Consider the following 140,225-nt stretch of genomic DNA (forward strand, 5'->3'; position numbering starts at 1 on the left):
ATTAAAACATGAATTTTTAATATGGATAAAAATTGAAAATTTATTAAATTTTTATATAAAATTAATTAATTTTAAAATTTTATTTAACTATAATAAAATATATTAGAAGTAACACATGAAAAGAATTGATATGCATTAAAATATTAATTACTAATCTGATATTAATTTTTTCTTGCTTTTTATATACTGAAGTTTCACAAGGACCGTGTTGTATAATATACCTTGTCCTTTATAATTTATTAATCGATTTTATAAATTTAAAATTTGATAATAAATAAAAATCTTCCATTAAAATTTTGAATTATATTTTTATTCTTTTAAGTTTAATAATCTAATTAAATGTTTTTTTGTGTTCATGAATACTTATACTAACTACTTCCTCCATTTAAAAAATATAAGATATTTTTGGAGGAGTTGGATATTTAAAAATGTAAGGTATTTTTAATCTTTTGAGGTGTAATCATTATTTTTTTTTTAAAATACTTCTATTAATAATGACTTTATATTTATTATTGAGTGTTTAATAAAAATAAATATAAAAAAATAAAATTAAATTAAAAATAAGTAATAATTTTATTAAAATATGAGATTTAATTAAAAATATTTTATATTTTTTTGATCAAAGTGAATGAGCCCATATTGATATGAAGCTATTTTATATACTGTACAATTTAAAGCGCACATAAATGCGCAGAAATATTAGTTAGCTACGGTACTCACTCTACGGCCAACACAAGCTTCTCTCTCACCTCTTCGTCTTCTTCCTCGGCCTCGCTCTTGCATTTTTTCCCCCACTTCTTTCATTGCTTTCCGTCAACCGTTGAAGCTATAAAATTCCAGACAACTTTGTGTAACGTTGAAAGCCTACATTTGAATCTATTTAGTTTCAAAACCGCGTGATTTTACATGTACAAACACGTACATGAACAGAAGAAGAAAGGGGCCAAGGTGTGGTATCCTATGCCTCTGATTGATCCTGTTTATTATATATCAGACAGCTGCTTCTCTTCATCATAACTAGACTTGCTTCTGTTTCAACTTTCTAGTCTCACAATAAGTTTGTTTCCCGGGAAAACACCACGGAAAATTTGTTGTGGGGAAAATTTTGAATATTGTACTATGTTGGGCTTGAAGACTCGCACTCGCCTGCTTGCTCTGCTTATTCTTCATTCACTGATAGCCTTGGTCTCTTCTTCTGGACCTACCTGGAAAACATTGGGAGGTATATATTATTCGCTTTTGATTTTTTTTTTTTAACTGTGTTCTTCTCAGCTTCAAGAGAAAGACATACATGCCCATAATAAAATAAGTTGGATTTTTATGTTTTTTTCCTCTGTTTTTTTTATTTGGTTCTATTTTTATGATTTGTTCTTCTATTCTCATGAGTGAAGTGATGAATGAATAATATAAAGTCACGAACTTCTCATTCTTGGGAAAGAAGTAATTGATCTTGATTTTTGAAATTTTTGAGTTTTGTTAATTTGATTATTTTCATTAAGTCAGTGTTATCTGTTTTTGTGAATAAAATGCCCTTGAAATTAAATAACGTTAGTCAGATACCAAAATCAGCATAGTATGCATTTATTACTTGTTTCTTGGTACTTCATATCTTTTTTTGGACCAAATTCTTAGTATTTGGTTTTACTATTTTATAATCTGGGGTTGGTTTATCAATAATCAAAAACCAGTTTTAATTTTTACCATTAAAGTAGTAAAGAAGTTGGCTGCAACTTGGCGGCTTTTATTGTTGTGAAGATGCTAGTTCAATGACACGGTGGTTGCGGTGCAGGATCTCCGCCGCTGGTGGTGGCGCGTGGAGGGTTTCCGGGCATATTTCCGGATTCTAGCCGCGCTGCGTACGAATTGGCACTAAACACAAGTACATCGAAGGTGGTTGTGTGGTGCGATTTGCAATTGACGAAGGACGGAGCAGGAATTTGCTTGCCAGAGTTGAAGCTGGACAATGCAACAGACATTGCCAACATTTACTTGAACAAAGCTAGGGTTCACACTGTGAATGGTGTTCCAACCAGAGGATGGTTTACCGTTGATTACAACTTGAGCGAGCTTGCGTCTGTATCTCGTGAGGCCCAATTTATTTTCTGTTCAACATACGAATCAATGAGATAACGGTGTAGTTAATCGTTCTTCTTATAAAAAAAAAAGTGTAGTTAATCGTTCTTGCTTTTTTGATGTTGGGAATATTTTATAAACTGTGGATTTACATTAATTAATTATGAGTTTTAAGTTTGGTTAATTATTAAGCGCAGAGTATATTGTTCTTTGTGATTTTGTATAGATCGTAATGTGATAGGTAGATTATATAAGTGAACCCATTGGATAGAGGTTCAACTTACACCCTTTTAACTGTCAATTTTATTTTTATTGCAAAGCTGGGTTAGAGAATTTGAGAGAATTAATTAATTAAATAATTATATTCAAGTGATATCAAAGCCTGGTTGTGGTAAAAGATCCATTGTGAAGATTATTGGGCTGAGTAGGTTTACGCGAATAGGCGAAGTATGCTTGTATAGTTAAATGATAAATTTCCACTTGAGAGGAAGATTGTTGGGATGTAGTGTAAGTTAGCTTGATATGAGAAAAAGCCAAAATTTGGGGTTGAGTTGGAGAAGGCAAGTGAAAAGGACTCATAAATTCAATTTCTCAAGGTTTTGGATTAGGATGTCATGTCATATTCACTCATATATATTCTCTTGTAACAGTTGGGTGCCTAGCGTTCTCTTCTCTTCCAAGATACTCCCTGGTCCAACACTCAAATCATTTTGTTGGTTAATTTTTTTCCCCACTTTGAATTTGTTGAATTCTCTCTTTTTCATCAACTAAATGGGATTATTAAACTACCTTGATAATTTCAACCCAAAAAAATAAAATAAAATACCTTGATAATTAGGTGGGTGAGTAAAGTAAATTAACGTCTGGGTGTCAGCAAGAATTAACACACTTGGCGAAAGAGAATCCAATAATGTTAGGAGATCATGATAATCTTCATGTTTGAGTAATATATCATTGTCACTTTTTTGTTAAATTTTTTTTTTCCTGAAGTACTAAACCGGTTAATTTTGTGCTTGCATTTGATAATTGCCCAGAAGTGGAGAATTTGTTTCTCTGCTTTTGTGCTTTTGAGTCATGTGATGTGCTTATAATCATTGACAATTCTCTTTTTACTTGTCAGTTGTTCAGGGAGTCTACACTCGCACTAATAAATTTGATGGCAATAAATTTAGAATTCTCAAAGTCGAAGCAGTAGTCAAATTAGCAAAGCCAAATGGCCTGTGGTTGAATGTTCAGGTAAGTGCTTGACGATATGCTCCTTTTGCCCCAGTAGAGAGCTTCATTCTTGTGTTTCAAGGCAATACTCGAGAGTTAGCCTCCATTTGGAATGAGAAAGTAATAGGGAAGAGAGAAAATTTGAGGAGAAAAGTAGAAAAAAAAAGACATTTTTCCTTCATAGCATTAAAATTTTCCTTTAGTTTTTCTCCTAGAGATGTGGAAGCTAGGGGGAAACAAGGGTGAAAAATGTCTTTTTCCTCCAGTTTTCTTTCTTTTCTATTTTTTTCCCCATTCCAAACAAAGCCCTAGTGCTTGATAGAATCTGATTTTATATCTATATTATTTGACTTGATGTCTTCTAATGCAATGCAGAATGATGCATTCTTCAAGGGGCAGAAATTGAGTGCGGCCAGGTTCCTATCTTCTCATAGAGTATCTGTGAGCTACATCTCTTCACCTGAGGTGGGTTTCTTGAGAGAAATCAGATCAATCAGAAGTTATAGAACAACCACACTGATCTTCAGGTTTCTAAAGCAGAATGAGGTTGAACCTACAACTAATCAGACTTATGGTTCACTCTTGAAAAACCTCAAATTTGTGAAGACATTTGCTTCAGGAATTCTTGTTCCCAAGGGTTACATATGGCCTACAGACCCAGACCTTTATCTACAGCCATACACTTCGGTTGTCCCAGATGCTCATAAAGAAGGGCTTCAAGTTTTTGTATCAGACCTTGTAAATGATTTTGTACTTAGCTACAATTACAGTTATGACCCTCTAGCCGAGTGCCTGTCTTTCATTGACAACAATATCTTCTCTGTTGATGGTTTTCTGTCTGACTTCCCAATCACTCCATCTGCAGCCATAAGTAAGTTTTCTCTACTCTGAAAGATGAAATAGGGGCCTTGAGAAATTTTAGGGATCCCTGTCATATTACTGAAGAAATTGACCTCTTGCTGCACTGTCATTCATGGTTCTTAATTATTTTTCAAACTAACATGGCTTCTGATGGAAACTTAATAGTATGGGATACTAAGTCATGCATTAAGTAGTGTGGGATGTTCAATGAAGTATTTAAGTAGGTTAGTTCTCTCTCACATCAATAGTTAGCTTTTGGAGTAGGGTTCCCCATCCCACTCACTTAGGTACCCGTCAACTTTATTTTAATGATGCCTGATTTTTGTAGCTCTTATTCCTTTTGCTCTAGTAAAGTTTCCCCACTTTATAGGTTTATCCTCTTCGTATTGACTCCTTAATATGACCCATGATAAGTACTGCAGTCTGCAGTCTGGTAAGATGTATTTCCAGAATAATTTTAACAGGGAAATGATCTATCTATTCGGACATGATACTGTATTGTTCATAAGCAGAAGATGAAAATGTAATTTGTTGAGGCAATGAGTTACATGCATTTTTCTAGCTTATAAATCATGAAATGATAATTAGCATATTATCCTTAGCTAATGTTCATTATTTATGGTTTCTAATTTCAAATAACATTCCAATTGATATTCTGAATTCTTCTCTGCTGCAGATTGCTTTTCTGGCATAGGGGAAAATGCAACTAGGAAAGGTATTTAGTTAGTTTTACTCTCAATCAATATGATTTATTTCTTTATTTACATGGGGAAAAACCCTCCTAGTAGGATAAAGCTTGTTATTGTTGCATGGAGACAAAATTAGAGCATGAACCACCAGGCACTTGGATCAACTGGCTGGTCCCTCTTAACCAGGGGTTTTAAGTTCGAGTCTTAGGTAGACAGCAGCAATTAAATTCTCGACAGGAGATATGCCCCCCCAAAGAGGTGCTTGCAAGTTTCCTACTGGATCAATCTAGATCAAAGATCTAAGATACTGGAGCGAAAGCAAAAAACAAAACCAAAAAAAAAAAGAAATAAAAAAGTTATAGCATGTGTAAGTTTTATAACTTTTTTGTTGACCTGTTCCTGCTTCTTCACAGTGGACACTTTGGTTATATCAAAATATGGAGCAAGTGGAGACTATCCTGCTTGCACTGACTTGGCTTATGAAAAAGCTAAATTAGATGGTGCTGATGTACTTGATTGTCCTGTTCAAATGTCCAAGGATGGAATACCATTTTGCTTAAGCTCTATTGACCTAATTGACAGCACGACAGTTGCTGCAACAAGTTTCGCCAACCGTGCAGCATCTATCCCAGAGATCAAGCCTGGCAGTGGCATATATGCATTCAACTTGACATGGAATGAGATAAAAAATTTGACACGTAAGTTAAATCTATTGTTGAATCTACATTCCTTACCTTGATTTCCATCCTCTGCTGGATATTAATCGGGGAACTTGGAAGTTGCAATTGTTTAAAAATTTGTCAAAAGGATTTACTTTGAAGCATAGTATGGAGATTTGGGTTAACCTGCTCAGTTGAACCGGTGGTAAACTAGTGTATTGACTAGTTTAATAAAATGTTTTTTATAATCGATTCGATCATGGTTCAATTATGGTTTTGACCATTAACCTTTGAACCAATATCTTAACCAGTTTGGTTTTCGGTACATTGCTTTGAAGTCTTGATTGGCAGCCAAGATCCTATACAATGATAAATGCATGGAAAAAAGTTAGTAATGGATTCACTAAAGAAATTATTCTTTCAAGGGAGGAAAAATAGCTTAATTCTTTATATTGTAGATTGAAATATTCATGTAAATAAAAAATCTATAGCTGCCAAATATTTTCAAATTTACTATAAAACCTTTGTCCTCTATGAACGCTACTTGTGGTTGGGGGACAGTTACAGTTAACATATAATAACTTTTATTTTCTTGGCATGCCCATGCCTTTATGTTAAAGCAGAAAAAAAGATATTAGCCATTTTAGCTTTGCTATATTTTGGCACTGTTGTGATGTTTGTCATGGCAGAGTAAAAGATTATGAAATGTGTCCTCAATAAATTTAACATTCTTCTATTTTCTTCATTCTCTGTTTTTCTTTGCAGCCTCAATATTGAACCCCTATTCAAAATACACACTGTTCCGGAATCCAAAAGCAAAAAATGAAGGGACACTTTTAACCTTATCTGAGTTTTTGAACTTGACAAAAGGTCAGCCACATGGCATCTTACTCAGCATAGAGGTGAGTTTTGCCTGCAAATTTCAAATTTGTTTCTTCGGGGCACTTGCTCTTCTGTAACCTTTTGTTTCTCACAGAAAATTACTCTGCAATCTGAATCTTATGATTATGTTGGTCACCACATGACCAGGTATAGATAAATAATAATAGGTAGCTTTATGAAAGACTTTTTTGCAGGGTGATATTTGCTTTTAAAACCTTGGTATCATCATTCTTTGAATAGTGATTATTAGCATCTGTGTCCACTTTCTGCAATATGGTCATGTAAAATCCTCAATTTTAGGTGAGCACAAGATTCTTTCTATATTAAAATTTGAAAGAGGCTTCTTGAAAATGATCTTCTTGTGAATTTCCTATGATTTAATTCTTGGCTCCTCCTAAATAGTCATGGCAAGGAAAACCAGAAGTGCAATAGTGATTTCCACATAGCAATTCTGTTTTTCTAGTATCGAAATTATGACTCAAATCTTTATAATCCTTTGTGATTATTTTTATATATTTTCTTGCCTTAAAATCTATCATATCTCTATTATATTTATAATTGAGATTTTAGGGGATATTATTCATTAACCAAGTTAATATTTTTAGTTTATGAGAAGCTCTATATATATCCCGTATCTCCATTCCATAGATAAAACAATTATTATAATTCTCATTTTCTATGATGAAATTTCTTATTCATTGCATGCGAGTTTTTTTTTTCCCCTCATGTTGGGGGTTTCCCACGTTAAACTTTTCATGTCATCTTTTATCATTTCCTCCAACTTCTCTAAAATTTCTAATTGTTTTATCCTTTTTATTTTCACCTATCATTTGTGCGTTTCCCAACATCAAGAATGATTACTTTAATTGCCATCAATATGTGATGAATCACTTTTCTGCCATGATTATTTGGGATTGTGATTTGTTGATGATAGTTTTGTATTGCTTATTCATAATAGAATGCAGCCTACCTTGCTGAGCGGCAGGGATTAAGAGTGACCAATGCAGTCCTTGATGCTTTGAACAAAGCAGGCTATGATAAGTCAGGGCCTCAAAAAGTCATGATACAGTCCACTCATAGCTCTGTACTGATGGAATTTAAGGGAAATTCCAAATATGAAAGGGTATACAAAGTTAAAGAGGATATTTATGATGCTCTTGATTCAGCTGTCAAGGACATCAAGACATTTGCTGATTCTGTGGTCATTGGAAAGTCATCGGTTTTCCCAGAAAATTCGGCCTTTCTTGTTAACTCCACAAAGACTGTATCAAAGCTACATTCATTCAACCTCTCTGTGTATGTGGAAACCTTCAGCAATGAGTTTGTATCTCAGGCATGGGACTACTACTCAGATGCATTTGTTGAGATAAATTCATTTGTCATTGGAGCCAAAGTTGATGGCATTATCACTGACTTTCCCAAGACAGCTGATAGATACCGAAGTAAGTTTACACTTTTTCATAGAACTTTGCTTCTTTAGCAAGCATTCTAGAAAATTCATATCTTCAAAAGGCATTTAGTGCTCTGTTATCTTAATGTTGGTATCTTGGATGTCGAGTAGTATCTCAATAAGCTCATGTTTGGTGTTCGGTATCCTTTTTTGAAGACGGTGTCTGGTGTCATACAAGACAAAATAACCCTCAGTTTGGACAGGAAAAAAATAACGAGGAAGGAAAAACTATGAGAGAATTGGAAAGTTTCCCTCGTTATTTTCTCTTTTCCCTATTTTCTTCTTACTTTTCCCTTAATCTAAACCAAACCTGAAGCATTGGATGTCACTAAAGCTTGGGATCTGACATCCATGCAATTTTAGCTCCATTAACTTCCAAAAAAATAAAAAAATAAAAACCCATTTGTATGCTTTTTGTGACATCTTTCAATTGATTTATCAAACTAAATTAAATTCCCTACATACATTCATAGAAAAAGCTGAATAAAAAATGTGTCTGTCTCTTGGATCCATATCATATATATATATATATATATATATATATTATACTCAATGATCTTTTTTTTTTTTTCCTTTTTTTAATCTTTTTTCCAAATGCACTATGCAATCATCTTTTCGAATGTAGTTACAAAACTCATACCAAACATATAAGATACCGGGGACCGGGAGATAACAGGATAACATTCCAGGCTTAAATTTTGCATGATAATGTAGTTCTCCAAACTATCATACTCCAAAGCAAAGAACATTAACTGACTAATATTTTATGTGTAGATTCATGCATGATCGCTTTCAGGATTGTTTAGGGTCTAAGCTATTAAAATGTCATATCTGAAGCCATTAGTCATTATCTGACAGTTGATGAGTTTGTTGCAGAGAACTTGTGTTTAAATCTTGGCAATAAAACTCCTCCATATATGAGCCCTATTGAACCTGGCCGTCTTTTGAAAAAAATTAGCCAGGAATACCTTCCACCTCCTGCTCCTCCACTTCCGGTGTTGAACGATACAAGCGTGGCGGATCCACCGTTGCCTGCATTTTCCGTGCTAAGGACAGTAGCCCCGGCTCCGGCATGAAGATAGGGGAGAGGAAAAGATAATAATTTGGTATCTATGTCATGAAGTTGGTCTTCTAGATGTGGTGGTATTACTATTATTTTTAAATGTTTTATTACATGAAGGAGAAGGGGTTGTCAATCAAAGTTATGTTGCTTATTCTCAATGGTAAATTGAATGTGTATCAAACATAGTTCATGCGTAAATGTAATATATGACTATCCGTGGGAACTTTTTCTTCATTAAACCAACAAGTTGGTTCATGGGAGGATAAGCTTGTTTAGTTTAGTTTTCTCAAAATAATTAAAAATTATAATTATTTTCAAAGATTAAGATTATCACTCTGTTTTACAGCAGTATTTTTTTTTGTTGAGAAAATCATTATAAAGTATTTTTTTTTTTAACAAATAATGATAAGTTCTTCAAAATTTAGTTGTAACTTTGGTCTTTGAAGGAAATTATAATAATTAGAAATTTTATTCAGATTTTTCTAGAATTTTTATCATTTAATATAATTTTTCTGAAAATCGGCCACGAGCTGAAAACATTGTCCATATCTTTTACTAATCCCAAAAGAACGAGGGAAGTTTATTGGACAGAGTCAGAAGATTGGAATTTACATCCAATACACCATTATGGGAAATGTTCTTATTTACTTATTGTCATAATAATAAAAACTATATCCGACTTGCTCATACGCTTAATAAATACACTACACATATATTTACCAAAACAAAAAAATACACTGCACGTAAAGAAATGCATTATAAATATATCCTGATTATTTATAGCAAAATCAAGATTGGCAAAAGCATAACCCGTTTCTGTCACAGTGCCTGTAAGTACAAATAATAATACTTTTAATTAAATTGTGACCACTTATTTAAAGTTACAACGTTTCTTATCCTTTTCATTTTTTGGCCCCAAAACCTAAGATTTTAAATTATTATTATTACTAGGGCCCAAATGACTTTTAATTGATAGCACATGGCATTTGTATTCTTTTTTACTTGAAATGTAACATTGCCTACTTTCTTAGTACAAGGGTCTGCTCTATCTTCCATTGTATCAATATCTTGGCTTTGAGATGGAGAATTTCGGTGTTCTACTAATTTTTTTTTTAGTTTGTCAAAATTTGATGAAATTTTCATGTATCAAATTTTTCAAGCAATATTGTGTAAGTACAGAAAACTACATTGTTTTTGTTTCATCCAAAATTTTTGTCTCTGACAAATTCAATATTTCAACAATAGTAGTCTCTGGACTTTGAAAATGTTATTATCATTAAAATTTCTAGTAGTAATGTATACATACAACTAACTTTGGATGATTTAAACCGGTTAAAACACTACTTTTAATTAAGTCTGAATATTGAAATATAATCAAATAACAAAGCTAAATATTAGATAGTTGTATCCGAATAAAAAGAATACATTTATATATATGGTACCTACTTTTGCATTAAAAAAAGAATTAATGACGGTTAGATCTTTAATAAAATATTTTGAAAAATTAATTATAAATATTGATTTAAATAATTATAAATTTATAATTTTTAATTGTAAATAAGACATCTCAATTCAAAATGTAACTTTCAACTTTCAATTGAAATTCTTAGAAATCTAATTGTCACTAATTTTCTTTTTCAAAACTTTACTATTAATCTCCCAAAAAATAAGGTTAAATGGTAAATTAATCTTTAATATGTTTAAGAACATCTAAAACCCTAAACTTGTTTTTAAAAATTAAAGAAAAATATTATCCTAAAAATAAATTTAAAGTTCTAAACACTTTTTAGGGTTAATTTGTCATTTAATCCAAAAAAAAATGGCAAGCTGCCTATTACGTATTTTGCATTTAAAAAGTAAAATTGATTCTAATAATAGGCACAATAATTTGTGAAGTCTGGCCAATTAGGGATGGCAATTCAAAAAGACAAGTAAAATAGCCCTTTCTTTTTTTGCATATTGACATTGCCATAATAAGGATTATTCTCTTTCAAGTCTCAACTAATATCAAATACTTGAAACAATAAAGTCCCCCCTGTATCACGGTGAAAATTCACATGTTAAAAAATTATCTTGAACTGATTGTGATTTTTATTCATTCATCCTTCAATGTCAATGAAAATTAAGTTCAAAACCGAATGAATTGATAAAAACGAATTTTCTTAAAAAATATTTTTAGCATTAAATCACTCAAAAATCAACATTTTTTGATCTGAATGTAAATTTTAATATTGAACCAATAAGAATTAGTAAAACTAATTTATTATGTTTAGCATTGAATAAATAATTCTTTTTCTTAAATTCAAAATTTTATCATTTGCGATGTTCAATAAGATTTACTAATTTATGATAAACTTACTATTAGATTTATTTTAGAAAAATATGAATCTAAATAATTTTGATTTTGAAATACTTTTAATTATTAGTTTTTTAATTGTTAGTGTTACATTTGTTGAATCTAAAATTTATAAAAGTTGAATATTTCAATCTAATTTGTACAGCATGCAAATATTGTAGAATATTTACTTGTGAGCTGTGCCAAAATGCTTACATGAAAAAAATATGGATCTCTCATAAAAATTATACTCCCTCAATTCAGACTTAATTATGAAACATTTTTAACTAGTTTACATTTTACACCTTCAATAAGTTTGCTGATGACATATAAAATTACATATTCTTTTTCATTTTTAACCTTATTTAATATAGTGTCTTGATTAGAAAACTTGATCAGTTATACCCCTTAGTTAAAGGTGTTTTAAAAAATATTATTAATTACACTTTTAAAAATTTAAAATACTTTATATCTTTAAATATAATGTTTAAAAAAAATATCTTATAACATTAAATAGAGTAATCACGAATTCACATTCGTGATTCATGTGATAAAGTATATTCCCTTTATTTAAAAATATAAGATATTTTTTGAAGAGTTAGATGTTAAAAATATAAAATATTTTTAATTTTTTGAAGTATAATCATTTTTTTAAAGTACCTTATTGATAATAATTTTATATTTATTGTAGGATGTTTAATAGAGATAAATATGAAAATATAAAATTAGTTAAAAAATAAATAATTATTTTATTAGAGGTGATGTTTGATTAAAATATTTTATATTTTTAAATAAAAGGAGTATAATTTATTTTAAATTTTATGCAAATGCACCACACACTTAAATTTATATATTAATATATAATATATTTTTTAAAAAATCGCATGAATTCACCTCTTGCGATGGCGCCAACGCTCAAAAAATGGGACCGTTTTGCGCGTCCGGTGAAACTGCAACCAAACCACCAATGAATTATCGCCATGTGGATAACTGCTCTTTTGGTGTGGACCCGAGATAGCTGTCATGTCATGTCTAATGGCTGCGATGTGTAATGAAAGGAAAAGGAGAAAACAAAGAAGTAAGTAATTGAGGATACGTTGAGGCCTCGCTAATTCTAACTCTAATTTAATTTATCAATTGAATTACTTTTTTTAAAATTTCATTCAATGTCCATATTATAAGGATTAAAAACCTTATACATGTTTATAAAAATAATATGTTTTTATTTAAACTATTTATTTTAATTAATTTCCTTAATTTATGCAAGTTATCAATAAAAAATTGAAAAAAAATAATTAATTTTCTTAAAAGGGGTGACTCTTCTTCATTATTTTAAGATCTAGACTGACCCGAACGGTCGGATCAGTTGAAACGTCATCTGGAAAAAAAAATGGTCTGGTTCTACTATTTGGCCCATTTTGACAATTGACCCGGGTTAGCCCACTTTGACCCAAGCGGTTTTTAAAGACCTGGAGCAAAAACCCGAAATTCGGAGTGGTCGAACTGTTTTGACTCATTTTTTAATACATATGTATATAAATATTATTTTTTATTTAATTATTATATCACTAGTTTAACTACCAATTGAACCATGAAATCAATGACTCACTAATATTTTTGATTCATTGTCCAGTTTAATTTTTAAAACATTGCTTTTCTTTTTTCTAGCTACCCAAACATTGCAGTTGAGGCATCTTCGAGTTACCTTAAGCAAAAAGCCTATACATTTTTATAGGCTGTCATTAACTTGTTAATCGTTGAAACTGAGGTACCTGAATGTGAGTAATTGCAAAATTAAGAAACTGATACTGTCATTTTCCTTATAAACACATACCATATTCTATATGCTCACAACTTTACATGAATAGTATAAAACCTTTCACATGTTGTACTTATGATGAACTATTAACAAAGCGGTTTTTTATTTTTTTTAGAAAAAAAAGTTATATATATTGATTTAAGCAATTAAGTAAGACATTTTAGTTTTAAATTTAATTTTCATTTTGTAATTGAGATTTCTATTTATACTTGTTTAAATCAATATCTATAACTCATTTTAAAAAAAAATGTTGTCAATAATTTAATTATTATTAAATTTATGATCCGTACAAGGACTTTTACGAATTTAAACTATCATTTGGATTTGCCTCAACGATAATAAAAAAATCTGGCAAAAATTGAAAATAAAAAATAATGCTTATAAAGGAAAGACTATAAACGTGCCGGAAAGGCCAGCATGAAGTGAAACGTTCACACCAACAGCTTCAGCTTCACGCCTTCACATTTCAGTTCACAGTTCTTCCCCGACGCATTTACCTGAGAAATACGCCGGAATTTCATTCAGGAAGAGGCTGCCGGAAGTTCGTTCCGTGCTGCTAATTTCGTCGGAATGTGGAGCTCGGGCGCACTCTCTCGTCTAGTCGTTGTGCTGCTTCTTCACTCTCTGGTAGCTCTAGTCTCTGCTCGGCAATCAAACAGAACCACTTGGAAGACACTCAGCGGTATGTTTCTTGTTTTACTTCGATTTTCTCTTCAATTTTCTACTAGTTTACAATGAGCAGGTAGTTTCTGCAATGCTGCTGAAAAAATCTACAAAGACTACGGTGAACACTCGGATGTTTATCTTTTACTATTCCATTGATGTCTGCTGATTCTAGAAAAAGAGAGGCTAATTGAAGTTTCTGTCCATTACAGCCTTTTGTTCTTGGTGGTTTAAGATGTTGGTTTTGTCAAGTTGTGTTTGGTGGAAATTCTCAGGAATGCGCTGCCAAATGGAAGATCTATCATTTGTCTAAATTCCAAGGAAATTGATGAAGCTGACCTGCTGCTTAATTATTGTTGAGTTTGATTTCTCCGCTATTAATTAAAAGAAGCTTTCTTTTTCTAATATTTGCTGCGAGTGATATCAAATTATTCCATTATGGTGCGGTGTTTCTTGTGTTGAATGCAAAAATTATTGCTCAAATGATGAGTTGTGGGACAAAGGTCAATTAACAACTAAACTCTACTATAAATATAATAAGATCCAGATCTGTTGATATTTTCAACTCAAGAAGCCATTAAAAACAGAATTTCACGTATATTTGTATTTCAAGACCTAATTCTCTTTTACTGTGGCATGTCTTTTTGTTTTTTTTTAATCCCCTCCCTCATGAAGAGGAACATCAATTATATTCCAAATTTAGTTAAACATACTCATGCTCTTGTTATGCAGGAAATGCACCGCTAGTCATAGCACGTGGGGGCTTTTCAGGGCTATTTCCTGATTCTAGTGTGCATGCCTATAAGTTTGCATTGGCAACCAGTATACGAAATGTCATTCTGTGGTGTGATGTCCAATTAACAAAAGACGGAGCTGGGATTTGCCTTCCAGATATCAAGCTAGACAATGCTACAGACATTGCTCAGGTTTTCCCAAATAAAGCTACAAATTATATAATCAACGGTGTTCCGACCCGTGGGTATTTTTCTGTGGATTACACCCTGAAGGATCTGTCCAATGTCATGCGTACGTTCACGTATTTCTTTAATTCCTACTACTTTATTTGTTACCTGATGCTAGTATCTAAAGCGCGCGCGCATAATATTTTGTTAAAATGCAGCTAGTTGAAACGATCTAGTGGCTTTTAGAACATTTAGCCATCAGGCATTAATTTGACTCTCAAACATTTGGAATATTTATTGTACCTTTTTCTTTCCTGAATTTTAAAAAGAAAAAATAAAGGAAAAAATTAATCTTGTAATTCTTCAACTTTTAACTCATCTGTAACTTAATCCCTCAATCATGATTTACTGCAACCTAATTTTTCTACTTTTAATTCATTTATAACTCAGTTTTTATTTTTTAAATTTTTAAAAAACTTATCCTTATAAAAAATAAGAGGGATACAGGAAATGTTCATATATTGCTCTAATATACCCCCTCTTGCTATTTGATATAAGATCTAAACTAACATTAAAAAAGAGAATTAACAAAAGTTGCGGGACTAAATTATAAATGAGTCAAGAGTTGAAGAATTGAATTATAAGTGAGTCATAATTAAGAGATTGAGTTATAAGAAAATTAAAAGTTGAAGGATGGATTACAAAATTAATTTTTCCAAAAATAAACAAATAGTTGTTCAATATATTTTGCATTTTTTGACAATTTCTTGTGTGTTTTTAACAGTTGTTCAGGGAGTCATGTCTCGAACTCAAAGGTTTGATGGCATTGGGTTTTCAATTCTTACTGTTCAAGACATGGTCAAACAAGTCAGCCCACCGAGCTTATGGTTGAATATTCAGGTAAAAAGGAGACATATTTCACTCCAATAATTCAGTCTCCAAGTTTCTTTGGAAGCCAACTCATTCTTTTCTGATGTTTCGCAGCATGATGCATTCTACACAAAACACAAATTGAGCATGAGAAGATTCATACTCTCTATTTCTAGAAGTGTGGTTATCACTTATATCTCATCACCAGAGGTTAACTTCCTAAGAAGTATAGCATTGCAAGTGAACCGAAGAACAACAAAACTGGTTTTCAGGTTTCTGAGACAGGATGACACAGAACCGTCAGTTAATCAGACTTATGGCTCACTCTTGAAAAATATTACTTTTATCAAGTCATTTGCTTATGGTATTCTCGTTCCCAAAGAGTACATATGGCCCACAGATGCAAGAAATTATCTAAAGCCACATACCTCTTTGGTCTTAGATGCTCAAAAAGTGGGATTGGAAGTCTTTGCTTCAGATTTTGTGAGTGATGTTCCACTAAGCTTTAATTACAGTTACGATCCTCTTGCTGAATACCTCCAATTCATTGATAACGGTTGCTTTTCTGTCGATGGCGTGCTGTCTGACTTCCCTATTACTCCATCTGAAGCCATTGGTAATTATGTTTTGTATCTTTCCTATTTCTCAGAATGGCCCTCTATAATCAGCGTGCATTTGCACCGATTCACAAGATCTTGTTTTCTCATTCGTTCATTTTTCTTCTAGAGTAATGTACTATGAATTGGAATGGAACTGACTATGCGGATCCCTTGATTAGTGAATCGCCTTAAATGTGTCTCTCCTAATTATGCATGCACTTTCACCAGCTAAAAGGTGAATTACGCATGCCAAAATTAATAATTCTGGAATTAATGATCAATGTCCCTTGAAATTATTTGTTCCATCTGTATGTCTATTCATCTTTACTACCAAACCTTGGTCAGACTTACCCATGAGAGTGCAACTCATTTGCACTTATAAAGGTTTTTTATGGGAAAACAGGGTAAAGCCCAACAAACTTTATTAACTAAAACTTACAAGGGTATAGATCCTCTCTTTATCTCGATACAACAACAAGCGAACTTTCTAGGAGCTCGTTAAATGTTAGCACTCACACAGTTATGTACAATAGATAGTTACCCAAAAACAGAAAAAGATCGTGGAATTGGTAAAATTAATTCAACTGACTTTTTAGGATTCAATATCCAAACTAGTGTTAGGCCCATGGAGCATCTCTGAAGAGGAGAAAACATAATTGAGCCACCCAATGGTTCCAGAAGGACACATATAAATGAATATGACACTATATCTTAATCTAAAACCTTAAAGTGTAGAGTTTATGGGTCCTTTCCTCTTATAAATTTCTTCTTTAACCCAACTCTATCTAATGTGAGACTTTTCTCCACACTAAGTCAAGTCCATTCGCACTTGACAACTATTGACTACATAAATATGCTTCTCTTATTCACCCACATTTTGAAGACACCAATCTACTACCAATAGTTCAGCCCAATAAGGGTTCTTTCTTGGAGCCTGACTTTGATACCACTTGTTGGGCCCATGGAACATCTCTGAATAGATGAGAACATAGTTGGGCTGCTTAGTTGTTCTAGAAGGACACATATCAGTGAGTATGATATCGCATCTTAACCCAAAATCTTAAGATATTAAGTTTATGAGTCCTTTCCACTTATATATCTCTTCTCTAGTCCAATTCTATCTGATGTGAGATTTTTCTCCACACTAAGCCAAGTCCACTCACACTCGACAACCCAATAACTAGAAAATAATTTTTGCCCTTTAACCTCCGCTTAGTGCAAACTCCTTTAGGCAGATTTGCAGTAGTGTAATCTTAAAACATCATAAAAGTTTTCACATCATGATGCAAAATTCCTTGATTGCATCGTGCTAATAAATGTTTATGTCGTCTACATTTTGCTTACTCATCCAACCTTAACTATTGTGGCCTCAGATGTGCATTTGCATTAATTCCCTTTATTTGCTTGATTGTATTGGTATTTCCTGGATTTATTAAAGTCTGTTCTTATTCTGCAGATTGCTTTGCTCACCTAGGCGAAAATGCCACAGAAAGAGGTATATATATATCACTGCTTTGTTAAAATTTTGCATATCTGTATTCTTATCTTATTCATTAGTATTTTCCAGATTCTTCCATTTTACAAATCCAATGAAGCTACGCTTTTTTTCAGTATTGATTTATTTCTAACACATTTTCATGTTTCAGTTAACAATTTGGTTATTTCTAAATATGGAGCCAGTGGAGACTATCCTGCTTGTACTGACTTGGCCTATCAAAAGGCCATAGAGGATGGTGCGGATGTTCTTGACTGTCCTGTTCAAATGTCGAAGGATGGAATACCATTTTGTTTGAGCTCCGTCGATCTTACGGAGAGTACAACAGCCGCTCAATCAAATTTCAGAAATATCACAGCAACTATCCCAGAGATAAAGTCTGGCAGCGGCATATTTGCATTCAACTTGACATGGAACGATATAAAAACCTTGAAGCGTAAGTCAAATAAAGTTTTTGAATGTTCGTTCCTCTAGTTCTAAGATAAACTGATATGTTAGCCCTCCTTGATTGGCCCGTACGTATGTGATAATTTGCTTTTGAAAATGCGCTATAATTGTAATAAAAAAATGCTATAATGTAATAAAAGATGGACCTAATGGAATCACGACATTTACATTCCTGATCGAGGTAATCCCAAGATCTTGCATGCTACTGAATCAATCCTTCTGATTATGAACGCATTCATTTTTCCCTTCACTTAAAAAATTATTCTGATCAAATATGGCATCTGCGTTTTAATATCTACTGTTTACTTGCAGCCTCAATATTGAATCCCTATTATGCAAAATACGAAATGTTCCGGAATCCAGATAATAAGAATGCTGGGAATCTTGTAACATTATCGGATTTCTTGTCCATTACAAAGAATCAGACATCTCTATATGGTATCATGATTATCATTGAGGTGAGTTCATTGCCCAAAATTCATTTCATATGAGATGTTTATGAACTGATAATATGAATGTACACAATTTTTCTTTACCACCAATGCACGCAATTATTAATATCTATGATGAAGATCATTAGCCTTACTCCTGAAGATTGGGGTGAGAATGATGTCAAGGCAATGATGGATCCAGAAAAAATTATATAGTGGGGACAATTTTGTTACATAAGATAAATGTTAATTATTTTTAAATTATTTCTCCCTCCTTTTATTCAAGATTATAAAATATAGATGAGATTTGAGTTAAATAATTTTTTTAGAGGATAAGAGAGATCTTTTGAGGGGAAAAGTGAAAATTTTCTTTTAGGATAGGGGGCAATTGAATTTTTTTAAAGGGGGCAATTGAAAGATTTTGGGTTATTATATGTAACTTTTTTTAATCTTGTGGGGGAAATTGCCCCCATAAGCCACAATGTAGATACGTCCCTGTGTCAAGGGTACAACCCCTGCCCCGCCCCTTTCCTATCTTCTAACTATGATAGTTGTTCTTCACAAGCATGGTGTTGATTCTTTCATGCTGTTGATTAATTTCCTTGCAAGGTCTCCAAAGAAGGGAGAATGACAGATAAGGACCTTTGAAAAATATCAAAAGAACTTTTATAACTGAAATTTCCGGATTTTACAACTGAAAAGTGAAAATTTAGGAATTTAGAATTCAAAGGTCTTTATTTTACATTAATCTTCTTGCAGGGTCTTCAATTATCATTCTACCTTCTCTTTTCACACCTATGTCCACTTATAGGTAGAAGCAAAGACTTGGGGATCTAGCATCCAAACTTAAGGCCAATTTGATGACTAGACTAGAAAAAAATTAAGAGAAACCTTTGCACACTACGTTCTTTTTAAAGTCCTTTTGTAACTTAAATTATTTTTTTGGTGGGTACAGTACAAATGGCTGCATATTATGATGGTGAATGATGACATGTCCTGAACCTTCTAAAAGATGAATATTGAATAACTTTTTTTTGCTGTCAATTGTCCTTGCTGATGTTCAATTTATTCTCACAATCATGTGTTTTACTTTTATCAGAATGCAGCCTATCTTGCAGAGAAGGAAGGATTACGTGTGACTAATGCAGTGATTGATACCTTGAGCAAAACAGGTTATGACAAGTCAGAGGCCCATAAGGTTATGATTCAGTCCGCTAGTAGTTCTGTGCTAAAGAAATTTAAGGAGAAAACAAAATATGAGCTTGTGTACAAAATCGATGAAGACGTTGGTGATGCTGTTGATTCAGCTGTGGAGGATATAAAAAACGTGGCTGATTCTGTGGTTGTCAAGAAGACATCAGTATTTCCTCTTAATTCAGAATTCCTGATTGGCTCTACCAGGATAGTGTCAAAGCTAAAATCCTCCAAACTCTCTGTTTATGTAGAAAGCTTCAGCAATGAGTTTACTTCTCAGGCATGGGACTTCTTCTCAGATGCGACTGTTGAGATCAACTCATTCGTTCGCGGAGCGGACATTGATGGTGTCATCACAGATTTCCCCAAGACAGCTAAAAGATACAAAAGTAAGTGCAAGACCACCGTGTGTGTGTGTGTTTCTGCTGAAAGAAATTCACATGAAAGTCACTAATAGCATCCAAGTCTTTGTTTCCATATTTCTAAATTGCAGGTGAAAATTTTGGCAATGTTTGGTTTATGTTCTTTTATTATTATTATTTTTTTAAATAACTTCAGGCACTTTGCATTACTAGTTCTCCGCCATACTTTTGCTCGTAGTAATTTTGCTCCTGGATAGCTGTAGAAATAACAATACTATAAACAGACTAATACTTTTCTTGTTTCATTTTGACTGAGTTGACAATTTGGTCCTCAAAGCATACACAATTCTCAGTTCAATCCTATAAATTTTGGCCTTCTCATTTTAATCTTATAATGAAGTCCTCATGTTAATACCGTTAACCTAAAGTTAATAAAAGTGGATATATGTTGCCTCAGAAATAACATAAAATTTAACCAAGTGCTTGAAGACGAAATGAAATTTATTGGATTGAAATCCAAAGGCCAACATTTGGAGAATCAAATTAAGAAAGGACATATCTTTCAAGAATCCAAATATCAACCTACTCATTTGTGTTTGTTTGGATTGGTCCTATAGCAAATTGAGCTGTATTGTAAATATTTTTTCACCTCTGATTCCTGATGTGCTCATCTTACTACAGGGAACAAATGTTTAAATTTGGGTGACAAAACACCACCTTACATGGCTGTTGCTCGCCCCGGCGCTCTTTTTGGACTTATCACAGATGATGATTTGCCACCAGCTGAGGCTCCACTCCCAGTTCTCACAGAATCTGAAGTGTCAGAGCCATCTTTGCCTCCTGTTTCGAAGGTGCCCACAAATTCCTCCTTTTCTACCGAAAATAGGTCAGGAGCTTCGCCCCCAGGAAATGCACAATCTGAGGTCACTATCAGGATCATTTTTTCTTTCTAGCCTTCTTTGTTGTTCCTCTTCTGCTTTGAGTGTCATATTCCTCCCAAAATGTTCATCATGCAGAATTTAGCACTTTATGTTGCTATCACTTAGCTGTTATCTTAGTTGTTATACCTTAATGTAGGTCCATTTCTCTCTCCCATTTCCCCAATCTCTACCTGGGTTAATTAGATGAACGCAATCCTGAGTACATGTTAAGTTATTCCTGTTTGATGAACCTTTTTGGACCTTTTGCTATCATGGATGAGTATTTATGGTTACTTTTTTTGGGTGCGTTTTTCATGAGATGAACAAGTAAGGGTTCAGATTTGTCAAAATGTAGTAATGCCTTTTCTTGCTTCTGATCCCACATGAATATTTCTTACAATTGTGTAATGGCTGTGTGGAGCTAGCAAGCAAAAGTATTATGATAAATCATAGATGATTAATTGGTTTTTGAAATTCGATGAAAACTTTACATAATTCAATTGAAAATCTGGCACCAACTTTTTGTTCAATCTCTGATGTCATAATAATAAGACTGTTTAGAAATTCTATTACCACTTTTATTGTCCGGAAAACACGCAGAAAATTTTCAAGCCAACCCAAATGAAAAAAAAAAATGAAGGCAAATTGAACCCATCAGAAATTCATGCGTAAATATGTTTGATAATGATGTGTGTGTGTATGCTATGTTTGCCTATTTAAAAAATCATATGCAAAGCAAGTGTATATGTTCTCTCTTCTTTGAAGGCCCAATATTTATATTCTACTCCCCCATTTTAAATTATAAAATATTTTTAAATAAAATCTCATAAATTAATAAATCTTACTAAATATACTTAATAATTTTATTTTTTAAAAAATAAAAATATAAATTTTTTTAAAAAGTAATTTAATATATTAAAAAAAAGAGCAGCAAAAAATGAAAAAGAGAGAGAATGAATAATATTAAAATAAATTTATTTAATAAAATATTAATTTTAACAAAATGTTTTGTATTTTGAAATGCTGAATTTTTATTAAAAAATATTTTATAATTTTGAATGGAGAAAGCTTGACATATGTTTAGTGGATTTGAGAAACCTATGAATTGGGCATGATGTTGGTGGCCACATGCCCAACATAATTAATTGACTTAACTGTTATTATTATTAAACTCTCCCATCATCAGTTGTCGCGGATATTTCCATTACATCTGTTTTGCTGTTCTCATGAATGTCAGATCTTAAGTAGCATGATCATGATCTTATTGGCATGATCAAAATGATGAATAAAAAAGGCCACAAAAAAAATAAAAAGGGAGTGTAAATTAGTGTAGTGCATCATCAAAGCAATAAGCATGATGCGTGATTGTGAGGTGGTTAATACAAACACACCTCAAAATGCTCACCATAAAAAGCTCCCCCGCATATTGCATCAGTCAACATCTTGACAATTTCATTTCTCTCCATAACGTTTTCGTATGATTGTTTCTTTTCTTTTTTTTTTTTTTGGTCAAAGTTTTCGTATGATTGAAGCACATGAAGATGATTGAATCTTGAGTTGTTACCATGAGAAATTTACACAAGGTTACAAAATGAAGGTTGAAAATTCTTCTTCTTCTTTGTGACAAATTAGAAAGGTTTAATTTTTGTTTTTTACATCTATTCATGTACTTCCTTTGTTAAAGAAATAGTATAAGATATTTTTTGAGGGTTTGAATGTTAAAAAATTTAAGACATTTTTAATATTTTAAAATGTAATTAACGTGCTTAATTTTACCAAAGGTGCCTCCTAATAAATAAGTCATTTTTTATTTATTTTAAAATAAAATATTCTATTAAATGGAGATAAATATGAAAAGATAATATTAATTGAGAGAAAATTAATTACTTTATTGATATTGTGATTCGGTTAAAAATATCTCACATTTTTTTATGGAGGGATCATCTCATTTTTTGTCTAAGGTAATGCTAATTAGCTTGAGATTTAAAAAAATCCATTAGCATGAAACAATAAGACATATGTCAAATTTGAAATATGTCCAACATTCATATGACCTCTAATTAAAGGCTATCTGAAATAAGAGTCAAACGTCATGCCCCCACAGAGAATTAAAACATGAAAAGCCTTTCAATCCAAACTTGGTAATGCCACAAGGAATTGCATTGTACCATTAGTTCTTCATTCATTTTCTGGATGAAACATTGTGAAAAGACAAAGGGAAGTTCAAAAGGAGAGGCAAAGAGAATCCCCAAGTGAGGAAGCAAAAAGCAGGAAGATACAAGGCAATGCCAATAAGCAAAGCAAAGCATCATGATTGGGCATATCAAATATCATCATTCGTTGAATATCACACATTTATTCATTCCATGCTTTTCCATTCATATTTCTCTTTCATTCTCTCCTCACTTTTGACCAGCTTTTCCCCCATTGCGTCATGCTTTTGCCCTCATGATCTCATTCCCTCTTCATTCTGCAACCCACCATTATCATTAATTAATTTAATAATATTAATTTATGTTTTTATAAATTCATTTTCTTCATTTCATTCTGGATCATCAAAAAGATGTATCATATATGATAACACATATTTTTATTCCAAATCAATATATCATAAATAATAAAATTAAATTAATTATTTTTGAAGGCGTGCATATGCATATTGAATAGAGAATTATACCACCATCTCAAACACTATTTAGATTTTGTTAACATCTTTGTTTTTTTTTTTGGGACAAAAAAGTAACAAGTGACATTACATGGTACGGATAACAACAAAATAATTTAAATTTAATGAAGGTTGTTTCTGTTAAAAATTTAAATTATATATCTTCATAAATGTGAAATTTATTTTTTTCTCAAGAATGTCAAATGTTGTAGGTTAAATTTTTTTTTTTATCAATGGTGCAAAGAAATGACAGTATATTCAAGATTTTCGATAAGGCCTTGCAAATTTAAAGAGTTAATATTAGAAAAGGAAAAAAAACTAATTCCAAAGGCAATTAATTAAGTCAGGTGGGTGTTCAATCAATATAAATAGACAACGCATGTAACGGACGTTCAATGCTCAAGTCTCACCCATGGACATATGTGAAGATTTTTTTTTTTTTTTCAGCTTTTAGAAACGGAGCGTTTTAAAAGCTGACATATTTACTTGCAAAGAAACTCTGTATTAAATTTGAGCTTGACTTTTTTACGGCACCAGATCATCAGGCCATATATTCCCAATAGCCCTGCAAATCTTTTTATACTTCTAGGGGTTGAGATTAGATTATATGTAAACACTTCAATCATTTAAAAATATAAAATATTTTTTAATAGATTAAGTATTAAAAAATATAATATATTTTTAATCTTTTAAGATATAATTATTATTTTTTAAAAATTTTTTTATTGAATAAATTATTATATATTTATTTTAAGATAAAACACCTTATTAAATAAAAATAAATATAAAAAAATAAAATTAATTTAAAAATAAATAACTACTTTATTAAAAATAAAATTTAATTAAAGTATTTTACATTTTTTTGACGATAGTAGTACACATTATGGCCATATTTAGTAAATAAGTGTAACTGAGGGTGGCACAGCAGGGGTTTAGATTTGTTTGGGTGATGGTAATATTTAAAGTTTTTTAAGATATTGAGAGATAAAATAAAAATAAATAAATAATTATATATTTATTTTTTCAATCATATTTATAAGTCATTCTGAATATATTTTGTTTGAATCAAGCAAAATTTTAAAATTTATTAACTTTATCTAAAAATTTAAAAAATTTTTAACTTTATCAGTGTTAAATATATACAATACTCTCCCTAATATTTAATGAAGGGTAAAAAGATAATTTATTATAAAAATTTAATGATATAATTTATAAATAAAATTTAAAAAATATTTTCTTTCCACCTTATATATACAAGTTGAGGGAGTAATTAAAGATAATACCTTGACTTAAAAGAAAATGTCACCTGATGGCCTAAGACCTTTTCTTTGAATAAAGGATCTCAACTGCAGTTAGAAAGGAATAATTCGTGGTTGACACATTCAAATCATTCCCGGAATCAAAATTCAACTGTGTAGAAGTTCTGGAAACAAGGTTCCATTTGATGATGAAATGAAAGATGTGACTCAGATATTAAGAAATTGTGTGATCATCATGATCGCAATGATGAAGTTGTTGTACAAAATTTAAGGACTTATCATAATTATCAGTTAATATTGAAAATGATGCTAATTAATAGTTAGTTTCAATGATAAGTACTGAAAAGTGAAAACACGGTTAATTAAATTAATTGCTTCAACATCACTTTAACCATTTTTCGATCGCAAAAAAAAAAAAAAAACTCACAATTATGCTCTCTCTCTCTCTCTCTCTCTCTCCGTGTTTTTTTTCTTTTGGAAAAATCACAGTTATGCATGAGTTGAGAATTATTGGCCAATATCAACTTTAGAATTTTGACTCTGTATCTGTTTATAGGATATTTGTCTTTGAAAATTTATTTTGTTTAATTTTTTTTCTATGATGGATTTGGTATCCAAGTTCTAACATGTAATATTCTATTAATTGAAAAAAATTAAAAGTTTATATGTCAATCAAAATTAAATTCTAAAAATTACATTAAAAAATATAAGACATTTTTAATCAAATTGTACTCTCAATAAAATAGTTATTTATTATCAAATTAATTCTATCTTTTCATATTTACTCCCTATTTAATTGGATGTTTCAACCTAAAATAAATATAAAATGATTTATTCAATTGGGATAATTTTGAAAAAAAGGCAATAATTACACCTGAAAAGATTAAAAATACCTTACATTTTTTAAAATTTAACCTTTCAAAAATATTTTATATTTTTAAATGGAGGGAGTATATTTTATCTTATTATTATATGTGTGTCTCTCTTTATAATGGTTTATTATGAGGTTTTGGTAGAATAACAACTAGATCTCAAAATTGTGAAATTCTTTTATCAATTTGATATATCATGTCATTCATGCTCTATTTAATAAATTGTATCAGTTCAATTAAATAAAATTTTTTGTGTCATTATTTTTTATTACTTTATTTTTAGAATAAAATGCTTATTCATTTTTTTGTTTTTTATCTCTCTATTATTGTTAATCCTTCATTTGTACGGGAAGAAAAATGAGGAAGAAGGAAAATTAGGAAAGCACACTCCTAAAAGTAATAATTTTTTTATTTTTAGAAAATTTTTGTTTTGGTTTTATCTCTTCCTTGTTTTTCCTCCACTCTTTTCTCCATATTTAAACCAAGCCCTGATGTCATAATTAATTTATATTTATAGTCATTTAGCACAGCATGCTTCAATTGGATGTAGCATGGATGACATGGTGTATTGAATCCATGCAAATAACAATTAAGTTTTCACAAAATTTTCAAAAAACTGAGTTATAAATATTAATTTAAACAGTTATAAATAAAAATCTCAATTATAATATAAGAATTGCATTTAAAATTTAAATATTTATTTATAATTAAAACTTCTAAATTTACAATTACTTAAATCTACATTTTAAATTTATTTTGTTAAAAAAAATTATCAGGGAGCAAAAGCGTTATTGATTCAATCACTCGAGTAACTATTATTCTTCCATTTTCCGTACTGACACGTGGCATTCATGCAGCGGCTGAGATTGTGATTGCCAGGAAGCAACATCATGAGGACGTTATGCTGACGTTGATACAAGGATCAGCAAAAAGTCCCTCAATTCAATTCAATTCAATCCCATAATCTCAAGCAAGCCAACTTCCTCTCTTTCAATTTCCATATTTATTCGGATGTCTTATTTGGCCGCCAAACTTCTCTCTTCTTAAAATCTCTCTCTCTCTCTCTCTCTCTCTCTCTCTAAACGCCACAACCCTCCATCGTCACTTCTATATATATGTTGCGGTGTCCTCCTTTAGCTCCTCACAATTTAAGTTTGTTTCCCAACTGTTTTACAAAATGCCACTGAGATAAATTTGCAGTTCGATGACAGAACCACGTCCTGTAGTCAGAAAGTTCTTGGCCAGACCTCAACATGAAGGTGTTGGGGCCGTTGTTAGAAGAAGCATTGGACGGTAACAACATAATTGCTATATTCTTCTTCTGCTTCAGGGTTTTTTCATGCTTGAGCTTATTACATGCAGTTTTTAGTTACATTCTTCTTTTTTATTTTTGTGTATAAATTTTATTGTTAAACGTCGTTTAATTCAATGTTTTCATAAAGTTTCTCTTCATGTTGTCCTTTTTATTTCATTGGAAAACTTTGAAGCAAGGACCACTCAAGTTTTGTCCAGAATCTTTCCTTCCTGTTTGCAATGGAAACAACTGAACATTGAGAAACTTGAGATTTTTCTTAGATTAATGAGGTTTCTGGGTTTTGTTTTCAGGTTTGAGCTGAAGTACTTTGATCCATTCCTTGTATTGGATGAATTCTCAGGTGGGTATCTCTGTTTTCTTCAGAAAAAAGAAAAAGAGCTATCTGTTTATAGTTATTAAGACTCAGATTTCCTTTTCTAAGAATAAAAATATTTGAATTCTGCAGTCACTGCCCCTGCTGGATTTCCTGATCATCCACATAGAGGTTTGCAAGCTCTCTCTTCTCTGTTATTAATATTTCGTATTGGTTCTCAAAAAATCTTCTGAGATTCTGACTGCCTTCTCCTTCTCTGCTGTGTTTTCTTTCTACAGGATTTGAGACTGTCACATACATGTTACAGGTACACACCAAATTTATCATTTCAGTTTATAAATTTACTCAAGCTTCCTATAAAAATGTAACTTAATATCATCATTGCCTTTTCTGGGATTTCAAAAACAGAATGACAAAAGGGTCAGGAAAAAAATAAAAAAAAGATGAAGTGTTTGGCTTTCAAACCAACTAGTCTAATTTTACAGTATCATCTCAAGCTTTGTTACGAAAGAAGGTTTTGGGAGTAGGAACTGGGAAAAAATGATTAGAATTAATGTTCTTTCACATCAAGTTTTGCTTTTAATTTTAAAAAATGAACCAATGATATGTGAGTTATTAGTTCAATATTAGGTGTTGAAATTTTTTAGTTATCTGCTAAATATCAGATATTTCTGTTGGTGGCCATCTGTGTGCTGGCCAGCAACATATGAATTACGAGCTATAACTTTATGCCTGGATACCAAATGAACCTCTTTAATTAGAGTTACCAAAGTACAACCATGTAAAGTTGACCTAGGTGCCAGCAACAACTGATTCCATAAGCAAGAAAAAAAAAAGATATGACCCCACTTGTTGCTGTCTTGTTCCTTGGCCAGGATAACAAACTCCAGCTTGCCTTTTGTGTTACTATGTTGTCTACGCCCTGCATGCGTCACATACACGTATTTGTTTGTGAAATCATAAATACATACATTCATGCATATATACACATACATGTTTAATTGGGCATTTACGGTCAAGTCAAAAATTATAACTAAATAGTTAGGGCAGAACTCTTTCTACTTAGAGTTGTTTTTGTGAGTACTTTATGATCTATAATGGCCCTTACAAATGAACTTTAAATAATATATCATAATACTAATTAACCAAATAACATCTGGCAAAGGTGTATTTATCCAAAGGACTTTTATGATATTAAAAGCCCAAATTAAACAAGCACTTAATTATATCAGTATGTGACAGATAAGATGCCAGCCCTTCAATAATATTTTTTTTCCCCCTCCTCGCGTTTCAAATATACAACCCTAGATTTGACACCAATTGCTGTGCCGGACACTTACTGTTGGCCAAAAGTTGTAACTAATAGTCATTTTGCAGCTCTTTTTACTTAACCTTGTCAATTTAAGCACCATGATTCGATCTGACTCTAACCTCTTAATGCTGGCCCATTCAACAGTATATATATAAAAGAGTCAAAATGAGTTTTTCTGTTTTAAATACATGTGGGGCCTTCAAGTTCAGTAAGACAAATTAATTAAATCTCAGCCACATAGCAGCATTAATCATGTACATACAATTATAATTTGCGGTGTACATGTTTGTGTGATCAGGGAGCTGTGACTCATGAAGATTTTGAAGGTCACAAGGGAACGATAGAAGCTGGTGATTTGCAGTGGATGACTGCAGGCAGAGGGATTGTCCACTCAGAGATGCCTGCAGCTCAAGGCACCCAAAAGGGCCTGCAGCTTTGGATCAACCTTCCTTCCAAATATAAAATGTAAGTTCTTTCAATTTCTTCCTTCTTCTTTACGTCTATTATATATATATATATATATATTGCCTTGTCTTTCCTTCATATAAGGGAGCTCCTCTAAACAAGAATACATCCGTTGAAACTTTAAAGTTGATACAACTGTAGTATAATAACGGATCATTTAGTCTATTAAAACGCCACTGTCAAGCTTCAACTATTAATATGGTTTTAAAATTTTGATGGATCAAACAATTATAAATGGACAAACAAGTCTTTTTTTAAAAAAAATCTTATCTGATAAGGTTAGCAGTAAGTTTATTCATAAGTCAGCACATATATGGTTGGCGTATTCTATTATTATTTTTTTATTAGTTGACTTTAGTTAAAAAAATATTGAATACCAAAAATCATAATTTAGGGTCCTGACATATATGTCACGTCACTCCACATCATCAGTTTTTTTAATTAGTGCTTTAGATTAGAGGGTTACTTTGGATGCCGTATACTGGGGAATCAAAAAAGAAATTCTGTTCTTTTTGTACAAAGGAAAAGTCAAGTGCATGTTTCACACCTTTGGAATATATATATGTAGATGTATGTATGCATGTTAATAGGTCAAGATCAGTGTCACACAAGACTTTATCTCATGATTCCACATCATGGACCATTTCATATACAAAGTGCTTTAGAATAGAGCACTCAGTGATGTCAAGAGTGCAGATCCATCGGAAATGGCCACCACCAGAAACAACATGCCTCACCCATACTCGATGGTGGAAACTTCAATAATAAGAACAACATGTTCGTTGGTGCTCCCAGTTTCTCAACTTTTGTGGTTTTGAATTATCTAATGTAATTTTTAAAACTGTTCATGTGAAAAATAACAAAACAACAAAAACAAAAGGCTTAGGGTTGTTTGAAACTGTTTTTATTTTATTATTTTGAAAATTTTTATTATTTTAAAAATTAATGTTTTATAAAACATGTTTTAAGAATAAAAAAATAATGAAATAAGTGTTTTTTTATTCTTCCTTGTTCTCAAAACAATAATCTTAGAACACCTGAAAATTATTTTTATTTTTCATTCTCAAAACAATATTATTTTTTTTTTCTCTAAAATATTTTTTAAAAACACATTATCAAACAAATTTTTTTATTCTTTTATTCTAGAGAATAGAAAATTATTCCTAAAACATATTTCTAAACCAGGCCCCATTTTTGTTTTTTTCCTCCTAATTTTCTCTTTGGTCAGATTTTTTTCTGGCAATTATTAACAGTACATGTACAACGTTAATTCCTAAGTCAAAACTCTGTACTAACTTTTAAAGAACTTTATTTAACAAAACCTTGATTGTCACGTCAAATTGATCCGTACCAAACAAAAAGTTGCTTAATTTAGAAGCTAAGCTTTGGGTTAACCAACTAATCATTGTGTTCCAACATGATCTGTCTGACAGATTGAGCCAAGGTATCAAGAGATGCTGAGTAAGGACATCGCAGAAGCTTCAAAAGATGGAATCAAAGTGAGAGTAATAGCTGGTGAAGCCTTAGGAACAAAGTCTCCAATCCAAACAAGGACTCCAACTATGTACTTAGACTTCACTCTCAAACCAGGATCTCACTTGCAACAACCCATACCAGAGTCTTGGAACGCCTTTGTTTATGTGTTGGAAGGAGAGGGCGTGTTTGGCAGCCTAAATCTCAGCCTGTGACTTCACATCACATTCTTCTTCTTGGTTCTTCTGGGAATTGCTTGGAGGCTTGAATAGGTCTAGCAGTAAGGTGGTTCGGTTCATTTTGGTTGGGGGTGAACCGTTGGGTGAGCCTCTGGTACAGTTTGGACCGTTTGTGATGAACACTCAAGAGGAGATTGATCAAACTGTGAGTGATTTTGAGAACTGTGTTAATGGGTTTGAGAAGGCTAGCCATTGGAGATCTGAAGCTGCGCAATGGTCTTGGTTTTTAGTTTTTTTTTTTTTTTTTTTCATTTGGAATTTAGTTATAGAGCAGGAAAAAATTGATATAGAAATAAGTGCTGTAAACCTCTCATTGGAAATCGAAAGTTAGAGCTGCTTGCTTCTTCTTTTTAAAAGCCACAGAAAACCATGCAGTAAATAACAAGGTCAAGTAATGTAGAGTTTAACAAATTTTTAATTCTAAAATGCATAATTAAAAATATTGATATTTAAAGTCTTGTAAAATGCCTGATAGGCAAACCAATCTACACATTTGTCTACATTCATGAAGATGTATTTCAAGTGATAATCTAATTTTGCATAACAATCTAAGCTTCTTTGTTTATTTACCAATGATCTATGACAGAATTTGACATGTTCAGCCCATGCTAATGTATTCCATAGAACCTCGTGTGAAAAGGAGAAAACCAGAAAAATTTCTGGCCAAGAATATAGAAATTTGATACAAATAATACTAAAGGACAAAAAAGATAAAAAATTTAAATGATACTAAAAAATTAATTGAATGGACCTTAATACGTGTTCTGTGCTCATCAGCTTTTTTAAATGATCTTGGCCATTCATTTTAATAATACAATATTAAAAGTACCTAAAATATAATTTAAAATGAACGTTGGATATCATTATAAAATGTAACGAACAGCTTAGATTATTTTTGATACAACATTTTACTATTATTATTAATATTAACATCTACATAACTATATAGCTTTTACAAAAAAAAAATCATATTAGTGACAAACTGACAATCATGAATAATGTACTTAGACTACTCGCAAAATATAACCAAATGAGCTATTCAAGTCATCTCAGAGTCAATGTAATTTAATTATTAATCAAGCTAAAAGTATGATAATCTAATTTCCAATCCATTCTGCAAAAAAAAAAAAAAAAAAGTCTTGCTTCGTAAATTAGTTAGAGCCTAGCTAAGCTACCTTTCATTTCCTAACATTAGTCGCTCCGTTATCATAAGTCGCTTCACATTTTAGTTTCAACTTTCAACGTTATGCTTAGCTACTCCGCATGATGCGATTATTTGATCAATGTTTTTTTACTTTTTTCAATCACGCGATGGAGTGTTGAAATTTCTACATATCTCACTTCAGTGAATTGCAAAATCGAAACTATCAACTGAATCGTGAGATAATATCTTGCTTTTTTCAATCACGCGATGGAGGTGTTGAAATTTCTACATATTCTCACTTCAGTGAATTGCAAAATCGAAACTATCAACTGAATCGTGAGATAAGGGTACGATACAAATTGTATTTTTGATCCTGAAATCCCTAATCTAACCAATTTAAAAGTTTTATTTTCAGATCATATCTAGCTAGCTTATATATTTGAGTGCCGTAAGTAAGTGGTACCTCTGAAATCAAATATTTTATGCTCTTCTTTAGCTGGAGTGACTCCTTCTATTTCTGGGATTCTTCTTACTACTTGATTGTCCAGTAATTCCATTCCTGATAATCTGCGTCACTCGAGAGCATCTTTAGTTTTGCAAATTTTTTATAGGATTGGAATTTTACGGTTTCCTCTATACTTATTCTGATGCGATATAGCCTATACGGGTCACTAATCTTCTATTATGAGTCTAATTTATATGTTTCTTAAGTTAACTAAAATCTGGATGACAATTGGGAGTTGGAACACATGACTGTGGCACTATGCCACTTTTAAAGGTCCTTGCCCTTCAACAAGTCTATCGCACTATGCCACTTTTAAGGTCCTTGCCCTTCAACAAGTCTATCCTTCTTTGTGTGTGTCTTTATTGAAGTTTTGAACATTCAGGAGCATGTCCATCAGTTTTTTATGATCTCATCTGCTGTATATAGTACCAGAAGATTGTGTCTTTTCACCTTATCATGCAGCTTGCTTTTGAACTTGTAATTTAATATATTTGCGCATGCTCACATCACACAAATGTAGATATACATCCACGTTAATTATCACCCGTGTTTACTCTGTTGCAGTTTCATGCCCACATCACACAAATGTAGATATACATCCACGTTAATTATCACCCGTGTTTACTCTGTTGCAGTTTAATATTACTAGGTAAAATGACTCATCCTGGAAGTGGTTGTTGTAATGGATATAATCTTTCAATTACAAAAACAAGTTAATTTGATTGTGAACCGAACTTTTGATACCATTGAGACAATTCCAAGAGATGCTAACCCTTTTCAAATGAGTGCTTCTTTGGTAAACGCTACTAAGCTGGCAGTAATGTTTTTATTTTTACCTTTGTTTTCCGAAGAATACTGTCCAAACTTGTCCAAGTGTCAGTGCTTGACACATGGAGGGCTTCTATTAGGAGTCGTTTCAATATATGTTCTAGAGGACAAGTTAGTCGCCACTTGCCGTATGATATGGCACTGTTTATTTTGGAAAGAACATTTCTCTTATCTTCGGGGAAGAAGGATGTAATTGTCATGGGAAATGGGTGTGGAATCCATTTCCATGGTTCTCTCAAAGGCCGACTGATGCGATCCTGGTTTTGGAAAAGTGTGGGAAAAGGGTGCTTGATTGCTGACTCTTACCTGCCTTCTGACTTCATTATGAACCCTCCAAAATATTTTTTCGCATTGTTCCTCAGCGGTCCACTGAACCAGTTCGGCTGTATCTCTGCAGCTTGATGCTTTGTTTGCAGCACTTCCAGCATCTGTGGGAAGTGAGAAACAGGTATGAAGTTTATAACCTGTAATTCATTTGTTGGTTCTGCAATTTGAGTGGTTTAAGAAGGCGGATCCTGTGAGTTGTGAGAGGGTTAGTCACCGACAAGTTAGGGGAAACTTTCTGAAGATATTAATTTTCATGTTACACAGCTTGGACGGGGCTGTGCCTGTATCAGTTTTTAGTTATCCTTAGTCAAAGCAAACAATATTGATATGTTGGGAGCTGCATGCCTGCTTTCAGTCTTCACTCTTTATTTCTCAGAACTTCTGCCTTAAGTTCCATTTAATGCATATGAAAGTGAAACATGTTAAGATGGCAAATATAGGTTTCGCACAATCGTTTTATAAGACTAATAAAAAAATAAAAATAAAAAATAAAAGACGTCCAGGGGCATAATTTACTGATATACCAAACAGTATCCTCAGGAGATCAATGTGGGGAAAACGAGTGAAAAACTGCTTCTTTATGAATAAAGCATCTTCTAAGTGGCAGAGATTAATAAAGTAATTCTGGGCTGGGCATGCATCTAAGGCATGTGATTTTCTTCTGATGCAAGACCTTCTAAAGAACAGACTGTCTTGGGGGTTTGTTCTTCACTCTTTTTCAGTTCATAGAGTGTGTATCTCAATAGTGAAGTAATAAATCAGTTTCATTTCAGGCTACCTAATTGTTAGGTTATTTTAATGTTTTCTGGTATTGCCTTTGTTCTTGATTATGAGTGGTGTCCCTGACTGCTTAACTAATATTCTAGGTGGTTTTTTGTTTTGATGTCATAGAAGGAGTTAAATCAGGTTCAAGAGTTATTTAGGCTAACATCAGCTTCTTAAATTGTTTAAACTTGAAGAAACCGGATTGAATCAAATCAATGAAGTATCTGTGAGTTACTTCTTCTATTCACGGCGGAAGATCAGAGGGAGACTGGCACTTTTTGGTATGATCGAGCCATTAATTTACCTCATCTTGACATGAAACAGGTCCTTCTGAATCAGGATTTCCCATGAAGTCTAACATCAGAAGATGAAACTTGAAGTTTGTACATGGCATGCACATGTTGACGGTAGAAAGTAAAATATGATATAAAGAGATTAGGGATTGTTTGACTGATTTCAAAAACTGTTTTCTAAAAAAAAGAAAAATAAGAAAAATAAAAAAATGTTTTGGTAAGTATTTGGTCGGAATATTTTCAAAACGGTTTTCTTTATTTCTTGTTTTTCTTTTTTTAATGTTTGGCGTCTTTGTTCTAGAGTTGTCGCAACCTTTATCTCTAGTGAAAGATATGTAAAAAGGAAAAAAAAATGAATAAAAGAATCCATTTCTTTCTTTTAGGTAATTTGAAGATAATTAGGATACTTAATTGGATGAGGAAAAAAATGACCCTGAGGCAAACTATTAATTCAATTAGATTGAATGGTTGATTCGTTTTAAAAAACGTAATGCTCCCTCCTTATTTCGAGAGAGTGCTCAATTTTTTTGAGCGCTTGTTACTTTTGATAAGACCTAATTCAAAATTTTTAAAATATATTATGAAAATTTTTCACATATACTCCTATTTAATTATTTTTCCAAAACTCCTTATGAATTATTTTACCATCATAAAATGTTTTGGACATTTTTAACTATTTCATAATGATTAAAAAAATAGTTAAAAATAATAAAAAACAGTTATTAAAGTGTACTTTTAGTATTTTTATTTTGATTCTTTAATGTGATAAAAAGTTTTTCAGCTTTTTATTCCTAATACTTGTGGTTTCATTGAAAAAATTTTTTATAAACTTCTAAATATTCACAAAATTTTGACATGTTGACATATTAAAATTAATTTTTTAAAATAATAATAATTATACAAAAGTAATTATTTGTTAACTTATCGTGTTAGGGTGAGAAGATTGAAAAGTATTTTATGAAATTAAGAAATTAAACAGAAATCTTATATAAAATTGGAAAACCAAAAGTACCTTTTACCTAAAAAAAATTATCACTACCCTTCAAGATTACCTTTCAACTAAAATCAATATGTCTAAAGTATATTTTTAATCCTATAATTTTATATAAATTTTAATTTAATCTTTTATTCTTGTAAAGTATCTTTTTAGTTTTTCAATCCTAACATCATTAGTTTTAAATGATTATATTTTGTATCAATTACTGTTATTTTAAAAAAATAAACTTATATTTTAATATTTAAAATATTTGTTAATATTTAAAAATTTAATGAAAAATTGTTAGAATAAACTAACAATATTAGTATTAAAGGATTTAAAAAATTTATAAAATTAAAAGATTAAAATGAAATATTAAAGTTACAAAATTAAATGTGTACTTAAACCTTTTTTTATATATGATATTTCTCTACGATCCAATGAATAAGAGTATTTGTGGAAAAAGAATTTAATACTGTTCGCATTTTACAAAGTATTTTATATTTTATACTAACATTAGGTCATTAGCTAGTTAAAAAATATTGGTTTTAACTTGATTTCTTTATTTTATAAAGTATATTTTTAATCTTTTAACATTAATAAAATTGGTTTCAAATAATATTTTTACTAATTATTATTAATTTAAAAAAATTAAAATTAATATGTCATATTTAATAATTTAATGTAAACTTTTTTTAATGGAACTAACCTATGAATGATTGAAAAGATAATTTATAAAATTGGAAAACCAAAATAAAACTTAATTGAAAGTTAAAGAATTAAAATATAATTTATATTTTGAACGGATAGGATAAACAACTTTTTTTATTCCCAAATTTCTAACGACTGGGTATTATATAGTATTTATAAGGGGCAGGGGAAGAAAGTATTAAAAAGTTAACATTAATTAAATATTGAATGTTATTCAACATATCTAGTGTACCCCAGATCCTTAATTTCTCCTCGTGTTAAATGCCCTGACTTAAAAAAAAAAAAAAAGGCCGCAGTAGGCTTAATAATTACTGTATTAAATCAGCCCGAACTATGGGCACACCACATCTTTATCTAATAAAAATATTTTTTTACTAATTTAATTAAATAAAAATTTTATGCATTATTATTTTAAAATAGAGTATCTTTTTATTTTTTTAATTAAAAAACTAATTTATATTTATAGTTATATGTTTTTAAATTTTACTGGAAAATGATATTTTCTCTCTCTATTTTTTTTTTTGGGAAAAAAATGGACAAGATGATATATGGTCACTCGTCAGTCCTCAGTACTAGGGCTACACAAAAGACTAAAGAGATTGAACTTTAGCCTAATTCGGAGTCTGGTCCTTTTCATAAAAAGGACTGGGTTAGGTAACCCATAGTCCAGTCTGGTCCTGTGAAAACTCGGAGATTAACAAGACTGGACTTGGTCCATAGGACTGGGAGACTGGTCCTGTTAGTCCAATACTCACTTGGCCTTTTTTTTTTTCTCTATGATGACCAATAATCTATTTCAACTTAACAAACTCAATTAAGATAATAAAAACACTTATAATCATAATAAATCCATAATAATTTCTAACACCAAGAAAATAAAATTTTAGTTACAGTCCAAACTCTAAATGATTTAAATACATAATTTCAATAAAAAATCAGAGGAAAGATCGAAAATAGACAAGAGGAAAAAAATCAGCAAGAACAGAAGTAATAAAAATCAACCCACAGACATGTTCCTTCAAAGTTCGAACAGATCAAGATCAGAGTGCAAAGTGCAAGGCAGGCAGGGGCTAGGGCTTTGGCGCATTGAAGAAATTGAGAATGAGAGCAACGTTGACGTGAGTGACTGAGACGCTAAATGCTGTTGAGTAACAGTGTTGAAGTTTTTTTTTTATTAGAGTGCAAAGTGCAAGGCAGGATTAAGACTTTTTTTAAGGCTTATTAATTAATAATTTATAAATTAATTTTAATTATATTAAAATAATTATATAGGACCAAATCGGACCACTTAGTCCACATGCTTGGTCTCTAGTCTGGTTTTACTCGAAAAATCAATCCTGTCTTTTTAGTTTTTTTGGTCCTATAAGACAAGCATTTTACAGAATTGGATAAGATCGGATTTTTGTGGGTCGGACCGGACCGAACGAGATCACGAGACTTTTGTACAGCCCTGCTCAATACTAAATCACGCAAAAATCTGTTGCCGAGAAGGGAAAAAAAAAACTGACATCACATACGTGGCAACACACTATTTGTTCTGTCCGGCTGAGAAATGCACAAAGGCGCGTCCACCGCTACCGTCCTTCCTTTATTCGGTGAGTCAAACCAGAATTTTCTTTCAGACGACTTGCGTTGATCCTCACCACCGCGATCGGAAAAAGTAAAAAACTGAGAGGAGAGAGAGGAGATTCAAGAGAAGGGAAGGGGGGAGAGAGAGACAGAGAAGCCATGAGCAGAAGAAACACTAATCTTCTGAAGATCATCATCCTCCTCTTCATCCTCAATTCCCTCTCCCTCTTCCTCTACTTCACCTCCTACTACTCCTCCACCAAACATTCCCTTCCCCGTCCCTTGCTGCATCATCTTCGAACCCAAACCCAATTCCTGAAATCTTGGCCGATCCTTCCCTCTTACCTCCCTTGGACCCAACCACCCACCAACTCTGTAGATTTCCGCTCCTGCGAAGCCTTTTGGCAACGGCTTCATCCACCGCCATGATCTCCTTTCCTCCAGTGCTCTCTCCAACAGTTCCGGCGGCGGCGGATGGTTTCGTTGTTGGTACAGCGATACATTGCGGAGCTCGATATGTGAGGGAGGGAAGCTTCGGATGGTGCCAGAGAGAATACAGATGTCAATGGGAGGCGAGAACTTGAAGGAGGTCTTGGGGAGGAAAGAGGAGGATGAGCTTCCTGTGTTTCAGAACGGTGCTTTTGAGGTTCTTGGAGGGAAAGGGCTTAGTGAAGAGAAGCAGCTCGTGAGCCACGAGTTCTTGGATCAGTATGTGCCTCAAGGCGAAGTTCTGAGGCATACAATGCGCGATTTGATCAGTTCGATCAGGGTAGTTGGTGAGAAGGACTTCGCTTGCGATGAGGTTATAGGGATTAATTGGTTTTCACTTCTTTGTTCTAACTTTATGAGCAATGTGTGATTACATTGTTGTCATCCCACATGCCCCAAATGGTGTTTATTTAATTCTGAATGTCATCGCAAATGGTGATTGTAAATTTTGATTTCAATATTTTGAAAGGCAGTACTGATTCAGTTTTTAGTAGAGGGATCAATTGGGACTTCTAATAATACTAACACCATGTCCTAAAACTTATTCAAGCCTTTTGCCTACCTATCATTTAGCAATGCCAAACAGGAAATCGGTATTTAAATCTGAATCTGGCTTCAGTATGTTCAGTGCCCGTTGAACACATAAAAGTATTGAACTTTCGTTGGACCTGATCAATGAGGATACAGTGGAATGACGAGTCAAGTTTGGTCAAGCTCCTCTGAGTGAGGAAGTTAAAACTGCTGTTTGTTTAATTTCTGCCTTGTTGAACTTTATCCTCTGATGAGCTGAACTTTAGTCTCATGTTTATCTCTTGTTGCTTGGCTTCTGCTTGCCTGATTCTAACATGAATGTATGAACTTGCAGTGGATTGAGGAGCCAACACTTCTTGTGACTCGCTTTGAGTATGCAAATCTTTTTCACACTATTACAGACTGGTACAGTGCATATGTTTCTTCTAGAGTCACTGGCCTGCCGAATCGACCTCGTTTGATCTTTGTAGACGGCCACTGCATGGTATGCATAATCAGATTGATCGTTATCTTTCCAGTTAATAGTTCTTATGCCATTGCCTGCTTGAGATTTGTGTTTTTTTTTTTTTTTTTAACTATACATTTTGTAAATTTACTTCTGCATTTTCAAAGTATTCTCTAGTTTCCTCCTACTGTGAAATAATTGATTTGTTTTTTCATCTTCCACACAATTGGTTAAAATCTTTGGATTCACTACTTTCCTCCTATTGTAAAAAATTTCAGTCACCCCTGGAAGAGACATGGAAAGCATTATTCTCAAGTATCAACTATGCTAAAAACCACAGTGGTTCTGTTTGTTTTCACCATGCTATTCTCTCACCTTTGGGATATGAAACCGCGCTGTTTAAAGGTCTAACAGAATCTATAAATTGTGATGGAGCATCTGCACTTCATCTATGGCATAACCCTGATAATCTCAAAACTGCACGTATATCTGAGTTCGGAGAGATGATCAGAGCAGCTTTTGAGTTGCCCTTAAACCAACACCACATCAGAAAGCCAACCTCTGGTCACAATGTCCTTTTTGTTCGCCGGGAAGATTATTTAGCTCATCCTCGCCATGGTGGCAAAGTCGAGTCAAGGCTTACTAATGAGGCACAAGTCTTTAACCTCCTGAAGAGCTGGGCATCCAGCTATGAAGGATGCAAACTTAACCTTGTGAATGGATTGTTTGCGCACATGTCTATGAAAGAACAGGTCCAAGCCATTCAAGATGCATCGGTGATCATTGGTGCTCATGGTGCTGGTCTTACTCACATTGTATCCGCATTGCCTAAAACTGTGATTCTTGAGATAATTAGCAGCCAATTCAGGCGTCCACATTTTCAGTTGATCTCCAGGTGGAAAGGGCTGGAATACCATGCTATAAACCTTTCTGGTTCATATGCAAATCCTCAGGATGTTATCAATGAGCTGAGCAGGATAATGAAAGGCCTTGGATGCTAAAATTTTGGTTGTTTTGGACTGTAGAGTCAGTTTTGCTACTGGCAGGCAGAGCTATAGCTGCTATGTGTAGTTGAAGATATACGAAAATGGAGTCTAACTTAGCAAAGCCGCTCGTGTTTGATAATGGTTTTACAAAAACAGCCACAATGGGGTATGTTATCTTGCAGCATCATTCTTTGTATATTGATTCTTGGCTGTATATTACGTTAGATTATTGCTTATTTTTTTTCAGGGTATGTTCGTCGGGAACAGAAGGTGTTAATTGGAGAATCTAATACTGAAGATTAAAAAAATTATTGCATTTGATTTTTTTTCATTTTGAATTTGTAGAGAATTTTTGTGTTGCAAAATAAGAAGTGTAAAGATGAACTGGACGAAAAAGTTGAAAATCAAATCAAATCAATACAGTTAAATCGATATATGAACAATACGTGTGAATTGGTTGAAACTTATTCGTAAATCGTGAGCCAATATTATTGAAGCTTACGATGCTTCAAACGTTGTTGTGGAAACAATGGGAAATTATATGGAGGCAATGATAAGCAGAAGAAAAAATTAACACTCCTTTTATTAAAAAATAAAAAGTATTTTAATTAAATTTTACTTTTAATAAAGTAGTTATTTATTTTTAAATTAACATTATTTTTTCATATTTATTTCTATATAATAAGGTGTTTTATTCTGAAATAAATATAAAGTAATTATTTAATAAGAATATTTTTTTAAAACATGCAATGATTATATCTTTAAATATTAAAACGTTTTATATTTTAAATATTTAACCTTTCAAAAATATTTTATATGTTTTAAATAAAGTGAAATCAGTTAAGCTGCTAGGCCTTTGACAATTTTTTTAGATAAATATAAATATTAATTAAATTAGGCAGTTGCAAATGGGACCAGAAAGCTGAAACTGAAGGTTAAAAGGAGAAAATACATGCCTTAAATGTCTTATTTAAATGAAAAAATATAATAAATTTTTTTAAATTATGTAAATAATAATTCGATTCGATCATTTAAAATATTATAATACTAATAAAGTCCTTAAAAGCTTTTTTGTCAATTATTTTTTTAAAAAAGACTATTTTATTTTTATTAAAAATAGCAAAATTCAATTATAACTTTTATTTCGTAAATCTTAAGAGTTTTAAAATATTATAACTTGTGAATCGTAATTTTTGTTATTAAAAAAAAAGCCCTCAATCATAAATTTTATTTAAAAAATCACAACTTTTATTATATGAATTGCAAGAATTGAATAAAAAATCATAATTTATCAATTCTATATTTCTATTATTGAAAAACAAGTTCTCAAAATAATAAATTTTATTCACAATTTTATTTAAAGAATCAAAACTTTTCTTCAAAGAATCACAAATATTGAATAAGAAATTACAACTTGTTAATAAGGATGAAATAATCTTTTTTTTTAAACAAAAGTTATTGGTAAAGAGGTTCTTAAAAACTTTATTAGTATTATGATATTTTAAGAGATCAAATTATCATTTATATAATAATAAGGGATTTTATTATTATTTTTCCTGTTTAAAATTATAATTCATGAATTTGTAATTAATTAAATAGCTATTTATAACTATTTTTTTAAAAAAAATTATCAGGATCAAAGTGTCATTAATTCTCCTTTTGGGATTGAATTATTTCTCCTTTATATTAATTAATATTAATAGCATAAAGATTATACAAATCAGACTATTTGTGTAATGTATAAAAAGATATTTAATTTATTTTTGAAACATTGAAATAAATATTTTTATGGCCAGAAAAATATATATTTGACGTTTAAAAAAAATTCAATTCTCTAAATTAGATGGCATAATTATTCCTATAATATTAAAAAATAAAACTTAATTTTGAATTTTTAACGGCATTTATTATGATAATAGAAATTAAATCCTAACTCTACATTGTATAAAAAGTAAAATTTGTCCAGGACTCTGACAATATATATATATATATATATATATTATATAAGCAAATGTTAATTCAAACAATGTTTTTTGTTTTTTTTTTTTTGAAGAACCGAAAAAACAATGCACTGGAATAAAAAATGTCTATCCGCATTGTTCGGAAAGATTTCTCCCTTATAAGGCTTTTGGCTCGGTCTCATCTATCTGCTTGTGTTTTTAGTTTTTACTGCTGTGTAGGACGGAGTTCCTAGTTTTTCTTTCACTCAAGCTCTTGCTTGCCATTGTACCTCAAAAGGAGGAGGAGGGGGAAGAAGAAAGAAGAATGAGAAGAATCAAGGGTTTTCTTTTGTTTTTTTTTTTTGGGGGGTGTTGGGGGACCTCACTTTTTTTTTTTTTATTTCTCTCCATTTCTTCCATTTCTATCATTCATTAATTTTATTATTTAAAAAAATTATTTAATAAAAAAATTTGAATGGTGAGAATGAAAAAAAAAAAAAAAATGAAGGAAAAAGAACGGAGGGACTCTTGATCAGGTGCTGGGGAACCTAAAATACAAAAGAGGAGAGAATAAATGCTACTTCTAGTATGTCTTGCTTTGCTTGGCCACATAGACTTGTCCCATGAAACACTCTGATTTGCTGACTCAGCACTTTGAGAAAAGGTTGAAAAAGAGAACATCAACCTTGCGTTGTCGGGAAGGAAGCATCTTTCTTCTTTGGCTGTAGTTTATTGTAATAAATCTTCCACATTCACCTCCTTGAGCTGTCGTTGCGGCGTTGAAGCCTGCAAGGCCAAGCGTAAGCTCTGAAATCAGCAGAAGATGGCATTTCCAGAATCGCGTTTGGTTTCTTCGAACGAGGTCAAGGATGCTATTACTGAGTTCGGTATGTGAAAGTCCTCTTTATACATGTCATTCAGGTCCCAAACAAAGTTTTGTGAACCTCGAATCCAACACACAAACACAATGTCATAATGCAATGCAATGTCCACAATCGGCTGTGTTTTTGAAGTATGGGTGTTTCAAAGTAGTCACTTTTGAACTCATTACGTTGAACGAATCTAAGATAAGTAAAGTAGCTCTTACCGCGAAGATATGGATTGGTAGAAAAGTTGGGTAGAACAAATTTTAGGAGAATGAATACGATAAAAAGATATTTCTTTCTTTCTTTTTTGTTTTGTTTCGTTTCCCCTAGCCCAGTCCAGAATGAGAAGGGTGAGACAGGTAGAGTACTATCTGACAGCAATAACTTACTTTGTTCTGGGCTCTTCTTTATAATTGAATTCCACTTAAGCTCTGAGGGCTATGCCTTAGTTGGTCGAAGGTTTCAGTAGGGTCCTTCCTTACTTGAAAAGGTGATACTTCTACTACTACTAGGGTCCCTCTTTAGTTGAAAAGGTTATATTTATACCTGCAAATTTGGTTTTTATGTTAAGAGTCTGTTCAGTTGTTCTTCACCTGCATACTTGATGCTGACACTTCTACAGCAATATTCATGACTTGCATTTTAGATTTAAAATATATACTACATGACATGGCTATTTGAGTAATTTCTTTGAGTCTTGAATTTTTCTTGTTTTAATATGAATTCACATTTTGCTTCTACTATTGCCAAAAGCTAGGGGATTTAACCACAATTACTACCGCCCATTGCACCTAGCAACACTCAAAGGTGATTGGGAATCTGTGAGGGCGTTCATCGAGCATGATCCAAATGCATTGACAGCAAAGATCACCACAATTTCTAGGACTGCACTACAAGTGGCAGCCATAGCAGGGCAGTGGAAACTTGTGGAGAAGTTGGTGCAGCAAATGCCTGTAGAAGCGCTTGCCGAGGTAGACTTGATGGGATGTACTGCCCTGCACTATGTTGCATTGGGTGGAAATGCAACAGCAGCCAAGGCATTGGTGACCAAGAATCCTTCTGTGACACAAATAACTGATTTTGAAGGATTCTCTCCTCTTGTCTATGCAATTACTTCTTCTACAAGTAAAGAGTTGGTATGGTACCTTGCTTTGGTTACTACAGATGAGAGACCTGCTTGCCCATTCTCTGGTCCTTCAGCTAGTCGTCTTGTTGCTTTGCTTACTGCTGCAGGATTTCATGGTAATTAAACTTTTTCAGTATATATTTGGCTATTTATGTTTTCAGAATGTCTGGTTGATGTGAATAGTGTGATGGAGACAATTTTGGACTATTGTTAACATGTTATCTTATGTTAACACTAACCAACATTGACAGCAGTTAAGTCATCAATGGTTATCAAAACAAATGTTGACTGAGACAACAATTTCTTTTAGTGATGTTTCAGTATGGTTGGACTCATGTTTTTTTTTTTTTTTCAAATATGATCGTGCTACACTCATTCAGCATGGACTCATGTTGTTGAAGACTGATTAGATGAGAAGGTGTACTTGACTTGTAGGCCTTGTAGTATATTTCATACCAACCATTAACATAATTTTTTATGGACCATGATAGAATAATTATCCATTTTTTGAGATTTGACCAAATCTGGAATTTAACTTCAGCAGAAGGCAAAATTTATGTAGTTTTTCAGTGACTGATTGCAAAGCTAGCATTTTATGCTGGGCTAAAAGGCAGACTAATGTACAAGCTCATCAAACTATTCAACTCCTGTAGTCTCATACTCTCTTGTTTCTTTTCAATAATTATGCTTCTTTCTAGTGCGCAGATATCACTCTGTTTCTTCTTCAGCGCTATCCCAACTTGGCCACCATGGCAGACTCAAATGGGAGTGTTATATTTAATGTCTTGTCGAAAATGCCCTCAGACTTCCAAAGTGGAAGTGAGCTTGGGCTTTTGGGAAGCTTCATTTACCACTGTAAGTACCCATTTTGGCAAAATTCTTCTCTCATTCCAAGCTTCATTTTGGTCCTTGTCTTTCACGAAATTTAATTTTCTTATTCTACCGTTACATTAGTTGTTTCAGTGGAACTTGATCATTTACAGCCAAGAGGAGATTTGAAGGATCTTCATGACACATCAAACAAAGGTTTCATCTGGAAAGCTATTGAGAAGCTGGGTATGTTTTATTGTAATAGAAGCACATTTTGAGAGATCCTCAAGATCCATTCTTAGCCTCACTTTTCTACGTAACTAAATTTTACCTGCAGTTCCACGCATAAAGCTAGTAAGAGACACAAAGTTGAGACATAAATCTGCTCTAAGATTGGTAGAGTATGTTTGTTCACAAGCTTTGATCATGAACAGCTCGCTATTCTGGCAGTCTTTCATCAGTGCAGACATTTTGTACAATACCATATCATCTGGGATAGTTGAAATTTTAAGGATATATTTCCAGTTCTTTCCTGATTTGATTTGGACTAAAATGCCATATGAAGGATATATAATGCAAGTTGCCATCAAGAATCGGCAAGAAAAGGTCTTTAGCCTTTTGTGTAAGATGCCAATCGGTAAGCTATTAGTTTTGGTGGTAGATGAATCACAAAATACCACATCACATCTTGCAGCAAGGTTGACTTCTTCTCCTCAGCTGGCCTCAATTTCTGGTGCAGCATTTCAGATGCAAAAAGAGTTACAATGGTTTAAGGTATGCTTCATCTTATTATAATTCACCTCCTTGCAGGCTTTCAAAGTTTAATTTCTTACAGATACCGACAATGGGATAATCCCTTTCATGCAGAACAAGAAGGGAATTAAAATTAAATAAAAGAAACTGAGTCCCCAATGTCAAAGACCAAATGTGAGTCAATTATCAAAGGAATGTGGATTCTGGCTAATAAAACCCTAAGCATAAAACCTTTTTTTTTTTTTTTGGCAAATTCATAATTAGATCCTTAGTTCTTTGATTGGCCGCGTACAAATCCAAATCACTTCTTGCATCGCATTGCTCTTGCAGGAAGTGGAGAAATTGGATCATCCTCTTCATAAACAAGTTAAAAACCAGGATGGGGAAACAGCTTGGCAGTTATTCAAGGATGAGCATAAGGGTTTGCTTGAACAAGGAGAGAAGTGGATGAAAGATACTTCAAACTCATCTATGTTAGTGGCAGCTCTTATTGCCACAGTTGCTTTTGCTGCTACTATCACGGTACCTGGAGGCAATGACCAGGACAAAGGAATCCCAATATTCTTGAGGGATAAAGCATTCATGGTGTTTGCTGTCTCAGATGCATTGGCTTTATTTTCCTCTGTAGCTTCTATTTTCATTTTCTTATCAATATTAACCGCGTACTATGCTGAAGAAGATTTCCTCAGGACACTGCCTAGCAAGATGATTCTAGCTTTGGCCTCTCTGTTCTTTTCTACAGCAACAATACTGATAGCTTTTGGGGCAGCTCTTTCTTTGACTCTTGGGGAAAGACTCAAATGGGTGCCAATTCCAATCACTCTTATGGCTTCTCTCCCACTTGCTCTATTTGCAGTGCTTCAAGTTCCCCTGTTTGTAAGAATGATCATATCAACTTATGGACGTGCAATCTATCACCCTCAAGATCTTTGGTAGCACTTTCAATGTCTAATATGGGAAATTCGATGCCCAAATGTTGCCCTTCCTGAATGGATTCCAAAGCTAGTGGCACTGCAAGCAATTCCAAGACTTACAAATGTATAGTATGTTTGGCATGTAGAGAAGTTGTTTTTAAAAACAATTGAAAATATATTTAAAAAGAGTATGAAATGAGTGTTTTTCATTTCCTTTTAGAAATCATTTTTCTACTTAATAAAATGTAAAACATTGAAGGATAATTCTCTTAAAATGCTTGTTCAATTAATATCCATTGAATCATCTTATGTTTTTTATAAAAATGGATTTTTGGGATGGCAAAACTTTTAACATGTCAAGTTTATTGTAGTTATTGATTTGATTTTTTAAGTTTAATTTTTATCGAATTAATTTTTTTAATTATCATATTAATTTTTTTAATTTTAAAATGTAAATGGATTCTTGAACTAATTTAATATGTAAAGTATATTAAAAAGTTTACATATATGTGTAGCTAAAGTCTAACTTTTATCGATATAGATACTAATTTTATGTTTTGATATTTTATTTTTCAAGATTTTTTGAGTTTGTTTTTTATTATTTACCAAAAAAAACTCTCACAGATATTATCAATATTTTATTATTCATATTAGTTTATTTTAACAAAGTTATCTCCTTTTTTAAATAATAAGAATCATCAAATTAATAACCAGACAAATTTAAAGACCAATATGATAAAAAATTAGGCACCTCTTTATTTTTCCTGCAAATATTTCTATGGTAAAATGACAATAAAGTTTTATAAAAAATATATAAATAACAATTAAGTCTTTTAAAATGACATAATTTTTTTAAGTATCTTTTTTACACTAATAATTTTAGATTAAATGACTAAATTACTCTTTATTTAAAATAAAAAATAATTTAATCATTTAAATTAAAATTGTTTTCAAATTTAAAGGAATTTTGACATTTCAAAAGACTTGCTTATCATTTATATAACTTGATGAAATTTTATTATTATTTTCTCAATTTTCATTATTGTAAAATGCTGGCAAATAATATTTTTAAGGATTTATTCACGGCGTCATTTTGCGAAACGGGAAAAGGTGCTTTTCCTGAACATCTCAAAACGCGCAGTTTAGTTTAAAAGCCATCTGAGCTTAATAAGCCATCCTAAAAGGTAAAACTGTAAAAGGCCTTCCCGCCGCACTTACTGAAGCCTTCGACAGTTTGGGAACGGAGGACAAGCAGAGGTGAGTGCGGCCGCGGCGACTAGAATTCTTCGATGCAAATCTGCGTGAGGTCACTTATTCATTAATCCATATAGTTGTTTAATGATTTCCCAATGCTGTCTTGGCTCTTTGATCTCTTCTTCCCGAGTGAAAAAAAATTTTTAATCAAAACTGAAATACGTCATTCGACTGACGACAGTTCCAAGTGACATTTGAACTGATATGTTTGCTTACTCGCGCACATATCATATAATTGCTTCTTAGATTTTTCATGTGTTTTTGCTGCACTTTTTATACTGTCTAATAATTGCTTCTTCGATGTCTCGCGGATGTTCTTGCTGCATTATTATTATTATTATTTTTTTAATCTTGTTGCCACTACTTTTAATCTTTTCCACTTAGAAAGGTCAGACCCATTAAAGTCATTATCTTAGGCGTCTTTCTCATTTACCTGTTTTCCGCGCGAGTTTTTTTTTTTTTTTCCCCGTCCCTACGTCGTGAGTGTGGAAGATGACGAAGGAAGAAGATGAATTTTTAACTAGAAGATGGTCAGAATCAGATTCCTGTATTACAATCAAAGGCTACTATATTTTAACCACACATGCGACGTCGTTTTATTGCAGATGCCGAGAAGTACCACCATTGCTCGATGCAGAGATTATGCAATGTGTGTGAATGTTGGTGGGGATTCTCCCCAACCAGTAAATACCAACCTCTTGCCATGCGGGTGCTCTTCAAAGTCAGAAGCTGCTTCTTCTTCAGTAACTCGTCGGCGTCTTATTCCACCCACTCCCACTACCTCCCTTATGGACTCATTACCTTCTCCGCCAAAATCTCAACTTTGCAATTTCTCCTTCAATTCCACGCCATTACCGTCACTACAGGTAACTCCAACAATGTCTTCATCGCATCCAAGCTCATATCTCTCTACGATTCCTTCAGCCAGCCCACTTGCTCCACCATGGTGTTTCAATCACTTCTTGATTCCAAGGACGTCTTTCTTTGGAACTCCATTATCAAAAGCCATTTTTCCCACGGCAGTTATTCTCAAGCTCTTAGCTTCTACTCCCAAATGCGAGATTCCGCTGTTTTGCCTAACAGATTCACTATCCCCATGGTTGTTTCTGCGTGCGCAGAGCTGATGTTGCTAGATTATGGGAAGAACGTTCATGGCTTGTCTTCCAAACTTGGACTTTTGCTGATGGGTCTGCAGTGGGTTCATCTTTTGTGTCCTTGTATTCCAGATGTGGCCAAATGAATCACGCCTCTCACGTGTTTGTGGAAATTCCTGTGAAAGATGTGGTTGCTTGGACTTCGCTTGTGATTGGGTATGTGCAAAATGAGGAGAGTGAGAAGGGGTTGAACTGTCTTTGTGAGATGCATAGGACTGGTGAAGTTGACGTGAAGCCCAACTTTAGAACATTGGAGGGTGGATTTCAAGCTTGTGGGAATCTGGGTGCCCTTTCAGAAGGCAGATGTTTACACGGTTTAGTATTAAAAAATGGAATTGGATGTTCACAAGTCATACAATCTTCAATTTTGTCCATGTATTGTAAATGTGGAACTCCCCAAGAAGCTTATCAATCCTTTTGTCAATTAATTAACAAAGACCTCCTGTCATGGACATCAATCATTAGTAATTTTGCAAGGTTTGGGTTGATGACTGAATGTGTTAGGTTTTTTAGGGAAATGCAAGAAAAACAAATACGTCCTGATAGAATTGTCATCCGCTGCATCCTTCTGGGTTTCAGTAATTCCTTGAGCATATCCGAAGCAAAAGCATTTCATGGGTTTATCGTAAGGAGATATTTTGCATCTGATGAGGTAGTTCACAATGCGTTATTGTTTATGTACTGCAAGTTTGGAATGTTAAGTTTAGCTGAGAATCTTTTCCACAGGGGTAAACAGAGCCTAGAATGCTGGAACTCAATGGTTAATGGCTATGGTAGAGTCGGTAGGAGTGTGAAGTGTATTGAAAGTTTCAGGGAGATGCAATATTCAGGTATTCGTTCTGAATCAAATAGCTTAGTTTCTGCAGTTGCTTCTTGTACTCAGCTAGGGGCAACCAAAATAGGAAGGTCAATTCATTGCTATGTAGTAAAGAATTTTATGGATGACAATGTATCGGTGGTCAATTCACTCATAGACATGTATGGAAAATGTGGGAAGATGGATTTTGCTCGGACATTATTTGATGGGATGGAGAGGGATGTTATTTCATGGAACACCCTGCTATCATCTCTTGTTCAAGCTGGGCATCACCAAGAGGCTATTAACCTATTTAATAATATGGTTGTAGAAGACCAAAAGCCAAATACGGCCACCCTAGTTGTTATTCTTTCAGCTTGTTCTCACCTTGCATCTCTGGAGGAAGGAGCAAGAGTTCACCACTATCTTAATGAAAGAGGTTTCAAACTCAATATACCACTTGGCACAGCTTTGGTTGATATGTATGCTAAGTGTGGGCAGCTAGAAAAGTCAAGACAAATGTTTGACTCAATGGAAGAGAAGGATGCTGTTTGCTGGAATGTGATGATTTCAGGTTATGGAGTGAATGGATATGCAGAATCTGCTGTGGATATATTTCAAAGAATGGAAGAAGCAAATGTTAAGCCCAATGAAGTTACCTTCCTTGCTCTTCTCACAGCATGTGCCCATGCAGGGCTTGTTGAAGAAGGAAAGCACCTGTTCGCTAGGATGCAGAGTTACTCTATGAAACCCAATCTGAAGCACTACACTTGTATGGTAGATCTTCTAGGGAGGTCAGGTAACTTGCAAGAAGCAGAAGCTCTAGTTCTGTCCATGCCCATCTCTCCAGATGGTGGTGTTTGGGGTGCTATATTAAGTGCTTGCAATAATCACAATCAAATTGAGATGGGAATAAGGATAGCTCAATATGCTGTTGACTCGGATCCAGTAAATGATGGATACTATATAACGCTGGCCAATATGTATAGCTCTATTGGTAAGTGGGAAGAAGCAGAAAATGTCAGAAGGATGATGATAGAGAGATGCTCAATAGGAAAGAAAGCTGGTTGGAGTATGCTTTAAGCTATGAGGCATTTCTAGTGGTTAAAAGTTGTCTCTGAAGGCTAAACTGTGGAAATGTCAAAGGACAGTTAGCTTGGCAACTTGGCACTGATCTTGAACCTAATGCAGTTAACCCAAATGTTAAATGGATTGTCCATGATTAATTTTGGCCCCATATTCTTGGCATGCTTGCAGAGCTTACTATTGGGTTAAGGCAGCTGACAGGTGATTCATGTCTATTTTTGTCGAATGTTTACTTTGAATCACGAGGGTTGAAATTATGACAATTATGTTCCTGAGAATGATTACTTCCTTACAGAGTTACCGTTAGTGATGCTCAGATCAAAATGAGTATATCTTTTAGAAGTTTTGATTGAAACATAATTAATAGTGATTATAGAAACTAGAGAGAAATAGTGAAGGTTATGGTTTGTAAACCTTGGCCTCCAAATCTCTTGTACAGAGATGGTGAAAATACTTATGGGGAAAAAATCCTTCCAATTCTGAACCCCCTCTCACTCTCCTTGTTTCTATTTTCAGAAATTCTCGTTGGGGAAGGCTTGTTGATGGCTTTGAGGACCCCTTAAACCTGAGGTAATCAATCAACGTTTTTGGATAAGCAAATTGTAAAAATCACAGTCTCTGTGATGCCCTTAGAATTTGGTGTTTCAAATATTTCAGTTCAATTTTTGAAGATTAATAGCTGCCCCGAATGTTTAAGTGAAGTTGTATTTGTGAGTCTGACCAACTTCCTTCTAAATATAACAGGAATTCTTGGCCTTAAGTGTTTCATACAAGTGAAGTTCTACCAGTGATTCTGACCTGCTAACTTTTAAATATGAGTATATAACAGGAATTCTTAGCCCTGGCTCTTGCAGCAAGTTTGTAGCAGCAATCATTTGTGAAGTTTATTCGTCATTTGAAATAATGCTGGTAGAAAATGTATATACTAGTTTTATTGGCCTAATTTCATGAGCAAGGCGGGTGATTTCTGCTTGATGTCTTAAATTGAATCGTTATCAATGTATAACCTTTGCTTGATGTCGATACTTGATGCATTCATATTATTATCTACCCTTAAAAGTGGCTACAGAAACGTTCAACAGATTGCACGAGGGGTAATAGATATTTTAGTATTCTTGTTAGATGTATGAGGAAATGCGTACTGAAACTTTTTAATTGTTTTGCAGTCAATTCCTGAGTAAAATTATACAATACAAGATGTATAAGACGCTCATACATCAACTTCTTGTAGACACGTGAGACGAAGGCAATGAGCACGGATACATTGGCTGTTTATTTCAGAGGCAGAAAATGCTAAATCAAAAGCCTTTCCCAAGTCAATGAATCACATGAAAGCAAACCAAGAGTATGCCTGCAATGGGATATGGTCTATGGTCTTCAAGAACTGTTACACTTTGCTACAACAAGAAAGAATAATGAGTTATTAAAGTGTCCAATCCAAAACAAATCTTGAAATACAAGTCCAAAGTTGTTCATATATCAATACTCATTCAAAGTTGAGATGAATACCTCAGCATCGACGAGGTGTTTTCAGACCACATTTAGCGGGCAAGGCCAATGCATTTTTTGGGTTGATCCCAGCTGCAGGTAATAGAGACTTGTAACTGCAAAGACAAGGCAGATTGGCTTGCTTAATGATTGCACAACATCTCTTCGTTGGCGGTGGCGGGTATCTCCCAGTAATCGCTGCACGGCACAAGTTCAGCCTAGATGTTTCAACGTTACATATCACAACAGCTTGGGCACCACCCAACAAGGCAATGAGCAGTGCTGCTACCAGCCACTTCACCAAAGCTTTGCCACTAGCCTGACCCATACTTTCCTTAACCAGGTAGAACTCAGAAGCAGTGAATTAGCTAGGTCTAGCTGATAATGTTCTCATGTCTGAATGTTAATTTATAGAGAATTCTTAGTGTTGTGTTGGAACATTTTGCCTTAGTTTAGTTTAGCATCAAAAGTTCTCTTTGTTTTAGGTGTGTCATGTGAAGCCAGACTGTAGAGAGGTTCACGAGATGGGTTTACTTGAAAATTAAAAGGAGGGATCATAATCATAAGCAAGCAAACAAACAAAACTTAATCTGGCCCATCACTTGCTAACAAACAAAAATGGGTTATTTTGTTTGAGAGTCACCAAGCAACTTAATTATTCTTTATGTCTTCCTGCAATAGTTTGCTCTTGTTAGGTTTTCATGGTCAGAGATTGCTTGCTTACTGGATGCTAGCTAGCCCGTGAAAGCATATTACTGAATTAGAAAAAGGAATCGTTTTGTTTTGAAGTGAAGCTAGCAGATTAACAATGCAAAGCTATTTGTTGTATTACTAGGCCCCCGGAATTGCTGGAATGATTGGACACGCGAATGAAAATGAGTATGAATTTGGTTGAACAAAATTTTGCGATCTTTAATTATATTTGCCTAGATATGAAAAGAAATAAATCAGATTAATTGTGATTTTTCCCATGAACAGAGAAAACATGTCTTTTCAACGAGATTTTAAAACCATAATCAGAAGGCCAAAAGAAAAAAAAGATTTTAAATGTGGATTTCCATGACCCATTGACCATGATCATTTGGCTATTTACCAATGGGAACAGCTTCATGGTGGCCTAACACGTATTTATGACACAAATGTGGATTTTCGTAATTAATAAAATTCAACCTACGTCTACGGTTTCTACTTTCTATAATTTATTTCAATTGTAAAGCAGACACTTGGATAAAAAAAAAAAAAATTTGTATGCCCCTCCTCATGGTATTTATTGTTGCAAAGTTGATTCTTACGGTTTCAAAAGTTTAATTTTAATCCCTCAATCTGTTTTGCTTTTTGTTTGGATAAAAATTTAAATAAATTGAGTCTTCAGATTCATCAAGATTAGAACATGTTTTTAAATTTAAAAAATGCTTAAGGAAGTACTTACAAAATGTATTATCAATAAAATATTTACATTGACAATGAGATTTGAGACAACATATAGAATATAAATTAAATTTTAATTAATTGAATTAACCTTTGTTGGTTAATTCCTCAATGGATTGGCCGCAAAAGCAAAATCTCATTCCCTTCGTGGTTAACATGAATTAAGAGATCTAAAAGAATGAATGATGTGGATAATGGACCCATGACTTGTCATGTTGATTAGGAGGATATGGAGCCATAATTTGAAAAATAGCCATGCCGAGATAATGCCCACCCTCAGAAATTGGGAAAATGATATTTGAGCACCTTTTTCTTCTCGGAAAAACAAGGATTAAAATATATTTTTATGCTTAATTTTTTTTTTGAGAAGCACCCGATGTTCTAAATTATTAATGGTAATAATTTTACTTTTAAAATAATTAAAATATAACATATTTGTCCCCAATATTAAATATATGTTAACCATTAAAAATGCTGACTAGGACCTAAGTCTAACTGAAAATGCCACCCATCATGTTAGATAAATTTAAATTAAGGTAAATTTTTTTCCTAAACTATTTTCTGAGAAACATTCAATTGACTTAAACTATTTGCATCATAATAATTTTATCAAAAAAACAAAATCAAAACATAGCATTTTTTCTAACATCGTTAGATAATTCAAACAAATTCATTTTATGCCTTTCTTCTTTATTTTTATTAAAATACTACTTTTAATTGTGAATGTTTGAAAAGAAAAGGTCATGCAGGCTTTAATGATAAATTGTAGAGAGATAAGATAGAAATGAAGTGAGAGTGCATTATTGGGTGAGATCTTTCTCTTAACTAGCCATTCTCATTGTATTTAATTATTGCCTTTTTATACATTCTATTCACACCTAGCCACACTTATCCATTCTCCCACTATTAGTTTACAGCTTTTCTTTCATATAAAAATATTATCCTCCCTCCCCACCTTAAAATTGTTAGTTCGGATGAGCCAAATTTATTTTTATTTTTAGTAAACTAAAAGAAGGTCAAAAAAGAAATTTGTCTAATTTATTTTTTAATGTTCAAAAATATGTTACGTTTAATTATTTTAAGAACTAAAATTGCATTTTATTGACAGTTAGCCCCACCTACCCATTCTCCTACTAGTACTTCATAGTTTTTCTTATAGAAAAAAATGTTATCCTCCCTCCCTGACTTAAAATTATTAATTTAGATGAGCCAAATTTATTTTTATTTTAATTAGATTGAAAGAAGGGTAGAAAAGGAATTTGATTAAGTTATTTCTTAATGTCTAATGTTCATAAATGTGTCACGTTTTAATTATTTTAAGGGCTAAAATTGCTACAATACAAATAGTTTAAGATATTAGGTCATTCTTGAAGAATAATTTATAAGTAAAATTGTATCTTAACTCAAATATACTAGCATGACAAGTGTCATTTTTTATCTAACTTAAGTCCCAATCAACATTTTTAATGATTAAGGTTGGGGTATTTAACATCAGGGACAAAATATATTTATATTTTAATTGCTTTAAAGGCAAAATTAATATGACAAATAATTTAGGACACTCCTCAAAAAATAATTTACAATAAAAAATATACCTTAACCTAAAAAAAAACTTTACACACACACACACACACAAAAATTGTTTAATATTTAAACTTATTAAGTCAAATTCAAGTGATGTTATAATTTAAAATAATTTTCAGAGAGACTTTAAAAACCACAAATTCTAAAATTTTAAAGAACAACTAGGGATGTTAGTGAAAAGAACTTTTTTTTTTTTTACTTCCTGAAAAACTAGCAACACCAAAGTCAAAGTCAAATCCAAGTTCGAAGCTCTCCTCTCCGAGTGCATTGCCAATTTTGATACAAACCTAAATGTCCGTTTGAATTTCAATTGAGTATAATAGATTATGAAAATAATTAATTAAGTGATATATTTTAATCATAATTAATTATGTTATAATGTAATCTATTTGAATACTGTTTTTCTAAAATTAATTTTAACATAATTAAAAATATTTGAATAATTTAATCAGAATTAATTTTAACTATATAAATTATTATATAATTTAATTCTTAAATATCAAACATTAATTTTTTGAGGATATAAAATTTGAATTTTATTAAGGGGAAAAAAAGAGAAGAGATGAGAGTTTAATTTTATTTTTATTAAATTATGTGCTTTATTTGTAATTTTTTCGTGGGCTTTCTTTTGTAATTTTCTCCAACGTTTTTTGATAAACTTCTGGCAAAAGCTATTCCATCAGTTTACGGGAAAACGCGCGTAATACGTCAGAAGCGATTTTTGTCCTTTTTTGACTGGTTGGGTAATTTGCTGAAGAAATCGATTTTGGAGGGGGAAAATCGATTTTTTCTCTTATGCAAACACACTGAAGCTGATAAGCATAGAAATTGTGGGGATTCCAGCCGGTTTTCCAGTCGCACAGAGCTGCTGTTGAGAGATCCGAGCTGCCCCAATCAGAAACTTCCGGTGAAGTCTCATGGAAGAAGAAGATCGGATTCAGAAAGAAACAGGAAAGCAGCTGCCGGAAGTAGATAGAGCACAATCACAACAGCTGCAACTGCGACGACCACGACTCCAGCCTGGAGTGGAAGAGAAACTTGTCTTGCAATTCATGGATTCTATGCATAACTACCTTGCCCTCTTTGATGCATTGTCTTCGACACTTCGTCAGGTAGAGACATCGATTCTTACCACTCAGCCACAACCATGTTACAGCTTCTTATGCCTCAATTATGACTTTTAAATGTTTCGGTGTTCTCTGAATTAGTACGTTATTCACTATTTTAAGACGATGGGAGCATGAGGATGTTTCTGTTCATTAGGTTGCTCCTGATAGAGAGGAAAAAGATTTTAGGTTGTTTTAGGGTAAATCCCTTCCATAGAGGTATCTGGCTTTGATAAGTGGGTCTATAAGTCCATAACAACAAAAAACAATGTGGGAGCGTCCGTACATCAACCAGTTAATCGACAAAATGTAATTTAAACTATGGTTTCTTGTATGCACTTGAAAGCAAAAGCATTAATCCCAGAACGCATCAAATTATTCATGCAACTAGTCACAAACTGTTGCTTTTTGCAAATAAGATGAAAAGCTTGTATAAATATCTTTCGTCGAGTTCATGCCTCAAAGACAAAGTCGCAATCTTTAATTCCAAACAAGTGTGAAAGTTCTTGAGCTGATTAAGCTCATTCTGATTTAAAAGTTGGCTGACAGAACAGACGTTCTGCAACCTTGATACCAGTATAATTGTGTAGAAAGGTTCTGATAAACATTCCCCTCCTCTTTCTCCTCCACTTGTTACCTGTCAATTGGTTTTATAATATACAATGAATTAAATTATCTGAAAAATTTTATCCTCTCTGATGACAAGGAACGGAAATATTAAAAGGATTAGGCAATCGTAACATGATAACGGAATGTCGATTGTTTAGTTCTGATTGTTTTATCACATAAATTCTTCATCCCTCGCTCCTAGAAAAGCTATAGAATCTCCATTTACCCTTTCAAGTTGCCAACTAAGAAATTTTATAACGTCCTTTTTTTGGTTGTCGGTTGACGTATCATGCTTTCTCTCTCTTAAAAATATCACAGGGATGGCTGGATTTAGCAAGTGCTCGACACTCTATGGGTGGCTTACGCATCAGTAGTTCCTTATTGGACATGAAACTCCATTCAGCTGCTACAACAGTGAAGATAACCCAATATGATGGTGAAGACTGCTAATTTTAAAGGACATGCATGTTTGTAACTGCTGAATCGTACTAGTTCCCGTTTACCAACTCTCTTACAACAATCCCTAAAATAATCTGTGATTTTGTCATTCTCATTGGGCTGCAAAATTGTTCTCATTCTTCTTCACAATGGAAAAGCTTTTATTTTGCTACTTGTTTACCCTGCATTGAAATTGAGGGAGCATTTGTTTCAGATATTGCAGTGGACTCCATTGCAGTGCAACCATGCTTCATGTTGCGCAAGTGGGTATCCTCTGAAAATGGAACTAGTCAATTAGAAGATAACAATGTGCATCTCCACGAGAGTGATAGTATTATGCAATCATCTGGTATGGAGACTCTCTCCCTATGCATTGATTGAATGGTATGCTTTTCTGCTTTTCTCTGTAGACCTGAATAATATAAGGGGGAGGATTCGTGCACTGACGGACCCAAATGCTAATATTTCTTTTTATAAGGAAGAGTGAATGCTTTAATTTACATATTCTTTAGGGTTATGTTTGAAATGAAGCACACACATCAGAGTAAACTTGAATTGAATTTACAAGGTGATTCTTCTGCTATATGTTATAAGAAATTAAGAACCATGCCAGCTGTTTCTCATTTCCTCGTTTATTTATTAAGCTGAAGAAAATGCTGAGGTGACTGTTTCAAAGAACTTGTCCGGACCTACAGACAATGATCAAGTAAGTATTCTGCAACTGTTACTGCTTCCTGAACTCCTACGCCATATATTTGTTTTTCTGTAATTAGCACATCCATTAGAAGTATATCGCTTTGGCTTGCTGATATAACTGCTGTTTTGTGTTTACTTGGTTAATAAATAATAGCAATTAAATACTTCCAACATTTATCTTCACTTAACTCTGAATTGTCTGTTGAGTTAGCCCATGGGTCTTGTTTCTGCCTTTTCAAGTTTCAGAAGGAGCGATCCAAGTCACTGTCAACGTTTGGGATTTTAATTTCTCCAAAGCTTCGAGCCGCCCAGTTGTCATTTGAGAGAGGTGAACATTACAACTTAAGATCTTACTTCCCACAACTCTATCAGCATATTTGCTTTTAGTCGTCTGTGAATTCCTATAGCTAGGAAATTTGATTTATTCTGTCAACCAAAATTCTTTGCAGCACTAGAGACGCTTGTAGAAATAGCAAACATGCAGTCATCGGTGCTATATTCTTTTGATCAACTTCATCATGAGGTGGAAGATAATAAAAGATGAAAAGGTAGGAATTTTTCAGGTATACTAAATCTTGACTCCCTGTACTTTTTTCCTCTATTTCACTTTTATCTTCTCTACACGCATCTATCCTTATCAGCTGGATCCTAGTTTTTATTTGGCTGTTTACTTGGTGGATCTATTTCACATAACATATATTATTCATACAAAATACCACAGTATTGGACATGCCTGGAGACAAGTAGAATAATGCCTTGTGCGTAAGGTGTTTTCCACTTGGCTGTTTATATTGTTATGATTACCAACATCATCATCATTGTTGAGACCTTTGTTAAATTTGATATTGGACAGGACTTGTGTTTTCTGATGGCAAGTACATCATTTTACTACACCAGCGGTGGCTGCGGCTATCAAATGTTGACTTTGAATTGCAAGCATACTTTGTGCCGTAGGGCAGAGGTGGTTGTAAGTTTCGCAGTTAGCCAATTAACCAAATTTTTAATAATTGTATCAGTCATTGAATAGAAATAAATATTGGTTGAAGATTTAATAGTTCAACCAAACTGTTTTTTATTTTAAATACTAATATTTTATTAAGCTAGAATATTTAAGATTAATATATTTCGTCTTTAAATAAGAGGCATGAGTACTAATGAAAGAAACTATGGCTCTTTAAACACGAAATATTAGGTTCAAGTCTTTATAAATGTAGAAAATGATTTTAGGAATGAGGATGACTATTCTTAATACTTAATCCATGTTCACTTGTGCGTCTATACAGAACCCGACCCTCTCAGCGGCCACTTTCCTGAGCATCGCTCAGCGGCCAAATCTGGTCCATTTAAATTATCAAAATCTCATCAATTTACATATTAGATGGTTTAAAAAAAAGTGCATGCGAATAATTTATTTTTAAATAGTAAAAAAATAAATTTTGAAATATCATGTAGGGATGAAATGAAAGTATATTAGGTCAGGCTAGAGTTTGGCCTAATAAGCCTTGCCTATTTATATAAGCTTAAGCTTAACTTTTTTGTTAAACAGGCTATGTTGAAATTTAAACAAGTGAGGTTGTATGACTCTGCATGCTTGAAATTTAAACAAGTGAGGTTGTATGACTGTGCATGCTTTTTTTTTTTATGTTAAATAGACTTTGTCACGCTTGCAAAGACATACAATTTATCGTATTTAAATTCTGGCCTAGCCTAATTAACAAAAAAGTCAAGCTTAAATTTATAATTAAGTATATTTCTATAAATACACTGAGCCTGTTTCGTTAAAATCTGACCTAGGTTTGACATATTTTCACCCTTAAATTGATCTTTCAAAATGTTTTTTTTTTACTATTTAAAAATGAATTGTTGACATGCATTTTTGAACGCCATACGACATATGCATATATGTGATTTTGATTATTTGAATGGACCAAATTTAGTGGATGAGAGACGCAGAGCAAGGTGGCTTGAGAAGACTCGGATCCGTGTCTATCTTCTATTGTGGTGGCAAGAAAATAGAACCGCATTGAGCATCGGAGACAATGGCCTTGAAAGATATTATCCTGGAAACTGATTGTAAAAGTCTTGTTCGTTTCCGTAGCTCAATTCACAGCCCAGTTATACTAGACACTTCTAAGCTCTTGAACTCCTGTTGGTCTGTTCAAACGGGCCATATTCCAAGATCTCATAATCAAGTGGCTGATTGTCTTGCAAAAGAGGCTTTCAATGCCTCTGGCTATTTTTAGAACACTCCCTTCCTCTATGAGGAACCTTGTACCTGACAATTTTATGGGATTTCATTCCCCCTCTTTTTCTTCCTCTACTGATTCTATTTATAAATTACTTTTAATCTATTTTATTAATATAAAAAAAACTTTAAAAATTATTAATTCTATCTTAAAATTTAATAAATTTTTAATTTTATTCTTGTTAAATATACGCACTTCAATGATGTATTTTCTCTCTCTAACATTTAATGAAGGGTAAAAAAAAATCTATGATAAAAATTAATAATATGACTTATAAATAGAATTAAAAAAAAAATTTCTCTCTACCCTATATATATAACTAGAAGGAGTAGTTGGTCAATAAATTGGGCACTGCCCTCTTTTCTACCCCAAAAAAAAAAAAAAAATACAACCGCATTTTCCTTTTGTTGAAGTTCGTGGAATCTATATAAGAAAACGAATCGTTTTGCATGACTGTATTTTATTGTAGAAGAAAATTATATATATAGGATATCATTGGAATAATAAGTTTATGAAAATTACTCTTTCAATTTTAAAACCTAAACTATTAGGTGTGTTTTGGTTTAATTAACGTTTGTAAAAAGTTCATTTGTCAGATTAAAATTTAATAAACACTATCAGCTTACCAAAAAAAAAAAAGCACTTCCAAATATATATAATCGCCAAAGAGGACAAAGAGTTATGAATGTAATCTTACATGACTAATTAAGATATATAATTTCATCTCATTAATGAATAAAAATAATCATCCTACCAAGCATATATAAACATATAAATTACAAATTTAGAAATAAAAATATAACTAATTGCCCTAGTATGGTTTGATCCTTAATTCTTCGTCAATTATTACTGTTTTCTATGGTTTGGCCATGTTGATAAAACATAATAACGCCAACGTATCATCAAGTTTTCAGGAGAAAAAAAAATGTTAGAAGTAACTTTTAGAAAAGTATCTCTCCATCTGGTGTGGATCGTTTTTTAAATTGATTTTCATTGGAAGTTCATATAAGCCAGATAATATTTGACAGCATCTGAATTCATAAATTTGGATTTAAATTTTAATTTAAAATCTCACAGTTAAAATTTAAATAATTTAAAATTTATTATTTGAATAATGTAAAGTTTGATGCTAAATTTCAAGCAAAAAATAGACCAACTTCAACCGGTACAAGTCTAAGGTCGTATTTGGTAGGTTGAAATTTTAGAGATGGAAATGAAATTGAGATAAGGATTTGAATAGTAATGCTTGGTAGATATGAATTACAGTTCCTATGAATCCTGATTTTATGAAAATAGGCTGAATTGAATTGTTTGTTTAAAGTCATGGAATTAGGAGCAATTTCATAAAATTGTAACTTTTAAGACACTTTTACCATCATAAAAATTTTAGAAAGATAAATTTACCTTAAAGACATATAACCCTATCACACTCAAAATTGACTACTAGGCATGGCACAATGAGCAAAGACGCAAGAGAAATGGCAAGATTGACAACAAGAAGGATGACAAACGACATGGTCTAGATAGATATTTTGGATTTCATGACCAAGGCATGATAATCGACTTCCCTCCTCCATCATTTTTCATCTTGGATTTTATATCCCTCTCCCGTCTCTCCTGTCTTTAGATGTGGCTACTTCTTCTTTGTTAAGGTACTTCTTCTTCTTCTTCTTGTCGGTGCAAGAAGGTTCGAGCTCAATCATAATCCCTCCAGCATGAAGTTATATTATGTGATATATGCTCTATAATCTCTTACATTTGGTACCCTCCTCTTTTATAAACTAATGTCAATGCCTTGACAAATATTACACCCCTACTAAGAAGTCCAGAAAATTATACCTGATAGCAAGCATAGGCAAGAACAAAACATGAGAAAAAATAAGTAAAAATGACACTGCTTTAGTTTTTGTGTTAAAGATCAGGAAATGCCATACAATCATCATAGTTTAAGTTTGCATAAAATTGATGATATGGGTTTAGAGTTTAGAGAGAATGACAATGATCTACTAATGAAATGCTATCAATTAGTTGCCTTAAGTTGCTCGACTCAATGAGTGCAGCAAGCATGCTAAACGAGATTTTTGCTCTCTCATACTCAGATCTAGTCCCAATTTTTTAAATTAAATTGAAGTCTAACAACAACACTTCTCATCCATTATAGATTATTACCTTAAAAATTAGTTCAAAGCCAGCATGACACAATGTGTGTTTAGTTTAAGATGATTTACTAGAGTTCCATGATTTTTCAGTCAAAGATGATTTACTAGAGTTTTATTAAATATGGGTTCTACGTTAGAATTTTATACATTTTTTTTGCCAATAGAATTTTATATATTAAAGTAGATCTTACCTTGTGATATTTATTGGATGTTTTAGAATTTTTTAACCTAATATTTAAAATTTGTAACTTACAATTATAGATCTAAAAATGAGAGATGTGATAGTTAATTTGATGATTTGGTGAATGCGTGTTCTTCACTCTATGTATTAATCTTTTTTTGCCATCTATACCATTATAGCCTTGCGTAGGAACCGTATTAGTCAAATGCCATATACAGTAGACTTTGATGCTAATAGAATCCACTTATAGAACTTGGTGTATAGAAGTAACACTGCTTGTTATAACCAGCTTAGAATGAATAGAGCCACATTCGACAAGCTATGTCTTACGCTTGACATTATAAGGGGTTTAAAATCAATCAAAAACATGCTAGTCGATGACTAAGTGCCAATGTTCTTACATATCCTTGCACATCATCTAAAAAATAAAGTTACACGATTTTATTTGAGGAGGTTTGGTGAAACTATAAGTTGGTATTTTAATTTGGTCTTAACCTCTATAATGAAATTGAATCAAGAGCTTCTAAAGAAACCCGAGATTAATGCTAAGGATTTAATAGATGAAAATTGGAGGTGGTTTAAGGTAATCTCATATCTTAATTCACAACTTATATTAATGATATTATTTATTTATTCTTTTAATTAATTATTTTTCATTTTTAGTATTGTTTAGGTGCTCTTGATGGTACCCATATTAAAGTGAAGGTGCCTATGGCTGACAAAGCAAGATATAGAAATCAAAAGGAGAAAATAACCACTAATGTGTTGGGAGTTTGCTTTCTAGATGGACAATTCATATATGTTTTAACGGGTTAGGAAAGCTCAGCGTCTGATAGTAGAGTTTTGCGAGATGCAATTACTCATAGGAATGGTTTGAAAGTACCTTAAGGTAATGTTAATTTGTTAATTTATTTTTAAGTAATGATCAATGTAGTAATAAACTTAAAGTTAATTTCTTTTATTCTTATAGGCTAATATTACTTGGTTGATGCGGGGCATGCAAATTGTGAAAGATTTCTTGCCCCATTTTGAGGTTAGTGATACCACTTAAGTGAGTAGAGAGATGGACAGCAGCCTTTAACTCTACGTGAGTACTTCAACATGAGGCATTCGTCTGTGCGTAATGTTATTGAACATTATTTTGGAATGTTGAAACTACAATGGGCAATTCTTAGAAGTCCTTCATTCTACCCCGCTCAAGTCCATAATCAAGTTATCATAGCATGTTATCTCCTTCATAATTTGATCCATCAACAAGGAGATGATCCACTGGATGTAAAGATAGAAGCATTCAAGACAATACCAATTATATGAAGATATCTTCCATTCAAACAATTGAGACATCAAATGCATGGGCTAACTTTTGTGATACCTTGGCAAATGAAATGTTTGTTGAACTTGAGTCATAAGGGTAGTATGTGAGCATTAGAAGAGACACATAAATCTAGATGTGACTTATATTCTAATTGAAAATTTGTAGATGTATGTTTTATGTAATGACAACATTATAAACAATTTTATTAGGTGATATTTGCCTTCTTTGCAATATTGTGGTGTATGATATTTTATCTTTACAACAATTGATTATGTTATGATATGTTAAAACTAGTGACGATTTTTGTTGTTTAAGTAAGATTATAACAGGTGGCGATTCCATAAAGTCAACACATCATGTTTAGACACCTAAGGAAGACTCCCTTCTTGTGTAATCCTTGCTTCAACTTCATGATGACGGGACCTTGGTTGTAGGCAATGAGTTTAAGTCTGCAGGTTTAAAGAGGTTGCAAAAATGATAGAGGAAAAGTCACTTGGATATGGGGTAATACTTGTACCTTACATTCAATCTCGTTTGAAGACATTAAAAACTAGTTGATAGGTCATATATTATATGTTATATGGTTCAAACACATATGAATTTGGTTAGGACCTTGACAAATAATATGTCACAGCAAACAAGGAAGTGTGGGATGAGTATATTAAGGTAAAACTTTACTAAAAAATATTTTTTATTTCAACTTTTATTTTGATAATAAATATTGATGCAGACTTGAATTTTTAAGCTTATTTGCTTTTTGATATTTTTGTATGATTTTGTGTTTACAGAGCCATAAAAAAGCTACTCATTTTAAGAACAAACCCTTTTCCTCTCTTTGATGCACTATGCTCTATATTTGGAAAAGATAAGGCAATAGGAAAAGGGTCACTTTCAAACTATGATATGCATGAGGTTGAAGCTGATACAGAGTTTGATACAACAACTGCTAATATTGATGAAGTTACTGTAGATATTAGACTAAAGATGGATCCATGAATTACATTCTCTAACCATCCATCAGAAAACACAAATGTTGGCACTTCTAAGTCTAAGAAAAGGAAAAGAACTAGCCAAGATCGTGATGATCTTATGATTGTGCACTTAAAGAGATATTACTTTCCAAGACATCAAGGATTCCTTTGCCTAATTAAGAGCTTGTTTAGACAAGTTGGCTCGAGAAGCAATGTTAGATGCACAAAGAAAGGCTCTATATGATAAGTTGTTGAAGGTTGAAGATCTTACTGACAATGAGCACGCTGGTGCATATCTTAAAATGATAGGTGATGATAAAATCCTTACTGGATTTCCTAACCTACCAAATAAGGCTAAGGCAGCTATGGTTCGCAAAATACTTTATGCATAAATGTTATGTGTAGATCATATATGCTACTTCTTTTGTGTATTATAGTATAGCGAAGTCTACATTGTAAACCATAATGAATATATTTGTTTAGCTCTATCATGGTTAGTAGCCTTTTTGATTAAGTAATTGTAGCTACCTTACATATAGAAAGTTTGCATTGTAAAGCACTCAAATCTACTAGTTTAGTTCATTTTTTGGTTTTGCCATGGCAGGTAAAATGTGCATTGGAAGATATGACAAAAAAATTGAGTCAAATATTTTGTACAAATGCTACCTAAAGATAATAGTTTGGTTCGCCTTTAGTTATGTGAAGAGGTGGTCTGTGTTTACTAGCTTCAATCTTTTTTTTAGTTTGTATTTTGTGATTTAAATAATTATCTCTAATATTATTAAAAAACTTGTATTGTGGGAGTTTTAAGCAAAGTAAACCATCTAGATTCACAACCCATTTTATATCATGTTTTTTCCAATAATATATGGCCGCAAAAAAAAGAAAAAAAGGAGTATAAAGGAGTGTATGATATTTTTGCTCAATATATATAAAATGTTATATTATATATATATATATAAGATAGTATTATATATATAATACTTATATATAATTTATATATGTATACTTTTTTGTAAAATATTTTACTTATATATAATATCTATCATCTATATTATATTGCATTAACATATAAAATACATAAGGAAATTGAAATACAATTAAGCTTTTATTATGTTTTTTTAATTTTTATATTGGGATATTTTTGTCTTTTAAGTATAATTTCATTTTCATGTCTTAAGTACCAAACAAAAATAATGCAAGAATTTCATCTAATTTTTTTAACATACCAAATATATTTTTATAATCTGATTTGGATTTTAATTTTGTTTTCAATTTTAATTTTAATTTTGTAAAAATTATTTAATCATACCAAACGGAGATATGAAGATGAAAGTCTCATGAAATGACAAGGGTCGCCATATAACTCAATGCACTGATTCCCTTCTTTAATTTAAACAACTCGTGTTAGATCTCACCCGCTTTCTCTTCTCTCACCTTCATCATTCATGACTTCAATTTTCTTGTACGACCATGTTTGAGTTTGTTAGGTTTCATGGCGGCGGAGAGCTTCGTTGGTATATCTATATCTATCAATAGATCAGGTTTTTCCCTGCTGTCTTTGAGTTTCTTTGCTGGTTTCTCTCCAATTCTTTTACATTCTAATATAAAATTTCCAAGTTTCATTTTCTCTTTAAGATTTGCCTAACAACTTGTTATATTTTATTATTATCAATCGCCTTGATCTACTAACATGAGTCATTAATCAATTGGATTATCTCCATTTCTCTAAACAAAGTAACAAACCCACGTATCACCTTAAATATTCTCACTAAACAACACACTTAACAAGCTCGCTGGGATTGAAATGGAAGCAGAGAGAATGGACGATGATGAGATCCAGAACTTCATCAAGGTATGGATCAAAGCTATCTCATGCCTCTGCTATTGTTACTACGTATCTTCAAGAACACCGAAAGATCTCTTCAGGCTTCTCTCTCTCTTGTTCCGATCCTCTTCGTCTTCCTCCTTCTTCCCTTAACCCTCCGCTCTGTACACCTCAGTGGGCCCACCACCTTCTTCCTCATTTGGCTCTGCCCTTTCAAACTCTTGCTTTTCTCCTTTACTCAAGGCCCTCTCTCGCCTCTCCCTCCAAACATCGTTCATTTCATCCTCATCGCCTCTCTCCCGTCAAGATTCAATCTCAGACTCAGATCCTTACTAACAACCCAGAAAACCGAATCTCAATCGATTCTCTTTGTAAAAGTGCTTCTCTTGGCTGCGATCGTCCGCGATTACATCTACAGAGATAACCTCCACCCGCACTTCATCTTATTCCTCTACTTCTGCCACGTGTACCTTGGCCTAGAGCTATTATTAGGTCTCTTTGCCGCTCCAGCTCGAGCCATGTTCGGTTTCCAGATCGAGCCGCATTCAACGAGCCATATCTCAGCACGTCGCTTCAGGATTTCTAGGGTCGTAGGTGGAACCTCATGGTAACCAGTATTCTACGGCCACCATATACAGTCCATTACGACATTTATGTTCGCACATTTTGGGCCAATATTACAGCCTAATGCCTGCTATGCTGGCCACGTTCATTGTTTCGGGTTTGATGCATAAGTTGATCTATTATTACCTTACACGGGTGCCTCCCACGTGGGAGGTCACGTGGTTCTTTGTGTTGCCCGGTGTGTGCACGGCCGTCGAGGGGGAGGTGAAGAAGGTGGCGGGTCGCCGTGGATGGGGGCTGCACCGGGCAGTGTCGGTGCCGGCGATGGTGGTGTTTTTGATGGCGACAAGCGAGTGGTTGTTTCTTCCTCAATTAAAGAGAAATGGTGTGGATAGGAAAGCCAATAAGGAGTATTCAATAATGGTAGATTTTTTAAAGTCGAAATTACAACAACACTGGTGTTGAGTTTTGAAACTGCTGTGGCTTTAGATGTGAGACTTTGTGTGAGTGGGATTATATTTTTTTATACTAACTACTATTATTGATTATTGAGGTTAGCAACTTTTTCAATATATATAACTTTTTTATGTATAAAATTCGAACCATCAAATTTCCTTAAAAATAACTGAGTATCTTACATTGTAAATTAATTAACCATACCGTTGGTTTAATTTAATCATATATGCTTCTTTAAGTAACATAATATTATATCTTTTCCAATTCTATTGTTGTTATAATCTTGTTCCAAAATTGTTGCTTGAGAGTTTTAATACTTGGTTTATTGTTTTTAGGCCTATTGGTTTCGTTGAAAAACATGAGAGATTGTGGTTTTTTAAAAACGCCCACCGAATACTAAATAGCATAGATTGTGAACACTACTGTCGATGTGTATATAGAGAATATTATCACTCGAATCCCCCCCCCCCCAAAAAAAAGGGAAGAAGAATATTACCACTCACAGCTAGACTACAAACCTTGATAAAGCGTGTAATTAAATTACTTTATAATCGTGAACACGATTAATTTAACTAATTAACTTTATTTCGTTATGATCATTTACATTGCAATATTATTACAGAGAGTATATATTGTAAAGAATTCAGAGATGTTCAAATAAATTAAGTTATAGTCTAATATAGATAAGGTGTACTGTTGGCATGTGTTCTAAATGTGGCCATTGCACAAAACCTTTAATCCTTTGTGAATAATGCCATATTTTGTAAACAGCGTTATACACTTAGGCAGCATTAGTGTATATTTATGGAATTTTAAACTGGGAATTGAATTATGGAAATTTGTTGTTTTTATATTAAGAATTGAACTTGGTACTTGCTATTTCTGAAATGAAATTGTTTGGGCTAAATCAATTATGCTTTTTATTACTTTCGTCACTGTATATTGACTACTAAAGGTTGGCTATACTGTATGCTCAAAGGGAGAGGCGCTTCATTATAAAAGAAATAAAGGAGCAAATTATCTCATAATTTTAAGTTGAGCAGCACCATAAATATTAAATTTATTTATTATATAAATTATTTTTTAATTTTTAAAAATGGTGTAATTGCTCGTCATTAATAAAAATCAACTTTAATAATTAGTTAATTAAAAAATAATTTTTTTTAATCATCTTTTTTAATTTTTTGGATCTTTGTTTATAATTTGTAGATCCTTCATTATAATTTTTATTATTTTATGTAATTTTTTATGTACTTTTCTATTATTTTATGGTCAATTACTTATGAAAGTAAATTTTATAACAATAAATTCAAATTACACCGTTTTTAATATTAATAGAAATAGTTTGTACAATAAATAAATTTAAAATTATGATATTACTAGATTTAAAATTTAAAAGTAATTTGTTCAACTCTCCTCTATGGAACTAAATTTTTTTTTTTTTGGATAAAAAAACTAACAAATTTTAACTCTTATCAATATATAATGTCAAATTTTAGCCAAAATTTATAGGACTGTCTCTTTAAATATATACTTCTTTTGTAAAAATATTTTTAACTAACCACACCTTTCAATAAGATAGTTAGTTATTTTAAACTAATATATCTTTCTACATTTATTTTTATTTAATAAAGTATATAAATTTAAATAAAATATGAAATAATTTATTTATTAAGATACTTTTGAAAAAAAAAAAGCACATTATTTGCTTCAAAATTTTAAAAATATCTTATATTTTTAATATTTAATATTTAAAAAATTCTTTATATTTTTAGACAAAATGAATATATATATATATATATATATATATATAAGAGAGAGTACTTTCTAAATTCTTAGATTTGTCAAATCAAAATAAGCTTCCTAAATTAGCCTGTATCAAAAAAATTTTAAATTAGGAATTTTCACCGGACGGGACGGGACCGGGACACCCCCGTCCCTGTCCCGTCTCGAAAAAAGATCGGGACTGAATTTTGATCCCTTGTCCCGTCCCGTCCCAAAGTCGTCCCGTCTCGTTAAGAGTTGGGACGGGACCGGGATAAGATCGGGACATCCCACCGTTCCGATAAATGAAATAATATCGAAAAAGATCTGGATAATAACCTTATTAAAATTTTAAATCATATATTTATTAAGTTTAAAATCAAAACAACACAAGTATATAAATAACAATAATTAAAATTATATTGAATTATATGATCACAACTACACTTATAAATAAATACAACTGATCTTTATGCTATGATTAGTAGTAACAACAGGCAAGTCAAACATAATATCAAATCATTGTTCTTCTATTTTAGTGAAGATGTACTAAGCTAATTACTTCTTCTAAAAATAAGCAAAAATACGTTGTAAATAAAGTTATTAAATACATAGATATAAAAATAAATTATTTAATATAATTAATAATTATAAACAAAGATATCGTCATGTTTACTCCATATATTAAAATTATTATATAAAAAAACTTTAGTTTTAAATAAGAATTGCAAGTTAAAATTATAATTGATATAATTAATATAAGTATAAATTATATTAATATAATTAATATATTTAAAAATAAAAAATAATAATATAATATTCGGGACGGGACGGGACGGGACGTCCCGATGGTAATTTCGTGTCTGTCCCGTCCCGAACCCCTTTCTTGTCTCATCCCGTAAAGTTTCGTCTCGATTATTTTCAGGTCAGGACAAGACTCGTTTTGATATAATCGGAATGATACCGGATCAATCGAGACGGGTTCAAATTAAATACCCTTATTTCAAATTAGTTTCGTTTTTCATCAAGGTATACGAACAACTCGTTACATTTATTATCATAAACTGTCCCATTTTCTAACCAATAAACCCCCCGTCACATTCAAATTCATTAAATATTCTCTCCACGCACAACCACCCAGCGAAGCACATGCGTTGAAGAAATATTGAAGAGGACAGAGAGAAAATGGACGAAGATGAAATCCAGAACTTCATCAGGTATGGATCAAAGCCATCTCATGCCTCTTCTACTGCTACTACGTATCTTCAACCATACCAAAAGGTCTCTTCAGGCTTTCTCTCTTGTTCCAGTCTTCTTCGTCTTCCTTCTTCTTCCCTTAAACCTCCATTCTTTCCCCTCGGTGGGCCGCCACGTTCTTCCTCGTTGGGCTCTGCCCTTTCAAACTCTTACTTTTCTCCTTCGATCAAGGCCCTCTCTCCCCCCTCCCTCCAAACATCGTCCATTTCATTCTCATCTCATCTCTCCAATCAAGATCAACCTCAGATCCATACAAACAACCCAGAAAAGCGAGTCTCGAAGTCGATTCTCTTCTTAAAAACCGCTTCTCCTGGCTGCGATCATCCGCGCTTACGGCTACAGAGATAACCTGCACCCGCATTTCATCTTGTTCCTATACTGCTCCCACATGTATCTCGGCTTGGAGCTCGTGCTGGTCTCTGTGCGGCTCCTGCTCAAGCCGCTGGATTCCAGATCGAGCCGCCGTTCAATGAGCCGTATCTCAGCACGTCGCTTCAGGACTTCTGGGTCGTAGGTGGAACCTCATGGTAACCAGTATTCTACGGCCCACCGTATACGACCCTATACGACACAATATCTACAAGCGTATTGGGCCTGCACGGCCCATTGCCAGCCACGCTAGCCACATTCGTGTGTCGGGTTGATGCATGAGTTGAATATTATTACCTCACGCGAGTGACTCCCACGTGGGAGGTCACGTGGTTCTTTGTGTTGCACGGCGTGTGCACGGCCGTCGAGGTGGAGGTGAAAGAGGCGGCAGGTCGCCGTGGATGGAGTCTGCACCAGGTGGTGTCGGGGCCACTGACTGGTGTTTTTGGCGGTCACCGGCGAGTGGTTGTTTTTCCCTCAGTTAGTTAGAAATGGTGTGGATAGGAAAGCCATTGAGGAGTATTGGGTGATGGTTGATTTTGTGAAGTCCAAGTTCTTACAATAGCATTGACGTCTTGTCTAGAAAGTGCTACGATTTTAGGCGTTGGAAATTATATATATATTTTAGGGAAATGGTATACTATTTTTTTCATGGTTGGTATACTAATTTCTTAAGGTCCGTTTGGTTACAAGAATTTTGGGCTGTGAAATGATAATCATGTCTCCATTCATATGTCACCCATGTTTGATTACTTGTAAGAGACATGAAATGATTTTGTCTAAGATCGTGGATTACCATATTTTTAAAAATGGAGAAGCCTTTGAAAAATAAAAAGAATCATATTGCCCACCTTAAATCTAACATGTTTTTTATCAAAATGCCTCTTTAATCACACCCACCTTTTATTTTTATTTTATTTATTATTTCCTCTTTATAATATTTTTAATCTTATAAAAAATATTTGTTAAGAAGTTTTTGAATTTAGTCAAATTTAAATTTAATTTCTTGTGTATCATCTTTATATATCTTTCTTATTTTGTACTTTTACAAAGTAAAATTTAAATTTAAAATAATTTTCTTGAAACACATTAATATATATGTGTGCGCGCGCGCATGCATGCCTGCATGTAGAGCGTGTGTGTGCGCGCGCATGCATGCCTGCATGTAGATGTGTATAAATTTTTGAAAAAACTTTTGAATGAAAATTAAAAAAAAAAAAAGGCAAATGCATTGAGATAAGAAAAAAGTGGTTGTTGCCTCGTTATGGTAAGGGTATTAAGGTCTTTATACTTTAATTTATATTTAAACAAATAATATAAATAAACTCTATTTTCATATACTTAAGTATTATATTAAATAAATTTATAATTATGATCATTCCATTTTTTTCCATTCTTCATCATTTCATTCTTTTTCATTATCTCCTTTTTCAAGAGCCAAACGTAACCGGAGGGTTTAATCTCTTAAAAATATAGTTAAGCTGCTCGAAAAAGTAACTAATATGATATATAATCAGCTGTTAATGTAATAATCAAAGTCAAAATATTGGATAAGAACTCACGATTCGTGGAACGTTAACAATGTGATTCACGAACAATTATTGCAATATTATTTTTTTCGGGTGAGTCTAGTTATCATTTTTTTATTGACTAAAAACATAGATTTAATAATTTAATATATTATAGTTTGTTTTACTTTTCCTAATATGCTTTAGGGGTGTCACAGGATGGGACAGGATCGAAACACTCCTGTTTCATGTCCCATCTCAAAAAAAAGAGCGAGACAAAAATTTTTATCCCGTGTCCCATCTCATTTCAAAAGTTGTCTTGTCTTGTTAAGAATCAAAGATGGGATTGAAAAGAGATCAGGACATCCCGCTGCCCCAATAAATCAGACAATGTCGAAGATAGATCTGCATAATAACATTTATTAAAATTTTTAAATCATATAATTTATTAATTTTAAAATTAAAATAACACAAGTACATAAATTACAATAATTTAAAGTCAATTATTGAATTATATTAATCACAACTACACATTATGATTGTAATTACAAGTAATCTCTAGGTTATAATAGCAGTAATAACAAGCAAGCCAATCACAACATCAATTTATTATTCTTCTACTTTAGTTGAGATGTGCTAAGCTAATTACTCTTTTGCAAATAAAACAAGAAATATAATATAAATAAAAGTTATTAACTATATAGATATAATAATAAATTATATTAATATAATTATATATTATAAATAAAGATATCACCTTGTTAACTCTATATTATTAAAATTATCAAAATAAAAAACTTTAGTTTTATATAAGAATTGCAAGTATTGAAATTATAATTGATATAATTAATATAAGTATAAATTATATTAATATGAATTAATATATATTTAATTTATATTTTTAAAATAATAAATAATATATATAATATTTGGGATGGGACGGGACATCCTAATGATAATCTCGTATCCTGAACCCCTTTCTTATCCCGTCCTGTAAAAGCCCGTCTCAATTGTTTTTGAGCCAAAACAAAACCCGTCCCAATATAATTGAGACGATACTAGGTTAATCGGGATAAATACAAACTGAACACACCTAACATGCCTTTTATTTTAGAAATTATTAATACTAACTTGAAACTCTCTTTTTATCCTATCGTTCGGTGTACTGAATATTTGGAGGTTGTATAACCACCTCGCGCCCAAATTAATCTAAATTCTCATTATGTAGAGCTGTTATTACTAACGAACAATTTCATGAGTATCTTAAGAATACTTTTAATATATTTAATTTATTTAACTCGACTGCTTATTTAAAATTGGAACTCGAAACCTCATCATAAGTCAGTTCAATTCTCTTTGGTTACTTAAACCAAATGCCTCTTGGTTATTGACTTAGAACCCTGAAGTCAGTGAAGATAGAAGTACGGTAATTGAAAATATAATCATTAATGAATAATTTTTTAAAATGACAGATAAATAAAAGTAAATCTTTTTCAGTGGAAATATTATAAAGAAATGGGAATAAAAAAGAAAGAAAGATTAGTTTAGAAGGAAAAAGAAAAAAAGAAACAGAAAAAGTGTATAAGCAGGGTTAAGCTAATTAATCAAAATTGAAAATTATAACAAATTTATCACAAATATCTAAATTGACCAGAACCCTAGCTAGTATTGAAATTTGAAAGTTGAAACATCTATTCCAATTCTTTAGAGATTCTGGTACATGTTTAAGGTTATGCATATATGTTATGAAATTTATTGAATAATGCTTCCAATTATTTTTATTAATAAACTGTAATTTGATTTTAAAATAATCCATGTCTCATCGAAATTTTAACATAATAAATGTTTTAACAAAATTAAAATTCAAAGCAGTAGGTGTTGTCCTGTCCCAAAATATCTAGGGCATTACTTTTTTTTCTCTTAATTTATCCTTGTCTACGATTAAATGGAAGGAACGGCCTTAAAATTTAACAGAGGTAATAATAAAAAAATACAATCTTTTGGGAAAAAAATTAATAACAAATTCTGCATTTAATTTCTCACTAATTTGTGCAAAGTCACAAAGACCAAAGATAACTAAAATAGGCTCAAGGCTGTCCGGGAGAGGAGCTTCTCCTTTTCTTTTATTTATTTTTATCACTCCTTAACTTAAATTCTCAATTATTATCTCAGTTTTAAATTATAAGATATTTTTTAAAAAGATTTGATGTCTTAAATTATAAGGTATCTTAACAAAAATAATATTTCATTAATGATGCTCTTCTTCTTATTCTAATTGCCCAAAAGTATTATCATATTGTTAGCAATTTTATTTGAAGTATGGTTGAATACTAAATATGGGCACCTCTTTGAAGATGCTTTTCTTTTCTTTCTTTTTTTTAATTGCTCAAAAGTATTTTTTTATTGAAAGCAATTTTGTTCGAAATACAATCGGGCACTAAATGTGATCATGTATTCTAGTGAAAATTTTGATTTGTCAAATTGTGAGAGACTAACCCCTCCCACTAAACTCAGCCCCCGTGGTAGATGATTTTTTAATATTACTATTCTTAATTATTATATTATCTCTCTTTTTAATATTATTTTACAAATGAAATGTTAGATAAAGAATATTTATTGAAATTTATATTTTAAGACAAAAGTAATCGTCACAAATTATTCTTTCAACCCAAATTTATAAAATATTTTTTATAAAATTATATATTAATAAAATTTATTAAATACTATTTATAATCTTAATTTTATCTTGGATGAATATTCAAGTACTCCCTCCGTTTTTCTTTTAAAGAAATGATCAGTTTCTACTTGTATTTTTTAAAAAGCAAAATCATATATTCTAATAAATATTTATTACATAATTTCTAAATCATCTCTTATAATTTACATTAATAAAAAATAATTAATATGTGTTTATGTTAATTAAAATAATATATTTTAGTCCACTTATTTATTTTTTAACATAATTACTATAATTAATTAACTCTGTGATATAATTTATATATATATATATATATATATAATATATAAAAACAGAGAGGGTACCTTTTTGTTTCCTGGCCTTATAAACTGAGTAGAAAAGCTTCCACTAGATGACAATGTTCAGATTTCCATGGTGTGCATTCCAAAGCGCATGCTGTTGCGGAAGAAATCTAATGCCTTTGTTGTCTCTGATGCTGGGAGTCACGACAATTGTTTCCATTTGCTCCCGATCCAATTTATAAAACAATTTTAAATAAAAGTATATATATTAATGAAATTTATTAAATATATTTTTTAATTTTATTTTTAAGGCAAAACAACTTTCGATAACACTCTTCATTTAATATTATATTTATAAAAAAATATTAAAGATATCATTAACAAAATCTTATTTTTGTCCAAAACGTTGGAATTTTGTTGGATGATATAATTTGAGTCTTGTTTAAAAATACTGTCCATAAAAATTATTCTCCTACAAAGGTTGAACGTGAAAACTCCTTTAGATTAAACGAACTTTCCCTCAAGCAAGGCATAGGATAACAAAAATACATGCATAGGAAAGAGCTCAGGAGATGGAAGAAGGATGCTTGAAAGTTCAGGTGCAGTGTACCCCGAACACTCCCTAAGTATATGCTTTATATAGGCCATAGATGCACGTGAATTTTAGGCACCACTTAACACCATTAAAACTTTCAGAGTTTTTAAATATCAGAACAATGAATTTGGATGCACCATTAAACACCTCGAAGTGAATCTGGATAAGAAATCCATCAATAGACATTGTAAATTTCAAAAGATTAGAGTTTTAAACAAAACATCATTAATTACTATAAAATTCTTAAGTTACTATAAAATTCTTAAGGTTTGAACATTGAATTTAGTAACTTGAAATGTTTTTTTTTAATTTTGCAAAATATTTTTAATAAAAGAGTCCAACATTACATCTTGCAAGTTGGTCCACAAAAAACATTACATTTTACACACACACTCTTCATCTTGATTCATCTGACTTGTCTAAATTCGCATCTTAGTCTACATACACTAAGGCTACCTCATCTAAGTTGTAACATCTAAGAAAATTATTAGTTAACCTAACAAGTATAATTAATGAGTTAATGAGGTGTGTAGCCAGAAGAGGCTTAATTAATGTAACTTATTGTAATTATAACCCTAAAAGTAGGTTCGGATCAATGGCAGGCCACTCAGGCATGGAAAGAGGAAGAAAAAGTGAAGGAATACCTTATGTGCCACATGTCGCGGCGCGTGATCAATTTGCTGCAGCATATAAAGGAAAATTCAAAGGCAACAGGCCTTTCTGTGCCATGTGCCACTGCGAATGGTAGCGTGCGCTACAATGCATGGCCAAAAATTTGATAAATCAGTTTATATTCTATGTGAGAAAGTAGAGAAGAGAAAGGAGAAGACATGAACAGCATGACTAATGCTCTACTAGGGCACGTTGAATCACATTGATGATAATTTGCAGCTCCCAAACACCTAAGGTAAGTAAACTATACTCTTATCTTCATTTATCTCCTTCATTTATAGAGATTTAAGTTAGGGTTTGAATTGAAAAGTTGATTTTCAGTGCATAAGAGTTATCAGTTTGATTAGATAAAATAGATATAATGGGAATTGTTTGTGATAGATAAACCCTACCTTGATGATTTCATCAAAAGTTTGTTGGGTAGAGCTATTAATATTCAAAAATCAACATAAATGAGATAGTTGAGAGAGCTTGATATCTATTAATGGTGGTTTAAAGATCTATTAATAATAATGTGCATTAATGGAACCTAATAAACCCATTGGGTGTGAATAAGTAGCAAATTTATGGATTATAAGAATGGAATGCGTGGAGATTAATGTTGAAAAACTCACAAAATAGGATAATGATGATATCCTTGTATTGTGTTTGTAGTATGAATCATTATAGCACCATTCAAGCTTGTGTGAAGCTCTGAAAGTGTTTGTGTGAGGGGTAAACTTTTGACCTCTCAAAGGTTTGACATAACCGAGAAAAACTTAACTTTATATAGTTAAATATTAATTAGTTATTGATTAAAAATGGATTGATTTGAGATATGATTTTTATTTTGAACCCTTAATGCAAGTTTGGCATATTTGATGATGTGACATTGTGAAAATATTATGTGTGTTCATATACATATGAATAATGATGGTGATTGAGAATATGTGAGCATATGTTTATAGAAATATAGTATATAATGGTGAAAAAATAATTTTATATGCTTGATGTAATGAGATGATTGTATAAATGACATTAATTATCATAATTGCATGGTGTGTCAAATATGCATTGCATGATCATTGCCGGGAGTTCGCCTAGAAAGAGGAGTAGATAGTTAAATCCACATGGTACGAGTAGTGATTGTTAGAATTAGGAGGTAGCCCTCATCTCATGGTTGATTCGAGACTGTTTCACTTGCGCTATGAGGGACTTGAACCTAACTAGCTTCCATCGATTCATGAGGAGGCTAGATTAAGGTATGACACCCCATGGTTATTAGTATTAGGAGAAATCAGATTATATAAATGAATGAGTTAACCTTGGCCGGGCAGCTCCTTATAACTGAAAGACTGTATTAGTTCATGAAGGACGTAACTACATGATAGCCACCAGTTTCATATCGGAGGTAACAAGAAGGTATAAGATTAATATCCGATCATGCATATAAATCAGGTCACATGATTATCAATATTGTGGTCTGGCATGTGTTAGGGGCATATGGTTGGTAGTATTGCGACTCCGTATTGTGCATTGTGATTTAAAATGGATATATGTATGTTTGAGCTCGGTCACATAGTTGTTAGTATTGTAAACTGCAGCCAAGTTTATCACATATGTTGTGATGGTGTGTTTTTACCTATTTGCATATATTTACAATTGATATGCAACTATATAGATTAGGTGAAACTTAATTATTGAGTGGTTGTACTCACCCCTCAATTCTTAACATTTTCAGGACATAGTTCACTAGATTCGAGTTAAGAAAAAACATACTGAGACTTAGGATTTTTAGAGTAATCCTTTTTATATGCCTCGCTTTATCATTTTATGTGTATTAATGTTGCATAATTGCCAACTAGATCACATGTCATTATTTTGTACTGCTTACATTACTATAGTGTACAACTTGTGTATTTTGTATCTTAAGTTAGTGAGTTTTAGTTGTAAACTAATGGTATGGCTAAAAAACTTGTGCAACTAAAAACATATGTATTTTAAATGATTTGAAATGAAAATGATGGTTTTGTACATGAGTTTTCTCTCCCTTATGCCTTTGTAAAACTTAAGGTTGAGTGGTGATTTTAAGAAATATGTATTTTTGGTTGTATTTGATGTGTTGCATAGGTCTACTAGAGTTCATTGAGTGTAGTCGGAGAGTTGGTATAAGCTTTTGGCACTTCTGGTTAAGTTGGGACACCAAAGTTGTGTGTTTTATGTAAAAAGTGATAAAAATGGTTTTTGATATTCAAATTTTTGTAGAAAATAAATTTGAATGTGAAACCTATGTTATTAGCTAGAGCTAGGAAAAAGCTCCGTATAAACACTGAAACCACCTCAATCGGATGTCGAATGAAGATTTGGGATGCGTTGAAATTTCACTTCCACTGTTATCAAATGACAGCGATCAAGTTCATGCAATTTGCTGTGGTGCATGGCACAGAGGTGAGTGAGCCACAGTGCATGTGTCTTAAATTACGACGCATGAGTTGTTTTCTACACAAAAATATTGTTTTGAATTTTAAAATTCATTGTTTTGGGCTCCTTTTAATGTCCAAGTTTCTGCATTACTTTCAAACTTTGATTTAAACATTCTAAGTGTATGTAAGATATTAAAAAAAATTTGAACTTTGGGATCCCATTGTAAATGATTTGAGAATTCTTCTCTTTTATATAATTTTACAACCTTGGTAATCTTTTAAGGGTTAATCCCTTAATTGCCATCTTTATGGAGATAAATACAGTTAAGTAAGGAAGACCTTACATAAGTAATATGAGCCTTCTTTCAACACACATAAATTTACAATAAAAAATATTTTATATTTTAAAATATCAAATTTTTTTAAAAAATATCTTATAAATTACTCCTTCCATTAAAAAATATGAGATATTTTTTGAGGAATTAGATATTTATAAATATAGGACATTTTTAATCTTTTGATGTGTAATCATTGTCTTTTTTTAAAAGTATCCCTATTAATAAATAACTTTATATTTATTGTACGGTTTTGATAGAGGTAAATATAAAAATATAAATTTAATTTAAAAATAAGTAATTATTTTATTAAGAGGTGAGATTTAATTAAAAATATTTTATAGTTTTAAATGGAGGGAGTGATAAAGAGATGAGAGAAAGGAAAAGCAATTCCTTAACAAAATCTGTGTTGAGTACTATTCCTCTTTATTGTATGCAAACTGCTCATCTACCTGTGAGTACTTGTGAGGAGATTGATAAATGTTCTCGAGGTTTTCTCTGGGGCTCAACAAGGGAAAGGAAAAAGATTCATCTTGTAGCGTGGGATGAAGTGTGTAAACCAAAAATAAATGGTAGACTAGGTTTATGACATGCACATCTTCAGAATAAAGCCTTTATGATGAAAGCAAGATAGGGCCTTATACATAACAAGGAGGCTTTATGGGCTAGAGTTATTAGAAGTAAATATAACTGTGGAAGGGAGCTAATTCCACAAGTGAATAAGGACTCTCCCGGATCTCAGTTCTGGAGAGGTTTGAGAAATAATTGGGAGAAAGTTGAAGCAAAGTTAGAACTTATAACCAACCAAGCGAATGAGAAAGTTGTTAGATGGAAACCTGAGAAGCATGGTATTTTTACAGTTCGTTCTGCTTATGATTCATTGATAGATAGTTATGATTGCCCTGATCAGATGTGGGCCAAGATTTGGAAGCTTCGAGTGCCTCAGCGGTGTAGATCCTTCCTTTGGCTCATGAGTCATGATCGTATCCTTACTAATAAATCTCGCTTTGACCGTCATTTGGATATTCAACAGTGGTGTAGTTGTTGGCCTGAGGAGTTTGAAGACACTCTACATGTGATGAGACAGTGCCCTAAAGCTAAGGAAGTGTGGATGAAATTATTACGCCCTTCTCAAAGATGAGCTTTCTTTACCACAGACTTACGTGAATGGTGCAAGATAAATCTCAAGATTTAGATAACAGTTAATAATTTCAATTTATTTGCTGTTTTGTGTTGGGCAATATGGAAACGTAGGAATGAGAGAGTTTTTGAGGGAAGAAGATCGACTACATGAGTGTCATCGCACAAGCTACTGTTATCCTTAACTGCATGAACGTGGCTAACTGTCGTTTACAAAATACATCTATTGCTGGCATTCGTCCTAATAATCAGGTGGATATGACTATCTTAGCTACTGATGAGCTCTTTGTTTATGTTGATGGGGCTTTTGCAGCTGCTACTAATTCTAAGTGTTGTGGAGGTCTAGTTAAGAATACCAAAGGGAATATCATTGAAGCTTTCATGCTTCATTTAGAGAAGGGGGATAATCTGACGGTAGAATTATGGGCTTGTTATATGGGTCTAAAGCGTGCTTGGGATTTCAAAACCAAGCATGTAAGAATCCATAGTGATTGTCATGAAGCACTGTCTCTGTTAAGAGCCAATAATTACGACCTTCATGAAGACCGAGAGCTTATTGCTGAAATTCAACAAATACTTCAAAGAGACTGGCAGGTTGATATGAGATGCATTGGAAGGGAGTTCAACTTCAGAAGCTGATTTCTCAGCGAAACGTGCCTTATCTCTCCTCATGGGTCTTCACGTAGTGGCTGGTGACTCTATTCCTTCATTCATGGAGGAGTTTTAGTTTTTATTTGTTGTTTGTTTTGATTGTTTCTTATTTATCAAAAAAAAAAAAGAAAAGAAAGGAAAAGCAATTCCTTCAAGCCAAATATATAACGACACCGTTTGTAGGCGTCACAAGCTTCTTGCGAAAATTCCGTTAATTCGAATAAAAAAACAGTTGGATTTCTGATTATCATATAAAGGACATGACGACGTGATTCGGATCGCCTCAAGTGGATTTTGTGCAGCTGTGAAGAACATTGACGTTCATCGCCTTCGAGGTTTCAATTTTACACACTGTTGTTCCCAACCATCAGATAGATCTGATGGTTATTATGAAAGCACTTCCCAGGCACTGTACAGAATCCACGGGAGGTGGTCTAAATCCGGTGGCAATTGCACTTTGTTTTCGTGACTGCTGACAAACCCAATCAGATCCAGAATGAACGAAAATTCCCTCATTAAATATACTTTTTAATTTTAAAAAAATACTTCTCATTTAATATTTTATTTATAAAAAATTAAAAATAAAAGAATATAATAGTTAAAAAAATAAAATTAAAAATATTAATAAAAATTTAAAGTGTTTTATATTTTGATATGTTAAATTTATAAAAAATATCTTGTAAATGAAGTTAAGATAGTATTTCCTCAATTTTAATTTATAAAATAAATTTGGGTATAACATAATCTTTGATGATTAAAGAGAGTGAATAACAAGAGGAATGGCACAATTAAGAAAAAAAGTACATTTTTATTAAGTTATTTTATATTTTAAAATACTAAATTAACTTTAAACTTCAAAATTGTGTTGGTAGTATAAAATTTGGACTATCTCATCAAAATCTGGAGAGTAGAGAGTACGATTCAGGACCGGCGCAGAGGAGCGAGAAGTCATTCCAAGGATAAATTAAAGAACCTCATAGTGCGTTGTTGCAGAGAGGTTGGGCGGGAGGAAAGAAAGTGAAAGAAAAAGAAATGTCCAGACCAAAGTGCATGCATGAAGAAACCCATAACCTGATCAAGCTCTATATCACCGTCTTCCTCTCTCTATCATACTGTTTCTTCATTGCTTCCAGAATTCCCAAAGGCAAGCTCAGGTTCCTCTCTCTTTCCCCAGTCTTCTTCGTCTTCACCCTCCTCCCCCTGAAACTTTCCTCTGTTATCCTCACAGGCCTCATCGCATTGTTCATCACATGGCTCTCCACCCTCAAACTCGTCCTTTTCGCCTTCGATTCAGGCCCTCTCTCTTCACCCCCTGCAAGATCCCTCCCGATTTTCATCCTAATTTCTTGCCTCCCAATCAAGACCGGCCAAAACCCTAAGAAAACCCCAAAATTGCCTCTCAATCTCCCCATCAAGACCCTTCTCTTCCTTCTCCTTTTGCCAACTGTCAACCATAAACAGAATCTCCACCCGAAACTCCTTCTCGCTATCTACTGCTGCTTGTTGTATCTTCTAGTCGACGTCGTTTCGGGAATCTGCAATTCCGTTACTAAAGCCGTTGTCGGAATGGAGTTGGAAATGCCGTCCGATGAGCCGTATCTCTCCACATCTTTGCAAGACTTCTGGGGAAGACGGTGGAATCTCATGGTGACAAACGTTCTGCGAGATGCCGTGTACGAGCCGGCGAGCTCCATTTGTGGGCCTATATTGGGCCCCCAACGGGCCACGATGCTCGGGATCGTTGCGGCTTTTGTGGTCTCTGGGTTGATGCACGAGCTGATATTTTACTATGTCACGCGTGAGGCTCCCACGTGGGAGGTCACGAGGTTCTTCGCGCTGCACGGACTATGTGTGGTTGGGGAGTTTGGTGTCAAGAAGTTGCTAGGCCAGCCCAATTGGGGGGTTTGTTCGGCCGTGTATGGGCCCTTGACAGTAGCGTTTGTGATCGGCACGGCCCACTGGCTGTTCTTTTCTCCGTTGGTGAGAAACGGGGCGGATGAGAGAGCAGCAAAGGAATTCATGAATCTTCTGGAATGTATGATGGGAAAAGTAGGCTTAACCCAATTACATGGTTAAAAAAGTTAATTCGATTTTTTTTATGGAGCTCCCCGTCCCAAAAACAAAGTATTATAGAAATTCAATTCATCGATTTCGTGCGTATTATAATTAGTAGGGTTTTCCCGAAGTTAAACTTCAAAAAATTCTTATTTTAGCTATCTTGTGTTACTATGCTACTCCATTTGTTTTTTATTATTAAAGCAACTACCACTTTTGATTTATATTTTTTTATAAGTAAAATAACCCATTCTAATAAATATTTATTATACATTTTCTAAATAATCTTTCATAATTTATAATAATGAAAAACAATGAATGTAAAGTTATGTAGATTAACACAAGTTATTTTAATCCACTTTTTTTATTTTCAAACATAATTATTATAATTAACTAACTTTTGTATATAACATATATATATATATATATTAGAGGGGTATTATATATATATATATATATATATATAGAGGGGGTATTACTATATGCCAAACTTCCATCCCCTATTTATCTTCCATGATATCATTTTATATGTGTTCACCTTGTCCAACCCTAATTAATTATTATTATTAGTGTGTGTGTCTGTGTGTAAATTAAATGATTACTACTATTTATAAACTGTTCACCTTATATTTGTGTATCTAATTCTTAATTGAAAAAAGCATGGTATTTAAACCCGGACCGGCCGGTCAGACCGGTAAACTGGTGAACCGGTCTCTTGGTCGGTCCGGTTGAGAAAGTAAATCAGAAGCACAGTAATCCGGTGTAATTCGGTTAACTCGGGATTAACTCGGAAAAAACCGGCCAACCCGCTGGGTTAATCGGGTCACCAGGTTGCATGAAACAAAATTAAAATGAAAAAAACCAGCCATCAGAAGAAAGAGACGAAGAATATGGATGAATAGAAGATAAGGGATGAAGAAGAAGGAAGGAAAAAAAAGAAAAAAAAGATGAGAAGATTCAGGGAAAAAAATGATGAAGAAAGAAATAGTAAAGAAATTGTATACCAAAGCCATTCAACCTCTCCCATCTGCGATTTCCGCTGCAATATATTTTTAAGGAGGATGAAAGTTTCACAGCGCACACAGACGACGGAGGAAAAAGATGGGGAGAAGAGAAGTTTCAGGCTTCATTTAATTTTTTTTTTTAAAAGTGCCTGCACCATTTGCATTGATGTAATGATTGAACAGAACCAAGCCTACACTATTTACTGACTCCTAATCCCATTGCGTCACACTTCCTCCACTTTTCTTGGGACTTAGTGCTTTTAAAATTTTAATATCAATAATTATTAATTTAATTACGTAAAATAAAAAACATTTAAAATATTATTATTATTATCCCTATTTTTGAATATAACTTGGTGACCGCAACTTTTTCTACCATTTGATATATATATATATATATATATATATATATATATACTTAAATATTTAATCTTTATATTTTTTATTTATTATAATTTTTTAAATGATGTTAAGTAAAATATAAAAATTACTTTTAAATTCTGGTTATACATTTTATACATTTCATCTTATAAAATGTTTTATTTTTAAAAAATAGTATTTTTAATTTATATAATATTTTGATGATTGATATCTTTTTTATTTAAATATTTTTAATAGTCAAATAAAAATATTTTTGTATAATTTAATTAAATTTTATTATTTTAATTATGACCGGTTTGACTCCGATCTGACCTTCGATTGAGCCACTAACCCATGAACCACTACTTCAACCGGTTCAATGACCGATCTGGTTTTTAATACTTGAAAAAAGTTTACCTGCCAAGACACAGCAATCTTGCTAGTTTCATGCATGAAACTAGACCTGTATTCAATTCCATAAGTAATCCCAATTTCTTAAATAAAATTATAACCCTTCAAAAGACGTGAACTTGTTAAGCCGTCAAAGATTTGTTCCCTCGTAGCATTCAAAGACAACATAACATGATAACAACTGGAAAACCGTGTCCGTATCTACAAAAATTTATTTTGTGGCAGCAGATTATATCCACATGACATTTTTATTTCTCGAGTTTCACTACCATTACCAAAGTTCGGGAAATGGTGTGCATAACAATATAAAACTCTCCTTTTCATAGCTTCTTTTATCTAAACTTTGACATTTTTTATTCTTGAAGGAGATATTCTTCCATCAACTTATTAAACAAAAATACATACCTCAGCAACTTTGTCTACAGAATTCTCAAAATGAATAAGGATCAATTACAACAATTTTAGGAGAGGAACTAATATGATGCAATAATGCATATTGAAACTCCACCGTCCAGCAAGAAATACACATGAACCCAATCTTGGAAGATACTCATAATTCACAATAACGAGAACATGTTCTCTCCAGCAGCCCTTCTGTGAACCACATTTTCTAATTTATGAAAAAAAATACCTTTCATGTATAAATTTATTCGCCCTCGCTCAGCACCGGTACTATGAGTGGTTTCATCTGTGCCAGATATACAATCGCCCACCTAATAGCACAAAGGAAAGACCCATGTGAGAACGGTAAAAAGCCAAAAAACCAAAAAAAGGGAACATGACCATTCAAAGCTTAGAATTACTGTTATCAAATGATAAAGTTATCAAAAGCAAAATAACTGAAGTTCATTAATTCAACAACAAGAAGCTTAAATCCCACTAGGCACACAATAGATATTTGGATATTAGCTCTCAGAATGATATAGATGACCTCCGTTTATAAAAACAGAAAACTAGGGCATTGAGTATTCAAATTATACAAACATTTGTTCATTTCTATCATATGATATATAATGTTGTACAGCATTCTTTTTTCCACTGTCATGTCTCCATCCAATCTCGTTCTAAGCTACTTGTGGGTTTTGGCCGACATGCACAATGATGACAGTAACACAAATCAATAGGTAAATTACTATTTAGTTTTTTTCTTGTAAAATCATATAGTTAGAATGCAGCTTTTGCATGACAAGAGGTAGTTATAAGAAGTGACAGTCTTCAGAGCTGATTGAATCACAGCCTACTCACAACAGTAACATCGCCGGAAGTATATTAGAATACTTTAAGCATACCCATAAGCACAGACCGGGTATATAAGCCATACATGTTCCAATTCCTATTCTGACCCGCACAAACCAAAAGAAGAACACTAATCAAACATGCACTTACATCATCCAGCAACATACTGTTGCAGTGATAACCAATGTAAGGTGAAACCTGTGGTAGAGAGATAAGAGTTAAGTAACATATAAATGAGAATAATATATAACTGCACGTACAAAAACAACGGATATCCGGAGAACAGGCATAACAAATATTTAAAAAAAAAAAAACCTTTTCTTTAAGAATAAAATAAATAATCCACAAAACCCACTTTAATTAATTAAAAAAAAAAGTGACGCATTACAAATGCAGCAAGAAATTGGGATGAACAATCAATAAAAATTTCAAGTGCTGCTCAATATTTGGCACCATAGTAAGGGCGTTCAGTAATATTTAAATCTGTAAAGGACACTCACATGAAGGGTCTCAGCCCTCAATGGCACAAAAAATGAAAAAGGGTTAAAGACAGAAGCATGGCAGCACCAGTTCTATATAGTTCTAGCGGCTAAAGATTTTAAGTAAATTAGAATTTCCTAAACTTTAGACAATTTATCTTCTCCAGGTTTAGTAATAATGTCTGCCAAAGTTAATTTATTTTCCTTCTCTGAAGGATGGGCATCAAACTAGTTTAACTATTAGGTAGCCTTCAATGAGCTCTATGATAATAGCTGTGTTCACAATGGTAGATAAACCATGACGAGTTATTATTGTCCAGCTTGATCTGCCTTAGTAATGAAAACGCAATTTTCCGTCATTCACTCAAAAGGCACGTACAGTTAAGATGCCAATAACAGAACCGACTTACATCTTTCCCCACCATATACAGGCCCCAAAATTTGTCAAAAATTAACCCCAAGAGAATCGAAGAACTTTAAAATAAAACAACGAAAGACAAATTACTATAAAATACTATTACATCAGGAAACCATAACCAGTTTCCAGTTATGCAATCACTTCTCTGATAGCAAAAACCGTAAATAAAGGAAGGCCGCCCGTCAAATACTCCATACATAAGTATAGAACCCTGAATCAACAAATGCAGTAGCTCAAGCGCGCTAGGGATCGAAACATCATCAAATACGTGAGCAGAAATCAAATTAAAGAAAATCCGAAGAACAGTTGAGATATATGCGAATTTCAGAACGAAGAAGAAAAGCATACAAATTAGTAGAAGGTCCTCTATTGCAGCAAATTCTAGTACAAAGGGCCGCGATTATTCCAATCACAACGAAAATTAACGTTGTTACCAAGAAACCCATGCCGATTATACCAGATCCTGATCAGGATATGAATTCCTGCAACAACGGTCAAAGAAAACGAACTAATTTTACATTCCAGTGCAAGTAGAAACCGAAAAGGTAAAACGTAAACATAACTTTAAGACCGCTTACTATTGAGATGAATCACACAACACCGACCCTCCAATGGGTGTTTGGGTGCCGAGAAAGTGCAGGAAAAGAAAAGTGGAAACACGGACACAAGGATCTTACCCGGAGATCCGAAGCTAGTCGTCGTTTAGATCTCACGGTGCTGTCGCTTGATCTCCACCCGCACGGCATATAGATCGCCTGATGATTGAATATTAACTAGCATGGGCTCTGAACCCACTCGGCTCAAAATGGGCCTCTTTCTATTTGGATATATGCTGGATCTCATTATCAAAATTATCCAGAAAAAATTACAATTAGATGTCCTATAAAAAATTTAATTACTTTAAAATTTATTGATAACTGAATTAGACTGTATTAATAATGTTTGTCAATATAATTTAATTTAATTATCAATAAACCTTACAGTAAGTAATTTGTTTGTATGAGATTTCAATATAATTCTCCTAGTTATCAATTCTAAATTCAACTTTAGTAGAAAATTTTTTGAATCCAATTCCATTATTATGGTTTGCAACCAAAAAAAGAAACAATCTAATTCCATTGAATATTGAGTAAGCTCAAAAATATCTACATTTATACTTATAACTACCAACAAGTCCTTTAAAAAATGGTCTGAAGTGATATTATATATGTGCAAAAGCTCTAAGAAGGAGCTCACTTTTTAGAAACGGTTTGCATTTTTTTTTTAGCTTTGTTATATTATGTTTAGAATTGTCTGATTTTCTGCAAATTACTGCAGTGTTCAACTCTAATTTTTAACTCAACCTTGATCTAAACCTGACCCAACCATGAAAATAATTTTTTTTTGTCCAAATCGAGCTTTTAACGGCTCTCATCCATGATCCAACTGATTTAACTGTCTTATAACAAACAATGATTGAGATTAATTAGTCATTTTTGCCATTTGAATTTTAGACTTAATGGTAAGGGTATAGTTTCACCAATCAAGTCGCACCAATCTTTTGTTGGGACTGAGTTTTGATGATAAGTTTCTTGATGAGCATTATCTGAATCATCTAGATTAAAATACAAACAATCCAAATTTAAAAAATTATTTTTTATTTATTTTTCATAAAATGAAAATTATAAAATTTTAGATAAATTTATTTTATCATCAATCCAAACAATATTGACTTAACATGGATGGTCCAACTTTATATTAAAAATTTTAAAATTTTTATAAATTAAATATCTAGATGTATTCTACACAATTTAGATTTAAAATCCTAACTCACAACTTTTTCCTAAAAAACTATTTTTTCAAAAATGTCAAGTTAAAAATTACCTTTCTTTTTAATATTAGATTCAACAAAATAAAAATTTTTAAAAATTAAAAAAATTAATATTCACTGTGATGCTCATCACAGTGCTTAGCATCAAAACCGGTGCCCAGCAAAAAAAGTGATCATGGCTTGATTGGTGCAATTATAAAATTTTTAAAACTTTTAATATTAAATTAGATCATTTGTGTTATATACATATTGTACAGGTTAATAACAAAATATATTTATTAAATTTTTTATAAGTTTTATTTTAATAAAAATAAAATAAAAATAATTCTTTAAAATCTGGACAATTCATATCTAAGCACCAAAACTAGTTCCCTTCTCTTAAACCCGAAAAAACAAAATAGTTATTTTAAAAATATTGTATGTAAAAATTTGATTCACATATTTAAAAGTTTAAAATAAAATCAAAAATGTATAATTATTTTTTGAAAACCAAATGTAGTATAAGTTTCACTCATTTTGATGACATGTTAAAAAAAAATGTGCAGCATAGTTAAAAAATTCAAATAGACTAAACCAAACGTTAAAAGCTTGATAAATAATGTGTTAAAAAGTAGTTTAATCCTTTAACTTTTTAGAAAGTTTTATTTTAATTCTTTAATTTTATAAATTATCTTTTCAATCATTCAACATAACATCATTGGTATCATCAATAAAAATTTCTTACATTAAATGAAAATTAAGGATCATTTTTACTTTTTAACTTTACCTAAAAGCTCACCAAACACTATAAACTCAATTGTGAATCAATTTTGTCCCTCAATTTTACAAATTTGTTGCCTCCATTCCTTGATGTTAATTTGTCTCGTTCTACTATGACAAGGGTCCCACATTTAAATTCTATCATTAAACATTGTGCAGTGGGTCTTATTATTTTTTTATTTTTTTATTAAAAAGTACTATCTCGATGTTAACTTGTCCTATTCTTCCTCCTTTCTTATAGCTTCTCAACAGTGCTTTGCCGTCTCCATTGTTAATGGAGCAAGATAGGCCGTCTTCTATTAGAAGTTGCAAATGCTGGCTGTTCCGTTAGGGTTGAGCCCATCTAGCTTCCATTGTTAAACAAGTTCAGACAATGCCACCAAGCTCATTATCAAACCTAGATTTTGGTACACTATCTTCATCAATAAAGGAATGTCTTGAAAATGGATTCAACTAGAGCAAGTATGGTTAGAAACAGGTGAAAGCAGGTAAGTTCCCTTAAAAGCAATTACAAGTGCATGCATATAAATTGCCCCGTCAAGAAGAGGGCTGAGAGATCCATTGACGATGACCACATTGTCACTATCATTTACAAGAGGACAGCATAATCATCAAACTCTTTGACCTGTGAGTAGCAACAAGCACGTAAAATACACAACATTAACAGCAAATTTGAATTATGTTGAGATTTTTAATGTGTGAGGAACAACCTAAGAGTCAACGGTGCCTAAACATGTGGCAAAAGCATCAAGTAATGATAGTAAGGAAGCAACAAGTTATCATGGTATTAATATCTCTCTCTTCCTTTCATGCCTTCCTTCAACCTATCTCTTTATCCTCCCTCTCTCTCCTTTACTCCTTCTCTCTCTTTCGAGTCCAATGTTATTATTGTCACCATTGCATGGCCAAGTGCCAACTAGTCTCAATGACCACAATCTCAACATTCTTAAACCCCATAGAGTTCAACATTCATCCAAGCTTTTCAAACTCTGAATAACTTTTAATGAATTAAAAGTCCTAATATCTCTTATAACTATGTGCATTATGTACACAGGAGTAACACCACTGTACATCTAATTACGTGCATTGTTCCACTTTGGTTGCAACATTTTAGGAAATAGACCATGTAGAAGTAAGTAGTTTGTCATGAAAGCTCAGTTCACCGAAGAGCAAGATTAGTGCCCACAAATTACGACTCCTACTAATGATTTTTTCACTTCAAGGGCGTAGGGGCTCAATTTTAAACATTGATAGTGACAAAATTGATTTACAATTAAGTTTAGAATGCTAATGACTTTTTGAGTAAAGTTAAGAGACAAAAATGACATTTAATTTTTAAATAAATATTAACAAAACATCACCAAATGTTGACATATTAATTTCAATTTTTTAAAACGACAATGATTGAGACAAAAAAAATAACAATATAAAACTAATAATGTAAGGATTAAAAAATTAAAAAGATATTTTATAAAATTAAAATATTAAATTGAAACTTTATAAATATTAATTTGGACACTGATATATATGAGTTTATATTTTCTACATAACAATAAAAAGTAATGTAGGTGACAACTAAGAAAGAGAGTAGGAGATTTTTTTTTTTTTTTCAAATGGATCAAATGCAAGCTCCTCCCCTGCATAATATATGCCTACCATCTCTTTAAAAGGAAATGTTACATATACACTCACCGCATTCACACACCTTTACCCCTTAATCACATGAAACTCACAATGTTCATTGTTTGAACTTTGAAAGATGGAATACGAGATTTTTAATGAGGAATAGAAGGAATTGATATAGGTAAAAAAATAAGGCCCCATCTGGTCATTAAAAAGTAATAAATGAAATGAATTAAAAAATTAATATAAAAATAAATTAAGTTATTATTTATCCAAAATAAGCACGAGAAAATTTATTAATATATATTATAAATGTAAGAATTATTATACTCTTCAAAAATCTCGTGAACTAAATTACCTCTTCTCCTTATGAATATATTCACCAATCCGTTTTGATCATTTTATTTTTATTTTTATTTTTTTAATTCATTTTATTCTTTTCTAGTAATGAAATGAGACCTAAGACTTTTGTTTTTTAATTAAAAATAAGATTTTTGTTTTAGTCATCACTGTTATAAATTGTCCCTTCAAGGACATCCCATAACTAAGTATAAATTTTGTATTACATATTTTTTACCTTAATTTATATTTTTATTATTACATAAAATTTAGGAGACGAGGTAATGTATTTTTATAATTTGTTTGTTGCCCGAGATACTCAGCGTTAACATTAATCTTCGGCTTGAACTCATATTAACCGGAGTAGTTAACTACAATTAACATTCTCATTTGAAGGCGGTAAAAAAGCGACGCCGTTCGTTTTGTATGAGGAAGTCCTTTCTTCGATCCATGTTCGTTGGAGGGCAAACGAATATAAACGAAATGAAAAACCTTTCCATATCCTTTGCACTTTTCTTTTCCTAAAACCCTAATTCTAAAATAGCAAATAGGATTCTCGATCATCTCATCTCGCATCTTAAGAACCCAGAATAATCATGGCCACGCTTCCCCTGTCAAGCCCCAACGAGCTGGTCTCTTCCTCGTCAATTGCCGCTTTAATTTACCCCAATGCATTCTCTTCCTCTTCGTTTGTTTCTTGCAAACCCAGAAGAAAAAGTGCCTTCGAGCGCCAGAGCCGTCGTTCTCTGTCCGTGAGCTGCTCCTTCGCACCTCTGGACAATGCCAGGATTAAGGTGGTCGGCATCGGCGGTGGTGGCAACAATGCTGTTAATCGCATGATTGGTAGTGGTTTACAAGTGGGTTTTTCGTTTTTTCCTCCCTTTGCATTTATGGGGTGGAATTTCAAATCTTCTCATTTGTTCTTACATATACCGACCGACGAAGTTCCTTTTTTAGATGCTCATTCAATTGGGTATCGTGCTTGTCGTTAGATTAATTATTGTTCAATGTGGTGCTCTCATACAATGTGAACGCAATGACTAACTTCTTGTTTGGGAAGAGGAAGTAGATGCGTATTTAAAGTTAAAGCCGGAGGGTTGTAGTTTTGCTTCTTAGGGAGACATCATTTTACTATGGTTGCAATTTGGGTTGATTTATTTGTACCAGTACTTGATATTAGATTAAGCCAGTGACGTTATTCACTCTACCATCCTCGTACCTTGAAGCCTCGGTGTTTTGCTGAGACTTTGAGTGAAGTTAAACTCTGCTTCATTTTGATTCAGGGAGTAGACTTCTATGCAATAAATACTGATACCCAAGCACTGTTACATTCTGCTTCGGAGAACCCAATTAAAATTGGGGAACTTCTGACTCGTGGATTAGGTCAGGCACTCTTCTCATGTTTTGGAGCTTCCTTTATTCACTTCCCAATGAATCTAAGCTTGTGTACACGACTACAATCTAAGCTTCCTTCGTGTTATGTTGATGACCATATGGCCTTTGATTCAAACTACTTGATAGAGATGTGCAGGTACTGGTGGGAATCCACTGTTGGGGGAGCAAGCTGCGGAGGAATCAAAAGAAGCAATTGCTAATGCTCTTAAAGGCTCTGATCTTGTGTTCATAACAGCTGGTATGGGTGGGGGTACAGGGTCTGGTGCTGCCCCAGTTGTGGCACGACTATCAAAAGAGGCTGGTTACTTGACAGTTGGTGTGGTTACATATCCATTCAGTTTTGAAGGACGCAAAAGATCCTTGCAGGCAGGTGTCATTTTGTTCCTTATTTAGAAATATGATTCCATCATATAGTTATCTAACATGTTACAAATGTTAATTATGAAAATTGTATTGTACATTTAATTATCTGTTTCGCTTAATAGCCATATTTTTTCTTATGAAGCATTGTGAATGCTAGAATGTTTTTTAAATCCATTAACCATTATTTCTGTGATATTTTATATTTGAATAAGAGTTTTCTGTAGGACTATAATCTGATTACTAATGTGATGTATATTGCATAATATGTTGTCATTGATTGTCATGAATTCTTATTATAGGGAAAATTCTAGAGTCAATGGGACTGTTATCTGATGATTCATGTGGATGTGGTGTATATTGTGTGGCCTCTTGGAATTGTTTGTTGCGAATGCATGCTATAGAGAAAATGTTAGAACCAATGGTGATATCATTATGAATGTCATAAGTTTTGAGCTGATCGCATATCACAGATAGTAATCTTTGAAAATATTTGTTTGTTATTTGAAAGTTTGAAACTAACTACTTCATTTGCTCTATCTTCAGGCACTGGAAGCCATAGAAAAGCTGCAGAAAAATGTGGACACTCTTATCGTAATTCCAAATGATCGTCTTCTTGACATTGCTGATGAGCAGACACCTCTTCAGGATGCTTTCCTTCTTGCAGATGATGTTTTGCGCCAAGGAGTACAAGGAATAGCAGACATCATCACAGTGAGTTTATTTGTGAATAATATATTTACGTTTTCCCACCATACGGATAACTTTTGAAAAGAAAGAACTTCTGGAGAAGCCCTGAAGTCGTGCATTGTTGCATTCATGATTGAAGTGGTACTCAATGATAAGAATTGTATATGCTGGTTTCTTATCGATAATTTGAACGGTTATGTTATTGATTTACAGATACCTGGGTTGGTAAATGTGGATTTTGCTGATGTTAAAGCTGTGATGAAAGACTCTGGAACGGCAATGCTTGGAGTAGGTGTTTCCTCCAGCAAAAATCGCGCAGAAGAAGCAGCAGAACAGGCTACTTTGGCTCCTCTAATTGGATCGTCTATTCAGTCAGCTACTGGGATTGTATATAATATTACTGGAGGAAAGGACATAACCCTACAGGAGGTGAACAGAGTGTCTCAGGTACTCGAGCATTTCGTCATGTCAGCAGTCACCAAATGAACATTTTGTTACTTATTTAACTCTTCAACCTTCTAAATTGGAAATATATTTGACATGCCTAACAATTTGGCCCAGAGAAAAAAATGCAAGTATATCACCGATTCAAATGTTGTAGCACTTAAATTGGAGTCACATAAAAACCATATCCATTACACAAGCATAATTGTAGGAGACATACAGTGTCTTGCGCCTGAGGATCATTAGTTCTTTCACAAAGGGCCTAATTCAATGTCTGGTATTGTGCTATTTTGTTTGCTTTTTGATGGGTGGTTGCCTTGTGCTATTATCGGTGATTATTTGTTTCCCTTCTGCGTCTTCTATCCTTGAGCTCTATCCTTAAAACCTTGTAATTTTCAGGTTGTGACAAGTTTGGCAGATCCTTCTGCTAATATTATATTTGGGGCTGTTGTCGATGATCGCTACAACGGAGAGATTCATGTAACTATAATAGCGACCGGCTTCTCGCAGTCATTTCAGAAGACACTACTAACAGATCCTAAGGCTGCAAAGCTGGCTTATAAAACTGCTGGGGGACAAGAAAGCGAGGCAATGTCTCCACTCGCAAGCACGCCATCAACAGCAACATCATCTAGAGCACCTTCACGAAGGCTTTTCTTTTAGTTGCTTGCTTAGTTTCTTCTTCCTTGTGATTTTATTCTTCTGTAGTCAAGTTTTGGTGTAGTTATTCGATTGTATATTGACCTTGAAGCGTAATTGAGATTATATTGCTCTATCTTTTTGGTAAGGTAAGATGTGATGCCACTGCCCCTCAAGTGCCAAGTTGTTTGCTTTGATTCTTTTCTCTTTATATGCAGGCGGTATTAACGAGATTAGTCATCGTAAGAACTAAGAAGCAACTCAAGTACTCCGAATATGCTAAAGCAGCTTTTTGTTTCAACGTCATTGATTTACATCCAATGCTAACAAAAGTTGCATTGAATCACTAAGAAGCTAACACCTCAAGTGGTAAATGATTGTACTAGTTTAATCGATAGTTTTGAGTTTGAGTATGTGGTATACAACTATGTTAAATAGTTACATTACTAATATGATTCTATTCAGCTTGATCTATGAATAATGAATAATTGTATATATAATAAAAGGTTGTACTAGATCAGTCAGAGACAAAAAAGAGGGATACTTGTTTAATTATTTAACTCACTATGATTAGTTTAAAAATTTGTAAAATTTAAATGTGGGTTTTGTGTGATGCAAGCTTAATATATGAACGACATTTATAATTTATAAATAACATGATTTATTGTTGGCAAAAAAAATGATTTATCATAATATATTTGATTAAAATAAGCAAAATGATGGTGTAAAGTGAACTTGACAAAATAATTTCTGATTCGCATGCATCCCCTGCGCATCCATCCACGCCAGAGGTGAATAAAATTGATATAATGGAGGTGGAATTAATATTTGGAAAGACAGGACAAATTGAAAGTTAATTCAAAGTAATTACAAAGATTTTTCATTCTTTTAAAAAAAGAATTTTGAAACAATTTATTGCAGTAATCCAACTTCATACAACGATGTGTTCGAACAAAACGCTCATCCAAATACATTCACACCTCCGTGCTAAAACGATTTTACCAGGAAATTATCAATGGCAACAACTCGGACTGTATTAAAAAAAAATCTCGTTAGTTAAAATATCAATTGATTGCATGCGTATTATTGTCCTAGCCAAGCCTACAATCATCTTTGAGCACCAAGTCACACACACACACACACACACACACACACACACACTACAAGGACAAACGCGTCCCAAATAATTACCGGTATGGCATTACATCTTCACAAGAATATAGTTGCTTCAGCTTTTGGAATAAAGGTGAATACACTACGGCCAAACAGTTCATGCACAGATGATAGCAAATGTCCGGCATCAATGTCGTCCTTCCAAGCCTGAGCAAGAGTTGCAGATACCTTACCTTGTTGACCTCCAATCTCTCTTCCTTGGTTTTTTTCATTTAATAACTGACGAGCCATTGATAACATGCCAGCATTAGAAGAAACCCCCATTGTAGCAGAAAATCCACCGGGTGTGCCTTGCATGTCAACCGGCAAGGAGTTCATCGGCATCAAACCCCCAGAAACATCTGTTGCTAGTTTCTTCAGTGGAGGTTGCTGCATTAGATTGTCTGTGCTGGCTTTACGTTTGCCTTCATTCATTGGGAAATAAAGATATCAGAGAATAAAACTCAAGGTTTAATGTAGACCTAGAAAAAATGGGTACTGACAAGAGGGAACTACACTGATGGAAGGAAAAAAGTTCACGGGCATTCACAAACTTATGCCTTCAGCACCCTTTCAAATATATTGAATTGACATATTGAAGGTTCTTAATCCATCATTTTGAAATTTCTCTAGCTTTTCCATACCCATTCACTACTTTAAACTTCTTTGTGAAAAGGAAATCATACTTGGCATCGCTGTCATGACTTTTCCACAGCCTCTTGAAAAAGCACGAGTTGGAGAAGCAGGAGAGAGCATACGGCTGAATACTTTGGCCCTTTCATGAATACATTGGCCTGCTGCACACTGGAAGGTCCATGACTTCAGTAATTAGCCTGAGAGATGTTCACGAGAAAAGGACCAGATCCGTGTTCAATAAAACCAATTTATTTTACAGGATGAACTAACCAGCAATGCTCCATAAACTTGCCATGCTTCATGCCTCTTTAATGCGTTTTTTTGCTTCTCAGGTAGCATTTCTGGCTCAAGAAGAAGCAGATATGCCTCAAGATTCGGGAGTATAAGCATGCGAACCTACTCAAAGTGAAAAGACGTTATACACTGCCTGAATCCAATATGCTGATACATAGCTCAAAAGAAAGAAACAACTCATGTAAAAAGTGAAAACGGTTTCATGAAGGTTAGAGATACCATGTTGGGTCCAAGAGCTGCTATCCCTTTGATTGCACCATAATGTTGAGGTAGAGATTTTGTAGGGTCCAAGAAAGCATGAAGCAATGTCTTTGTCACACGTGGCTGAAGGTTATGATAAACATGCCCAAATCTGCAATTTTCAGACTTGAAGAATAAGATTCAAAATAGAGGGGGAACAAAACATGTTCAACATATTTCTGTTCTTCTATAATTTGAACGTTCAACTTAAAGTTTTGGTCAAACTCACTATTTACCAATAGCAAAAGGCGCCAAAAAAGAAAAGAAAACAATCACTCATCTTAACACAAGGGATAAAGATATAATTAGTGAAAAGATAGCATTCAAGTCAAGGAGCCACTTGTCTTATACATATCTACTTGACATATATTATCTCATGTATTTATGCCACAGGTAATTATACATTGTATTGATATTGCTTCTACAAATGCAAACCACAACCTCAGCAACCAGCATTGAAATCCAAATTTACAAAATGGAATCACACTGCATAACGGCAAACAAGTTTTAGCACAAATTCTATAAGTTCACCTTTTCTTGGCAGTTTGCTATATACTATGGAATGACTCAAATAGTTACTGGAAATAATCATCAAATGTCTGCTAGGAAAGATGCTATAGTGGCCAAAAACAATAACCTCCTAAGAAAATGAACCGTGACATAGCTATTTGTATTCTTCCTCAGAAAAAGGTCCCCACCTTTTGCATATAGAAGCAACCAGGTTTGCGCTGAAGTTTCTGAGTTCCCAGTGATCATCAGATAGTCTATTCCCTAACCTTTTTGCAACAAGGCAGGTCATAACAGACGGCATCAGTTGATGTAACTGACAAAATGGAAAGAAAATATTAGATGGTCAATCGAATTAAAGTCCATTTACTGTAATTACAGCTAAAAGCATTAGCATTTAGTAGAGTATAACAGCCATCCATGTGTGACCCAAAAAAGGTAGAATTTTCAGTTTATGTATGATCACTTATAACTAACCAAATCTCAGCAGAGTTTCACACACACACACAAAAAGACAATAACCATCTTATGTTAATACATTATAAATGTAAAAACATTTATGAAATTAGCACAAGACTTACATAAGGCTCTATGTGTATGTGAGGATTTTGCGTAAGGCTCCGAACAAGACGCATCAAAGCAAATAAAAGAATTAAATTATTTGAATTTCGTGCCACCTGAAAAGATATTTGGAAAGAAAAAAAAGGATAAAATTGAAGAATGGATGTTTCTTTCAAACAAGATATATATTGCAAAAGGTTAAGCAAAAATAATAACACTGATAAAATCTTGTATGTACCTTATCAGCAACAAAGTATGAGAAATAAGGAATCAAAGGATGGAGCCCTGAATCTGTTGCCAAGCTAATTAATGCTCTATTAAAGAGAATGGTGCTTGGCTTGTTTAATATCAACTCAGTTATTTTGCTGAAGTAAAGCTGTAGAGGAAAACAAAGTTTATCAAACTTTATCATAAAAAATGAAAACAAAAAAATCCGTGCATGCAGCTTGATAGGGCATACCTGAAGCTCTCTTGAAATTACATGTTTAACAGGTAATTTAATATCAACAGGAAGTCCATCTTCCTTAGAGTCAGATTTTCTTGTCTCAGAGGGAGCTGCAAGTAATCATATAAAACAGACTGAAATGACAATGGAGGGGGGGAAACAAACTTTCGGATCATAATATTAAAGCTCATAGTAATTAAAAGTGTATATCAAGGAACAAATATGTGCAGATAATAAATTCAAATTTTGTTATGGCAAAGAGTGAAGAGCATGTAGCGGGCAGGTGATTAATGCACCTCAACGCCCAGTGCACAAGGGGCATTCATATAGTTTGATTGCACCTCAGACCTCAGTTTAGAAAAATACCTTCAATAGGGGCATTTTCTGGAATTGCAGGCTGTACACCTTCAATTGCCAGCCAGTGAGCGGTAACTGATGCATCAAGAGGTGCTTTTGGAAGTGGTGCTTCGATCAGCTATTCAAATTGGGACAATGTGAAAAATGAAAATCACGTCAGAAAGTGGCTCAACTTTTTTAGTACACCAATATTATGCCTAGTGGGTACTTACATCCTTAAAATCAACATCTTTGTCATCAACATAGAACAAATCCTTGTGTCCAGCAGCTCTTTTGAACCGCAGAGGGTCATTAGAAGTGAAACCATATGTCGGCTGATAAATAAATACAAGTAAATGAAACCAAAAAGAATATCATAAAAAAACAGCAATTCCAACATAATGAGAGCAGATTGGAAATGGCACTAAAGATTTTATGGGTAAACGAACACAACACATCAGATAGAAAGTGCGTGCTAACTTTCCAAGCATGTTACAATTTACTACCCACACAGGCCTCCATATATACTGCCAGAGACATGGCCACTTTACAATGACAAATGAGAACCTTTTCTATGTGTGCCACCACAGCTTAATAGGCTCCCAATTCTCAAAATCCAAGCCAGTTGAAAAGGATGTCTGAGGTCATATGCATGAAACCGTACAAAACTCTAGCCTCTTAAAGCCCAGATTAAAGAGTAAAAAGCATGGTCAAATTCAGAACATTTTTGGACCAGCACTGCAGAATTTTTCCCGTTTATTGTAACACAGCTCTCATAATACATTTGTACAACTAAGGCACATACCAATCAAATCATGCAATGAAGCATCATCAAAATATTAAATTGAAAAGGTGTGGTCCCATAAACTAGTCTAACACTTTGTGGTTCAGGCACACTCCTCGTACTGCTTGTCAAACAAATTAAAAAAAAAACGCATTTTACATGCTTAACAGGACTCCTATACACAACTTTTAGTAAAGTTGTTTCTGTTAGTTTATCTCTCTCTCTCTCTCTCTCACACACACACACACACATCTATGAAGTGTAAGAATCCCACATGCTTTGACTTAGTTAAATTTATCTATTAATCTATTATCAATGGTTAAATTTATCTATTAATCTATTATCAATGGTCTGTAAATGAAATTTACATTTTATTTGAACAAGATCATAACATTGCAATGCTGTTATATATTCTCCTTTTCCTTTTCTACACTCACTACTCCACAACTCCCCCGGGGCATAACGCAAGGAACCAAGGGGTGCTTGAATAAGCTCATGAATTGAATAACAAACACGATGCCAAAACAGAAAAATAACCCATCTGAACGTGATCCGCTTGAACAAGAACTCTCAACCACTAAACGAAGAGATAATATTGAGAAAAAAGTTCAGTATAGTGAGATTTAAGTATGTCACTACCATTAAAAGGTATCCATAATCTAATTCAATTCAAGGTTATCATTTCTAACATGTAACTGACACTAAAAGAGGTACAGCAAAAGTAAAGCGACTTACCTCCAGATTTCTTAATTTAAGTGCACTCTCCACATCATCCGACGTGAGAATAGTTCGCTTTGAGTGGCGCATGCATTTTATGGACTCCTATACATCGAGAACGAACAAAGAGATACGTCATGTCATCAAAAAATAAAATTGAACATTCTACTAAACGACCACTCTCAAATGGCCCGCATTACATTTTAAATTCGCAGAAACACAAGAATTATCGTCGCTGCTTCTTAATACCTGCACAATTTCCCGAATCCTATACTCCACATCGGGAGCGAGAGCAAGGGCGACATCAGGGGGCAAATTGGTGATGCCAATGCTCTGGGCAATGACTTCAATTGACTCCTTTGGAACAGCACTCATCTCAATTCACCTTCTTTGCTAACCAATCAATGGTCGCAGAGGCCTTCCACAGATTTCGCAGAACAATCAGAAAAACCTAGCTGAACTTAAGCATAATCAATACTCCATGTTCCCAGTATATCGAATAATCAAAGGGCTACGATTGTCGAAAACCATCACTGTGGGAGACTCAATCAGAAACATTTTTCTCCCTTTTCTGAATCGGACTGGGTAGGTTTAAAAAAGAAGCAGAGAAGAAACAGGACTCAGAACGAGAGAAGAAAATTAGGCATATCTTGGCTTTTGCACTTTAAATAAACATTATTTTTTACAAAATAAATAAATAAATATTGTTAATCTAATATGTTAGTAATAAAATTCTGGCCACCAAAAAAAATGTTAAAAAATCATTAAATATTATAAATATTTTTAATTTTAAATATTGTTGATATGTAAAAAAATTATACCGAGTCCAGTGAAATATGGGAAGAGAGATTAGAAAATAAAAGAGATTGTATAAAACTTTGTGGAAGTTACATTATTTATGTCTATGAATGGTATAATTGTATAAATATTATATAAATTTGATACAAAAAATTATACAAGTTAGAAGTCAATAATGCCAATAAATTCAGGTGATTTAGCAGAATGTTGAGTTCAAAGTGTTCAAGAAAACTGTGAATTGTTTTGATTTCTCTCCAACGTGAGTTAAACAGTTTTTACGGCTTTGCCGGGGAGAGTGACAGCTTCTCTCCAGTTCAGTGCGAGTGAAGCAGTTTTTCTCTCCTTTGACTCCATCTTTACTTTTAAACTTATCTCATTTTTTTTATATTTACTTATATTTAATATAATATTTCATTCTAAAATAAATATAAAATAATTTATTTAATAAGAATACTTAAAAAAAGAGAGACTTTCAATTAAAGACCACAAAAAAGACTTAATTACTAATGGGTATAAAAAATTATGAAATTTTTGCTCAGTCCAAAAAAAAAAGTCAAATAAATTTAAGTAAAAAGATCAAAATACTCTTCCCTTATTATATAAAATTATTAATTATTAATTTTTTTATTTCAATTATTAATTTATTGAATTGTAAATTACATGAGTTAACATATCAATAATTATATAAGACTTGACATTAGTTATTCAATCATAAGTAGCAATATCAGTTGTTAAATTGCTAACTTATCAATTTATTAACATTAATTATGAATTACTAACAGGTCTTGTAATTTACAACTGATATTAGTAAATTAACAAGTAAATTTAACAAATTAGCAACTAATATTATTGATTATCTGACAAATGGATGTAATTTATAAATGATATTGATAAATTAATAAGTGAAGTAAAAAAAAAACAACTAGTGATTCTGCATAACAAGTGAAGAATATTTTATTCTTTTCACCAAGAAATTATTTTAACTTTTTTTCCTGGACTAAATTAAAGTTTCAAAATATTTTGAAATTCATTGGTAATTAAGTCTCTTTTGTGGTTCTTAATTGAACTTTTTCCTTTGAAAAAAGGACAATAATTACATCTTGATAGATTAAAAATATCATACATTTTTTAACATCCAACCTATTAAAAAATGTCTTATATTTTTAAATGAAATGAGTAGTTATTTTCTATTCCGTCTAGTCTTGTATCTTAGATGGCTTCTAAAAGTACAGTCTATTCCATTTTAAATTAAAATTCCCAAACTATCCTTGAAAAATAAGAAAAAGAGGGACAAAAAAATATATTATATAATTTATTTATATTTTTCTTTTTAATTAAAGATTGTGTTTGAAATTTTACTTACTTTTATTTCATATATTTTCATTATATTAATATTAATGAAATTGATAGAAATCACTTATAAAGAGAATTGAAGAAAGTATTGCTTTTTTTTAAAAAATAAAAATAAAAATTGTCTTCTTTTACTTTTCTTGATGTTCTCCGGGTGTTTTATTGTGTCTCTGTAATTGACTTAGTCCAGTCCCACCATTTATGTTTGGACAGTAAGTATCTAGTGTTTATGAGATAACATTAACGGAGTACTCCTCATGTCCTTATTGATTTATTTCTTCACATAAACATGTTTAAAATGGAGGTGATAGAGCCACTAGTGTTGCTACCTCGCATGGTTGTTTCTTCATACAACATACAGTACATTATTAAATGTGTTTGTTTCTTCATCGCACAAAGCTGGTGTTTCGTTAGACGTAATTCAAATGATCCCTTAGAAAGCCTACGGTTTAACGAGACTCGTTCTACATTCCGTAATGAAGAACATACCTTCACTATGCTGGAAGAAAGGTAAGGTAGAGATTCAACACGGGGCTACTGAGGAATCCAAGCTTAATTCGAAGTCATTGCACGTCAAGAAAACTCTTGTTCACACGCGCACACAAGTAAGTTTGATACTTGCTAGGATTTCATCACACAACGTTACCATGACATGTGGGAAAATATTTTTATAACAAGTCAACGAATGATTAGAATATAAAAAATAAATTAAAATCTTCTAAGAACAATTACCAGAGTTACGTCTAAACAAAAATGGCATCCAAGGTTCTGAGATAAGAACCAATATGGATGTCTGGGCCTTTTTGGCTAAAAGATCAAGTGATCAAGAGCAAGCTTAACATTCATGCAATTACAAAAAAGACAAGAACACACACACACACACACACACAGAATCTGCCAGTCGCATATAGTTATCTTACAACAACTTCCAAGTCGGTGACAAATCACCCACAACAAAGTCAAGAAACCCAGTTACACGGTATAATAACTCACAACAAGATACACAGGTGTGAAGAGAGGACAATCGAGTTCTCGAATCACTGTCATTACAAAACTTTGATCAACAAAAATATAACAGCAACCAAAACCACTATACCAACAACTGATAAAAGCAGACACAAGCAAGAGCAACCACCCTTGGTACGCTTATTCAAAATTGCCAAGTTCTTCTGCACCCTCTGTTTCCAACGCAATAGACAAGCCAATATCATTACAAAATCATATCGTAGTGTATATCTGTTTGCAATAGACCATCTTTCATATAAAATTATATTCCTGCACATCTTATCCCAGTGCATCATAGTAATGCAAATTTTATAATATGCCTGCTTATTAAGTTCCTATCTAAAAATGTAATTTTTGCCAAAGCATGCTATTTTCATAATATGCAGATGCATTTCACCTTAAAAACTGTCCTGACACAAGGACAGACAGCAAGGAGTTTATAAATCGTTCTTAAACTTTATGTATGATTAATCCCATATTTCGAAAATAGCATGAGTATGGGAAATTAAGAAGTTTAACAACAGAAAGATGAAAGCTAGAGAGCTTTCAATAAGGATACATTGAGTGAATTGCAAGTTTCTTTATCAGATAAATTATAGAATAAATGTATGTTACCCGCAGCCGAGAATCCGTAACATCTACATGCAAGTCCAAGTCATCCTGCCAGAGGAATCAACAGGATTCAATTTTGAAGAAACCGATAAAGATGGGCAAATGAAAAGCAGGAAGAAAGCACATCTATAATTTGCAGAGAAAGGGAGCTTACAATGAGTCTAGTGTGTAAATCCAGTTCTTCATTTACAGCCAACGCAATATGTTTTGTACTAGTTACAGTCTGCTCCAATTTCTCAATGCCCTCATCTTGCTCTGCTTGCATAGCATTCCAAATCAAGATGCAAAGCATAAAACTAGAATAAATTTGAATTTTCAAACAATTCAAATTAAGTGACCTCTCATAATTTGCCGTTGAAGTCCAACAAGTCCACCATTATCCAAGCCAACTGTTCTGCTCATGGGATCAGCTGGTTTTATATCTGGTCCAAGCAAACTATCCCTGTTTGCAAAGTTAGACATATTCAACGTTGATGCCATTTGGTTAACTTTTGACCTCAAATTTGCAATCATGTCCTTACGCCGATTCAGCTCCTTGTCAGATCTGTCATCATTAAATGAGGCTTCAGATAAAAATAATGCAAATTTATCCCACAGCTCTGTGGAAGTAAAAGAGGCATTGGCTTTACTATGCCCTCTTGGTTAGTACCAGAGGAGAAGAGTATATCTCCGGAGAGTGGAGACATCCCAACAAAGAGATAGTTATGACCAGAGGCAGAAATATTCTTTTAAACATTAATTTCAAAAATTACAAGTTTCAGAAGATTGGAGTCATTGACCTTTCTCTGCTGTGATAGAATGACCCATTCTTACTGACATAAATTAACTACTAAACACTCACATAGGCTGTTTCCCAGGAAGCTTTGACAAAAGGGATTGCAAGCTATCAAGTCTGGTCCCTAATATAGTTATCTTCCTTCTTATCGCAGATGCATGTCGCTGGGTTTCAGGTCCTGATGAAGGAAATGAACTCCATTCAGAAATCATGCCACTGATATCATCAGCAAGTTTCACGGCTTCATTATATTCCTTCATCCATGAGTCTGACGATGATGCCATTGGCCTGATAAAAATTGACAAAATAAATTATTGCTAAGTGAACCAAAAGAACACGGTATCTACAAATAAACGATAAACAGGATATCACATAAGTGATATTACCTAGAATCTAGGAATCTCAACCAAACTTCAGATATCCTAACAAATAATAGCCGAGTGTCCAAAAAGATCACAACCTGCCACCCCCCGGACACATTTAATAACAATGAAAACATTACAGCAAGACCATGTTATCCAATTAGGCATATTCATCTCAAGCAACAGCACAAACAAATACATTTCTTCCAGTAACAGCAGATTTTCAAGCAACCAAACACAGGATAAAGAAAAATAAAATAGTTTACATCGATGATAATGATATAAAGATAAGGTAATCTTTATCAACCCCTAGATGAATTTAAACCATTCTACTCTACGTGTTTTTTAATGTTCAAATTACTTCTATAAGTCAAACACGGTATCTCATAGTCGTAAGTTAGAACTAATTCTCCCTTTACTTTTTACAGCAAGGAAAATGAATTAATTTTATGTTCTCACCGGCTAATTGAAAAAGGGTAGAAATTCCCATTCGACAGAGAAATCATATAATCTTAAGTAAATATTTTGATGTATGATCAAATGTGATCAACTATATTGATGAACGACGAGAACTCGTAATTAAAAATACTGAAAATTTGAAATTTATACCAACCAAAACTAATAGATTTATCCAGAGATTTTCGATTGAATATGTCCCTGGGAATGCGGTTAGGAGATAAAGGTCATAAACCAATTAATTCCCAACTATCTTAGGACCCCCAGGAAATAAACCGCCCTGAAAAATATAATTGCAAACACATGAAAACAAAAATCCGACCAAAATACATAATTCTCCTTAAAACTCCATTTTCAGCACATTTACACGGTAAAATTCTAAGGGTTCGACCCTGAAGAACAAAGACAGATTCAACAGCTCCAAAATTCCAATTCGGAACAAAAGTCGCGTTCCGATTGAACAATCGGAGCTGGGCATACCTTTTAGTGAGGCGGGAATTCTCGTTTGGGGGATTTTAGAGGATGGGGTTTCGAGGATGGTGATTAATGTAATATCTTGTACACGCGATCAAGAATTATAGCAAGCTGCGTACGGCGCGACCACCAATCGGCGACTTTTGTCAGCTCCTGCCGGCGTCTACCTCGCACAGCTATGAAACCTTGCCGTTGAAAATGCTCTATCACCGCCGTGTCGTTTTTTCGTGTCGATTGCGCGATGAGCATTGTCACAGACTTCTTTTCTGGACTCTGGCAGCGATATGGTGGAGGAACGCGCAGGAAGAGATCCCTGCTCCCCGCACGTGTTTCGCGATATATCCATCCAATACATATCCTTTATAACAAGAGAGAATTCCAGTTAAAACCATGAAAAGAGAGTTACTTATTGGTGGATTTTAAAATATTTTAAAATTTTAGTTTAATATATGAAAAAAAAGGTTAAAATAATTTTAATGATAAAAAAAATAAAATATCTTTTATTTATTATATAAAATTATTAATCATTAATTTTTTTATTTTACTTATTAATTTATTAATATAATTTGCAAATTACATGAATCGATATGTTAATAATTATATAAAACTTGACATCAGTTATTAAATCATAAGTAACAACATCAATTATTAAATTACAAAATTTACTTGTTAATTTATTAACATTAGTTATAAATTACTGACAGATTTTGTAATTTATTAACATTAGTTGTAGATTATAAGACTTACAATTGATATTAGTAAATTAATAAATAAAATTAACAACTAATAGTATTACTTGTCTGATGAACAGATATAATTTATAAGTAATATTGGTAAATTAACAAAAAATTAAAAAAATTAACAACTACTAAAAAGTATTTTGGATATTTTTATCATTAAAATTATTTTAACTTTTCTCTTCTGAACTAAATAGAAGTTTCATAATATTTTGAAACCCATCAACAATTAAGTCTTTTATGTGATCTTAACTAAAATTATCCCTTTATAATGTCTTATAATTATGTACAACATTAACAACAACAACAACAACAATAATAATATTATATGAATATACTGTGTCTTAAATTATAAAACAATTTAAGACAACAATATATATATATATATATATATATATTAGTTATGATACTTTATGAATTTATTTTTCATAATAAAACTATAAATCATTACTTCTTCTGATCCAAAATATAATCATTTCCCTTCAACTAATCTTGATTCAAAATGCATACAACTTAGTACATGTAATTTTTTTTTGTTTTTATCCCTTGTATTTATAACTTAGATTTTTGTAAATATATCCCTCACTCATTATGGAATGTATTGATAATTGAGATTAAGGATTAAAAAAGTAGATAATATATATTTTTATGAGAATGAAAATTTTATCAATATGTGAATTTTTTCTAAAAACTGTTTATATTTTAGATTGAGAAAAGTACCCTGCAATATCATTTTAATTTTATCTCTATTTAAAGGGCAATCATTAATAACACTTTATTTTTCTTGAATTGTTTTATATTTTAAAATAAAAAATTCTTTCTAAATTATCAGATTTGGGAGAGCGTAGCGTAATATTTATATTCATAAGTCATAAAATAAATACTATCACTTGATGTCAACGACTAATTGTCTTGCCGATAGCATCACCTTTTTCTCTTGCAAGAAGTCCTGAATTTGAAGGACGTGTTTGTAAATCAATACTGCCATTTCTTTCAGACTCCATGCAGATGCTTTTATTTGGAACATCGATCCATGCAATATTAAATTTAGAAAATGATTAGTGCTTGATTATTTGCTCAATCAGTGTTCAGAAAAACGTTTAAAAATTACCCGATAATAAGATTTTCGTATCAATTGAAGAATTATACCTCCTAATGTTTTTAAGATGTGGTTCAAATATTTTCCAATTAAACAAATTGGGAGCCATACAGAAATTAGTTCGTGGCCATTTTTATTATTATTATTTTTTTAAAGTGTTTCAGGATATAAAATTAAAGTGGTTCGAATTTGAAGAAAGCAGGGGAAGGACCCTCCCTAATCAACTTTATCGGAAATCAAAAATCAAAAAAATTAAATAAAATCATAGCAGAGGGTGTGCACTGTACCCTCGAAATATTTTTCAGCTTTAAAATGTACTTCTAGGTATTTATGATATTATGAATTTTCATAAATCTTCAAAACAAAGGATCGTTTGATTCAATCTTCTCAAACTCAATTTTCAATAATCAGGGTCTATTTCCAGAAGTAATTCATTTTATTTGTCTTTTTGGTACAAATGCTCAATTTTTTGACAACCAAAGTCAATTCTATTAATCATAAAAATATAAACACGGACAGATTTAAAAAAAAAACAAAAACAGAGAAAGCTTGAGAAGAATACAATATACACCACCTAAAGCAATAAAACCTACTCCATTCATTTAAAAATATAAATATTTTTAATCGAATCTACCTCTTAATAAAGTAGTTATTTACTTATAAACTAACCTATCTTTCTATCTTTATTTTTATTAAACATCCTACAATAAATATAAAATCATTAGTAACATGAACACTTTTGAAAAAAATATAATAATTATATCTTGAAAGATTAAAAATATCTTACATTTTTAAACATTCAACTTTTTAACTAATGCCTTGTATTTTTTAATGAAGGATTTTTTTTTCGTACAATCCGTACTGAGAAACTTGTTTGATTGCTATTTCTTTTTTTTTTGTACAATATTAAATTTCTATTTGTACAATTTAACTTTCATATGAATAATTATATTTTCTTTGCCATTTCTCTCTTTACGCGAGGTATTTTAATTCACTCATTTTATCATCATTTAATGTAATGCCTAAACTAATTTTTTTATATCCTTATTACCATATTGAGCACGTTCATAGTAATAAATATTCTATTATTTTGTTGTATTTCCTATCATCCCATCCCATATTAGCTTATATGATATGAATCAAGGTTACAATTAAAAAACTTTCTACATTCCATCTTTTAATTGACTAACTTAACCGCTTCTTTTTATTGATGACTTGATCCTTTTAATAATAGAAGTAATCAACGTTGAATCATGGCTTTTGGCAATTTACCTTTAAACAAAACCACTTTTATGCATGTTTAGAGTCGTATTGGTAGGTCAAATTTCATTTCGTTTGAATACAAAGATGATATAAATAATGTGTACAAGAGAGTGGCTATCGAAGTATCAATGATTAGCTATTGCATAAATTATTGAATCAAAGATTATTGCTGCCCCAAAGATGGAGAATGTGCTTTTGCAGACATGTAGTGCCTGTTTTTTTTTTTTGGACAGAGAAAAAAACAATTCATTATAAGAGTCACCAATACAAGCACTAATCATCCAAACCCAACAACAAACCCTTGACAAAGAACAGTTCAAAATACCCTATAAAAAAACTGAAAGACATAGCAATGATAAAACTAATTCTTCTGCACATCAAGAAACTAGCCAAGGTGTAGTAGACAGTCCTATGTATCTTGAAGCTCATGATAATCACTACGGAAACGACTGGAAGGGGTGGTAGTCCAAAGACTTGCTCAAACACTGAGCCCACACCCTTATGCGCCAAAGCTGTATTCATTAAAGCAGCATCAACAACTACTCTCAACATAAGAGGGAAAGAACAACATTGAAAGTCAGAAATAACTTTCTGGTCAACAAAGAATATCATAGGATTGAAGCAACAACACCCACATCAAAGCCAAATGATCCATAAGAAGCAATCTCTCTTATTAACAAACAAAAAAAAAACACAAACACAAGCTTACAGAGAATACTTCTGATAACTGCCAAGGGCAAAATGATCTCCATCAGCACCACCAAGAGAGCCCTCAACCCCTAGTACTTGCACCAATTAATCTTCATGGCACTTTGGTGGCTATAAGGCAGCTACTTGAGCTCTCACAATATGCTTTCCCAAGACCTTTAACCATTGCATCTTGAATCATCATTAGGTAGAGCATGAAACATAACTTGACAAATCCATCAAACCACAGCTAGAGATACACACCAAATAAAATAGAATCAATAGAGAACATAACTATAATACGAGCACCGTCCATATTAACAGCAAGCCCATATTCAATCAGGAAATCACTTAACCAATCCATCTTCCCAGATGGTTTCAAAAAATATAAAGACACATCCATCTATTCACACATAGCCAACACTTTTTCATTCTCACTCATTGTCTTGCATAATAGATCCACTATATTGAAAAACAATCTCCATCAGTCAGATGATTATTCAAAACTTGTCATTTAGTAAACAGAGCATACCTTACTTGCTGCTTTAGACTCAAATTGTTCAATGTAACAGACATTGGAATCATCCAAATTAACTTCAGAAAATCCTTCATATAGCTTCACAACTCACCATTATTAAGCATCACACCGATTTCGCTGATCGATACTCCTGACCAACAGTCCAGATCGAATAGTTCAGTTCACTATCCTGCCCTAATAGCTCAAATCCATGTTAAAAATCAACGCTATCCAATTTGATCAGCGCTATTTCTTCCAAATCGTCCTTCTCCTGACTGAAATTTGCCCCAATCTTTACCTTCCAATCCTCATCCTTCTCTTCCATGATCTCCTCTTCAAAATAATGATGGAAAGAATCAGCTTCTTCTACAGCGAGCACGGCCACCGGTCTAGACATCTCTGACGGTCATCAGAGAATAAGAGAATATAGACGCCACTTATACGCCAATTGAGGCTCCCATTGAGGGGAGAGTCAGAGCTCCCATGCCATTGTAGGGAGAGTCTTTCGTGACATGCAGTGCTTGTTTGAATACAAAAGTTAATCGATTATTTGGACGAAATCATGATTTTAATTTAAAAAAAACAAACACCGTCACTTACTTATAATCAATTATGAGGGTTGTGACCATGTTCTGAAATAAGCTCCTGGGGATAACTTCTCCATGTCAACTATAATGTTACAATAGGTCCGTCTCTTCGTGAAATAAACTCCTTTGGTTATCTATTAAGTTATTTTTTATGTAAATTAAATTATTAGTATCAATATAATTTAAATTTCTATAATTAATCATATATATAAGTTAAATAATATATGTTACTTTTTAAACAAATTTTAACATATTTAGTAATATTTTATATAACTTTATCAATATTTTTATTTTGAAAAGTAATGTCCTATGTGGTAATTAAAGTTGACTTAGATTGAATCATTTAAATATTTTTAATTTTGCCAAAATTAATTTCAAAAAAATAACATTCAAATAAATCGAGTCATAACACAATCAACTAGAATCAAAATTAATAATATTTGTTAATTTTTTATAATTAATTATGTCCAACTGAAATTTAAACGAGCCCATAATTGATTGAGATAAATTGAGTTTTTTAATTACAAACAATTATGATAAAATACAAACAGACTTTGAAAGAAAGGAACAATTATTTTGCATACTGAGATAAGACTCCCAATAATTAGGAACACTTAAATCAATTAGTAATAGTTGTTTTAACTTAATTAAAGATCTTAAGTTTGAATATTGAAATGTAATAATGTAAGTGGTCAGGATGTTCACTATTGTGAGAGTTATTATGTCTCAGTTCAAACTAACTTAAATTCTGTTAAATTCTCAAGGCTCAAGTGGAACAAGCCTAGGATATTGGGTGCTCACTTGAAAAAAAAAAAAAAATCAATCATCTACTACCAACATCTCCTCATCACCTTGCATAAAACTATATGTAGAGCCATGTTGTGTCGAGAATATGGAAGTACGTCCCTCTTTTTGAGAAAAGCATACAGGTATGGTATATAAATTTTGTAACTTTACACTTTCAACTCTTGATTTTTTGTATCCTTTAAATTATATAAAAAATATTTGTTGGTAAAAAAAACTATATAAAGAATATTTATGCCAAGAAACTAATTAAATACGTGCTTCATCCATTCCAACCTATAAAGCATTTTTTGGAGGAACTTAATGTTTCAAAATAAAACATGCTTTTCTGACAAAAAAAAAATTTAATAACATGCTTTAACAGAAATAAAAATTCTTTAACAGTACTTTTCAAATATTACTATTTTTATTATACTCTTTCATAAATTAAATATTAAATATAAAATATTTTTTAAAATTTTTATTTTTATTTTAAAAAGACACTGTTATAAAACATATTTAATAAATTTTATTATTATGCATACTTTTTTAAAAAATATCATATAAATTGGGATGAAAAGAAAAATATTTTAATAATCGAGATATGATATGAATAACATATATGTGCATAATAGACTATATGATCATGTTTAAAATAATTTTTAAAAAGAAAAATGATGATTAATCTACTCATTTTATTACAATTTTAGTCATAATGTAATTATCATTTTTAATTATTTAAATTAGAACAAGATATACATTTAATCTTCTGAAGTTATACAAAACTTTAATTTAATTTTATAAATATTTTTTCAATTCTTTAATTATAACACCATCAGGATTAAATGATTATTTTTATAACAATTATTATTATTTTGTAAAAAATAAATTTAATACGTCAACATTTAAAAATATTTTATTAATATTTAAAATTTTAATATAATTTTTTTCATAAAGAATCTAATAATATTAAGATTAAAAGATTAAAAAATATTTTATAAAATTAAAGAAATAAAATAGAATTATATATGAAGTTAAAGAATTAAATATATATTTTAACCTTTAAATTATTATTTTTCAAAATTATTAATTTTAAAATTAAATTATCTTGGACATCTAACTTCGAGTCATAGTTCTGCTACCGTATAAAACCCCATCAAATTCCAAATTCCAAATTCCAAATTCCAATCAATCTTAAATAACTCCATCAACTTCTTAATGTTATTCTATATTATTTGTGTTCCTGGATTTTTTGAATTTTTTTTTCCAATAGCTAGATTCCTCGGCACTTTTTCATTAACGAAAATTAAAGAGGCATCTGGGAATCCTGGAGGTTCGAATTCTTCCAAATCAGTGACACCGCTTGATTACAAAACGAGTTCTTTTAAAACTATCATCAATTGATTTTCTTCTCACCCCCTTCTTCAGGTTCCTCTATGTCCAATAAAATGGAAAGTCATTCAAAGTTAAAATACTGCAAAATTTGAGCACATTTCTTCCTCCTTTGTTCATGTTTTTAACGTCGATAAAAAAACTCCATTGATTCTTAGCCCTAACTAAATTTAATTCAATCTTCTTCTTAGTCATTTGTTGCTTATCCCCAAGATTCATGTGATTTTTATCAACGTGAATCTCTAATTTCTTTAAACTTGCTGCAGAAATGATATTCTCTAATTTCCTTAATAGAACTAGTAATCATATTTAACTATTATTCATTTTAAGCTTGTTTTCAATCTATTGTTTTTCCACTTTCCATTTTCTAAAAGTGTTCCTGCATTTCTATAATGGAAGTGGTTTGAATATCTAATTTAATTTTAAACCAACTTTTTATATGCACTTCCTTAAAAACTATTGAACGTTGATTTCATGAAAATAATTAGGGGAAGCTTTTCAAACTGAAAATGAAATAAATTTATTTTTTTTAAAAATATATCTATACTCAAAATATGTTATAATAATTAACTTTTATTAAATTAATTTTTAGCGAACCAACTTTTGACAAACAAACATGTAACCCAAAAAAAAAAAAATCAAATGGACACCAAGTTGCCTTATCGAGAGGTGTCTGCAGCAGCAATCGAGTGTTGAAGCCAAGTCTCTACAATCCATTTCAAAGCCAAGAGTAATCGCTGGAAACTATTGCGGTGCTATCTCTCTGGCGGAGAAGGGGAAAAAAAAAAACTCATTTAATTAATTTCTAGTTAATTAAGTTAATTAATAGTAACTAATACGAGCTGGGAATTTGTCCCAAAAAAAAAAAAGGAGCTGGTAGTGGTAAAAATCAAGGAATCAAATACTGGACAGGTTATGCATGAATTAAATTAAATAATTAGATAAATTAAAATTAAATAATGAAATGCCCACATGACCCATCATCACAGATGGGTAAACCCAGAAACCGGACCACAGTCAGAGAGTGGTATTCATATTTCCCGGACAACGAGAAGCAAATATCTGCGTGTGACATAGCTTCAATCGAGAAAGCCAGAGAGCGGGGGAAGCTGGCTGCGCCTCTAGGTCCGACGAAGTAGGCTAGGAGAAGAGAGAGAGAGAGAGAGAGAGAGAGAGAGAGACGTAGAGAGCCGAAGAGAGATGTCAGACCTAGACAGGCAAATAGAGCAGCTGAAGAAGTGCGAGCCCCTCAAGGAATCGGAAGTGAAGGCTCTTTGTCTGAAGGCCATGGAAATCCTCGTCGAGGAGAGCAACGTTCAGAGGGTCGACGCCCCCGTCACCGTGAGTAGTCGTTTCTGTCACTGGGACCACTTCATTTTTGTTGTGCCCTTGCTATGGTGTTTGTTCGATTCGCTTAAACCGAATGCTGCCTGTTGGTAGGAATTTGATGGTCTGGATTGATTTTTTGGTTGTGATTTTCGCCAGTGTTTGGGTCTCTTTCTTGTTGTTTTGTTTTGATTTGAGTTGAAACTGAAGCAAGAACGTTTCTTGATGATTTATCGTTGGGCACCACTATAAAATCTGGCCTCCCGGCACTACTATAAAATTTGGCCTCCTGAATTAAATATAGGTTGAAAAATTTCCAAGGTCGGGTGGTTCGCGCAGGATTAATTAAATTTTTACATGAAGTAATGGAATAAGGTGCTAATTTTTGTGCCTTTAAGTTAGTGTTTAGTCGTGTTTCTTTTTTATGCTATGATTCTGCTTGTGGTATAGCCGTAATGGGACTCATTTATTGGTTTTTGTCTTAATCTGAACGTAGATATGTGGTGATATCCATGGACAATTTTATGACATGAAGGAGCTATTCAAAGTAGGAGGAGACTGCCCCAAAACAAACTACTTATTTCTTGGGGATTTTGTTGATAGAGGATTTTATTCAGTCGAAACATTTCTACTTCTGCTGGCTCTGAAGGTGATACTCTTATATTCTCTTACCAACTTTTGTTTTCGTTAGACTCTTCCATCAGATGCATGTTGTATTGTTATTTGGAGGCTCTTGTAACTTTCTGGTGTTTATCTGTTTTTGCTTTTGAGTATGCAACTATGCATTAAATTCACCTTGTTCTTTTTAGCTAGTTCAAAATATATCAGTTAGTTTATTCTCCAAGGCTCTTACATACTCCCTTTGGTCCCTATTATAGGGCCTTCTAGAAGGATTTATTTTCATCCTTAATATAAAGCACTTGATGGGGGTATTCTTTATGTCTTTCCAATATTTCCTTTATTTAAACTCATCAATTATGGGAGATAATGTAAAGCAAATTTGAAAAGTTTTCATTTAATAGGGGTAAAATTGAAAGTTTATTTTATTTTCAGGCAAAGTTAATGATTTAACCGCTTTTCTTTGATTCTAGTGAGGTAGTTAGAGGTGCCTTATAATAGAGACCAGAGGGAGTAACAATTAGTGAATAGCATCATCAAATAAAAGTTTTTGTATGCTGTGCATGGATTTATTTTGGAACATCTATTTTCTATTATTTGGTATAGTTGAACTCTATATTTGGAAGTGGAAGCGGAAGTGGGTTCTTTAATATTGGGATTTTGGTATGTTGGGAACCAGGCTCCCCTGGAAGCGTCTTTCCATCAAAATGCCTGGAACTCATTCCATTGTAGGCGGGATGGAACTGGCTTGGGTTTCATGGTAGCATATTTTTAAGAAAATTCTTTTTGGCGAGTCACAAGGAGTATAGTTTGTTGACAGCAGAGATTTTTAAGACAATTCTACCTGTCCCCTTCGTGCTGTCACTAAAGCCTTCAAAAGTTTGAACCAGATTGTGAGATGGTTAGGGGAGTGGCGAGGAGACATGCTGCCTACATTATGGCTGGTATTGGAGTTTTTGGTGGCTGTAACTTGTGATTTCCCCTAATAAAATTTTTAAAAGCACCAGCAAAATCTTCTGTTGTTGCGATAGATGTTTTTCAGGGGGTCCAATCTCTAGGTTTGTGATCTTTGGGTTCGATGGTTGAATCTCTACAGATGGTTCAATCTTCACACCCACAAAACCAAAAATCTGGTTCTATTGTCAATCCATTCTAGGGTCTTTTGTCTCTACAATATAGGCTTTTGGAAAACATCAAGATGTCACTATCTACGACAATCTAAATAGGGGACAAGATCTGGTTCTGATTCTTGAAATCGTATGATTTCCTTCATGGTTCGAAATCGTGATTTGAAATCTGCTTCTGATTCAGGGGAAAAAAAAAAGAAATCTGTTAATTTTTCCCCCTTCTAGTTTGAAATCTATCCTTGATGGTTAATGTTCTTTAGGTTCAATTTCTAGAATCTTGTTAATTGTTGCTATGTTGCTCCTTGGTTCTTTGCCGGTGGCAGGGCTTGCTGTTCTTTCAATGGTGTTTTTCTTTGTTTATCATGTTATAAATACACATTTCAATTAAAAATTATATAAGACTTCCATAGACATACCAAATTTTGCTTTTGAAGCCTACTTCCATTCTACTTCCACGTCCTTTTAAATCTCTTCTAGGATTCTGAGTGGGGCATAAGATTCTTGGTGGTGATGGTAGAGGACTTTTTCTAGGATTCCATTTTATTGTTGTAGTCATGGAAGGAATTGGTTCCCGATTATCTAAAACGTTCAACTCCCATCTCTTGACATATTATTCCACAACTCTTAAATTGATGATACTTGAACTGAGATAAAAGATAAAATGCAGGGGACTATAATTAGGGCTCCTGACATAGAGTCCACAATGAAACCGTATCTTGCAAAGATCTGTCATATCTTGTATTTAATCAAATGCCAAAAATTGAAGACTGAAATTCCATGCAGCCAACTTCAATAATCCTAAATTTACTATAATAAAAATTGCATCTCCATAGTTAACTAGTCCTAATTCAAGTAAGTATGGACCTTTGCACTAACCAGTAGGAGGAACTCCTAACTATCCATACACGCATGGGCGGCACCACATATAAATCAAGGGGGCAAATGCATCCCCTGGACTGAGAAAAAATTACAAGGAGAGTTCGTATGTTCCAATACTTTGCACCCCTTGACTCAAATGTTTTGCACCCCTTAGTCCAACTTTAAAAATGTTTGGGTTTCAAAAAATTTTATGCTCTCTTGAAGTTAGTAATGATATTATCGGTTGCTACAACAATAGCAAAAAGAGCCTTTTCTGTTGTGAAATTTGTGAAAAATTGGTTGCGGAGTTGTATGGGAGATCCATTGATGAATAATTGTCTTGTGACTTATATTAAAAAAGATATTGTCTTTAGTATCGCCAATGAGATGATTGCTCAATGATTTCACAATGTGAAGCCACACAGGGTACAATGTTTTTTTAAAAAATTATTAAATTAATTTTAAAAATGTTGCACCCCATGGCTTAGGGTCTTAGCACTGTTGCTGCATATATGGATGGATTTTTTTTTTAGGGGTGTGAGTTCCGCTTTTAATAATGCTAGTTACCCCCCCCCCCGGGGGGGGGGTTTTGGGGAGGGGATGAAGTAAAAAAGATCCCCCTCTCCCTGGATACGGTAAACTTTGATTATGGCTTTTTCCATGACATAAAATTCTGCAGCTGATTCATTTGGTGATTGGTGCGATGAATAATAGCTGGTCAATGGACACAAAAGCAATTTTTTTATTGTGGTATAAAAAACTCTAATTATCAATCACTTAAGGCTGCTACTTCAAACACTCAAATCAGTTTTCAATCATGTATAGTTCGAAGCCCATTAGAAAATGATGTTAAATAAATTCATTCGAAGAATAAGAAGTTGATTTAACCATTGACGACGAAGAGGCTTGGAAGCATCTGCAATAGAGAAGCTCTGAACAGTGAAGGAGTTGGTTGGAGAACGCATTGAGAAAAAGTAGAAGAGAAAGTTCGAAGAGAGAAGAGAGATTAAAAAACAAAGAAGGTGAAGAAAGCTTTCAAGAAATAGTGGACAGCAAAAGATGCAAGCAAATCAAAGCAATAACTGCAAAACGGATGATGAATCTGGTGGAAAAGTATAACAAATTAATTTCAGTAGTTATATGCAATAAACCCTTGTAATTGTAGAAATTGTTCTATTGACATTTTATTTATTCATGTAGTTTGCTTTGGCATTTATTTTATAATTTTTAGAGTATTAAATACTACAACAAGTCTTATCTTATTAAGTGGGGTCGGCTACTTGGAAAGTATTAAAAAAATCATTTTAATTTTATTTTTTAGGAATCATTTTGTTGATTATACATATAAATAATTATGTGTGTACTTGTGTGCATGCATACACACACACACACATATCCATATCTTTATCCTAAAATTAATTGCCATGTTATATCATCTTAATGTTGTACACGGTACATGTATCTGTATCAGTACTACATACCATAAATCTAAACTCTAATACCCCAAGGTACATATACTTATACTTGAATAGGCTTATCTCATTCATAATCATTCAAGCTTGTTATATAAAAAATTGGATTGGTGTCTTTTAACTGAGAGCAAACCTTTATTCAACTAATTATTGGAATTGATTATCTTATAACAGCTCTTTTATCTGGACCAATAGAACTTGTTTGTTGTATCATGGGTTTTCCTGGAAGGATTATTAAACTCTGCCAGGCACCAGCTGGGTTGGGGCTGCTGCACTGCCACATAGTCTTATCATCATTAAGTTATTGCTAATTTTGAGCCAAAGTGCAGCATCTAGCATGTCCTTTTTTTTTTTGGCCCCCAAAATAGCAGGGCATTGTGTCAGGTTCTGTTGGCAGATGTACTAGTAATAGCTTCTTTATAACTGTATTGTTAGTAATGATTATTCTCTTCTTTTGCACGTAGTTCTTACAACTAATAAATGGCATACTATCAGGTGAGGTATCCAGATCGAATAACACTCATCAGGGGGAACCATGAGAGCCGTCAAATCACGCAGGTTTGTTTATTAATCAAAGTGAAAAGAAATAAATAATCTCAAAATATATATTAACCACTCAAAAATAAAGTAGGGCTTAGGTTTTTGTTTCTTCAGACTACTTATTGGATATTCGTCTTGTGAGCCATGACAGGTCTATGGATTCTATGATGAGTGCCTTCGTAAATATGGATCAGTCAATGTTTGGAGATATTGCACTGATATATTCGACTATTTAAGGTTTGTTAATGTCTTTACATATATGCTCTTGGAAAAAATGTGAGCCAGCTCACTGCCACTAAATTTGTTAATATTTAAAAGATTTATAACTTTGTTTTTTAAAGCGCTAGCATGGCAATGGCAGTTTACCAACAATAGATTTTTTTCCTTTTATGAAAATTACAATTGTTTTACTTGTAAAATTTATAACAATTTCACTAAGGTCATAATTATAAGAGCCAAGATATAGTGGTGATTCAATAGACAAATAGAGCATTTACAACATTAGGCGCCATAAATCATTTAAGAGTATAGTTGACCAGTGATTACATGTTAATATTAAATATACAAGGGCCTTGTTTGGTTGTTAGAAAGGATGAGAATGGAATGAATTAAAAAAAATTAAAACAAAAATGAACTAAATCATTCTTACCCTTAATAGTAAGCATGATAAAATTCAATGTTATAGACCACAAATGTGGGAATCATTATACCCTTCAAAAACGTTATGAATTATGATTCCTAATCCCATGAAGTAAATTATCTCTCTCTCTAATGAATATGGTTCTCCTATCCCCTTCTACATTTTGATCATCTTATTTTTAACTTTTATTTTTTCAATCCATTCTGTTCCTTTCTTTCTAGCGACCAAACGGGACCAAAGTTAGAAACAGGTATGTTGTTGTGTATTTTAACTAGGCTGCCATGAAAAACTAGAGCTTTGCCTGGAAACATTTTACTTATGTTTCTTACAAGAGAACATTCATTTAGTTGTGATGTCTTCCACAAATGGTGCGACAATGTTAATAATGAGCTAATGCCCAACTGCAGCTTGTCAGCTCTAATTGAAAACAAGATTTTTAGTGTTCATGGTGGTCTATCTCCTGCTATCTCTACATTGGACCAGGTTAGAATCTATCCTAACTAATTGGTTCTTCAATATTTTAAGATGTGTGGAAAATGGTACTTATATTATCCATATACAGATACGGACCATTGATCGGAAGCAAGAAGTACCTCATGATGGTGCCATGTGTGACCTCCTATGGTCAGATCCTGAAGATATTGTAGATGGATGGGGTCTGAGTCCCCGCGGTGCGGGTTTCTTGTTTGGTGGCACTGTTGTGTCTTCTTTTAACCACTCCAATAGTATTGACTATATTTGCCGTGCTCATCAGTTGGTTATGGAAGGGTATAAATGGATGTTCAATAACCAGATAGTTACTGTATGGTCAGCTCCGAATTATTGCTATAGGTATATCAACAATTTAAATGCCTGCCCAGATTCTACATTCACTAAGAGAATGCCTTCAGAGAGAGATAGAAAAAAAAATAGTGGTGGACCTCATACATCGTTATGAGATGTAGGTCCCGTGCACAACTACATTTTCTTGTGTCACTCCCTCCATAAATGCCTCTCTATTACTTCTTCTGTGAACGGAGAGGATCCAAGGGCTTAAATGTGGTTTGCTTGTGCACCTAAATTCATGCTTTATGACATTTAATTATTTGTTTCAGATGTGGTAATGTAGCTGCAATTCTGGAGTTGGATGAAAATCTAAACAAGCAGTTTCGCGTTTTTGAAGCTGCTCCACAGGTTTGTAGACGAAATCTCATAATATTGATTGATGATTATCTTCCTAAATGTGGTTCATGGAGTAAGTTATTGCTAATTAAATTAGACTTGGGGTTAGGTTCTTTAGGTGTTAGTTATGAGATTCTCTTTTGAAAAATATCATGGACATCTTTTCCTTGTAAGCACCAGTCTGTTTTAAAAAATGTTCCTTCTCATGTTAATTGTTTGAACGAACTTTAGAGTAACACTCAAGAATAGTGATTTATTTCCTCGAGAGTTTTGATTCTCTTGGATCGTAAACTCTGTCCCATAATGCAGAATACATAAAAGTTATGTGGTCAATTGAAGATAGGATCTCAAGGGTACAGTAATTATAGGAGGACCTTTGATCCGACTTTATTACGTTTACACTTCTATATATATGATGCACTTTCTGAACAATTTGCTAGGAATATATTGTTCCATATTCTTTATGCTTTGCTCCAAACTTTTGGCTATGATTTTTCCCCCATGGATATTTATTTGTATCTTGAATTTCTAACTTGGTATTTAAAATGTTTGGAATTCAATGAAACACAGGAATCAAGAGGGGCACCTGCCAAAAAACCACCGCCTGATTACTTCCTATAAAAAATATTTCATTGTTGTTGTGATCCAAAGTGCTCAAGTTGATAACAGGAGACTCGCATGGAGGTGGTTCTGCCCAAAACAGAATCATCAAAAGGAAAATGTTAGTTGCTGAGGCAGTTCTTTATCCCTGGCAGTGATAGCGATATATAAATATATATATTCTTGGGCTTGCTTTTCCTGTCTGCCTGCTTCATCGATCTTTCTTTTTCTTTTTTATTTTTTATTATTGGTGTTGTGAATTAGTTGTGATTTGCAATATAGGGTAGTTGTCTTTATTCACCGAAAAGTAGTGGTGGATGAAGGTCACAGGGTAAAAAAAAAAAAAAGTTTATGTTTGCATAGAAGGGAACTTTGATTAGGAGGAATGAATTTGCGCTCGAGACAATTGGGGGCATACTCCAGATTTATATGAGGAAGAGCCACAGACGAGTTGGACATTGATTGCCCTATTGGCCATAAAAAAAAAAGTTTATGATGATTATTTTCAAGTTATCCAGTTTTGTATGTTAGTGTGGCTGAAAGTTTACTTTTCTCGTTTTAGCCCCACAAAAAATCACTTTTGGGGGGAGAAACTGCCATTTGGGGCAGAAGGAGAACCATCTATCCAATAACCCAACAAATCATTAAAAATTTGCTGTTGTGGTTTTCATGGACTCTTTAAAGTGCTTTTGTTTTATATTTTGGCCAATTATAAAATTGCTTATTTGATATGCTAATAAATGACCTATATATACAGTTGATCATGCATAGGCAGTCTCTCATCTGAGTGCGACCAAGTGAACCTATTTTTTTAATATAATTATTTGATGTTTAGTATTATCACTGATTGCGTATTTAATTATTGTTGGGTCTAAAATCTTTTCAAACCCATAAACTTAGGTTTGAACTTTTTGTTTGGCCTAGTGAACTTAGGTTTTTATATGTACACGCGTTTATGTATATAACGAGGGTAATGTGTTTGGAAAAAGGAATCTTAGCGTGCAAAACACTTGAACTTGTGTTGTTTTGTTTTGTTTTTTTCAATATTTTTGTGATAACCAACAATATATGATTATATATTCAGTCCTATTGATTAACTCAGATTTAATTGCTGTTAAAAAAATCTTTTAATTATTGTAGAGTTTAAAATAAGGAGATTCTTTTACGAGCTAAAGATTCTATACAAGGGCCCTTAGTATCTATTTGACGGACTCGATTATTTTTGGTTTTTCCTCGATTATTTTATGTTGGTTTTGAGGTTTGACCAAAATAATATAATGCTACTTTTGATGTGTATAATGAGTTTTAAAAGAATTGGAATGAGAATAAAAATAAATATAAGAATGAGAATGAAAATAAAAAAGAATAAATTTTAAAAATTGGGTTCGTATATCAATAAAATGTTTGTATGCCTGTATAATATACTTTTTATTTTGTATGTGCTATTCTAACAGTAAAATGCCACAATGGCCCGACCATCCTAAGAACAATCACTGTACAATTTTTATTTGGGATGGTATAATTTTTAGTCTTTTAAATTTGTCTTAATTATTAATTTAATATTTTAAGTTTAATTTTTATTAATTTAGTCGTTTAAATTGTTTAAATAGGAGGTAAAAATGTTAAAAACTTAAAATATACTAATATGGATAATGAAATATTGATGATAATCATGTAGACTAATAAAAAGATGTGTAATTATTTAAGTTAGAAAAATATGTTTGAATTTTAAGAAAAACATGTAACGTAAGGAGTCAAATTAAAAAAAAAAGAAACTAATTTAAGAATTAATTTATTTCATTTAATCACATATACATGTCAAGCTGTTAAAATATTTTACATGTTTGATTAATTTGAAAGTAAATTTATAAAAAAAATTAAAAATTAAATTTAAGGGACTATAATTTTTATTATCTATTTTTTATTTCATATACGTAATTACAATAATAAAATACTATTAGACCTTTCTTTTTTCTTTTTAATCTCTGAGTCCTTTTTTCTATAAACTGGGTTTACTATTTTGCTTTGTTTATTGGGAAGATAACTATAAAGTCTTGAAAAAAAGAGTTTAATGGTATTTATATATTTGACAAATTTTTTAAAAATAAATAGTAAATACTGTTCAAATTAATTATTTAATTGTAAATTAAATATTTAAAATTCAATTATAAATTAATTGTTATATTTAAAATTTAATTATTTTTTATAATTAAAATTCTTGAATTTATAACTAATTAATCGTATTTTTCAAAAACAAAAGTCATCGTAATTATCATCAATTCTCAACTTTAAAACTTCATCACCGACATTCTAGCCCCCCACCCCCCCCCCCAAAAAAAAAAAAACCTTCACTGTTTCTTCCTGGTCTATTCATGGAATACCCACGGGCAACGTAATGACTTATGAGGTCCGTCCTGTGCTTTCCAAGTTACCCGCCAAAACCAAAACCTATATGTAAGTATCCCTTTTCGTATTCCTTCCCTATCTTCAAATCCTCTTCCCCCTCCTTCGTCTTCTCTCCACCATCGTCCCTCGCTCCTCTCTAGGGTTTCTCCAATTTCTCCATTTCGCCGTGAAATTGACGATGGCCGCTGAGAGGACGGAACCTCTGGAGGAGACGCGGTCCAAGGGCTTGCTGGAGAAAAGGCCGATCGAGAATGTTGCGGGTGAGGAATTGGCGAAGAAGCTCAAGGTTGAAGCTGCCTCTGCCGCATCTAGCGGAGAGTTGAAGAGAGTGGCGGATATTGTGCTGGCTCTGTTGACGATGGCGTCCACGGGAGCCGGTTGGAAGCCGACTAATGCGGAGATCGAACTGTTGAAGGACGCGAGGATGAAGTTAGAGGAGTTGTGGAAAGGGCTGGCTCCCAAGGATATTGTGGCCAGGGAATCTAGGGGGCCTGTGATTGACGACGTTGTATTGAAATGTAAGCTTAAAAATCAGAGACCAGGGACGGAACCGGGAGATTTGTCTAGCATGCACCAGCCATTGCATAGCATGAACATTGTTCATCTTCCTTCACTTCCTACTAATCACCACTTTGAAATTACAAAGATTGTCCAGAAATTATTGCAACCTATGCTTCCAGAGCATCCTGGGGGGACTCTTCCATCGAGGGATTATATGAACAAGGTATTTACTTGCCAGATGTGTCGCGTCGCTGTCAATAAAGTGGATACTGTGCTTGTTTGTGACGCTTGTGAAAAAGGCTTTCACTTGAAGTGTTTGCAGCCATCCCTCTTTGGAAAAATTCCAAGAGGTGAGTGGCAATGCACGAGGTGCCTGATATCAAGTGGCGGAAAGGCTTTGCCTCCACAACATGGTCGTATCATGGGGTCCTCGAACACTGAAGCAAAACTGCCCTCTAGCGCAGATAAGAAAACTGGTGATGCAGTTCCAATCCCTGCTATGCCCCTCGCACGGTTTCCTGCACATTCCACATGGACTCCTCCATCAAGGGGTTATATGAATCGGGCATTTACTTGCCAGATTTGTGACCTCACTGTCGATGAAGTGGATACTGTGATTCTTTGTGATGCTTGTGAAAAAGGGTTTCACTTGAAGTGTTTGCAGCCAACATCATCACTCTTGAGAGAAATACCTAGAGGTGAGTGGCATTGCATGACATGCTTAAGTGGCGGAAAGCCTTTGCCTCCAAAATACGGTCGGATCGGGTCATGTGGTTCTGAGCAGGAATATGTTCTCTAGTTATTAGATTAGTACGTGGCTGCATGTTGAAACTATTATTTTGTTGATATATCGTCCTATGCTCCATGATGCATCCTTTTGATATTAGAGCAGGGTGTCTCTTTTTGATCTTGGCATTTGTTTAATGTCATTATTAATGATATTTTGTTGTATGCTCTATAAGTGAGCATCACGTTGTGAATTGAATATTATCATGGTAGATCCTGATATTTAGCTAATGCATATAGTTACAGCTTCTAATCAATCTCATTGTATCATATATTCAATGCCACAGCTTACTATTAAAAAATGAATGCATTTTTTTAGCGCACAATTGGGAGAACAAATTAGTTTTCATGGTAATGCATGTGATTTGAGCTTCTAATTGGTCTTTATGGTGAAAAATATTGTGGGTCTTCAGGGTGCAATTGTAGAAGCTAAATGCGTTTATGTTTTATAATTTTTGAAGGTTTACCTTATGTGGGTGTGTGTGTTAACTATATACTCCATCTGTTACAAAATGTAAAGTATTTTTTGAGAGATTAAATGTTTAAAAATGTAAAGTATTTTTATTCTTTTAAGATATAATTATTATTTTTTTTAAAAGTACTTCTATTGAATAAATCATTTTATATCTATTTTAAGGTGAGATACTCTATTAAATAGGGGTGAATATAAAAAGATAGGGTTAGTTTTAAAACAAGTAATTGCTTTATTGGAGATGAGATTTGGTTAACGGAAGGAGTAATTATAATTATAATTTAACTCACATTTGGCTTTTATTAGTTTTTTTTTAAATTCACATTTATATTTTATTAAATATTTATAAAAGGTAGGGAAAAATAATTTTTTAAAAATAAGATTATAGTTGTTTATATGTAATTATTTTTTTCTCTCTTCTTGAACCAAATAAGGTAACATCATCCCCTACCCTTATTTTTTTTGAACCAAACAAGATGTTAGAGAAGAAAACTGGAGCTGCAATTTCAAAAGTCAGTCCATAGGAATTAACAACAAATAGTAGCTCTGGTCAACTGAGCTGCCACCACCTGTCTCTCACAGATCCCTGATGATACAAAAGAAATGCAAGACAACATTTATTCATGATGCAGCGAACACATGGATAATAAGCCTGATCCAAATATGTGAATAAAATCCCTTTCAGACTTTTAGTGCAGCTTCTTGTCCTTCCATTGGCTTGGTAGGTGAAAGTTCTGCTGAAGGGACAATTTCTGAGGCATCTACCTGTAAAGGGAGAATCTTTGCTTCAGAATCTGAAGTGCTAACTCATTTAACTGACTCATTGTCAAAGAATGTGCAATTTGAACTGAAGGAATCTCACGTGTTGTTACGCTAGCAAATTCTGACGAAACACATACTGAATGGAGATCAAACGCAGCCTTGTATTCAGATGGCTCACAAGCAGTGGAATTGGTTGGTCTTGTTTTTATTTTCTTCTATTACTTCTTTTACATTCTACTATCTGCTTAATTAGGACTACTTTGATCATTTTTATTTTAGTTATTTTTTATTCTCCTCCTATCTTAGTCTTGTCAAATCTTATTTTTATTCTATACTTGCCGGGGGGGGGGGGGATCCAAATTGGCTATGCTCTCTAGAATGGGAACAAAATAACCAATGTGAATTTGCAATCGGTGCTGCTATAACCTTTTTCTTTTTCTCTCATTTTTTTCAATGAGGCTTGGCTTCATGTTTATTTAAGCCATTTTTGGCTGTTTATTAATGGCATAAATTTGTCATTTTATGCCTGTAAAGAAACATGAACGAAAGTATAATAGGTAAACAAACTTAAGTTAGCCTGGGTATAAAGAATTCTTGTCACTCAAACTAAAAGTTAAATATTCAAATATAAACTTATATATAGATATATATATATATATATATATAACATGGCAGCTGAAAAGAATTAACTTTTGTTTTGAATACCTAAAAATGATTAAATTCTAGGGAGAATGACAAATAGGTCTCAAGGGGCTTAGTTGATTTAAATTAAGTCCCAACTAATTTTAAAGTATCAAACTTTAAAAATTTATAAATTTGGTTCTTTATTTTGTAACTTCAATGTAATGAATTTGAATTTGTGTTTTAAATTTTAACAAAGAAAATAAATTTATTTATTCTTTAATTATATTATGTTTCCTACATTTTATTATGTGTGAGATGTACTCCTTGTGCCTCACAATGGAAAAAATATATATTGAGTATATCATACTAAATGATTAGCAAAGCAGTCCTTAGATCAAATTGTTACTCCAAGTTGCATATAAAAAGACATATTAAAAGAATTCTTTCTTTACTTCCATCTTGTTTTAATAGAGTTAGGAAAAGAGTTAGATAGTTAATTTATTCAAAAAAATTGAACAAATTTATTATTTGGCCAAAAAGTTCTACTGTCATTAAAAATTTCGATAATTATTGATTAATTTGTTCAAAATATATATAGACATAAATATTCACAAATTTAATATCAAATTCAAAAGTTAAGATATAACTTATTTTAATTTAAATAAAAAATATGCAATTTCCTGATTTAAATATAGTTCTATCATAATCATTATTATTAAAAAATATTTATTTTTGTTATTTACTTGTTTTGGCAAATAAATAAAAAAGCCAAACGTAATGCCTAACGCGTTGAGTCAAGGTCCGAGTCAGCCGGGTTGAACATTATAAATTCTCCTTTTCTCTCCAAATATCGGTATCGCCCTCGCTCTGCTCAGCCACTCGACCTGTTTTCTCTCTCAAATCAAAACTCACTCGCCCCTATTACGAATTCCATCTCTCCCAAATTACCCGCCAAAACCTATATATAATTATACTTTCCATATCCCTTCCCCTTCTTTCTTTTTCAAATCTTTTCCTCCTTCTTCGTCTTCCCTCCTCCATCCCTCTCTCTCCCCTCTCTAGGGTTTTCTTCCTTACCTCCCTTTCTCTCCCATTCATCTCGCTCTTCACAGCCTCGCTGCTCGATTGCGCTTCTTGGATTTGAGTCTCGGCCATGGAATTGACGATGGTTGCTGAGGGGACGGAACCGCCGGAGGAGAAGCGATCCGAGGGCCTGCCAGTGAAAAGGCCGATTGAGAATGGTGGGGGTGAGGAATTGGCCAAGAAGCCTAAGGTTGAAGCTGCTGCTGCTGCGTCTAGCGGGGAGTTCAAGAGGGTGGCGGAGATTGTGCTGGTTTTGTCGACTATGGCGGCAATGCGAGGCGGGAAGAAGCCGACTAATGTGGAGATTGAGTTGATGAAGGAGGCGAGGATGAAGTTGGTGGAATTGTGTCAAGGGATGGCTCCCAAGGACATTGTGGCGAGGGAAGCTGTGGGGACTGTGATTGAGGATCTTGGATTGAACGGGAAGATTAACGATCAGAGATTAGGGTTTCAAAGTCCAAAGATGTCTATAAGCGAAAGGTTATCGCTCTCTAAGTTGAAGGTAAGTTTTCGACTCACATGTTTGTCAATATTTTGTTGTGTCCGTTTGAAGTTAAATTGTGGAACATAATTCAATTGACAAAATTGAATGTGAGAGTAACATTTCTGTTCTCACTCTCTTTTTGATGATTTTTTTCCCTCTTTTATTCTCTTATAAATTGTTTCTTTTTGGTTCTTAGATGGAAGAATCAAAGAAGTTTCCTGAACATTCTACTCCATCTACTTCTCAGCCGTTGCAAACAAGCATGGGCGGAATGTTTCCGTTGGACAAACCAAGCCACACAGGACACTCTGCTTCTGGTACCATAGCTTCTCCTCCTGTGATTCATATTTCTGCAGGATCTTCTGCTGCTTTGCAATATCAATCAACTACTAGTGAAGTAAAACCTTCTATAGTTTCTGGTGGAATGCCTAGTAGTCACTTGGGTAGAAATTCATCTTCATTAGCATTGCCTAAGGTCGAACAACCACAGTTCAAAGTTGATGGAGGATCAAGTGGGCCTTATTTGCTGCATGCTCAGGGTAACATCCCTTGAAATTCCATCAAACTCCCTCACTTTTTCCATGAAACGAGGGGCTACCTTTTCTTTTGTAGAATGTCTAATTCATGATTCTTTATATTCATTGTTATATGCGTAGACAGGAGATCATGTAGACTTGGATAGTTGGGTTTTCCTTTTATTATGTTGTGAACTGGTTAAGTTTGCAAAATTCTCGGCAGCATCTTCAAAAAACATAGAAGCAGCGGACTTCTTCTTCTTCTTCTTCTTCTTCTTCTTTTATCCACTTAGAACCTTTTATACTTCATGGAAATATGCTTTAATTAGTCTGATGTGATCTACAGTCCTGGTTTCGTTGAAATATTAAAAAAAAGGCATCTGTTATGCTAAAACACCTTTACAAACTGTGAAGTAGGAACTAGGGTATTGAATTGAATAACTGTCTCTCTTCTATTGTACTACCATTATGTTTTCCAATTTGTATATCGGAGAATGTTTTGGAAGTTTTAATTATGTGACAGCTGGCTACTGACCTTTTCGTTTTTCTTGTAATATCCTTTATTTCTTTCCCTGAAAAAATTGGTAGCCTATTGTTTGTTCATCTTAAAATTGTGTGCGTTATTGCATTTCAACTGTAGAGTTGGGTTCTGAATGTTGATAAATTTTAAAATGTAGCGAACTCTTCATTAAACCAACCCTTGGTGAATGCTCCAACATGGTCGATACAAACTCAAACTCAACCTGCCTCATTAGCTAGAAGTACACCAGAAAACAAAGTGACTGGACATAACTCTGTCAAGTTTGAGGGAATGGGTGACCTAACTGGGCCCAGACCAGCTTCACAAATAGCAAGGGATCAGACCTTTAGACCTTTAGTAACTCAAACAGCACCTGGAAATTTGTCTAGCTTGCACCAGCCATTGCAGGGCATGAACATTGGTCAGCCTTCTTCACTTTCTAGCAATCACACTGAAATTGCTAAGATTGTCCAGAAACTGTTACAACCAAAGCTTCCTGAGCATCCCACGTGGACTCCTCCATCAAGGGATTATATGAACAAAGCATTTACTTGCCAGATGTGTGATCTCACTGTCAATGAAGTGGATACTGTTCTTCTTTGTGATGCTTGTGAAAAAGGGTTTCACTTGAAATGTTTGCAGCCATCACTTTTGAGAGGAATTCCTAGGGGTGAGTGGCATTGCATGAGGTGCTTGACATTAAGTGGTGGAAAGCCTTTGCCTCCAAAATATGGTCGTGTCATGAGGTCCCCGAACACTCCACCAAAACTGCCCTCTAACACAGGTGGAGTCCAACCATCCTTAGAGAAGAAAGCTGGAGTTGCAGCTCCAAACGTCAGCTCACAGGAGTTAACAGCAAATGGAGGCTCTGTTTCAACTGATGCTATCAGTAACAATAAAGATGCTGAGCTTCCATCTGTCTCAAAGATCCCTGATACAAAAGAAATGCAAGATAATATTCATTCATCCAGCAGCAAACATATGGATGAGAAGCCTGACCCAAACATCTCAATAAAATCCCTTGGTGCCACTTATGAGCCATCTGTAGGCTTGGCAGGTGAAAGTTCTGCTGAACAAATAATTTCTGAGCCATCTACCTCTAAGGAGAGAACCTTTGCTCCAGAATCAGAAGTGCTTCCTCAATTAACTGAATCAGTTAAGCCTAACAATTTGCAATTGTCCAAAAATGTACAAGTTGAACTGACACCACCATCAAGCAATGTTGAAGTTTCATTATATAAACATGTTGACAATAGTTTGACAGATAATAACAGAAAGGAATCTCATGGGGGAGAAAGTTTGATATATGATATCAAACGTGATGACCAATATGTTGCACTAGCAAATTCTGATAAAAGTTCTGGAACACACGCTGAAGGTAGACATTGCACTGCGTTATATTCAGATGGCTTACATGCAGTAGAATGGGTTGGTGATCTTGTACAACTTGTAGAAGAGAAAAGGTTTTACCAATCTTGCCGAGTTAATGGAGTTACATATAGGCTGCAGGATCATGCTCTTTTTAAGTCCAGTCATGGCAAGTTAATTCCATCTAAACTGCGGGTAAGCAAATTGTTGGTATAACTGCAATTTTGCGATTAATTTTATATGTAGAATTTTAGAGGGCAATTAATGTCTTGGCAATACACTTTGGTTTCTCTCGGGATTTGATTGATGTTTGCCCAATTTGTGTGAAATAATCTTAATTTCTAGGACATTAGCTATCTGAAAGCTTTTTAACCCTTATTCTATTGCAGTCTATGTTTGAAGATAGCAAAACTGGGTTGAAGTGGGTAAATGTGACAAAGTGCTACTTTCCTGGTGATTTACCAGGGAATATCCCTCATCCATGTATATCTGAAGTCAATGAGGTAATTATTATTTGTGCATTTACCCCATATATTTCTCTCTCTTGAGAATAATGCTGATGCATTTTTGTTTGTGAAAAATTGTCGTTGGCATCTGAGCTGTCAGTCATGGAATTAATCCATCATTGTTTTGCCTTTTAGTTCATGCACAGACTTATGCACCATAAACTTCATATTGGTTTAAATCGTGACCAGTTTCTGTTCCATCACATGATTACTCCCACATCTTGGACATTTGGAAATTATCTAACTGATACATTTTCATTTTCGTTCTTGCAGGTTTATGAATCTAATAGCGATAGAACTGAAATGGCTGGCTCCATTCAAGGCCCCTGTGAAGTCCTCCCATCTGATAAATTTCAACAAGAAAACAATAGACGGAGAGAATTAGAACCTGGGGAAAGTGCTAGACTTCGACCAATTTTCCTATGCAGGTTTGTTTCTAAGTTCATCTATCATTCGAAGCTGTTTTGTTTTGTTTTATGTCCAATTTATAAAGTTTATTATTTTTCTTATGGATTCAGGTTGTAATAACAGGGAATATTTATTGCATTTAATTATGAAAGCGTGGGTTAAATTGACTCAGTCCAGAACGTGCAGATTGATGAATTGGGGAACAAATGCATATTTATTTCCATGTTTAATCCTGTAAAAGTTTTCAAAATGAATCAAAAGAAGCCCCCCCCCCCAAACACACACACACACACACACACAAAATGTTTCGTTAAACTTGCGCCTCACTTTGGTCTGCAAAGCTCACTGGTTTTGCACATTCAGCCAAGCACCAGAAAACCATGATGCTTCTGCCTACATTTTGCTTTTGAATTGTATAAGATTTTTGTTCATTTGACTTGTTGAAATTGTTTCATTCCTGTTTCCTTGTTTCACTATATTTTGCACCCAAATATGTGCTTCTTACTTAGCCATTGTCCATCTCCACAGGTCCTGGCGTGGCATTGATTATTCAGCTTACTAAAATTCTCCTCTTTTTGTAACTATGTTTCTCACCTTTTTTTTGTGTGAATTACATCTCTCCCTTTATTTGTGCATTGGCACATAAAGGGATACGGTTGGTGTAAAAAATCCAGTGCTATTATGTTCATCCTCTCAATAATCAAGACACATTTGACTCTCTATTTCATGTGGCTGATATTGTTGTTTTATAGCTTCTTGCTTGTATTTTTAACGGTGAAAGTTGTTTTTCTTAGATATTCTTTGACTCATCAGTTTTGTTTTCTAGATGGTTCTATGATGGAGTCAAAAAATTATTTCAGCCTGTTACCAGTTGATGCTGTACTGGGCACCAAGATTCTCCTTCGCTTGGCTATTCCATGGTGAATATTTGATCCTGTATTTGTTAATTTGTCTTTTTCTTATTTATCTGCTCATTTGATAAGCCCTTTCTTTTGCCATGTTTATAAGAAAAGTCTTGAAAATAATAATTGTGAGAACTTTCTCTTTTTGCTTAAAGGTGTTGTTTTCTTCCCCTCCGATCTTGCTTAATGGTGAATTATTTTTTTCCTGCAGGGAAAAGACGTTTCGAAAGCTTAATTATGATGTTTCATGATTCATTTTTAACCTATTGTTTGAGTTGGATCGGGAAACTTAGCCCATTTGGGATTGCTATGGATTTTCGCTTAAAGATAGAATTCTATATGTAAAATTATTAATATTACTCTGTTTGACAAATCTTTCAAAGAAAGTGCTTCGTCCTTGTCAAATTGCTAAAAGGGCTTGTATATGAAGGGTTAGAGATGATTATAATAATTTAAGTATTGGGTGGGGTTATTTATATACGTGTGTCTAATGTCTCTCTCTCTATATATATATGTCTATATGTATACTTTGATTCTGTTTATTCTTCGAAGAAGTTGCAATTTCTGCTTCTCTCTTACAGCAGAGAACTATTTGGTGATATAGTCTGGTGCGATTAATCACTGGATACATTGAAGTATGTATACTTGCAGTTTAAGAAGTATCCAGCTGCATTCCTACTGAAGTATGATGCCTGGATAAATGAAGCCTTTAATATAATATAAAAAAATTTATTGAAGGGGTCCCTTTTTACTATTCTAAACCCTTTACACACATATCAGGGGGTGGCAGACCAGAAATTTATCCATCCAAAAGTAAATGAAAACGAGAAAAAATTGTTGCACGAACAGACTTAATTGTGCATTTCATTTAGATTTGCAGGGGCAAGAAGTTATTTTGCATTTGGGCTTTTCCTAATGAAGCTGAGAACAAGAATACTTCCTCTCCTCTTTTGCTAATAGAATCTTTCTGCTCTTTGATTTGCTTATAGCCATGTACCAGAACACTAGGCTAAAATTTTATTTGATTGGTGTGGTAGGGATCTCTAATTCTGGCTTGTAACTTTCGTGTCCTGGTTGATATCCTTGGTTTCAATGTTACTAGTGACGATGATCCTAACTCTTGCTATTTGTGTCCATGCATGCAGGTTTGTAGCTTTCATTCACCAGGCGAGTTCGAGTCCGTTTGATGTAAAATAGGCAGTTGAAGCTGTTTGCTGAGTCATCTTTATGATAGCTATTTGTGTTCTATGATTCTTTTTGGGTCTTCAGGTGCATTAGGCCCACTAATAACATTATCAGGATATCTTTGAACAAATAAATTATCGATATTTTGTTACCCAAAAAAAAAAAATATATATATATATATATCAATATTGTATTGTAGTCTGCTTGGAATAGAATGCTGAAATGTAAAATGTTTCTTTTGTACACAGCCGTCCGACTTTATTTTATTTTATTTTTTAATTTTCTGGTTGTAAATTAACCTGTTGAAGCCATTTCTTCTAGTAACCGTAATATAGGGATTGCTCCGTTTCTTTATTGATTTCTCAATAAAAAAATATTATCTGCTGACAGAGCTTACTGTTCGGCTATAAATAATTAGATTAAACGTTGAACGCTGGAGTTCATTTTCTCTTCTTAGAGTATTAAGTACTACTTTATGTAACATCTTAATCAGACAATATGTTCCATATTCATGGGACAACCGACACATTTAGTGTGTGTGAGATAATGAGGCTAAAAAGTAGCGCATATTTGTAAAAACAAACGTTACTTTTTGAATCTATTATTACATGGTGAAATTCTTGAACCATTCATTACACCACACCATTTATACTTTTTCAATAAAAATTATCTTTTCCATCAATTCAATCAAATAAAATATAATATTATTATTTTTAATAGTTTTATTTTTTGATTAAAGTATTTCTTTAATTTTTTATATATTTATTTTCCTATTATTATCAATGGCAAATTTTTCTTTAATTTATATCTATAGTTATGTAAGACACTTATTACATGTTTATATATCACGAAGAGGGAAGTATAATAAATTAAGCACCGAATATCAAAAGTCAAACCAAAAATTGCATTGCCAATCAGATACACTTTTTTCTAACTTGAATGGGATCGATCCACAAGAAATTAAGGGAAAGAAAATTGTCAAAAGCCAAAAAAGATTGAAAGTAACTGTTAACTATCACATCTTTTTGACCATCCCACTACATTTGCAGATTCCGTCAACAAATGTTCTTTTTTGAAAAAAGTAATCAACAAATGTTCTTGAATTAAACGTTATTATATTGTATTAGAATTACTAACATGGTTTTATGCTGTTATATATATTTATATATAGTTATTAGGTGGTTGGTATAAAAGGTAATAAAAAGCCTTGTTTCATGTGAACAGGCGATCATCACGCGGTTAAGACTTTGAAGGAGACTCAATAAAGCAATGCGGGGGACCATAGCCATTATATTCAACATTCACAAAAACTGAGACGTATATAAAGTATTTGAAGAGAGATATGAATAATCATAACAGAAATTAAAGTACAAATAATAAGTGTGACGATTAGGTTGAATGCAAATCCTAAACGCGCACACACACGCACACTCTTTTATATTACTTTGCTCTCTGAATCGTATGAACGTTGAGATCGAGTTTAACACAAAATACGCACATAATCCTATCATTTAAGGTTAGCTCATTTAATATAATGGTTTGACTATGATAGTAGATTTCTTCTAAGTTTTCTTTGTTTCTTTGTTTCTTTTTTTTTTTTTTTACCATCTGGATAATTATATTATAGATTTCTTCGAACGTCTATGCTTGAAAATTCTACAATCACATATAAACTTCTCTTGGGAGGTATTTCTAGTTATTATTATTGCCTTGAAAAGGAAATTGAAAAAAGAAAGTAAGAAAAGGTGGATGATAAAAATAAAATATTAATAATGGAAAATGAGGTTATGGAACTTATCTGGTCAATTTGATAACTTTATTTTTTTGGGGACGACTCAATTAATTATCATAATCGAGCTTATAATGATACTCTCTGAGTCTTTGACTCATATTGCATTTAACAACAACGACAACATGCCTCCTACTATTTGATAATGATGAAGATATATATATAAAATATATATATATATATATATAATAAATATTCTACAATAAAAATATTAGGAAGTTTAAAAGTTGTTCATTAGTGGGGACTCAAATAAGGTAAAGTTGATAAAAACACTATTGACCATAATCGTAAGAGAGTGTTTCCTAGAATGGTCATCGTGCCCCTGGCTTCTGATATAGTTTCTAAAAAAAGATTCGATCAAGTAACATTTCTAAAATTACAAAGCTTTCGGTTAGCCCAACTTTTTAGAAACTATGTACATGTCACCAGTTAATACAAACATACATACATACATATTTACCGACTTCTTAAACAGAATAACTTGTCCAAGGACCCATCTTGCAATTGATTCCTATAAATATATAAAACTTTCGGTTAGCCCAACTTTTAGAAACCATCCACCAACTCTTGTATGTAACCGATTCTTTTCTTTTACCTTATTCTGGTTTCTTGCGTCTTTTTTCTTCACCTATAGATGCGCAGACACACACACGCACACGCACACGCACACGCACTCACAGAAGCTATACATACAGAAACAGGCATCGCCTTCTCTTCTTGTCATTACATATTTAACTCTTGGTCTGTCATTTTTTGTCTAGCTTAAGGTCACCTTCAATGGCGCCTGCAAAAGGAGACAAAAATGTTGCTCTGTCAAATATGAACTTGGAGAGATTGCTTAGCATGAAAGGTGGCAAAGGAGAAGCTAGCTATGCCAACAATTCTCAAGCTCAGGTTATTTATTTATCTATCAGCTTTTTTTTTTCCTGCAAGAACTTTACAATGAAAACAGTGATCTATATATATATAGTCTATACCATATTTTCATTTTGTACATGATTTTGAACTCATATGCTTACACAAGAGCACGACTTATAATTTTTGCAGGCCGTACATGCTAGGTCTGTGCTTCACCTTCTCAAAGAAACCCTAGACACAGTTCATCTTGAAGATAACCCTAATATCACATTTACAGTTGTGGATTTGGGATGTTCATGTGGGAGCAACGCGATTAATACAATGGATGTGATTATCAAGCACATCATCAAGCGGTACCAGGATTTAGGGTTTGTACCTCCAGAGTTTTCTGCTTTCTTCTCTGATCTTCCAAGCAATGATTTCAATACCCTCTTCCAGTTGTTTCCTCCTTTGTTGGTGAACTATGGTGGCGGCGTTAGCTTGGAAGAATGCCTTGCCGCCGACAACCATCGCTCATACTTTGTCGCCGGAGTCCCCGGCTCATTTTACCGGAGGCTTTTCCCGGCGAGGTCCATCAGCTTCTTTCATTCAGCATTTTCACTGCATTGGATATCTCAGGTGTTTAATTTATTGATTAATTAATTAATTCATTATCATTTATCCATTGAGTTTGGTAAAGGTTCTACACATATCATATTCATTTTTCTAGGATTGACTTTCTTGGTTCTTTACTTCTTTTTATTTTAGATTGGAGCTCCCACTTTAAGGAGCCATAATACTGCATTCATTAATCTTTTCGCGATTGACTATCATGCTTCCTAGAAACGCCAATAATATGTGCGTAGTCCATACGTGCAATAATCTGTAACGCCACAAAACACACGTCAATGTTAGTTGGATCGAGTACAAGGAACCTAATTCCTCTTAATTAATAGTAAGGTTTATGTTTTGAAAATTGTAAATGAAAATAATCACATGATGATGAGAAGATGTTACATTTATTCTTAAATATTACCTGAAATATTTATAAGGCAAAAGAGAAGAAGGATTTTTTTTTGTTCTATTTTTTTAATTACTCACAAGCATATCCAATTAGAGGCAATCATGATCGATGTATAATTAAGTACTAAACATGGTACTTTTCTCAGCGAGGATTTAAACATTGATTAGCCATATTGTGAGGAATTATTTGACTCAATCCCCATTGGTCTTTTAGTTTTATTTATAAGGCACATTATTGACTTTTTATTACAATTTTTTACTTTCCATAATATTTTAATGAGAGAAAGTATGATGTTAATATATATATACACACATAGGAGTTGTAAAGTTAAAAAGTTATTAAATTTTTAAAAAGAATTAAGGAGTTTCAAATAAACATGTTAAAGTGACTTATAAATAGGATCGAAAAAGAATAAATATATGTAAGAGAGATATTTAAAAAAAAGATATGATTAGATCCTAAAATTCAAATGGACAAGTCCTAAAGTATATAGTACATATGAAAGAGAAACAAAGTTTAGTGATGCATATCATTAATTCAAAGCATGCGTGGTCTAATCTCTAGGGTTGAACCTCTTATTGCAGATAATATAATGACCTATCTGGACATTACTTTTTAACACATGCATAGCAACAGCCACATACTGTTTATAACTCATGCATAGATTTTTAACACATACACGTATATGGGATCGGCTGGAGTAATTTTAGTTACCAAAAATGAATTAAACTTAGAAGATCAGCACTTTTGAAGTATTTTTTTTTCTTATTTGAAACACTATTTACTGTAGGAATAATATGTGTGTGTGCGTGTGTGCATACAGATACCAGAAAGTGTGATGGAGAAGAAGTCAAAAGAATATAACAGAGGAAGAGTGTTCATTCACGGAGCGAGTGAGAGCACAGGAAATGCATACAAGAAACAGTTTCAAGCCGACTTGGCCAGCTTTCTCAAATGTCGCTCCCTTGAGATCAAGAAAGGGGGGTCCATGTTCTTGGTTTTCTTGGGTCGGACCTCACCCGACCCCACCGACCAGGGTGGCCCCGGCCTCCTCTTTGGGACCCACTTTCAGCACGCTTGGGATGATCTTGTTCAAGAGGTATTTATTCACTTATATATCTCCTCACTTTATTTTCTCTTTCAAAAAAAAAAATTGTTTTATGAAAATAGATTATAGGAATAATATAATTTTTTGTTCCTCAACTTTCTCTTAATTATTGATTTAGTCTTTAAAATTTGATTTCATATAACTTAATTCTTATAATTTTT

At 32.9% G+C, this 140,225-nt stretch overlaps 16 protein-coding genes, 1 long non-coding RNA gene and 4 pseudogenes across 45 annotated transcripts in view; 17 read left to right on the top strand and 4 right to left on the bottom strand.

The window, feature by feature from the left end:
• Positions 1-720: 720 nt before the first annotated feature.
• LOC129318522 (glycerophosphodiester phosphodiesterase GDPDL3-like) lies at positions 721-9,147 on the top strand. Its single transcript, XM_054963344.1, has 10 exons — positions 721-948; positions 1,047-1,222; positions 1,790-2,083; positions 3,194-3,309; positions 3,664-4,159; positions 4,826-4,864; positions 5,252-5,536; positions 6,263-6,399; positions 7,338-7,821; positions 8,706-9,147. The coding sequence occupies exons 1-10, from the start codon at positions 923-925 to the stop codon at positions 8,903-8,905; spliced, it is 2,253 nt and encodes a 750-aa protein (XP_054819319.1). The 5' UTR covers positions 721-922; the 3' UTR covers positions 8,906-9,147.
• A 4,349-nt stretch (positions 9,148-13,496) lies between these two features.
• On the top strand, positions 13,497-20,962 carry LOC129318393 (glycerophosphodiester phosphodiesterase GDPDL3-like). Its single transcript, XM_054963117.1, has 9 exons — positions 13,497-13,728; positions 14,442-14,735; positions 15,396-15,511; positions 15,596-16,097; positions 17,537-17,575; positions 17,727-18,011; positions 18,335-18,480; positions 19,553-20,036; positions 20,691-20,962. Exons 1-9 carry the CDS (start codon positions 13,617-13,619, stop codon positions 20,960-20,962), a joined length of 2,250 nt encoding a protein of 749 aa, XP_054819092.1. The 5' UTR covers positions 13,497-13,616.
• Positions 20,963-26,792: 5,830 nt separating this feature from the next.
• Positions 26,793-29,358, top strand: LOC129318909 (pirin-like protein). Its single transcript, XM_054963911.1, has 5 exons — positions 26,793-27,018; positions 27,331-27,380; positions 27,486-27,524; positions 27,632-27,660; positions 28,964-29,358. The coding sequence occupies exons 1-5, from the start codon at positions 26,930-26,932 to the stop codon at positions 29,132-29,134; spliced, it is 378 nt and encodes a 125-aa protein (XP_054819886.1). The 5' UTR covers positions 26,793-26,929; the 3' UTR covers positions 29,135-29,358.
• A 1,185-nt stretch (positions 29,359-30,543) lies between these two features.
• Positions 30,544-31,173, top strand: LOC129318394 (pirin-like protein At1g50590; annotated as a pseudogene).
• An 893-nt stretch (positions 31,174-32,066) lies between these two features.
• Positions 32,067-34,840, top strand: LOC129317182 (uncharacterized). Its single transcript, XR_008594963.1, has 4 exons — positions 32,067-32,158; positions 32,260-32,333; positions 33,717-33,767; positions 34,606-34,840. It is a non-coding gene; the product is annotated as an uncharacterized LOC129317182 (long non-coding RNA).
• Positions 34,841-38,001: 3,161 nt separating this feature from the next.
• LOC129318603 (beta-1,2-xylosyltransferase-like) lies at positions 38,002-40,740 on the top strand (annotated as a pseudogene).
• A 2,351-nt stretch (positions 40,741-43,091) lies between these two features.
• On the top strand, positions 43,092-47,124 carry LOC129318576 (uncharacterized). 2 transcript variants are annotated; one of them, XM_054963420.1, is made up of 6 exons: positions 43,092-43,238; positions 43,971-44,459; positions 45,049-45,198; positions 45,307-45,399; positions 45,491-45,927; positions 46,237-47,124. In XM_054963420.1, the coding sequence occupies exons 1-6, from the start codon at positions 43,175-43,177 to the stop codon at positions 46,840-46,842; spliced, it is 1,839 nt and encodes a 612-aa protein (XP_054819395.1). In that variant the 5' UTR covers positions 43,092-43,174; the 3' UTR covers positions 46,843-47,124. The 2 variants fall into 2 exon arrangements, with proteins under 2 accessions (XP_054819395.1, XP_054819394.1); XM_054963419.1 differs by having other exon boundaries at positions 43,093-43,238; positions 45,298-45,399.
• A 1,413-nt stretch (positions 47,125-48,537) lies between these two features.
• On the top strand, positions 48,538-53,499 carry LOC129318894 (pentatricopeptide repeat-containing protein At4g39952, mitochondrial-like). The gene is given in 4 exon segments (XM_054963889.1): positions 48,538-49,246; positions 49,249-51,311; positions 51,627-51,680; positions 52,277-53,499. Coding segments are annotated over 2 exon segments (2,448 nt in total). The 5' UTR covers positions 48,538-48,657; the 3' UTR covers positions 51,108-51,311; positions 51,627-51,680; positions 52,277-53,499.
• LOC129318395 (putative lipid-transfer protein DIR1) lies at positions 52,621-52,926 on the bottom strand. The gene has a single exon (XM_054963118.1). It carries the CDS (start codon positions 52,924-52,926, stop codon positions 52,621-52,623), a length of 306 nt encoding a protein of 101 aa, XP_054819093.1.
• Positions 53,500-56,311: 2,812 nt separating the features above from the next.
• LOC129317137 (uncharacterized) lies at positions 56,312-60,596 on the top strand. 23 transcript variants are annotated; one of them, XR_008594946.1, is made up of 9 exons: positions 56,314-56,722; positions 57,644-57,761; positions 57,978-58,112; positions 58,408-58,469; positions 58,700-58,787; positions 58,909-59,022; positions 59,181-59,226; positions 59,313-59,426; positions 60,397-60,596. XR_008594946.1 is itself a non-coding variant. In XM_054961494.1 (8 exons), exons 1-6 carry the CDS (start codon positions 56,528-56,530, stop codon positions 59,001-59,003), a joined length of 693 nt encoding a protein of 230 aa, XP_054817469.1. In that variant the 5' UTR covers positions 56,314-56,527; the 3' UTR covers positions 59,004-59,007; positions 59,181-59,217; positions 59,313-59,598. The 23 variants fall into 23 exon arrangements, 6 of the variants coding, with proteins under 6 accessions (XP_054817471.1, XP_054817470.1, XP_054817472.1 ...); XR_008594948.1 differs by having other exon boundaries at positions 59,181-59,217; XR_008594939.1 differs by lacking the exon at positions 60,397-60,596 and adding an exon at positions 59,743-60,390.
• A 6,207-nt stretch (positions 60,597-66,803) lies between these two features.
• Positions 66,804-68,271, top strand: LOC129317045 (probable long-chain-alcohol O-fatty-acyltransferase 5; annotated as a pseudogene).
• Positions 68,272-70,900: 2,629 nt separating this feature from the next.
• On the top strand, positions 70,901-72,221 carry LOC129318396 (probable long-chain-alcohol O-fatty-acyltransferase 1; annotated as a pseudogene).
• Positions 72,222-81,350: 9,129 nt separating this feature from the next.
• Positions 81,351-81,839, top strand: LOC129318397 (uncharacterized). Its single transcript, XM_054963120.1, has one exon. The coding sequence runs from the start codon at positions 81,351-81,353 to the stop codon at positions 81,837-81,839; it is 489 nt and encodes a 162-aa protein (XP_054819095.1).
• Positions 81,840-82,742: 903 nt separating this feature from the next.
• LOC129318872 (probable long-chain-alcohol O-fatty-acyltransferase 5) lies at positions 82,743-84,109 on the top strand. Of its 2 annotated transcripts, XM_054963850.1 has the most exons (2): positions 82,743-82,995; positions 83,080-84,109. In XM_054963850.1, exons 1-2 carry the CDS (start codon positions 82,884-82,886, stop codon positions 83,925-83,927), a joined length of 960 nt encoding a protein of 319 aa, XP_054819825.1. In that variant the 5' UTR covers positions 82,743-82,883; the 3' UTR covers positions 83,928-84,109. The 2 variants fall into 2 exon arrangements, with proteins under 2 accessions (XP_054819825.1, XP_054819824.1); XM_054963849.1 differs by having other exon boundaries at positions 82,747-84,109.
• A 1,866-nt stretch (positions 84,110-85,975) lies between these two features.
• LOC129318449 (V-type proton ATPase subunit e1) lies at positions 85,976-88,619 on the bottom strand. 2 transcript variants are annotated; one of them, XM_054963210.1, is made up of 4 exons: positions 88,492-88,619; positions 88,163-88,296; positions 87,068-87,115; positions 85,976-86,394 (listed from the first exon to the last, which is right to left on the bottom strand). In XM_054963210.1, exons 2-4 carry the CDS (start codon positions 88,258-88,260, stop codon positions 86,328-86,330), a joined length of 213 nt encoding a protein of 70 aa, XP_054819185.1. In that variant the 5' UTR covers positions 88,261-88,296; positions 88,492-88,619; the 3' UTR covers positions 85,976-86,327. The 2 variants fall into 2 exon arrangements, with proteins under 2 accessions (XP_054819185.1, XP_054819186.1); XM_054963211.1 differs by having other exon boundaries at positions 88,393-88,532.
• Positions 88,620-92,792: 4,173 nt separating this feature from the next.
• LOC129318459 (cell division protein FtsZ homolog 1, chloroplastic) lies at positions 92,793-96,009 on the top strand. Its single transcript, XM_054963223.1, has 6 exons — positions 92,793-93,202; positions 93,629-93,728; positions 93,877-94,106; positions 94,647-94,814; positions 95,004-95,237; positions 95,634-96,009. Exons 1-6 carry the CDS (start codon positions 92,942-92,944, stop codon positions 95,895-95,897), a joined length of 1,257 nt encoding a protein of 418 aa, XP_054819198.1. The 5' UTR covers positions 92,793-92,941; the 3' UTR covers positions 95,898-96,009.
• An 896-nt stretch (positions 96,010-96,905) lies between these two features.
• LOC129317684 (transcription initiation factor TFIID subunit 6-like) lies at positions 96,906-102,166 on the bottom strand. The gene is made up of 12 exons (XM_054962037.1): positions 101,795-102,166; positions 101,564-101,650; positions 100,278-100,379; positions 100,075-100,183; positions 99,724-99,818; positions 99,502-99,639; positions 99,284-99,379; positions 98,894-99,018; positions 98,175-98,307; positions 97,932-98,057; positions 97,712-97,829; positions 96,906-97,450 (listed from the first exon to the last, which is right to left on the bottom strand). The coding sequence occupies exons 1-12, from the start codon at positions 101,918-101,920 to the stop codon at positions 97,083-97,085; spliced, it is 1,623 nt and encodes a 540-aa protein (XP_054818012.1). The 5' UTR covers positions 101,921-102,166; the 3' UTR covers positions 96,906-97,082.
• Positions 102,167-104,513: 2,347 nt separating this feature from the next.
• Positions 104,514-107,705, bottom strand: LOC129317761 (syntaxin-51-like). Of its 2 annotated transcripts, XM_054962129.1 has the most exons (7): positions 107,384-107,705; positions 106,472-106,545; positions 106,152-106,373; positions 105,649-105,854; positions 105,465-105,565; positions 105,314-105,358; positions 104,514-104,871 (listed from the first exon to the last, which is right to left on the bottom strand). In XM_054962129.1, exons 3-7 carry the CDS (start codon positions 106,367-106,369, stop codon positions 104,740-104,742), a joined length of 702 nt encoding a protein of 233 aa, XP_054818104.1. In that variant the 5' UTR covers positions 106,370-106,373; positions 106,472-106,545; positions 107,384-107,705; the 3' UTR covers positions 104,514-104,739. The 2 variants fall into 2 exon arrangements, with proteins under 2 accessions (XP_054818104.1, XP_054818103.1); XM_054962128.1 differs by lacking the exon at positions 106,472-106,545.
• Positions 107,706-115,427: 7,722 nt separating this feature from the next.
• On the top strand, positions 115,428-123,297 carry LOC129318421 (serine/threonine-protein phosphatase PP-X isozyme 2). Its single transcript, XM_054963173.1, has 8 exons — positions 115,428-115,783; positions 116,265-116,417; positions 120,339-120,401; positions 120,535-120,620; positions 121,431-121,506; positions 121,586-121,854; positions 122,118-122,196; positions 122,755-123,297. The coding sequence occupies exons 1-8, from the start codon at positions 115,643-115,645 to the stop codon at positions 122,803-122,805; spliced, it is 918 nt and encodes a 305-aa protein (XP_054819148.1). The 5' UTR covers positions 115,428-115,642; the 3' UTR covers positions 122,806-123,297.
• Positions 123,298-129,206: 5,909 nt separating this feature from the next.
• On the top strand, positions 129,207-135,585 carry LOC129318536 (uncharacterized). 3 transcript variants are annotated; one of them, XM_054963367.1, is made up of 7 exons: positions 129,207-129,920; positions 130,099-130,441; positions 131,095-132,500; positions 132,695-132,808; positions 133,085-133,239; positions 134,046-134,139; positions 135,267-135,585. In XM_054963367.1, the coding sequence occupies exons 1-6, from the start codon at positions 129,489-129,491 to the stop codon at positions 134,092-134,094; spliced, it is 2,499 nt and encodes an 832-aa protein (XP_054819342.1). In that variant the 5' UTR covers positions 129,207-129,488; the 3' UTR covers positions 134,095-134,139; positions 135,267-135,585. The 3 variants fall into 3 exon arrangements, with proteins under 3 accessions (XP_054819342.1, XP_054819344.1, XP_054819343.1); XM_054963369.1 differs by having other exon boundaries at positions 130,099-130,219; XM_054963368.1 differs by lacking the exon at positions 135,267-135,585 and adding an exon at positions 134,333-135,260.
• A 2,287-nt stretch (positions 135,586-137,872) lies between these two features.
• The window catches only part of LOC129317740 (indole-3-acetate O-methyltransferase 1-like), a 3,443-nt gene continuing 1,090 nt past the window's right edge, over positions 137,873-140,225 (top strand). Inside the window, exons 1-3 of the mRNA XM_054962106.1 lie at positions 137,873-137,989; positions 138,143-138,571; positions 139,780-140,055. Of these exons, the coding sequence (XP_054818081.1) occupies positions 137,873-137,989; positions 138,143-138,571; positions 139,780-140,055 (822 nt within the window). The remainder of the gene's footprint in view (positions 137,990-138,142; positions 138,572-139,779; positions 140,056-140,225) is intronic.

Source organism: Prosopis cineraria, unplaced genomic scaffold (assembly GCF_029017545.1).
Source record: "Prosopis cineraria cultivar Desert tree isolate PC_DT_omini unplaced genomic scaffold, ASM2901754v1 PC8, whole genome shotgun sequence".
In the NCBI taxonomy this organism is placed as follows: Eukaryota; Viridiplantae; Streptophyta; class Magnoliopsida; order Fabales; family Fabaceae; genus Prosopis; species Prosopis cineraria.

What these genes read in the sequence shown, in the direction of transcription:
- LOC129317684 (XM_054962037.1), bottom strand. Translation starts at nt 101,920, where the DNA reads ATGAGTGCTGTTCCAAAGGAGTCAATTGAAGTCATTGCCCAGAGCATT. An exon ending in CATACTTTGTTGCTGATAAG is followed by an intron (nt 99,380 to 99,501) that starts GTACATACAAGA and finishes ATATCTTTTCAG; the next exon opens with GTGGCACGAAATTCAAATAA. An exon ending in GTTGCTTCTATATGCAAAAG is followed by an intron (nt 98,308 to 98,893) that starts GTGGGGACCTTT and finishes TGAAAATTGCAG; the next exon opens with ATTTGGGCATGTTTATCATA.
- LOC129318522 (XM_054963344.1), top strand. Translation starts at nt 923, where the DNA reads ATGAACAGAAGAAGAAAGGGGCCAAG. An exon ending in GCCTGTGGTTGAATGTTCAG is followed by an intron (nt 3,310 to 3,663) that starts GTAAGTGCTTGA and finishes AATGCAATGCAG; the next exon opens with AATGATGCATTCTTCAAGGG. An exon ending in CACTCCATCTGCAGCCATAA is followed by an intron (nt 4,160 to 4,825) that starts GTAAGTTTTCTC and finishes TCTCTGCTGCAG; the next exon opens with ATTGCTTTTCTGGCATAGGG.
- LOC129318397 (XM_054963120.1), top strand. Translation starts at nt 81,351, where the DNA reads ATGAGTGTCATCGCACAAGCTACTGTTATCCTTAACTGCATGAACGTG.
- LOC129318421 (XM_054963173.1), top strand. Translation starts at nt 115,643, where the DNA reads ATGTCAGACCTAGACAGGCAAATAGAGCAGCTGAAGAAGTGCGAGCCC. An exon ending in GGGTCGACGCCCCCGTCACC is followed by an intron (nt 115,784 to 116,264) that starts GTGAGTAGTCGT and finishes ATCTGAACGTAG; the next exon opens with ATATGTGGTGATATCCATGG. An exon ending in CTATCTCTACATTGGACCAG is followed by an intron (nt 121,507 to 121,585) that starts GTTAGAATCTAT and finishes ATCCATATACAG; the next exon opens with ATACGGACCATTGATCGGAA.
- LOC129317761 (XM_054962128.1), bottom strand. Translation starts at nt 106,369, where the DNA reads ATGGCATCATCGTCAGACTCATGGATGAAGGAATATAATGAAGCCGTG. An exon ending in CTTCCTGGGAAACAGCCTAT is followed by an intron (nt 105,855 to 106,151) that starts GTGAGTGTTTAG and finishes TAATGATGACAG; the next exon opens with ATCTGACAAGGAGCTGAATC. An exon ending in TCAACGGCAAATTATGAGAG is followed by an intron (nt 105,566 to 105,648) that starts GTCACTTAATTT and finishes CTATGCAAGCAG; the next exon opens with AGCAAGATGAGGGCATTGAG.
- LOC129318459 (XM_054963223.1), top strand. Translation starts at nt 92,942, where the DNA reads ATGGCCACGCTTCCCCTGTCAAGCCCCAACGAGCTGGTCTCTTCCTCG. An exon ending in GACGCAAAAGATCCTTGCAG is followed by an intron (nt 94,107 to 94,646) that starts GCAGGTGTCATT and finishes CTCTATCTTCAG; the next exon opens with GCACTGGAAGCCATAGAAAA. An exon ending in GAATAGCAGACATCATCACA is followed by an intron (nt 94,815 to 95,003) that starts GTGAGTTTATTT and finishes ATTGATTTACAG; the next exon opens with ATACCTGGGTTGGTAAATGT.
- LOC129318395 (XM_054963118.1), bottom strand. Translation starts at nt 52,926, where the DNA reads ATGGGTCAGGCTAGTGGCAAAGCTTTGGTGAAGTGGCTGGTAGCAGCA.
- LOC129317137 (XM_054961493.1), top strand. Translation starts at nt 56,528, where the DNA reads ATGGAAGAAGAAGATCGGATTCAGAAAGAAACAGGAAAGCAGCTGCCG. An exon ending in TGTCTTCGACACTTCGTCAG is followed by an intron (nt 56,723 to 57,643) that starts GTAGAGACATCG and finishes AAAATATCACAG; the next exon opens with GGATGGCTGGATTTAGCAAG. An exon ending in GAAGATAACCCAATATGATG is followed by an intron (nt 57,762 to 57,977) that starts GTGAAGACTGCT and finishes CATTTGTTTCAG; the next exon opens with ATATTGCAGTGGACTCCATT.
- LOC129318909 (XM_054963911.1), top strand. Translation starts at nt 26,930, where the DNA reads ATGACAGAACCACGTCCTGTAGTCAGAAAGTTCTTGGCCAGACCTCAA. An exon ending in TCCTGATCATCCACATAGAG is followed by an intron (nt 27,525 to 27,631) that starts GTTTGCAAGCTC and finishes TTCTTTCTACAG; the next exon opens with GATTTGAGACTGTCACATAC. An exon ending in CTGTCACATACATGTTACAG is followed by an intron (nt 27,661 to 28,963) that starts GTACACACCAAA and finishes TTGTGTGATCAG; the next exon opens with GGAGCTGTGACTCATGAAGA.
- LOC129318576 (XM_054963419.1), top strand. Translation starts at nt 43,175, where the DNA reads ATGGCATTTCCAGAATCGCGTTTGGTTTCTTCGAACGAGGTCAAGGAT. An exon ending in GGATGCTATTACTGAGTTCG is followed by an intron (nt 43,239 to 43,970) that starts GTATGTGAAAGT and finishes TATTGCCAAAAG; the next exon opens with CTAGGGGATTTAACCACAAT. An exon ending in GAAAGCTATTGAGAAGCTGG is followed by an intron (nt 45,400 to 45,490) that starts GTATGTTTTATT and finishes TTTTACCTGCAG; the next exon opens with TTCCACGCATAAAGCTAGTA.
- LOC129318536 (XM_054963367.1), top strand. Translation starts at nt 129,489, where the DNA reads ATGGAATTGACGATGGTTGCTGAGGGGACGGAACCGCCGGAGGAGAAG. An exon ending in TAATTCCATCTAAACTGCGG is followed by an intron (nt 132,501 to 132,694) that starts GTAAGCAAATTG and finishes ATTCTATTGCAG; the next exon opens with TCTATGTTTGAAGATAGCAA. An exon ending in CGACCAATTTTCCTATGCAG is followed by an intron (nt 133,240 to 134,045) that starts GTTTGTTTCTAA and finishes TTTGTTTTCTAG; the next exon opens with ATGGTTCTATGATGGAGTCA.
- LOC129318393 (XM_054963117.1), top strand. Translation starts at nt 13,617, where the DNA reads ATGTGGAGCTCGGGCGCACTCTCTCGTCTAGTCGTTGTGCTGCTTCTT. An exon ending in CGAAAATGCCACAGAAAGAG is followed by an intron (nt 17,576 to 17,726) that starts GTATATATATAT and finishes TTCATGTTTCAG; the next exon opens with TTAACAATTTGGTTATTTCT. An exon ending in GTATCATGATTATCATTGAG is followed by an intron (nt 18,481 to 19,552) that starts GTGAGTTCATTG and finishes TACTTTTATCAG; the next exon opens with AATGCAGCCTATCTTGCAGA.
- LOC129318872 (XM_054963849.1), top strand. Translation starts at nt 82,884, where the DNA reads ATGTCCAGACCAAAGTGCATGCATGAAGAAACCCATAACCTGATCAAG.
- LOC129318449 (XM_054963210.1), bottom strand. Translation starts at nt 88,260, where the DNA reads ATGGGTTTCTTGGTAACAACGTTAATTTTCGTTGTGATTGGAATAATC. An exon ending in AGAGGACCTTCTACTAATTT is followed by an intron (nt 87,116 to 88,162) that starts GTATGCTTTTCT and finishes TCTCTACCACAG; the next exon opens with GTTTCACCTTACATTGGTTA. An exon ending in ACAGTATGTTGCTGGATGAT is followed by an intron (nt 86,395 to 87,067) that starts GTAAGTGCATGT and finishes TTGTGCTATTAG; the next exon opens with GTGGGCGATTGTATATCTGG.